The sequence below is a fragment of the Lactuca serriola genome, chromosome 8, assembly GCF_051521515.1.
Source record: "Lactuca serriola cultivar US96UC23 chromosome 8, Lser_US96UC23_V15, whole genome shotgun sequence".
In the NCBI taxonomy this organism is placed as follows: Eukaryota; Viridiplantae; Streptophyta; class Magnoliopsida; order Asterales; family Asteraceae; genus Lactuca; species Lactuca serriola.
The window spans coordinates 118,947,627-119,091,805 of record NC_136415.1 but is presented as its reverse complement, the minus strand read 5'-3'; the positions used below and the strand labels follow the sequence as shown (position 1 = coordinate 119,091,805).

The following is a 144,179-nucleotide window of genomic DNA, read 5'->3' as shown; positions in this document are numbered from 1 at the left end:
GTATCAAAAATCTGTATCAACTCCTTCATTGGCTCCAACCAATAAACCACCTTGCCCACACGGGCCAACACTCTAAATGGTCCGATAAACCTGGGGCCCAGCTTTCCTCCCTTCCTGAAGTGGATAACACCCTTCCAGGGTGACACCTTCAAAAGCACTAAGTCCCCCACCTGGAATTCTAGCTCAGAGTGTCGTTGATATGCATAACTCTTCTGGTAGCTCTAGACCATCAGCAATTTATGTCTGACTTGATCTATAATCTTGACTATCTTTAGCACTATCTCCGTGCCCCCATGACTCTCTAGCCGACCTCGCCTCATCAGATAGGAGTCCAAAATCTCCTCATATGTAGAAGATCAAAGGGAGTCATGCCAACACTAGCATAATGGTTGTTGTTATAAGAAAACTCAGCCAACGAGAGATAAGAGTCCCAGCTCCCACCAAAGTCAATGATAGAAGCACGTAGCATATCCTCGAGCGTCTGAATACTCCACTTACTCTGTCCGTCTTTCTGTGGATGATATGCAGTACTAAAATGTAACCAGGTACCCAACTCCCCGTGAAACCTCATCCAAAACCTGGAAGTGAAATGGACATCCTGGTGTGATACAATCGAATTTGGCACCCCATGCCAAGCCACCACCTCTCGGACATAAATCTCAGCCAACTTCTCTGTAGAAGAGCCCTCGCTAATGGCTAGAAAGTGAGAATTCTTCATCAAATGATCCACTATCACCCAGATAGCATCAAAACCCCTTGCAGTCCTTGGCAATTTAGTAATAACATCCTTGGTGATCTACTCCCAATTCCATGGTGAATATCTAAGGGGTGCAACTTGCCATGAGGGCGCTGATGCTCAGTCTTGACCTTCTGACAGGTCAAACATCGCTCCACAAACCAGACCATATCTTTTTTCATACATGGCCACCGGTAATTGTGTTTCGGGTCGAGATACATCTTAGTAGCTCGAGGATTAATGTAAAATATTGACTTGTGGGCCTCCTCCATTAATTTCTGTCAAGCCCCACCCGCATAAGGTACCCAAACCCGCCCATGAAGAGTTAAAATTCATTGGATTTCGATATCAAAAGCTGAAATCTGACCGATCACCCGCTCACTTTTCCGATTTTCTTCCTTTATGGGCTCCGATTGCGCTTCTTTGATAATCTCCAAAATGGGGTCATCACGGTTATCCTCATACACACATCCTGAATCGAGGCACTAACCACTCTCTAGCTTAAGGCATCAGCCACCATATTGGCCTTTCCAGGATGGTACAAAATCTTACAGTTGTAATCTTTCACTACATCTAACCACCTCCTATGCAACATGTTTAGGTTAGGCTGATCCATAACATATCTCAGGCTCTTATGGTCCGTGTAAATGGTGCATCGAACACCATAAAGATAGTGCCACCAAATCTTGAGAGCGAAAACCACCGCCCCCAACTCCAAATCATGAGTAGGATACCTTGATTCATGAGGCTTCATCTGCCTCGAAGCGTATGCAATCACATGCCCACCTTGCATCAACACAACACCCAAACCTGCAATGGATGCATCACAGTAGACCACAAAATTGTTAACCCCCTCTGGGAGGGCAAGTACCAGTACCTCACACAGTTTTTGGCGAATGTCACACCCCCAAATCTGAACGGCGGAAACGTTCGGGGTCGGAGGACGTCATGTGCAGAATCATAAGAATTGAATAGTAAAGAAAGCAAACACAACCAACATATACGTAATTGAAAAGGTTACATCATTGTAAGCGTTACATGTTTCCAAAGTTCAATTACAATATGATGTCAAAAGATTTATTATACGCCTTAGCGTCAAATCTTTAAAAGCTGTTGATAACCTGTTTTACTGGTTTCCTGAAATTACAAGTTATTTGAGAAAAAGTGTCAACATTTAAGTTGGTGATTTCATAAGCATTTATATAAATAAATGTATGCCATTCATTGAGATGAAATCACATTTGTTTCCAGAAAATCTGATATTTTCTATAAAATGAGTTGCAAGTTGTTTTCTTATAAAATAAGATTGTTAATCCCGGAAAATCCTATATTTTACATATAACTAAATTGTAAAGTGTTTGTTCGTAAAGTAATTGTGTTTATCCTAGAAAATCCTATATTTTCCATAAAACTAAACTGTAGTCTTTTACATTTCCAAGACCAAAAAGTACAAGTATATATTGCATACTTAGTTTAGTAATATGTAGTTTTATTCGTAAATAAAATCGTTTGAAGAGATGTGTATTTACGTAAAATAAGTGTAATATCGATTTCACATAAAAATAACGTAATGCCATTTATCATTTGAGTGTTCATAACCGTGTTGGAAATGAATTGCCTGCCTCGACGTTCTTCAGGCATCAAAATGATATGACATTTGTCGCCCATAACCTACCGGTATGACTGTAGCTAGTAGTCAGGGTGTGGGATCATCAGTCCCGTATTGATCTATACACAAGTATCATGCTCTTCGGGAGGCGACTCTAGTTATAAAACATGAGTTCCATGTATACCTTTGGTAGGTACGATGAAGACGAATGACTCACAAATTTCCAACGAGATACGTGTTTTAAAATGAAAATGTTCATACATGAAACTGTTACTCTTTTCGTTATGTTTATAATATATATAAAAATAATCGTATTTTTATATAATCGTTTCCTTGCCCCGAAAGGGTTAAATAATATGAATGCTTCCCAAACTATACCTATTATATTTTAAAATGTATGTTTCGTCGAAAATGATAACCGTTTCATTTTAACGTGTTTTGCATGTAACCGTTTGCAAATTGGTAATAACGTTATTTCACATATTTGATATTCTTACGTAAAAGATACTTAAACGTAATAAAACATAAAACAATGGTTTGTATATTAACACAAGTTTCTTGTGTTTTACTTGTATTCCCCCCTAAAACATAGAAAAAGTTATGAAAATGTAGGGGTATGAACTCACCTTAGGTGTGATAACGGTTTTATTAACGGGATAGAAATGGTGACTTTCAGTTTAGAACACGTAACGATAGTCGTATCGTACTGTATTAAACACGTATGAATGTGTGAATAAATGATGAGACTATAACTTATAGATTGTATAAACACTAAATTTGAGAGATGCTTACCCGGCTTATTACTTGTTATTAAGAAGGCTGATCTACTAGAGTAGTTTGATGTATCTTATACATGAACGAAACTTATGAGGCGGTCACATTGGTAAATGAATCATCTCACCTTGGTATGCTAAATTAGGATAAGATATGAAGCTTTTTAAGGGTTACTATCAAATTGCAAGTGTTTACTCCCAAAAGAAAGGGTTTACTCCCAACTACAAAAGGGTTTATGGCCAAAAGGGTAGTGTTTACTACCAATATGACCGAAATCACTCAAATCCCTCACTAAAGAGAGATTTCGGTCGTAATTGACCAAATAAATGATTTTTCGGCCCAATTGGCTTGGGTTTTCGGCCATGATGGGCTTTAGGCCATGTGTTTTCTGTCTTATATGAGCCCATGAAGGATTTTTCGGCCGTATGTGACTTCAAACTCATGAATGGAATGTCTAAAATCGAGATTACTAAAATCAAGTAATTCATTTGACTTTTGTTGACCTATTTTACTCTTAATGTTTTGGTTAACTTGTATTAGCGTATTATAACTTAAACTAACATGGGTTATCACCTACATAATTAAATAAAACCCATACAAGTATGGTTCATGAAAGTCATATTTCTATTGTAACAAATTACATTGAATCTACTGGTACATGGTTGAAGTTTTAGACCTAGTTTGTTCTAGGAAATTTCCAGTTCTGACATCATCCCCCCGTTAGAGGGAATTTCGTCCCAAAATTTAAACATTGAGTGAGACTTCAAGTATTGGGGAACATATGTGGATACTTCTGTTTCATCTTATCTTCTTATTCCGATGTGAACTCAGGTACTCATTTGGCATTCCAGCGGACCTTTACTATCAGTACGCGACTCTATTTCGTCCTCTTGACTTCTCTATCCAAGACTCCTACGGGTTCTTCCATAAAGTGTAAACTCTCGTCAATCTCGATTTCATCGAGTGGAATAACCAGAGTTTCATCTGACAAACAGTTCTTGAGATTGGACATGTGGAAGGTAGGGTGTATGTTACGAAGTTGTCGGGGCAGTTGGAGTTTATAAGCTACTGGACCAATGCTTGCGAGGATCTCAAATGGTCCGATGTACCTTAGATTTAGTTTTCCATGCTTTTCGAAGCGTATCATGCCATTCCAGGGTGATACCTTTAACAAAACTCGGTCATCAACCTAAAATTCCAAGGGTTTTTGTCTCTTGTCTGCGTATCTCTTTTGTTTGTCTCGAGAGGCTTTTAGTTGTTCACATATTTGAACGATCTTCTCGATCATTTCCCTGATGATTTCCGGACTAGTGAGAGTGCTTTCAGGAACTTGTCCTTTAGCTAACTATGTATCACCCACTTCCGCCCAACACATAGGTGATCTGCACTTGCGGCCATAGAGGGCTTCAAATGGAGCAGCCTTGATACTAGAGTGTGATAACTGTTGTTATATGAGAACTCGACAAGTGGTAAATGGGTATCCCATGCTTTACCAAAGTCGATCACACAGGCTCTCAGCATGTCTTCTAGTGTCTGGATAGTTCTCTCACTCTGCCCGTCTGTTTGTGGGTGGTAGGTTGTACTCATATCCAACCTAGTTTCCAGAGATTTTTGAAGTGGCTGCTAGAACCAAGAGGTGTATTGACTATCTCGGTAAGAGATAATGGATACTGGTATGCCATGCAGTCATAGTATCTCTCTGATGTATGTTCAGGTCAATTTTTCCATCTTGTCTATTTCTTTGATTGGTAGGAAGTGTACGGACTTGGTTAACCTGTCTACGATCACCCAGATTGTATCGAGACCACCCGTTTGTCTTGGGTAACTTGGTTATGAAATCCATTGTAATCTGTTCCCACTTCCACTCAGGCATTTCTAATTGTTGTAGTAAACCTGAGGGCTTTTGGTATTCTACCTTGACTTTGGCACAAGTCAGAAACTTGCCCACCTAGGTAGCAATTTCTAATTTCATGTTCGGCCACCAATACAATTTCTTAAGATCTAGATACATCTTGTCTGACCCTGGATGAACAGATTATTGAGTCTTGTGTGCTTTGTTCATGACAATTTCTCTGAATCCACCAAACTTTGGTGTCCAGATCCGATTCATGAGATAACAAACTTTGTCACCCTTGATTTCTAAGTTTTTATCCATTCCCCTTAGGGATTCACCCACATTCTTGGGTTTCATGGCCTCCTACTGAGCCTCTTTGATTTGTGTTGATAGGTGGGAATGGATAGTCATGGTTAGTGCTTTTACTTTGCAACCTAAGTACTCTTTACGAATGAGGGCATCTGTTACTATATTGGCTTTACCAGGATGATAACGAATTTCACATTTGTAATCATTGAGTAGTTCTACCCATCGCCATTGCCTCATATTCAGCTCCTTCTGATCGAATATGTGCTGAAGACTTTTGTGGTCTCTAAAGATGGTGCAATTGTACTATAGAGGTAGTGTCTCCAGATCTTTAGAGCAAATACTATCGCACCCAGCTCTAGGTCATGAGTAGTGTAATTAATCTTTTATGTTTTTAGTTGTCATGAGGCATAGGCGATAACCTTTCCTCGCTGCATAACTACACAACCCAGCCCTTGATTGGATGCATCACAATATACTACGAAATCTTCTGTCCCTTCTGGAAGAGACAAAATAGGTGCGCTGCACAGGGCTTGCTTCAGAGTTTGGAATGCAGTGTCTTATTTCTCTCCACAGCTGAAAGTTACACCATTCTGAGTCAGGGTAGTAAGTGGCTTAGCGATACTGGAGAAGTTTTGTATAAACCTGCGGTAATAGCCAACAAGGACAAAGAATTGGCGGATTCACATTGGGCTTCTTGGTGCTGACCAGTTCTTGATTGCTTTAATTTTGGAGGGGTCCACATGTATTCCTTCTTCACTGACCACGTGATCGAGGAAATCTACTTTCCAAATCCAAAATTTGCACTTTGAGAACTTTGCATAAATTTTTTCCGCTCGTAATGTTTCCAAAACCTGACGAAGGTGCTGACTATGTTCCTCCTTACTTCGTAAGTATATGAGTATATCATCTATGAATACGATCACAAATTTGTCTTGGAAAGAACGGCATACCCGGTTCATTAAGCCAATGAACACTGCGGGTGCATTGGTTAGTCCGAAGGGCATCACTCGAAATTTGTAGTGACCATAACGCGTTCGGAATGTCGTTTTGGGAACATCGCTTTCCTGGACTCATAATTGGTGACATCCGGATCTCAGTTCGATCTTTGAAAAGTAGTTTGCTCCTTGAAGGTGATCGAACAAGTCATCTGTTCTTGGTAGAGGATATCTATTTTTAATGGTAAGTTTGTTCAGTTCGCGATAGTCGATGCACATTCGAAACGATCCATCCTTCTTCTTTATGAATAGTACTGGTGCTCCTCAGGGTGAGAAGCTCGGTCTGATGAATCCTTTGTTGACTAGTTCGTTTAGTTGGTTGGATAATTCCTGCATCTTTGCTGGGGCTAGACGATATGGTGATTTGGCTACTGGGGTAGTTCCGAGAATAAGGTCGATTCGAAATTCGACCTGTCGTGTAGGTGGTACCCTTGGAAGATCTTTAGGAAATACATTAGGAAATTACAGACTTCAGGAATGCTCTTGAGGTCTTTCACTTCTTGCTTCTCATTCACAACATGTGCCAAGAATACATGGTATTCCTTGCGTAGATATTTCCGAGCTTTGACGCAAGAAATGATGCGAAGGTTCGTACTGGGCTTATCGCCGTAAATGACGAGGGTTTCACCATTTGGCAGATTAAGGCGAACGACCTTTTTGTAGCATAGAATATCAGCACGATGGGTACATAGCCAATCCATGCCGATGATAACATCAAAATTTTTATTGAGACTGATGTAAGGTTGATTTGAAAAGAATGATTGTTTAGTGTGAGGGTACAGTCTGTGAATATGTCGTTAGCGTTTTCTGTTTTTCCAATTCCCATTTCGACGGTGAATGTTTCGTTTAATGATTTTGGTGTTTGTTTGAGTAAATGTTTAAACTTGTGGCTCACGAAACTCCTCTACGCTCCACTATCTAACAATATGCATGCATAAGAGTCATTGAGGAGAAACGTACATGTGACCACGGTTGGATATGCTATTGCCTCTTCTTGTCCCATTGCTAGTACTCTTCCTACTCCCCCAATATTCCTTGTTTTCGGACAATCCCTATTGATGTGCCCTATTTCTCCGCATCCGTAATAAGTGCGACTCACTCCTATATTTGCAGTTGGGGCACCTTGTTGAGCTGGCTGTTTGCAGAAACAGATTGTGTGTACTTTCTTGTTGCACTTCATGCAATACATTTCCCGACATGCACCGACATGGTGGTAGTTACACTTATTGTATTTCGGTAGATTCCCAACATATTGTTTTGCTGGTGTTGGGGCCGCTGGGATAGTGACAACGTGAGCTGCCACTACTTGTTGTCATTTGGAGGTTTTCTCTGTTGTTTTGCTCTTTCTCTTGTTCCAAGGTCTTTTTCTGTTATCACTTTCCTTCAGTTGTTCAGGAGCGGCTGTTATTATGCCATGACAGACTCCATGATCAATGAGTTGTTGTACCAAGCGTTTTGCACTGTTGAAGGTAGTAGGATTGGGAGTTATTACATGCCCTTGGATCTGGCGTGACAATCCCCATGTGTATCTTACCACCTTCTTCGCTTCCGGGGTGACCATCCCGAGACACAATACAGACAAATCACTGAATCTAGCCGTGTAGGCAGTGAGGTCAGATCCAGTAATTTTAAGGTTCCACAACTTATGATCCAATTTTTCTGCTTTTCCCCTTGGGCAATACTCCTCTAACATTAAGATCTTCAAGTGTTCCCAGCTCATGGAATTTTCCACTGGTAGGGTTAATGCTTTGACATGGCCCTTCCACCAAGTGAGAGCTCTACCAGAGAAGGTGCAAGCTGCATATTTGACTTTACTTGTTTTTGGACACAAACATATTTCGAAGACTGATTCAGTCTTTTTTGAAAAATTGTATTAGTGCGATTACGCCTACACTTCCGTTGAAGGTTTTAGGTTTTCCGTTGGTGAAGTCTTTATATGAACACTCCCTAGGGTTTCCGTGACTGTCTCCATAGTTTGATTGGTTGGTACCATTTCTAGCTCCACTGGCACCGTTTTCATTTATTTTTGTTATGGCGGCTGCTACGACAGCAGTTACCGCAAAAGTGAAAAGACGGTAGTGGTGTGTTGTTCTGGTTTCTGTTTGACTTCTTTGGCGGCATCTTTCTGATGGGTTTTATGCACAAGAACAATCCTATGTGCTCATACAAACCCTAATGCTTGGATCTAGGTTTCTCTATTGTACATGCTTTGAACCCAAGACTTGCAACCCTAGATCTATCATATATAATTCGAAATTAACATTACGAAAACCGATCTAAGTGTTTTACCTCTTTCAAGTAGCTTGAAATCCTCGTAGTCTTCTTGATGTTGAGCTTGGAGTCACAATTGTAACTCCTCTAATGGTTCACAAACCCCACAAGCAAGAAGGCAATATGAGAGAGGGTGAGAGATGCTAAAATCAGCCCTAGGGTTCTCTTGGAATCAAGTGTAGCCGTTTTCCATACCCAAGGGTCTTATTTATACTGCAGGCTGCTAGGGTTTAAGTCTAAACCCTAATGGATAGCTTAATCACCAAGCAGCCCAAGGAACCTTCTAGATTAGGGCCTTGGACGAAAATATGATGGTTCCCCCATCATAATTTCGTTCACCCTTAGTCCATTAGGTTTCCCAGCCCAAAACTCAACTATCATACATTTGACAGCTTATGCCCCTTCATTCAATTAATCTCTTTTAGTCACCAAATTAATTCCCAATTAATTATGACTAATACTAATTAAATAAATATGATTTCTCCTTTAATATATTATTCTTATAATATATTAATAAACCATAATATTCTCTCTCTCTCTCTCTCTCTCTCTCTCTCTCTCTCTCTCTTTCTCTCCTTAAATTACCTTGTTAAGTTGCTTTGGAGAAGGCAACCCAAAAGGACCATGCACAACCGGGTCAAGTACATACCCAATATAGTTACGGGCTTAGACACTAATCCAACAGTCTCCCACTTGGATAAGTCTAGTAACTATATCTCACATATGACTTCAGAATCCGATTAGCAATCGTAGCTCTTATACTTCGCTGTCAACTATGATCAGCAACTTGTCCTTCAGATAAGAGATCGTATAATCCTCTGTTCTAGATATCATGCTGAAAATGCTTATTGTCCAGCATTTGTTCCTCGATATCTGATTTGTTTGACATAGTATTTAGTTGAACACATCAACTTCATTCTGACCGGGCCCGACACATAAGTCAAACCAAATCATCAAGTGGCCAAGATATCACTTTTATTCTCATAGAATAAAAGGAACAGATCAACTTTGAATCATATGCATCTATAATTTACTAATTGAATCATTCACAACAATCTGTTTTATAACATCAAGTTACTAATGCGTTTACACATCATCAATGCATAACCAACCAGCAAACATGTAACGCCCGTAGACCCGGGCTAGTCAAATTAGAGGCAATAAGTGTCGAAAATGACTTTTCGACAAAAGATTATTTTGAATAAATAGTCTTAACCAAGTTGTAGAATATTTCACAAGGTTTCCGTACATATAAAGAACATCGAAATCCGAGTTATAACGAAGAAGTTATGACCCGTCGAAGTTTCGCAACAGAACCGACACGACACCGGGAAGCGTAAAAACTGAATTTACGATAGAGTGAGATTTAGCCTTAGCGATCTAAACGAGAGTTGTAGAAAATGTTAAACCGAGAGCGTCCATAAAAATAATGCCCAAATCTGACTTCATATGAGGAAGTTATGATTTTTTGAAGTTTCGGATTAGTAGTGTACAACCCGAGATTTGAATAATAGACCGAGCGGTTTTATCCGACACGACCTAAACGAGAATCGAAGATCTCATTAAGAGTAGTGTAACAAGAAAAAGATGGGCAAAAACGGACGTCGGATGAAGAAGTTATGAGAATTTAACGGACCAATCCTGTCCCGGCCTGTTAAAAATATAACTTTTAAAATAGATTCAAAATTAGCCGACAGAGTCAAAACGAAAGTTATAGAGTACGTTCCCGCCTTCGCGTGGATATAAATAACATCAAAAACAGAGCTCGTATGAGAAAGATACAAATTTTTAAAGTTGGAAGGTGAATTTGCGAGACCTGTTGCAAATCCGATGATGTGGCGCGATCTTGTCCGTCCATCGCTGATCTAGCCTCGCATCCGATGGTCACCACGTCGCCCTCGCATACGCCCCGTGTCCGATCTCAGTACGCCCCACGTACCCTCGCCCTTATCTGTCCGACGTACGAAGACAGCTGGATCCGAGCTAGTGGCCTTATCCGAGGCGTACACCCATCGTAAATCCGAGATCAGGCGCCTATAAAAGGGCAGCGAAGCCTTCCGAATTCTCACAGCAATTTTCTTTCTCTCTCTAAATTACTTTCTCTCTCTAACCTATTTTAACCCCCTAAACCCTAGGAAAAATCCCCTAGCACCTGAAGGAAGCCACGAGGCTCCCGGAGTCCCGAGAAAAAGTGTCTTTCGGTTTCGAAATGCTACTCCAAATAAAGTTCCGGTTTTCTTTTAAATCCGCTATAAGTGAGCTACGCTTACGCAACTTTTAATATAGCTTTCAAATAATTATAGTAATGTTATTAGGTCTTTAAAATAATTATTTGGGCTATTATTATGAGTTATATTGAGTGTTATTTAACGCTTATATAATAATAGTAATAGTCAGATTATTAATTTGTCGCGGTTATCGTTAGACTAAACCCTAGTGGTATTGGTACTAGGTTTTATCGAAGGAAAATTGTTTTGAGAGTATCGAAGCGTTGTCCGAGTGCTGAGTCACCACCTTTCAGGTGAGTGCATAGTTACTTTCATCTTACACACAAATATGAAGTATTTTATATAAATTACATGCTATGTGTGCATATTATCTGAGTACTTGTTGTCTATGCTGGATGAACGTTTTTATATATGTTTTAAATGATTTAAACTGTATACATATTTTATATATACAAATATGTTAGGGATGACATGGGTAGATGAATGATGAGAGATAAAAAGATGATGTGAGTAAACATAAGTAGCTATAGACTTAGTGCCTAATAAATAACACCGGCAGCTATGGACTTAGTGCCTATTGGACAAACACTGGTAGTTATGGACTTAGTACCTATTAGATAAACGCTGGTAGCTATGGATTTAGTACCTGTTAGGAATTGGTAGCTATGGACTTAGTACCTATTAGATAAACACTGGTAGCTATGGATTTAGTACCCGATGAATAAACTATAGCAGCTATGGAATTAGTGCTTTACGAACGAGCATTGGCAGCTATGGATTTAGTGCCAGTCCTATAACCTTGGAAGTAAGGGACTTCGGGATAAACGAATGCAGGATAGATGACTCTTAGGATAAATCCTTAAGAGTAAAGAAGATAATGGGGATGGGTAATTGGGTTGATTGTTTGATTGTTTAAACATAATAATTATATTATTGTGGGTTGAAAACCCTATGTACTCACCAGGTTTCCCAACCTGACCCACTCAGTTTATTTATATCACAGGTGTCGATATTTAGTGACATTACACTGAGAGATTAAAGAGATGTAGATTACTAGTGTAAATAAATGTAAGTTCCGTTTATGCTTATGTTCTTGTATCGACAATGACATCCCAAACGTTTTAAAATAAATAAAATACGTTTCTTCGAAAATGTTTTGATAACGTATTTATCGTATTTTTCTGGGAACAAATTTCGCAACATTTTTATGAAAAGAAGCACTCTGATTTTTATAAAGCATAAACAAAATCGGTCTTTTCTGGCCGTCTTCATTCACATCTACTTCCAAAATATGAACGACTGTGGATTGTTCGAATAATCCTATCATTCAGAAAGTCAAAACATGCAAAATTGAAGATAAATAACCAACACAAGATAGTAGCTTTACTCATAAATAACACAACTTTATTTATTCATCAAATGTCAAGTACAAACTATCTATTACACATTTCCTGTCTAATCCAAACTTATATCATCCTTCAGCCCAATGCTCCTAGCGTGCTGTAAGTGTTTGACCCTACTTAGTCCCTTCGTAAAGGGATCTGCTGGGTTATCTTTTGATGATACCCTCTTCACAACGAGGAGTCCCTCTTCTACCCGATGTCTGATAAAATGGTATTTTCTGTCGATATGTCGAGATCTACCATGATCTCTTGGTTCCTTGGTTAAGGCAACCGCTCCTTCATTATCACAGAAGATTTCCATCGGCTCCTTTATGGATGGCATAACTCCAAGGTCTCCATTGAAGTTCTTCAACCATATAGCCTCCTTTGATGCTTCGCTCGCCACAATGTACTCTGATTCGCAAGTTGAATCAGCTACGGTCTCCTGCTTGGAACTTTTCCAAGTCATTGCTCCTCCATTTAGGGTAAAGCCCCAGCCCGACTGCGATCGGTAATTATCCCGATCCGTCTGAAAACTAGTGTCACTGTACCCTCGTACCCTTAAGTCATCACTCCCACCGAGGACTAGAAACCATTCGTTGGTCCTTCGTAGGTACTTAAGAATATCCTTTACTGCAATCCAATTAGCTCTACCAGGGTTCCCTTGATATCTGCTGACCATGCTCAGAGAGAAAGCCACATCAGGGCGAGTACAAGTCATAGCGTACATGATAGAGCCTACTACAGAAGCGTAAGGTACTCAGCTCATATCAGCTATCTCTTCCTCTGTACTTGGGCTCTGAGTCTTAATCAGCTTGGTATTGCTTTGGATTGGCAACTCCCCTTTCTTGGAATTTTCCATACTAAAACGCTTCAGTACCTTATCCAAGTATGTATCCTGAATGAGTCCTATCAGTCTCTTTTCCCTATTTCTTACTATCCTTATTTCCAGAATATAAGCAGCCTCTCCGAGGTCCTTCATAGCGAAACACTTCCCAAGCCAGGACTTAACCTCCTGCAAGGTTGGGATGTCTTTTCCTATGAGTAGTATGTTGTCGACATACATTACGAGGAAGCTCACTATACTCCCACTGGCTTTGACATATACACAAGATTCATCTTTGCTTCGCAGAAAACCAAACTCTTTAACTTTCTCGTCAAAACAAAGATTCCATCCGCGAGACGCTTGTTTCAATCCATAAATGGATTTCTCAAGCTTGCACACTCTATTCGGATGCTTTGCATCAACAAAACCCTCTGGCTGATTCATGTAAAAATCCTCAGCCAATTTTCCATTAAGGAAAGCGGTTTTCACGTCCATCTGCCATATTTCATAATCATGAAACACAGCTATTGTGAGCATTACCCTAATAGACTTTATCTTCGCAACTGGTGAGAAGGTCTCATCATAGTCAACTCCGGGAGTTTGAGTAAAGCCCTTCGCAACCAATCGTGCTTTATAAGTATCCACTTTCCCATCCATGTTCGTCTTCTTCTTGAAGATCCACTTGCACCCAACTTTCTTACGACCTGACACATTATCAACCAAATTCCAAACGTGGTTGTCGTACATGGGCTGAATCTCGCTGTCCATCGCCTCTTTCCATTTAGCAGACTCAGGGCCTGCCATGGCTTCCTTGTAGCTGCTAGGTTCGTCCAAATTCATTAGTGTTTCAACACTAATAAATGTATCCCCTTCACTAGTAATATGAAAACCATAAAACTGGGGTTGAACACTAACCCTACTCGTATGTCTAAGAGGTAAGGACTCGTCAACGGGCTCAACAGGAGTTTCCTTCTCGGGTTGAGTGCCAGTGTCAGAGGTTCCTTCATCTCTTTGCTCTTGAATCTCTTCAAGATCAATTTGCCTCCCACTGTGTTCTTGTCTTATCAATTCCCTTTCTCAGAAAACTCCTATTCTAGCAATGAAGACAACAATGTCATTCGGTCTATTGAAAAGATAGCCTAAATACTTCTGCGGATAGCCGATGAAATAACACTTCTCACTACGAGGTTCAAGCTTGTCGTGAGTCTCTCGTCTTACGAAAGCCTTGCAACCCCAAACCTTAATATGTGCCCATGAGGGAGCTTTCCCTGTCCACATCTCGTGAGGAGTTTGGTAACCTTCTTGGTAGGAACTAAGTTAAGTATATGGGTGGTAGTCTCTAAGGCATACCCCCAGAAAGCTATTGGTAAGGAAGTCCGACTCATCATAGAACGAACCATGTCCAAAAAGGTCCGATTACATCTCTCAGCCACACCATTCAATTGTGGCGTTCTCATAGGCGTCAATTGCAAAACAATTCTGCATCCTTTTAGATAGTCGTGAAACTCAATACTTAGGTACTCTCCTCCTCGGTCTGACCGAAGCATCTTGATTTTCCTGCCCAGCTGATTCTCCACTTCATTCTTAAACTCTTTGAACTTTTCAAAGGTTTCCGACTTTTGCTTTATTAAGTAGATATATTCATATCTGCTATAATCATCCGTAAAAGTCACGTAGAAGCGACAAACATCCCTTATGGTGTATCTAAAAGGCCCGCACACATTGATGTGTATGAGATCCAATAGACCCTCACCCCTTTCACAAGTGCCAGTGAAGGGTGACTTGGTCATCTTCCCAAGTAAACAAGATTCACACGTGTCATTGTCCCTAAGGTCAAATGATTCCAACACTCCATCCTTTTGGAGTTGGGCTATGTGTTTCTTGTTGACATGGCCAAGGCGACAATGCCACAAGCATGCTTTGTCTAGACTAGTAGACGAATCAATATTCAAAACATCATTTCCTAGATTATCAACAACCATCACAGATTCATAAATCCCATTACAAGGTAATGCATTGAAGTAAAAGACACCATTCAAATAAACATTAATAAAACCATTGCTATTATCAAAAGAATATCTGAAACCTTGTCTAAACAACCCATGAAATGAAATAATGTTTCTTGCCAAATCTGGCGAATAAGAGCAACTATTTAAATCTACCCCTAACCCATTGCTCAACACTAAAGAATAAACTCCGACTTTGGTCACAGGCGACGATCTTTTGTTTCCCATAATCAGGTTCATTTCTCCATGTTCCACTTCCCTACTTCTTTTTAGGCCCTGCAAATCAGAACAAATGTGGTAACCGCACCCTGTATCAAGAACCCATGAAGTAGCAAATGATGAGTTATTAGATTTAATAGAATACATACCTACAAAGTTGGGTTTAATCTTCCCATCCTTTATGTCTTGCAGATACTGAGGGCAACTTCGTTTCTAGTGGCCCTTCTGGTGGCAGTAATAGCACTCTGCTTCTTTGGGGTCGGAAGAGGATTTGACCGAACCAGCTTTGGTTCCACTAGAAGAGGAACCATTTTGGGTCTTACCCTTATGGTGGCTCTTACATGGAGCCTTCCTCTTCTTACCCTTTCCTTGGCCAATTTCCAACATGGGAGCAACCACAGTAGGGGAAGATGCAACATATTTTTCTTTGAGGTTTCTCTCAGCAGTCCTCAACAGTCCTTGGAGCTTGCTCAAGGATACCTCCTCCTTGTTCATGTGGTAGGTCATTCTGAACTGGTTGTAACAGGAGGGAAAGGAGTGGAGGATTATGTCGATAGCCAAATCCTCATCAAACTTAACATTAAGTTTTAGAAGACGATCAACATACCTTTTCCTTTTCTGCAAATGAGAGGTTAGCGATTCTCCACTCCCCATCTTAGCGGTGATCATGTTAGTAATGATCTCATAGCGCTCTTGCCTCGCGCTCTGGTGATACCTGTCCAGCAAATCCTGACGCATTTCATACGGATACATGTCCTCATAGGACTTTTGGAGTTCGAGGTTCATGGTGGCCAGCATGATGCAGTGAACTTTCGTGGCATCACGCTCGTGGGCCTCAAAGGCGGCCAACTTTTCAGGAGTAGCAACATCTGGGATGATCTTTTCAAGCTTTTCATCGAGGACATATTCTTTTTACTTGTAGTATGTGATCATGCGAATATAACTCATACACTCGTTGAAGTTTGACCCATCAAATGTCACCTTTTGACATAGGTTCATCAACGAGAATGACCCAGAAGCGTTGTTGTTGTTGTTGTTGTTTGTAAATATCTGAAAAAGAAAGGAACAAAGTTTGATTAGAAATGAGTCCCTAATTAAACTCCCAAATGAGAAATTAGGGCTAGGACCCAACAACATTATTTACAACTTAGAAAGGGATGTCGTACTCTAAAAGTAAATAATTTGAAGGTAAGTGAATGACGATTCACTAATTCTCACCATGAAAAACGAAAAGAGAGTTTTAAGTTTTAAATGTATTGAGAACTCCTAGATCTTTGAGATTCATTGAACCTTTCAATGGCATGTTTAAATCTCGATATGCACTTCAAATTTGCGACTGGGATACCGAGGATCACAAACAAGTTGTGAATAACCATGCGAATCAACATGGTGCACTCAATGTCTCTATCACCTAATCAATGTGCCGGTAAACCACACACGCTCCATTGATCTATGAAAAACATCGAGTCACCCTTTGCTACCAATGTCATCCCCAAATTAGTGTGCCGGTTAACCACACGCGCTCCACCAACGATTGACAAGGGTACAAAGTGTAATTCCATGGATTAGCATCATTTTCACATTTTACCCTAAAGTAACTAAGATTGGGAATTTGTAAAACATGTAGTTACTTTGTATCTTACATTATACTTTTAATGAGGAGAGGATTGCCCTATCCTACTCGTTCGGCTAACGACCCTCCACCAATCAAGCAATCGGTGGGTGTGAGTGTACACCCATTAAACACCATTTTATAGGCAGCAACCTTATACCCACCATATAGACCGACTTCGTGAATGATGCCTAGTAACGGTAAGACTAGCATTTTAAGTTATACATATATATATATATATATATATATATATATATATATATATATTAATTAAGCTTGTAATAATATAATAGTATAGGGTTGAATTTTAAACTTGTAAAATTCTAAGGGTTTGAAATTTAAATTATTCAAAATTAAACTTTTGATCACAAAATTTAAATTTCAAAACTTGATGACAAGTTTTTGAACTTTTCAAAACACAAGGGATCAAATAACAAATAATTTAAATTAAACAATTAATTTCATAATTATCTATATTTGACCTAATCCTATTTTAGTCATAAGATAATTACCAAATGATTTTAAATAATCCATATTTATCATATAAATAACTAATATTCAAAAGATTTGAAATTATCTATTGTTTTGGTAGGGATAATCATGCAAATAATATAAAATTCGGATTGTATCTTTCAAAAACGATTTAGGCATTAATCCCATGACAAAACAGCAACAAAATCCCAAAAATGTTTATGTCTGACGTCAGAACTCGTCGAGTCCACTTTGGAACTCGTCGAGTTCATCAAACATTTAGCACAAAAATTCGATTTTCAGCAAGCAAACAGTTAAAGCATCACATACAATTGAAACCAATCATGGCTCTGATCCCACTGATGGGTTTTATGCATAAGAACAATCCTACGTGCTCATACAAACCCTAATGCTTGGATCTAGGTTTCTCTATTGTACATGCTTTGAATCCAAGACTTTCAACCCCAGATCTATCATATACAATTCGAAATTAACATTATGAAAACAGATCTAAGTGTTTTACCTCTTTCAAGTAGCTTGAAATCCTTGTAGTCTTCTTGATCTTGAGCTTAGAGTCACAATTGTAACTCCTCTAATGGTTCACAAACCCCAAAAGCAAGAAGGCAATATGAGAGAGGGTGTGAGATGCTAAAATCGGCCCTAGGGTTCTCTTGGAATCAAGTGTAGCTGATTTCCATAGCCCAGGGGTCTTATTTATAATGCAGACTACTAGGGTTTCAGTCTAAACCCTAATGGACACTTTCTGCCAGGGAGTCAAAAGTGAAAAGACGGTAAGTCTTCGATGCATCATGTTTCGACTTGAAATATGTTTTGTATTCAATTCATAATAAAAATTTATGTAAATTTTTTTTATGAATTTCGATAGTAATACTCTTAATGAAGTAAAATGCTTGTCAATTTCTTTGATATATTGATACATAATATTTTGGAAAATTTTACCTTGATACCGGTCTATAATACATCAAAGTTTAAAGGAAAATCTTGGCAGCATTACGATTCCCTGAATAGTGTAAACACCTAGTCACAGGGTTGAGTTTATATATGGACAAGAGTAATATTTAACACATATCCACAGTCCTAATCTATAAAAAAAAAGTGAGTAGTGTAAACACTACTCGTGGCGGGCATTACCCTGAGTACGAGACTCTACCACATGGCGCCCTATTTCCATCAAGTGCATCTCTAATGTAGCCTGATGCTCTCGAAGTGCTGTTATTTCGGCTCGGGCAACAATCATTTCTTCTTAAAGAGCCTCAGTGTGGTTCTTGGTATGATCAGGGTCTTCATCTAGGCGACGGAGTTTAACTGCGGTGACCTGGGCGGTAGCGTTAACTTCCATGATTTGGTTGATCGATGCTCGTGCTTATTCCCCGTTATGAGTGATGCGGCGTACTATGAAGGGAAGAGCCTTATCTACTAAACCTCCTTTGGAGAGGTTATAGAAGCCTCTTTCCATCCTGTAAGGGGGACGTTGGCCTTGTTCTTGGCTCCACCTTTGTAAGTCTACGACCCATCTTGGTATCAGTCCTTGAACATTCTGTCTGGCTATGGGGTATCGAACTGCCTGCGGTGGATTGTAGACCTCAGGATCCGAGTCGGTGCTTTCCGAATCCTCTTCATCTTCGACTTCCATTGGTTCTTCCTCTTCTTATTCATCTTCGAAATTTTCTTCTGGTTCCTCTTCCATTATTCCTTCAGGATCCTCTTCTGGATCCTCTTCAATCCAACCACCGTTGCCTTGATTTGGGAAATAGGGGTCTCCATGTGGGTGGAATCATGCTATTGTGTTTGTGCGAGAATAGGGATATGAGGAATACATGAAAAACTTAAGTGTGTGAAAATAACTACTGAAACCTAAATATAGTAGTTACGGTTATTATGGTATCTTAAAATACTCCTATAGTATTTTAAATTTTATGTTTGGTTCTAGAATTTATGGGGTTGGTAAGTTTTTAGATTTATTGCCCACTATGACTATTCCCAAGCGTATACTAGTCATCTCTTGAATAAATATAGTTGATCAGGCTACATTCATTCCATACCTGATTACATACTCTCAGGCGTACTCGTAATGCTCAACGCATCTTTAATACTTTTGTTTTGTTTTTATTACGACACTATTCTAGTACGTATGTATGTATGTATACTTTTTATGAACATATTATTACATTTTAAAAAGTATAACTCTTGGTCAGAGTTTTTTAGTCCCATTGTATTTGTAGTTGTATATCATATGGTTCGATATACTTAGTTCACTATAAACAATGCTCTAATACCAATCTGTCACACCCCCAAACCTGAACGGCGGAAACATTCGGGGCGGAGGACGTCATGTGCAGTATCATAACCACTGAACAGTAAAGAAAGAAAACACAACCATTATATATGTAATTGAAAAAGTTACATCATTGTAAGTGTTACATGTTTCCAAAAGTCAATTACAATATGATGTCAAGAGATTTATTTAACGCGTTTGCGTCAAATCTTCAAAAACTGTTGATAACCTATTTTACTGGTTTCTTGAGAATACAAGTTATTTGAGAAAAAGTGTCAACATTTAAGTTGGTGAGTTCATAAGCATTTGTATGAATAAATGTATGCCATTCATTGAGATGAAATCACATTTGTTTCTAGAAAATCTGATATTTTCTATAAAATGAGTTGTAAGTTGTTTGCTTATAAAATAAGAGTGTTTAATCCCAAAAAATCCTATATTTAACATAAAGTTGAATTGTAAACTTTTTGTTCGTAAAGTAATTGTGTTTATCCCGGAAAATCCTATATTTTCCATAAAACTGAACTGTAGCCTTTTACATTTCCAAGATAGAAAATTACAAGTATATATGCCATACTTAGTTTAGTAATATGTAGTTTTATTCGTAAATAAAACCATTTGAAGAGATGTGTATTTACGTAAAATAAGCGTACTATCGATTTCACATAAAAATAATGTATTGTCATTTATCATGTGAGTTTTCATAATCGTGCTGAAAATGAATTACCTGCCTCGACGTTCTTCAGGCATCGAAATGATATGACATTTGTCATCCATAACCTACCGGTACGACTGTAGCTAGTAGTCAGTGTGTGGGATCATCAGTCTCATATAGATCTATACACAAGTATCACGCTCTCCGGGAGGAGATTCTGATTATAAAACACGACTTCCATGTATGCCTTTGGTAGGTACGATGAAGACGAATGACTCACAAATTTCCAACAAGATACGTGTTTTGTAATGAAAATGTCCGTACATGAAATTTTTACTATTTTTGTTATGTTTATAATATATATATATATATATATATATATATATATATATATATATATATATATATAATCTTATTTTTGTATAATCGTTTCCTTGTCCTGGAAGCGTAAAATAATGTGAATGTTTCCTAAACTATACCTATTATAGTTTAAAATATGTCTTTCGTCGAAAATGATAATCGTTTCATTTTTACGTGTTTTGCATGTAACTGTGTAACAACCCGTTATTTCCGGGCATTATAAATCGAGTCTTGTAACCCCTTTGGAATGTAATAGGAATATCATCGATAAATGAATTATTCAAAAGCTCTGATTGGAGTACACTATGTAATAGATATCGTCTTAAAGGTTTCCAAATATATAAAGAACACTAAAATCCGAGTTATGACGAAGAAGTTATGACCATTCTAAGATTTTCGACAAAACCGACAACACCGATTAAACGGAAAACGCAAAGTTTCAATACGATAGCATTTAGCCTTAGGTATCTAAATGAAAGTTATAGATAACATTAAACCGTGAGCGTACACAAAAAGAACGTCCAAATCTGACTTCGTATGAGGAAGTTATGATTTTTCCAAGATCCGAATATAGCAGTAGACAGCTAAAAACTCGAATCGAAGATCGAGCGACTTTTGGCCGGAATGACCTAAACGAGAACCGAAGGTCTCGACAATGGTATTTCAACGGTAAAAAAGTCTGGCAAAAACCGACATCAGATAAAGAAGTTATGAATTTTCAAAGAAATTCCTTAAACACGATGAGTTATAAAATAAATAATAAAAATAATTTCGGAATTTGCCAACGGAGTCTAAACGAAAGTTGTAGAGCGTAGTCTCACCTACGCGTGGATATAAAGACCATCGAAAACGGAGTTCGTATGAAGAAGATATGAATTTTTGAAGTTTATTAAATAAATTATATATTTATTTAAATCAAAATTTCGGACCTTATCCGAAGAGGAGTCAGCGTCCTCATCCGGGTACGCGCTGCGTACCCCTGTACGCCCTGCGTACCCGAGAGACTTGGCCTCTGATCGTCCACGTCGCCCTATCCGAGCCATCCGACCCGTCCGACCCGTCCGAAGTACCCGACCCGTCCGACCCGCTGTCCCGTCCGACCCGCCGTCCCATCCGACCCGCGTACCCAGCAACCCGTCCCATCTGAAGCCGAGGCAGTCGAGGCTTCGGTCATGCATGACGTACGCGTACGCGCTGCGTACGGGCGTACGCCCCGCGTACCGAGGCGGTTCAGCCTTCCTATAAATAGGATGCGAGGCTTTCCGAAAAAAGGGCTCAATTCTCTCCTTTCTCTCACGATCTTGCCTCGTTTTCCATGCCTGTTCAAACCCGAAGCTCTGGTCTTTTTACTCAAGTCCCGAGGGTCGATTTTACTCCCGAGATTCCCGAGAATCCCGAGAAAAATCAGTTTCCCGAGACGAAACTCTGTCCGGTTCTCCATCTCGCTATCTTCAAACTATCAAGTGAGTTCATACCCCCTTCGAACACTCTTTAAATACATTTTAAATGCTTTTATACTCTTTTAGGGGAGGAATACAAGTAAACACACGACTAAAATCGTGTGAAACATCGATCTTTTTATATACTTTTCATACTGTTGCTTTAACTGTCTTATGAAGTCATTATCATGCAAAACGCCTCACAACACAACTTTACCCTCTTGGGATACAATATGTTTATAAATAGAAATATGTTTTATTTATACGTTTGCATACAAATACATCATATCAAGGGTAACATTCTTTACTAAATCATTTTATGCATTCAAAGAACTTATGATTTATGCTTTGTCAAACATTGTGAAAAAAGGATAAATTTTGCATACAAACTACTACTTTAATACAGACTTAGTTGAGAATCCATGAGACGTGTACATCTTCAAACACTGCCTTTTTGATAAAAGGTATCGCTACAAGTCCTGTCTATAACCAGAGTCTCCCGTTCGGAGAACGTGTCAAATGTGTATAGATCTATACGGGAAGTCATGATCCCGCGCCCTGACTGTTAGCTTCAGTCCGTCTTTTGGGGTGACAGTTGTCATAACGCTACGACGCCTGAAGAACGTCTCTACAGGCATATTATGTTTAGTATGGTTATAAAACTCATCGGATATACAGTTATTATGGTATTATGCTTTTATGAACGAGTAGCTATTAAAACTATTCTTCATCTAACAAGTGCGATCTTCGTATAGCTTTACTATGTAAAACTATGACACAACTTACAAGCACGTCGTTTGCTTGCGATTTTCGTTCTTAGAGACTGCCAGTTATGTCAGGAAAATAAGGGTTTTTCTTGGAAAACACAACAAATCATATCTCAACTATTAGGGAAAATATGGGATTTTCTGGATCTAATACATTCATTTTCAACACACGAATCATAACTCGTTTTCAATTGAAATACTACATTTTCTGAAAAACATACAAACACTTTCGAATGGCATACATCTTCTCAAAACACCACTTATGAACTCACCAACTTAAATGTTGACACTTTTTCTTTGAAATAACTTGTATTCTCAGGAAACCGCTAGACCAGGTAGCAACTACTTCCGAAGACTAACGCGCTGGCGTTAGTAACATATTTTGGATCACCATTTTGTATTTGATTTCTTTTGCAAACATGTAACATCTACAATCATGTAAACTTTTCAAATATATTTATATTATGGTGGTGTGTACTTTCCTTTCTATGAACTGTTATGATACTGAATATGACGTCCTCCGCCCTCGAACGTTTCCGCCGTTCTGGTTTGGGGGTGTGACAGATTGGTATCAGAGCACCGTTTATAGTGAATTAAGTATATCAAAACCATTTTTAGTATACAACTATAAACTCATCTGGGCAAAAACACTCTGAGAAGAGTCATACTTTTGAAATTAAATTTATTTAGTTTTTGTAAAGTAAGCATGCATTCATTTCGCACTAATAACAGTTTCACATCGTACCATTCTAGAAGTATTATAAATAAGTTGTGCAGTACAAGTACGCCGTGGGACATGTAATCGGAACTGGGAAGGATATAGCCTGATCAACTATATTTGTCCGTGAGCCGACTAACGTGTGCCGAGGGGTGTCTGCAGTGGACAATAAATTTTAAAACTTACCAAACCGTTACTAGAATCAAATACAAGAATTTAAATACTATAGGAGTATTTGCTATCTAAACTAATTTAACTTACATGTTTTGCATGTTTCGACTTTATTCAATTCTTATGACCCTATTTCTCGTACAGTCAAATGGCTGGATTTCACCACCCCAATGACCCCTACTTTCCCAACCAAGGCAACGGAGGATGGATTGAAGATGATCCCGAAGAGGATGAGGAACCCATAGAATTGGGTGATGACTCCGGTACTGACTCAGAGCCGGAAGTGATTGACCCACCACCCATTCAACCTCCTGTCCATGTGAGGAACTTCCAAGGACCCACTCCCGTCTGGGGGAGTCACCTCCATCATTGGAGCCAACAACAAGGCATACGCCCTCCCTACAGCATGTGTCGGGATTTCTATGATGTCCGCGGTGGAAGCTCGGCTGATCGAGCACTCCCAGTAATGGTGGGTAAGTTAGCCAATCAGTCCTATCAATCCGGAGTTCAAGCAAGCCGACTCCGGGATGTCAACGTGGAAGTGCAGGTTCACACTTCTGACATCCGTAGGCTGGACAAGATACAAGATTATGCTCAACTCCAGTATGAGGCATTTCAGGCACAGATGATTGCAGCCCTAGCCGAATTAAGGGAGCAGCAAGCCGCTTTTGATCGGCGCCTAATGGAATCAAAGCAATCAGATGCGGAGTCAAGCTCCAAGCGCAACCTACGTCGCAAATAGTGCCTGCCAGGATTTCAAATTTTGTTATAAATTAGGACTTCGGATAAGAGTATTCTTTTCTTTAAAACTTTCTGTAATCGGAGACCTTTAGAAAGGTCAAAAAGTTTTGTCTAAACTCGGATGTAACACAACTATATGTTTAATATATATAGGGCATATCTCTTTCTTGTATTAATTATGTGTAGTCCGTACAATTCATAAGTGCATCCATTCAAACGTTATTAATAAATCAAGCTCAAAACCCAGTGTTGGTCAAACCAAATTATTAATCTATTTTAGGTAGTTAACTCAATAACATTCAACTCACAACCACCGAAACTTATAATATCTCATTTTTTTTCTCTTTTGGCAGCGCAATGCCTCCTCGTAGATCAGCACGTACCAACGCAACCCCACCACCACCTCCACCACTAACTTATGATCCGGCAATGGTCCAGGCCGCTATCACAGTAGCAGTAGCAGCAACTCTCTCTCAAATAAACTCCAATACAAATGGAGGTACAGGAAGCAACACGAATCATCCCGATCGTGGCCCCGACCAGGGTCATGTAAGGGAGTGTACTTACAAGGAGTTCTCCAACTCGAAGCCAAAGACTTTTAATGGCAGTGGCGGAGTCATTGCACTAATGCAATGGTTCGAAAAGAGCGAAACGGTCTTTGAGATCTGCTCGTGCCAAGAAACAAGCAAGGTTAAGTTCGCTGCTTGCACCTTCATAGATCGAGCCCTCACTTGGTGGAAAAGCCATGTGAACTCAGTGACGCTCACTGTCGCTAACGCCATGAGTAGGGAAGAACTGAAGGTACTACTACTGGAAGAATACTGCCCGAGGGGTGAAGTGCAAAAGCTTGAGCAGGAACTCTGGAATTTGAAAATGACTGGGTCTGACCTAGTCGCCTACACAGCTAGGTTCAACGATCTCGCCGCTTTGTGCCCTACCATGGTCAACCCAGAATCAAAGAAGTTCGAAAGGTACATTTGGGGGTTGTCACCCCAGATTCAAGGGCATGTCCTAGCTTCCAACCCTATCACCTACAACAGGGCTAAACGCCTGGCGCAACGACTCATCGACCACGGAGCGAAACAGAGTACCATCACAGCAGCCGCAAATCCACCTAGGGAGGCTCAGGGCCAGAGTAGGCCTTGGAACAAGAGGAGGGGACAAACCCTCCAGGAGAACCCTAAGAAACAACAAGTGATAGCGACCCACTCTATTACTGTACCTACCAATTCTGCCCCCACAAGCTCATACAATGGAAAGCTACCGAAATGTAACCAGTGCAACTTCCACCACCACGGTCTCTGCCGTGACCTTCAATGCACCAGGTGCAATAAGAAGGGTCATACAGCCCACTATTTCAAGGAGCAAACCCAACAATTCACCCCCACTGCTAATACCGGAGTAAGCCGCTCTTGCTTTGAGTGCGGGAGCACAGGGCACTACCGCAAGGACTGCCCGAAGACAAACAACAGGAATACCGGCGGAAGAGGCCAAGTTTTCGCAATGGGACAAGATGAAGCCATTGCGGACCCTACTGTTGTTACGGGTACGTTTCTTCTCGATAACTCGTATGCATGCATTTTGTTTGATAGTGGAGCGGAAAGGAGTTTTGTGAGTCACGACTTTAAAAGCATGCTAAAACCAATACCACAATCATTAAGTGAACCGTTCATAGTAGAAATGGCCAACGGGAAAACCGAAGGCACTAAGGAGATATACTTAAACTGCACCCTAACTCTAAACGATAATCTCTTTTAATCAACCTCATGCCAGTCTCGATTAAGAGTTTCGATGTCATCATTGGCATGGATTGGCTGAGTTCACATCGTGCGGACATTCTATGTTACGATAAGGCCGTTCGCCTTAATCTGCCAACCGGCGAAACCTTCCTTGTCTTGGGTGAAAAACCTAGTACCACACTTAGTATCATCTCAAGTATCCAAGCTCAGAAGTACCTACGCAAGGAGTGTCATGAATTTTTAGCGCATGTTGTAGACGTGAAACGCGAAGTCCGGGACATCAAGGATGTGCCCGACGTATGCGATTTTCCCGATGTGTTTCCCGAGGACCTTCCAGGGATACCACCCGTAAGACAAGTCGAATTCAGAATCGATCTAATTCCCGGAGCTACCCCAGTAGCCAAAGCGCCCTATCGATTAGCCCCGGCAGAGATGTAGGAGCTGTCCAACCAACTGAATGAACTACTTGAAAAAGGATTCATCAGGCCGAGTTTCTCACCTTGGGGAGCACCCGTGTTGTTTGTGAAAAAGAAAGATGGATCGTTCAGGATGTGCATCGACTACCGAGAACTCAACAAACTTACCATCAAGAACCGATACCCCTACCCCGAATCGACGACTTATTCGATCAACTCCAAGGAGCCAACTACTTTTCCAAGATCGATCTAAGGTCGGGATATCACCAGCTGCGAGTCCTAGAGAGTGATGTTCCCAAGACGGCCTTCCGGACGAGGTATGGACATTACGAGTTCGTAGTGATGCCGTTCGGACTAACCAATGCCCCGGCCGTATTCATGGATCTAATGAATCGGGTATGTCGTCCATTCTTGGATAAATTTGTGATAGTATTCATAGACGACATACTCATTTATTCAAGGAATAAAGAAGAACATAGTCAACACCTGAGACAAGTCTTAAAGACGTTACGGACTGAGAGACTTTATGCAAAATTCTCAAAATGTGAGTTTTGGATTAGAAAGGTGGACTTCCTCGGTCACGTGGTCAGCAAGGAAGGAATCCACGTGGACCTCTCGAAAATCAAGGCTATCGAAAACTGGTCTGCACCAACTACACCAACAGAAATTCGCCAATTTCTAGGTCTTGCTGGTTATTACCGAAGGTTCATCCAAAACTTCTCTAGCATCGCCAAGCCTCTTACCGCTTTAACCCCGAAAGGTGTGACCTACAACTGGGGAGAAAAGCAAGATGTCGCATTTCAAACCTTGAAACAAGCCCTTTGCAGTGCACCTATCCTTTCTCTTCCAGAAGGGACCGAAGATTTTGTGGTGTATTGCGACACTTCAAAGCAAGGGCTGGGTTGTGTACTAATGCAGAGGGGAAAGGTGATTGCATATGCCTCACGACAACTGAAAACGCATGAGGTCAATTACACCACTCATGACTTAGAACTTGGAGCAGTGGTCTGCGCTCTTAAAATCTGGAGGCACTACCTTTACGGTACCAAGTGCACAGTCTTTACGGACCACAAGAGCCTCCAACACATCTTCGACCAGAAGGAATTAAACATGAGACAACGACGTTGGGTCGAATTGCTCAACGACTACGAATGTGAGATTCGCTATCATCCGGGAAAGGCAAACGTCGTAGCCGATGCCCTTAGTCGAAAGGAGTACTCAGGCCGGAGAGTGAAGTTATTAGCTATGTCGATCCATTCGCACCTGTCAACGCAAGTCAAGGAAGCTCAAATAGAGGCCTTGAAACCCGAAAACGTGGCAGGTGAGGCCCTTAGGGGAATGGACAAGAACTTAGAAATCAAGAGTGATGGAGCACGCTACCTCATGAACTGGATCTGGACACCCAAGTTTGGTGGATTGAGAGAGGTAGTTATGAGTGAGGCACACAGGACCCCATACTCCGTACACCCAGGGTCAGACAAGATGTATCTAGATCTCAAGCAACTCTACTGGTGGCCAAACATGAAAGCGGAGATCGCTACTTATGTGAGCAAGTGTTTAACTTGCGCCAAAATAAAAATAGAACACCAAAAACCCTCAGGTCTACTCCAACAACCTGAAATACCTGAGTGGAAATGGGAGCAGATTTCCATGGACTTCATAACCAAACTGCCCAAAACTCAGAGTGGCCAAGATACTATTTGGGTAATCGTCGACAGATTAACCAAGTCAGCCCATTTCTTACCGATCAAGGAAACCGATAGGATGGAAAAACTATCAAGAACCTACATCCGGGAGATCGTACGACTTCATGGAGTACCGATGTCCATCATCTCAGATAGAGACAGCAGGTTCACTTCCAGATTTTGGCAATCATTGCAAAAATCCATGGGAACAAGGTTGGACATGAGTACAACATACCACCCTCAAACTGACGGACAGAGTGAGAGGACGATCCAAACCTTGGAAGACATGTTGCGAGCATGTGTAATCGACTTTGGCAAGACATGGGATATTCACTTGCCTTTGGTCGAGTTCTCTTATAACAATAGTTACCATACTAGTATCAAGACCGCTCCATTCGAAGCCCTTTATGGCCGTAAGTGCAGATCACCCCTGTGCTGGACGGAAGTGGGCGACACACAATTGGCAAAAGGTCTAGTCCCTAATAGCACCCTCACTGGTCCGGAGATCATCAGAGAAACTACCGAAAAGATCGTGCAAATACGAGAACGACTGAAGTCCTCAAGGGATAGGCAAAAGAGCTATGCCAACAGGAGACGTAAACCCTTGGAATTCCAGATTGGCGACCGTGTGCTACTGAAGGTCTCACCCTGGAAGGGCGTGATACGCTTTGGGAAGCGTGGAAAGCTAAATCCCAGGTACATTGGACCCTTCGAAATCATTTCGAGAGTTGGTCCAGTGGCTTACAAACTCCAACTTCCAATCGAGCTTAACAAAGTGCATCCAGTATTCCACGTATCGAACCTGAAAAAGTGTTTGTCCGACGAAACACTTGTAATTCCACTCGATGAAATCGAGTTAAACGAAAATCTTAACTTTGTGGAAGAACCCGTCGAGATCATGGATAGGGAAGTTAAACGGACTAAGCAGAGTCGCATTCCAGTAGTAAAAGTTCGATGGAATGCTAAAAGAGGACCTGAATTCACATGGGAACGGGAAGACCAAATGCTACAGAAGTATCCGCATCTCTTCCTCAGCCCCTAAAACTTTTATCTTGTATTAAATTTCGGGACGAAATTCCCTCTAACGGGGGGATCATGTAACAACCCGTTATTTCCGGGCATTATAAATCGAGTCTTGTAACCCCTTTGGAATGTAATAGGAATATCATCGATAAATGAATTATTCAAAAGCTCTGATTGGAGTACACTATGTAGTAGATATCGTCTTAAAGGTTTCCAAATATATAAAGAACACTAAAATCCGAGTTATGACGAAGAAGTTATGACCATTCTAAGATTTCCGACAAAACCGACAACACCGATTAAACGGAAAACGCAAAGTTTCAATACGATAGCATTTAGCCTTAGGTATCTAAATGAAAGTTATAGATAACATTAAACCGTGAGCGTACACAAAAAGAACGTCCAAATCTGACTTCGTATGAGGAAGTTATGATTTTTCCAAGATCCGAATATAGCAGTAGACAGCTAAAAACTCGAATCGAAGATCGAGCGACTTTTGGCCGGAATGACCTAAACGAGAACCGAAGGTCTCGACAATGGTATTTCAACGGTAAAAAAGTCTGGCAAAAACCGACATCAGATAAAGAAGTTATGAATTTTCAAAGAAATTCCTTAAACACGATGAGTTATAAAATAAATAATAAAAATAATTTCGGAATTTGCCAACGGAGTCTAAACGAAAGTTGTAGAGCGTAGTCTCACCTACGCGTGGATATAAAGACCATCGAAAACGGAGTTCGTATGAAGAAGATATGAATTTTTGAAGTTTATTAAATAAATTATATATTTATTTAAATCAAAATTTCGGACCTTATCCGAAGAGGAGTCAGCGTCCTCATCCGGGTACGCGCTGCGTACCCCTGTACGCCCTGCGTACCCGAGAGACTTGGCCTCTGATCGTCCACGTCGCCCTATCCGAGCCATCCGACCCGTCCGACCCGTCCGAAGTACCCGACCCGTCCGACCCGCTGTCCCGTCCGACCCGCCGTCCCATCCGACCCGCGTACCCAGCAACCCGTCCCATCTGAAGCCGAGGCAGTCGAGGCTTCGGTCATGCATGACGTACGCGTACGCGCTGCGTACGGGCGTACGCCCCGCGTACCGAGGCGGTTCAGCCTTCCTATAAATAGGATGCGAGGCTTTCCGAAAAAAGGGCTCAATTCTCTCCTTTCTCTCACGATCTTGCCTCATTTTCCGTGCCCGTTCAAACCCGAAGCTCTGGTCTTTTTACTCAAGTCCCGAGAGTCGATTTTACTCCCGAGATTCCCGAGAATCCCGAGAAAAATCAGTTTCCCGAGACGAAACTCTGTCCGGTTCTCCATCTCGCTATCTTCAAACTATCAAGTGAGTTCATACCCCCTTCGAACACTCTTTAAATACATTTTAAATGCTTTTATACTCTTTTAGGGGAGGAATACAAGTAAACACACGACTAAAATCGTGTGAAACATCGATCTTTTTATATACTTTTCATACTGTTGCTTTAACTGTCTTATGAAGTCATTATCATGCAAAACGCCTCACAACACAACTTTACCCTCTTGGGATACAATATGTTTATAAATAGAAATATGTTTTATTTATACGTTTGCATACAAATACATCATATCAAGGGTAACATTCTTTACTAAATCATTTTATGCATTCAAAGAACTTATTATTTATGCTTTGTCAAACATTGTGAAAAAGGATAAACTTTGCATACAAACTACTACTTTAATACAGACTTAGTTGAGAATCCATGAGACGTGTACATCTTCAAACACTGCCTTTTTGATAAAAGGTATCGCTACAAGTCCTGTCTATAACCAGAGTCTCCTGTTCGGAGAACGTGTCAAATGTGTATAGATCTATACGGGAAGTCATGATCCCGCGCCCTGACTGTTAGCTACAATCCGTCTTTTGGGGTGACAGTTGTCATAACGCTACGACGCCTGAAGAACGTCGCTACAGGCATATTATGTTTAGTATGGTTATAAAACTCATCGGATATACAATTATTATGGTATTATGCTTTTATGAACGAGTAGCTATTAAAACTATTCTTCATCTAACAAGTGCGATCTTCGTATAGCTTTACTATGTAAAACTATGACACAACTTACAAGCACGTCGTTTGCTTGCGATTTTCGGTCTTAGAGACTGCTAGTTATGTCAGGAAAATAAGGGTTTTTCTTGGAAAACACAACAAACCATATGTCAACCATTAGGGAAAATATGGGATTTTCTGGATCTAATACATTCATTTTCAACACACGAATCATAACTCGTTTTCAATTGAAATACTACATTTTCTGGAAAACATACAAACACTTTCGAATGGCATACATCTTCTCAAAACACCACTTATGAACTCACCAACTTAAATGTTGACACTTTTTCTTTGAAATAACTTGTATTCTCAGGAAACCGCTAGACCAGGTAGCAACTACTTCTAAAGACTAACGCGTTGGCGTTAGTAACATATTTTGGATCACCATTTTGTATTTGATTTCTTTTGCAAACATGTAACTTCTACAATCATGTAAACTTTTCAAATATATTTATATTATGGTGGTGTGTACTTTCCTTTCTATGAACTGTTATGATACTGAATATGACATCCTCCGCCCTCGAACGTTTCCGCCGTTCTGGTTTGGGGGTGTGACAAACTGTTTGCAAATGGGTAATAACATTATTTTGCATGTTTGATATTCTTACGTATAAGATACTTAAATGTAATAAAACATAAAACAATGGTTTGTATATTAACACAAGTTTCTTGTGTTTTACTTGTATCTCCCCCCCCCCTAAAGCATAGAAAAAGTTATGAAAATGTAGGGGTATGAATAGGAATGGCAATGGGGCGGGTTCGGGGCGGGGCATGGGTTCCCAAACCCGCCCCGATAACTTTCAGGTTTCTTATCGGGGCGCCCCATTGGGTTTCGGGTTTCCCCGTCGGGTTTCGGGTATCTTATCGGGTTTACAACAATTGATAACGAAATCTTTATTCTCTTTTAGGGTACCCCAATGTCTTATAAAATATACATGTTCTAGCAACTCTTTTAAATTAAAAACATGATGCATCACTTTAATAAAATAAACTGGACATTATATTAAAAATTATTTGATTTAAGTTTTGTTTAATACGTCAAAACACATAAAAATGATCATTAACACCAGATTGTTAATAACTAAAAAAATTGTCCACAATAACTATTTTATATTTGAATGCGTACAATTAACAGCAAAACTTTTTGAACATTATATATACATATATATATATATATATATATATATATATATATATATATATATATATATATATATATATATAATCGGGGCGGGGCGGGTCGGGGCGAGGATAACCCACTCCCTGCCCCGAACCCGATAAAAAACCCGATAACGACCCGTTACCCGACCCGAAATGATCGGGTTTCCCCATCGGGTTCGGGCTTTTTTGCCATCCCTAGGTATGAACTCACCTTGAGTGTGATAACGGTTTTATTAACGGGATAGAAATGGTGATTTTCGGTTTAGAACACGTAACGATAGTCGTATCCTACCGTATTAAACACATATAAATGTGTGAATAAATGATGAGACTATAACTTATAGATTGTATAAACATTAAATTTGAGAGATACTTACTTGGCTTATTACTTGTTATTAAGAAGGATGATCTACTGGAGTAGTTTGAATCTTGTAAGTGAAAGGAATGAGTTTGATACTTGGGAGGGAATTGAGAGTGTTTTCAATACTGAATATGTGAAAAGTGAATGTTGATTTCTATTGATGTATCTTATACATGAAGGAAACTTATGAGGCGGTTATATTGGTAAATGAATCATATCACCTTGGTATGCTAAATTAGGATAAGATATGAAGCTTTTTAAGGGTTTACTGTCAAATTGCAAGTGTGTTTACTCCCAAAAGAAAGGATTTACTCCTAACTATGAAAGGGTTTACGGCCAAAAATGGTAGTTTTTACTACCGATATGACATAAATAACTCAAATCCCTCACAAAAGAGAGATTTCGGTCCTAATGGACCAAAGAAATGAGTTTTTGGCCCAATTGGCTTGGGTTTTCGGCCACGATGGGCTTTAGGCCATGTGTTTGCGGTCCTATATGAGATCACGAAGGAGTTTTTGGACATATGTGACTTCAAACTCAAGAATGGAATGTCTAAAATCGAGTTTACTAAAATCATGTAATTAATTTGACTTTTGTTGGCCCATTTTACTCCTTAATGTTTTGGTTAACTTGTATTAGCTTATTATAAGTTAAACTAACATGGGTTATCACCTCATATAATTAAATAAAACCCATACAAGTATGGTTCATGAAAGTCATATTTCTATTGTATCAAATTACATTGAATCTACTGGGAGATGGTTGAAGTTTTAGACTTAGTTTGTTCTAGGAAATTTTATGTTGTGACAACGAAGAGTCTTGAATGATGCCTTCTGCTTAGGCCCCTAACTGAATACAACATCCTTCCTCATCAACTTATGATAGGAACAACATCTTGGAGAAGTCTTAAATGAATCTCCAGTAATATCCCGCTAAACTGAGGAAGCTTTGATTCTCAAATGGAGATCTCTGCACTTCCCACTACATCGTCGCCTCTATCTTGGCTGGATTGACCTAGATATCGTTTTGGTTGAAGAGGTGTCCCAGAAACTGCACCTCGCGCAACCAGAAGTTGCACTTGGAGAACTTGGAATAGAGTCTCTCCATCCTTAGAACTCCAAGAATCTCGCACAAATGCTCCTTGTGCTGCTCTCTGGTGTTCGAATAGACCAAAATGTCATCAATGAAGATGATCACCGATCGACCCAACATGGGGCTTCACACCCAGTTCATGAGATCCATGAACATCGGTGGTGTGTTGGTGAGCCTAAAAGGCATTACCACGAACTTATAATGCCTGTAGCGAGTTCGGAAGGCCGTCTTCAGAATATCCTCTTCTCGTACCCTAATCCGATGATAGCCATACCTCAAATCGATATTGGAAAACCAAGATGCCTCATGCAACTGATCAAAGAAATCATCAATCCTCGAAAATGAATTATGGTTCTTCACCGTCAACTTTTTCAACTACCTGTAATCAATACATATCCGGTGTGAACATTCCTTCTTTCTGACAAAAAGGATCGGTGCTCCCTAAGGAGAAATGGTTGGCCGAATAAACCCTTTTCCTAATAGCTCTAAAAGATGAGAGGATAACTCCTGCATCTCAGGAGGTGCAAGAAGGTACGACGCCTTGATAATCGGTGCCACACCCATGATTAGATTGATTCGAAACTCTTCTTGCCTCGCAAGAGGAACACCCGGCCTCAGGAAAAACATCAGGAAAATCACATACAACAGGAACATCAGAAATAGAAATTGATCCTTTCTCCTTAATCCAAGTATCCATTACATATGTCAGATAACCCATATACCCATGGTGCAAACTCTGCCTCTCCCTAGCGGTAGAACAGAAGGCTGATCCTAGACTAGTACCTTCACCATATATGGTCAACACTCCCCCACTAGGGTCTCAAACCGTCACCATCTGATGTTCACAATCAATTAGATCCCCAAACCGGCTCAACCAATCCATACCCAAGATCACACTGACATTTCCCATCTTAATAGGGATAAGATCTATCGGATAACCAACACCAAAAATCTCTAACACACACCCCCGTAGATGTCAATAGTGGAGACTGGGTGCTCATCGGGTATAGAGACTCTCAAGGGGTCCCGTGTAATACTAAAACCATGACAAAAAGATGATGTCACAAAAGACCGACTCATATCTGAGTCAAACAACACAAGCACAGGTACAAAATTCACAAGAAAAGTACCTACATAAATAATAACATAAACAACAAAATAGATCATCAAAATAACAAATAATGCATACCATCCATGATGTCTAGAGCTTTTCGGGCCTCCTCTGCTGTCAAATGAAATGATCTCCCTCGAGCCCTCAGTGTCTCAACCTTCTCCTGCCAGCCTTCATTAATATTTAGGGTCGATGGGGTCGAAGTCTGAACCGTCCTATTTGCAAGTTGAGGACACTCGGTCTTCAAATTTCATTTCTGGATGCAATTGAAGCAAATTTGAAATCCATTGGGGCAATCCCTGGCCAAATTCCCCTCTTTGCCATACAGGTAGCAAGCCGTCCCTAACCAACAGGGTCCTTCATGCCCCTTACCGCAAGTGTGGTCCTTCTAGCCTCTAGCTCTTGAGTCAGCGGGCTTGAGCTGCTTAGTCGCCGGCTGCAACTGTATTGGCCTCCTATCTCTCACTCGTGTCTCCCTCTCTTATCTAACCTAGGCCACCAGCTCAATCTCTCTCCTCCTGACATTGGTCTGCAACTCAGTCAATGTCCGATATAAAGTGTTCACCATAAACTCATGGATACCCCTCCTCAGAATGCTTAGATACCGACTCACATGTGCATGCTCAGTAGACACATTCTTAGGACAAAACAAGGCCCTCCCATGAAACATCCTGGTGATCTCAGTCACCGTCTCTGTCTTTTGCTTGAGAGACATGAACTCCTGGGCCAACCTCTCTCTCTCTCTCTCTCTCAACCACTAGAACAAACTTATCTCTAAACATTTCAGCAAATCTCTCCCAGGTCACCGCAGAACACTCTACGAGGGTATAATCAGCTGTCACAAACTTCCATCAGTCCTTCGATTCCAAGCGAAGCAGGCTCAACGCAAAATGAACCCTCAGATTCTTCGGATAAAAGAAAGTGTAAAAACATCCCTCCACATCAAAAATCCATCTCATAGAAACAATTGGATCCTGGGTCCCATCAAACTCAGGTGTCTTCATATTGTTGAACTCCCGGTAAACTAACAAATCACCCCCTGCGCTCTCGTAGTAGCAATAACTTTAGTGGCTACGGCAACAACAACCTTAGTTATGCAGCCAGCTCATCAAAAGTCTTAATCATTATGGTCTTGATAGACGTAAACATCTCTCAGATAGCCCCTATGATTGTTGTGGCCAGCTCGGTGTCAACAATCCTATGGATCTCATCATCACTGGCACTCGACCTCTTGAGGTCGCTGGAGTCTAAACCTCAGGTAATCACCTTACTGAAACACACAAGAAAACCATCAGGATGAGGATAAAGCGCATACACAAACACCCACACACTCATACGAGTTCCTTAGTTCCTTAAGATTCCTTCTTCAGCCCCGTACAGATCTACAGATTTCAGTAGTATGGTCCCAATACTACATTCCATACCGACCTGTATTTTTCTCAAGTCGTCCTCTCAAGAACCTAAGTCACAAGGACTCTATTGCCCTAGATCAGCTATACACTCACCTTGCTAGTTCCTTAGAAGCATGACTGAGCATCTAGACACTAACTCTAGACTGCTCCCTAGCACTGCTCCACCTTACAAGATCTCCACTGTCCTCGCCATTTGCTACATGCATGCCAATTGTACCCAATACGAGACTCGATAGACATTCGAATAAATGATTCTACCTTAAATCAACAACCAAAAGAGAAACAGGAAGAAAGGCTGCCAATTGTACCCAATACGAGACTCGATAGACATTCAAATAAATGATTCTACCTTAAATCAACAACCAAAAGAGGAACAGGAAGAAAGGCTAAATCAAACATTCTAAGTCTATAAAATCCTAACTATGTACAATTATATAACAAACACCATGAAAATAGTAATGACAGATTCAATCTCATAGGAACGAATTCTTAGGTTAAAGGCATCACAAATTAGGTAACACTATCACACCATTCCTGCAGGATCCTTAACCTACCACTAACTAGCATGCAATTCTATCAACTCATTAAATATCAGCTCTACACTACTCATAATATAAATTGAGGTATTTTGGGAAACTACCACTCGAGCTCTAGTTGATTGTACATACTCCTTTACTAGGTTTTTCTTCTATAAAAATCTTCAGATCCTTAGCTTGAATTTGGAATTACGCTAGGGTTCATCAAAATCCCTCAAACTAGGGATCTAATATGAAATTGTAACACCTAAAATTTTAAACCAAAATTTTTATTTTTAAATTACCAAAATATTGTTCATGAACCCAGTCGTCCAAAAACATAAGTGTCAAATACAAATTATCATCATAAAATATCAGAGTATCACAGACTGCCCCAATAACAAATCACCCAGCAAGTGTGTACAATTAAACCTTCGCCTTCCCGCGATCCTCAAAAGTACTTGAAACACATAAATCAACAATTATAAGCATGAAGCTTAGTGAGTTCCCCAAGATACCACATACAACACAACATAAATAAACATCTATGGGTTATCAACAATCCTGGGGAGTATCAGTGGTCCCAGTGGGCAATAGCATGCCCTATGGGTTATCAGCAACCCTGAAGACTATCCGCAACCTTAGTCACACATAAGAGACATCATACAAAATAATAGTTAGACCCAAATGGTCATCACTAATACAACTATTCTACCACATAGGTAAGAATAAGTGAGGAGACTCAATTGATATTGATGACAGATAAATCTTACACCCGACTGTCGGAACTAGACTCCGCCTAATAACACAGAAATTAGCAATAATTAATAATCAAGGTCCTCAACTTAACTCACAAGCCCAAATCCCACACTAATCCCTTTATGAGAAAAAGACCACTTTTCCGCTCCCATGGTCCAAAACCCTAATTCTTGACGAGAGGTCAATAGTTAGTAAAAGTCAACTACCCAACGTGTACGCTGGGCGTACGCCTTCTTACTTGGGACGTACAACTCAATCAGTAACCTATTGGGCACTGGCATGGCTATGTGTGTCACGTCCCAAAAATATAGACCAAAAACTTCGATTTTTAATTTAAAATTGTTATCCAAAGATCATCAACAAACCATGGAAAATCAAATCTATCATCTATGTCATCCAAATATCAAAGTAATCATGAAAATGCGGAAGAATATGGTGTGTGCATTACAATCACCCCAAGCTCTTCCCCTTAGCACCAAAACTACCTGAAACGTAAACTGAAAGCATAAGCATGAAGCTTAATGAGTTCTACAAAATATCAAAAACCATACATATCAAAACATACTGGGCCCCGCCCAGCATCGGGCCTTGCCCGACATACAGATCTGTCAGTCAACAGGCCCCGCCTGGCATCCCCCCCCCCCCCGATTTACATATAAACATATAAACATATAAACACACAAAACATGCCATAATCATAAAGATAAGTAACATACATATTAGTCATCGGGCCCTGCATGGCATCAGGTCATACTCGGTAATCATAAAAACACATACTGATAACTAACATACGGTATAGTCATCAGGCCCAGCTTGGCATCGGGCCCCGGTCGGTATTAGATATCATACATGTAGACAGCTAGCATTCTAACCATAATAAACCATGGGCCGACATTGGTGCCTTTGACCCATCAACACAGTGAGGAAACTCACCTCTAACTACTGAATCGCACAGATAAATCTCTATCTGCTGGTCCGACAAATCCCCGCGTTGTCATCATAAAACACATCCAATTAATAATTAGATTTTGACCCATATCTAAAAGTCTAAGCTAGGTTAAAAGACCATTTTTCCCTTTATCTAACTTAGCCCAAGGCCAAGGCCCAATCCAACTACTCGAAAGGCCTAAAACCAAAATTAACACCCAAATCCCAATTAAACTAAGCCCAAAACCCCTAATGGCCTGATGCCCAAAATTGATCCATTGGGCTTTTGATGAGAACGCCTGGCTTCCTCCCTATGACACCTAGCGTCCGAATGTTGGGCCTTTCCATGCAAACAACTGGCGTTGGATCACTGATTACAAACTTGCAAGCTGGCGTTGGATCACTGATTCCTTCTCTTATTAAGAACACTAAATGATACCAAAAAGATGAACCAAGGCTTCAGACTCTCATACACACTTAGGGTTTTCAAAATGAGGATGGAGGTTGGAGTGGTGAAGGATTTTAAGGCCATAATGTTCCTTAAATAGTGTGCAGACCCTAAAAATTAGGGTTTGATCTCTGCATGCAAACGTCTGGCGTCCATCATAGAACGCTTAGCGTTCTTTGCCAAACGCCTGGCGTTTGGACGAAAGTGCTAAAAATTAACACAACAAGGGTCTAAACTGAAAAGTACTTTGAATTGGGTGTTACAATGCGTGTCGTAGCCAAGAGTACACCCGACGTAATATGTCTGATCCACATTTATCAACATTTATGTCTTAATCTGTTAAGACACCTAATACACAAAACTCTAACTTTCATCATACTCTAAGTCACTTAACTCATGCATAGGCCAATAGGAAACGATCAAGCAACCATTTTTATGAAACTACAAGACCTAGAACACATGAAAGGATAGTTACAATACTTTGGAGTGCTCCATACTCACAAAGGTCCAAGATTTGGTACAAAGATGTACCACCCATAAAATTTCGGTAAAATTTAAACTTTCCAAAACAATCCTTTTTATATAGAAATGTTTACAAAACCGTTATTTCCAAAACGTTTATTTAAAACCGGAATCATTTACACATAGTTTTCAAAACATTCACATTATCAGTGTGTGACATCCCCAAAATCTCGTCCAGAAAAGACCGATTTCATTTTTGCTTATTAAACATTTTCAGAGTAAATCCGTTTGATTTTAAAAGAGATGCGGAATTTGTTCCCAAAAACAAAACATGATAAAATAGATATTTATCAAAACATTTCATATAGAAATATGATTTCATTTCATAATCAAAAGTCAGGATGTCATGTTCTGATATAGATCATAAAGCATAAACGATAACATCACAAGTCGTTCAACAAATATATACATATACAGACTTGTAAACAAAACAACTTGATGATTCGCCCATCTTAAGCTCTTGCGCCACTTCCTGTAATACAAATCAACTGAGTGGGTCAGGCTTGGGAGCCTGGTGAGCATATAGGGTTTTCAAACCCACAATAATTATATTAAATTACAACATTCAACAATAAACCCGATTACCCATTCCCGTTATCCTCACCTTACGTTCCTAAAAATAACGTCTATTATAAGGAACTTATTTCAGGATTTTCATCGGGACGGACATTACTGTAGAGGGGCTTCCTCAACAATAAGTGTCCTAAAGGCAACCATGTGGGGGATAGAGTACATTGGTGAACACGTCGTTCACAACACCTACAGGTAATGAGCCTGCTAGTGTTCCACAGGACAGTCTAGAATAGTCCGTGGTCGTCATCCATACTCTGTTGAATGACTAGAATAACACCAATAACACCGAGGCCTCTCATCTGTTTATTACACACCAATTATCTACCCATGTTCTACCCAACATATTAGTAGATAAAAATATACATTTTTATACATTGTTTAAAAACCTGTATAGCATGCTTTAATCAAAACATATTCCACACAACAGATGAGGCACACACACATAACACGTATTTCATAGAGAATATACATTCGCACATATAACTACAAAATATATACACGTAGCACATATTTTATATTAAATACTTCATAATATTGCGTTGGAGAGAAAATAACTACACACTCACATCCCGTATTCTTAAATACGTTTAAAAATTACTTGTATAATATCACGTATTGAAAAGGGACTATACACTCACTTGATCAGAAGATGATCCGACAGCACTACGGCTTATAGAAGTAGTATACTTCGATAGATCTGGAAGATCTTCACCAAAATCAAACTCCTCGCAGGCAGAGCTTCGGCTCGGGAATAACGCTCTTCGGGATCCTCGGGGCTTCGGATCTTGCTTCGGGGCTCGGGAATGATACCGGTGCTTCGGGATTTGATTGGCACGCAAATCGAGGCAAAACTTAGAGAGAGGGAAGAGTTTGAACAAGAGAAAATGGCTGATTTCGAGTTCTATTTATAGGTTGAGGGTCTGGGATTACGCGGGGCGTAATCTCAAATTACGCAGGGCGTACTCGGTTACGCGGGGCGTACTTTGACGTCACTGCGTGCGTCGACTGGTGGCACTCGAGTATTGGTCAGACAAGTTGCATCCGACTGAGTACGCAGGGCGTACTCAATTACGCGGGGCGTAATTGACTCGTCGAACTTCTAAATTGCGTAACTTTCGCATATGAGCTCCGTTTTCGACGTTCTTTATATCCACGCGAAGGTCAGACCATACTCTACAACTTTCATTTAGACTCTGTCGGCTAATTTTGACTTTTATTTTTATTATTTATTTTTAGAAGGCCGGGACAGAAAAACTTCGTTATAAATTCATAACTTCTTCGTTTGACGTCCGTTCTCGCCTAACTTTTCATCGTTTCGCTACTAACAACGAGATCTTCGATTCTCATTTAGATTGTTTCGGCTAAAAACCGCTCGATCTCAAATCGAGTATTTAGGCTGCATACCGCTAAGTCGAAACTTAGAAAAATCATAACTTCCTCATACGAAGTCAGATTTGGGCGTTCCTTTTATGCACGCTCTCGGTTTAACGAAATCTACGACTTTCGTTTAGATCACTAAGGCTAAATATCGCTCTATCTTAAATTCATATTTTACGTCACTCGACGTCGTGCCGGTTCTGTCGTGAAACTTCGACAGGTCATAACTTCTTTGTTATAACTTGGATTTCGGCATTCCTTATATCTCTGGAATCCTTGTTTCAACCACTACAACTTTATGCAAAGATATCGGGCTTATCTCACACTTTAATTTTGACGCTTATTTTATTCTTAATTCATTAAATTATAATAATTAAGAAAATAAACACATAAATCACATAATTCACATAATTCACAAATAATACATTTTTATTATTTCAAATTGGGGTTACAAAGGTTAACCTAGACTATTACATTGCTAAAAATGGCAATCCCAGAAACACGGGCGTTACAATTCTCTCCACCTTAGAATGATTCCGTCCCCGGAATCACACACCACAAACAAATGCGGATAGCGACTCATCATGTCACTCTCCGTCTCCCAAGTGAGATTCGGCCCATTCGTGTGTTTCCATTGGACAAGCACTAACTCAACCATCTTACGTCGCAATTTCTTAGTCTTTCGGTCAACGATTGCCTCCGGTTCCTCAATCAACCTTTTGTTCTCATCGATCCTCAACTCCGAAAGTGGAATTATGTCGGGAACTTCTCCCATGAACTTCCTCAAATAACACACATGGAAAATGTTATGAATTCCATTCAGTTCTTCTGGTAGTTCGCGCTTGTAAGCTTGGTTCCCAATCCTCTGAAGAACTTTAAACGGTCCAATAAACCTTGGACTTAACTTTCCCCTTTTACCAAATCTTATAAGTCCCTTCCACGGCGAGACTTTAAGCAAAACCGAATCTCCAACTTCAAAAGTCATCGGTCTTCGCTTTTTGTCAGCATAGCTCTTTTGACGGTCCTGAGCTGCTAACATTCTTTCCCTAATTATTTTCAACTTTTCAGCCGTTTGATGGACTATCTCCGGTCCCATAAACTGCTTTTCCCCAGCCTCAAGCCAACAAGACGGCGTACGACACTTCTGTCCATACAATGCTTGATAAGGTGCCATCTTTATGCTCGAGTGAAAACTATTATTATAGGAAAATTCTACCAAAGGTAAATGTTCATCCCAATTACCTAGGAATTCCAAGGTACACGCTCTCAGCATATCTTCAAGTGTTTGTATCGTTCTTTCACTCTGACCATCAGTCTGCGGATGGTAAGCTGTACTTAAACACAACTTGGTACCCAATTCCTCTTGTAGACTATTCCAAAATCGTGAGGTGAAACGACTATCACGATCCGACACAATTGTTAACGGAACACCGTGAAGCCTCACAATTTCCTTCACGTAAGAATTCGCAAGCTTTTCCATAGTCCATTTCTCCTTTGCTGCTATGAAATGCGCACTCTTAGTGAATCGATCGACGACCACCCAAATCATGTCGTGACCACTTTTTGTTCTGGGCAGTTTAGTGACAAAATCCATAGCAATGTCTTCCCACTTACCCATAGGCACAGGTAATGGTTCTAAACTCCCGTATGGTTTCTGATGTTGTGCCTTGACTCTTGCACAAGTCACACACTCGGCCACATACTTCGCGATGTCGAGCTTCATCGTCGGCCACTAATAATAGGGTTTCAGGTCCCTATACATTTTTGTGCTACCGGGATGAATCGAGTACATGGTTTTGTGAGCTTCTTCCATCAGAAGATCTCTGACTCCTCCTGTCTTAGGTATCCAAATCTGATCTTGGAACACCTTCAGTCCGTGACTGTTTACACCGAACAACAACGTTTTGCCCAAATGTTCCTCCTTTCGGTCATTTTTCTCAGAAGCTTCGCTTTGAGCTTTCTTTATACTTTCCAAAATAGTCGAGACAACTTCAATTCTCAACGCTCTTGGCCTTTTCTTTTCAAGATTGACCTTCCGACTGAGAGCATCAGCAACAATATTGGCCTTACCAGGGTGGTAAAGTATCTCACAGTCGTAGTCCTTAAGTAATTCCAGCCAGCGTCGTTGCCTCATATTCAATTCTTTCTGACTAAAGAGATATTGGAGACTCTTATGATCAGTGAAAAGTTTGCACTTCGTGCCATAGAGGTAATGCCTCCATATTTTCAGTGAAAAAACTACCGCTGCCAACTCCAAATCATGAGTCCGATAGTTCTTTTCGTGCTCTTTCAGCTGTCGAGACGCATATGCGATCACCTTATCCCTTTGGGTCAAAACGCAACCCAATCCAACCCCAGACGCATCACTATAAACAGCGAAGTCTTCAACCCCATCGGGTAGAGAAAGTATTGGTGCCTCGCATAGTTTCTTCTTTAGCCTCTCGAATGCTTCTTTATGCTTATCACTCCAAGCATAAGTAGCTCCTTTGTGGGTCAAAGCTGTTAATGGACTAGCGATCGAAGAAAAGCCTTGGATAAACCTTCGGTAATATCCGGCTAATCCCAAAAAGCTTCGGATCTCCGTGGGACTTTTCGGTTATTCCCACTTCATCACAGCTTCGATCTTCGCTGGATCAACCATTATCCCTTCTTGGTTGACCACGTGACCCAAAAATTGGACTTCACGAATCCAGAAATCACATTTGGAGAATTTCGCATACAACTTCTCCTTCTTCAAGACTTCTAACACTTCTCGTAAGTGTCTGCCATGCTCCTCTTGGCTTTTTGAATAAATCAGAATGTCATCTATGAACACTATCACAGATTTATCAAGGAACGGATTACAAAATCTGTTCATTAAATCCATGAATGCTGTTGGAGCATTGGTTAGTCCAAACGACATAACCAAGAACTCATAGTGTCCATATCGCGTTCTGAATGCGGTCTTCTCTATATCCTGCTCCCTTACTTTCAGCTAATGATATCCTGACCTCAGGTCGAACTTTGAAAAATAACTGGAACCTTGTAGTTGATCAAATAGGTCATCAATCCTTGGCAATGGATATCTATTCTTTATTGTTGCCTTATTCAGCTCTCGGTAATCAATGCACATCCTCATGCTTCCATCTTTCTTCTTTACGAATAACACCGGAGCTCCCCAGGGTGATGAACTAGGTCTAATGAAACCTTTATCCAATAACTCCTGAAGTTGCATCATTAGCTCCTTCATCTCCGTCGGTGCTAATCGATAAGGTGCTTTTGCAATTGGCGTTGTTCCGGGCAACAAGTCGATACGAAATTCTACTTGTCGATCGGGCGGTAATCCAGGAAGATCTTCGGGAAATACTTCCGGATAATCACACACAACAAGAATATTTTGCATCACCTTCTTTTCCTTCTTAGCGTCGATCACGAATGCTAAGTATGATGTACACCCCTTGGTCAAACATTTTTTGGCTTTCATTAGAGAAATGATCCCAGAATTTACTCTGCGTTTATCTCCGTACACCATAAATGATTCCTTCTCAGGCAGGTTCACTTTCACTATTTTCTTCTTGCATAAAATTTCGGCATCATTGGCGCTAAGCCAATCCATTCCCAAAACGATGTCGAAACCGTTAAGTTCGATAGGCAATAATTCCTCGTGGAACTTATTTCCATTCAGATCAATTAAGATGTTTTTCATACGATGGCTAACAGGTACAAACTTGCCACTAGCAACTTCGACTAATAAAGCATTATCTAGTCTATCAACAGGCAAAGCTAGTTTTCTACCAAATTCATGCGATATAAAGGAGTAGTTGGCTCCAGAATCAAATAAAATTTGGGCAGGCAATTTGTTAACGAGAAAGGTACCTGAAGCGACATCAGCTTCATCTTTAGCAGCTTCCAGTGTCATCTGGAATGCTCTCGCCTTTGGCTTTGGCGGAATGTTGGGTCTTGCTGCTTCCTTCTTTTTTTGGACAATCCCTTGAGATGTGCCCCTCCTCACCACAACCATAACAAACATTCTTGGTGAAGGTGCAGTCATTGGCATAATGCGCTAGCTTTCCACATTTGAAGCATGTGGTTTCCCCGCCACACTTCCCATGATGTTTTTTCTTACACTTGTCACACCATTTCGCCTCTACCTTTCCTCCACTTCCTCTCGAACTAGACTTCGAGAATTTACTTTTCTTGCTGGACCCTGAAAATCCATCGATTTTCCTCTTCTCACCAACCTCTGACCTTTCCAGACCTTTTTCCCTGATCTGGGTCTCAACATTTCTAGCAGCCCAGATGGCGGCTTTCAATGTGGTTGCTTGCTTAACCATTGGACCATAGTCCGCTGGTAGTCCAAGGGCAAACTTGTTGACCTTAGAGAGTTCTGTAGGCACCAAATATGGGATAAACTTCATCTTTTCTGTGAAACTTGCAGCGTATTCAGTAACGCTCAATTTCCCTTTCTTCAAATTCTGAAACTCATTACTGATTTCCAGAAGGTCCTGCTCGGAGCAGTATTGCAGTTTTAGTTGTTCCACAAAGTCTTCCCAAGACATTTTGCTTGCTTCTCCCTTGGGCATAAAGTCAGCTAACAGCTTCCACCAACTCAACACGCCAGATTTTAGCAGAGGGATCGCAAGAGCGGTCTTCTGCCTATTGCTGCATTCGCAACTTTCAAACATAGTCTCCATTTCGGAGACCCAGTCCATAACTTGCACCGACGTCGGGCTTCCGGATAGACATGGTGGTTTGGATGCCATGAAATCGTTATACTTGCACCCACGACCATCATTTCCTCCATACTGGTTATTGCGTCTAACCACTGGTTGTTCGTCTTGACCAATGATCCCACTAAAGTTTTCTCCTTCAGACTGCACTCCATTCTCCTCGGGCTCTTCCGCTTGAATTGACGGTTCTTCACGATTCTGCCTAAGCAGGCGTCTTGTTTCTTCCATCTGACGATCCAACATCATTTGAATCATCATTTGTACACCAGCCATTGTTATCGGCTCAGGTGCATCAGCTACAACATGTACTTGTTGAATTACAGGCGGTTGATTCCTGTTTTCATCAGCATTTCCAACTCCGCTTCTTGTTCTCACCATTTTTGATCTACACACTGAATAATTTCACCTTATTACTCCAAACGATTACATGCTAGTTCTAATATCGTATACATACGCTTAGAATCCTAAACACATAAACCTTCAGATCCGGTTGGCAACAAACCGTAGATCCGAACAAACAATATCATATATGGCAACATATAACATTTAGCACATAAAAGCATTTTAGGCAACTTTCCTAAAATAAACTAGTGCTCGTGTCTAAAATTTATCAGACACACATCTCACAATCTCCACTTAGCATACTAAGTTTAAGTCTAGAAATCCAAAAAATTCCTAGTTCGCTTAAACTAATGCTCTGATACCAACTGTGACATCCCCAAAATCTCGGCCAGAAAAGACCGATTTCATTTATGCTTTTTAAACATTTTCAGAGTAAATCCGTTTGATTTTAAAAGAGATGCGGAATTTGTTCCCAAAAACAAAACATGATAAAATAGATATTTATCAAAACATTTCATATAGAAATATGATTTCATTTCATAATCAAAAGTCGGGATGTCATGTTCCGATATAGATCATAAAGCATAAACGATAACATCACAAGTCGTTCAACAAATATATACATATACAGACTTCTAAACAAAACAACTTGATGATTCGCCCATCTTAAGCTCTTGCGCCACTTCCTGTAATACAAATCAACTGAGTGGGTCAGGCTTGGGAGCCTGGTGAGCATATAGGGTTTTCAAACCCACAATAATTATATTTAATTACAACATTCAACAATAAACCCGATTACCCATTCCCGTTATCCTCACCTTACGTTCCTAAAAATAACTTCTACTATAAGGAACTTTTTTCAGGATTTTCATCGGGACGGATATTACTGTAGAGGGGCTTCCTCAACAATAAGTGTCCTAAAGGCAACCATGTGGGGGATAGAGTACACCGGTGAACACGTCGTTCACAACACCTACAGGTAATGAGCCTGCTAGTGTTCCACAGGACAGTCTAGAATAGTCCGTGGTCGTCATCTATACTCTGCTGAATGACTAGAATAACACCAATAACACCGAGGCCTCTCATCTGTTTATTACACACCAATTATCTACCCATGTTCTACCCAACATATTAGTAGATAAAAATATACATTTTTATACATTGTTTAAAAACCTGTATAGCATGCTTTAATCAAAACATATTCCACACAACAGATGAGGCACACACACATAACATGTATTTCATAGAGAATATACATTCGCACATATAACCACAAAATACATACACGTAGCACATATTTTATATTAAATACTTCATAATATTGCGTTGGAGAGAAAATAACTACACACTCACATCCCGTATTCTTAAATACGTTTAAAAATTACTTGTATAATATCGCGTATTGAAAAGGGACTATACACTCACTTGATCAGAAGATGATCCGACAGCACTACGGCTTATAGAAGTAGTATACTTCGATAGATCTGGAAGATCTTCACCAAAACCGAACTCCTCGCGGGCAGAGCTTCGGCTCGGGAATAACGCTCTTCGGGATCCTCGGGGCTTCGGATCTTGCTTCGGGGCTCGGGAATGATACCGGGGCTTCGGGATATGATTGGAATGCAAATCGAGGCAAAACTTAGAGAGAGGGAAGAGTTTGAACTAGAGAAAATGGCTGATTTCGAGTTCTATTTATAGGTTGAGGGTCTGGGATTACGCGGGGCGTAATCTCAAATTACACAGTGCGTACTCAGTACGCGGGGCGTACTTTGACGTCACTGCGTGCATCGACTGGTGGCACTCGAGTATTGGTCAGACAAGTTGCATCCGACTGAGTACGCGAGGCGTACTCAATTACGCGGGGCGTAATTGACTCGTCGAACTTCTAAATTGCGTAACTTTCGCATACGAGCTCCGTTTTCGACGTTCTTTATATCCACGCGAAGGTCAGACCATACTCTACAACTTTCATTTAGACTCCGTCAGCTAATTTTGACTTTTATTTTTATTATTTATTTTTAGAAGCCCGGGACAGAAAAACTTCGTTATAAATTCATAACTTCTTCGTTTGACGTCCGTTCTTGCCTAACTTTTCATCGTTTCGCTACTAACAACGAGATCTTCGATTCTCATTTAGATTGTTTCGGCTAAAAACCGCTCGATCTCAAATCGAGTATTCGGGTTGCATACCGCTAAGTCGAAACTTAGAAAAATCATAACTTCCTCATACGAAGTCAGATTTGGGCGTTCCTTTTATGCACGCTCTCGGTTTAACGAAATCTACGACTTTCGTTTAGATCACTAAGGCTAAATATCACTCTATCTTAAATTCATATTTTACGTCACTCGACGTCGTGCCGGTTCTGTCGCGAAACTTCGACATGTCATAACTTCTTTGTTATAACTTGGATTTTGGCATTCCTTATATCTCCGGAATCCTTGTTTCAACCACTACAACTTTATGCAAAGATATCGGACTTATCTCACACTTTAATTTTGACGCTTATTTTATTCTTAATTCATTAAATTATAATAATTAAGAAAATAAACACATAAATCACATAATTCACATAATTCACAAATAATACATTTTTATTATTTCAAATTGGGGTTACAAAGGTTAACCTAGACTATTACATTGCTAAAAATGGCAATCCCAGAAACACGGGCGTTACACAGTGTATCCCAGAAACCATAGGTCTAAAACGTGAGGATTAGGGATGAGCAAAAGAACCGAACCGGTCGGAACCGGCCAGAACCGAACCGGACCGGGGAACCGGCTTAGGCCAAAATGAAGAACCGAACCGGCTCGGCGGTTCTACCGGTTCCGATTTCGGGTCCGGTTTTTGCCGGTTTTTCGAGTTTGGAACCGGCTAAATTTTGATGTATCCAACGAATAAATTTTGATGTATCCAACGACTAAATTACTTTGTGTTTTATTGGTTTGGTGAAGTTATATATAGATAAACAAAATGAGAAATATAAGTTATATAAGTACCTGTGGAGCACATAGCTATGAGTAAGCCCTCTACATGTGGTTGTGGTTTAATTAGTTTTGTTGCAATCCACCCCAATATTCCTCCACAAAGAAATGTTATTCCAATATTTATTGGCATAAACCACCTACAAGATTAATTCACAGCAACATGATATATTATTGATATATACATAATCATCATTCTCATCATGCACAATGACATAATCTCTTAATTACGTTACCATGAGATAATGTCTTCGAGGGTGACTGTCTTGGCAAGACTAGAAAAAATAAGTGAGGGAGTAAACGCCACAAAAACAATCTGCAAAAAGTTACATTTTCTTATAGACAATATCATGGGGTTGAAACATAAAAACAGTTTACCATACGTGCTTTATTTTATAGCAAGTATGTGCGTACCCTATTTAGTGATTTTCGAGTATCGCTAGAGAACATTGAAGTAATCAGTAGCCATAATTGCTCCTATTGAACTAAGTAACAACACCTCCAATATTGGCATTGATGCAACTTCAAACAACGACAATAAACCCATTTTCTGTAAATTGTGAACACTTTTCTGAGGTTCGATCCTATGTTTGTGTCTACTTTTTTCTCTTTATATATTTATACAAAGGCATTGATAATGGATGAAAGATCCTAAATTAAAGTCAATTAGGATCTGATGTCATAGATTTTTTAGACGAATTAATAGAAGAGTGACTTAAAATTTCATGAAAGCGGTAGCACTGAATTAGTATCTTCGTGACTTGGGGAGTTGGGATCGGCGATTGTTTTTTTTGATCGATCGTGTTTTTTTTGTTACGTCCGAAGTGTAAGGCAGAAGTTCAAGCGACAAAGCCAAATGCATGGGGTTTTTGTATCCGGTCTGGTTCCCGGTTTTGGGCCGATTCCAACAGCCGGTTCTTACCGGGTCCTGGTTCCAAAAAATCACGAAATTATAGTATAGGTCCTGGCCTGACCGGTTCCATCGGGTGCCGGTTCCGGTACCGGTTCCGGCCGGTTCCCTGGTCCTTTTGCTCATCCCTAGCAAGGATGTGTATGATTACATAACAACATGCATACTGAGCCATCAGCCTGACTGGACTGCCTCGCAGAGCCTACAGTCTATCTGGATCGCTCCTGAGCCTTCGGCACGTCTAGACCGCCTTACAGGGCCTTTAGCCTATCCGGACCGCTCCCGAGCCTTCGACACGTTTGGACCGTCTCGGAGGGCCTACAACCTATCTGGACTGCTCGTCGGGCCTTCAGCCCGACTGGACCACCTTGCAAGGCCTCCAGTTAATCTGGGTCGCCCTGGGTCTGTTGGTCTTCAACACAAATTAGGACCGCCTCAACCCAACCATACATACACATATGTCGACATACTCAAAACACATAAACAATCAACAGACAAGCACTGATCATACAGATCACTAAGAATATCATCATCCTATCTACCAGGATACCGATCAAACAGATCATAACATCGTAACAACATCCTATCTACCAGGATACATATCTAACATATCATAACAACATAACAACATCCTATCTACGAGGATACCAATATAACATATCATACTACAAACAAGCATACTATAACCAGGATAACAATCTAAAGGGTCGGCCTTGGTGCCTTAGAACCTTCGGTACAGTGAGGAAAACTCACCTCACAAACTAAACAGAAGCTGATGAGGTCCCGACTCCGAATCTCAGCTCCAACCGACACCTATTCCTCCAAGCGACCAATCAAAATCAAAATCCCAAAATACCCTCAAGGTCAAACTTGGCAAATTCAACTGGTCAAACAAACAAGGTCATCTGAGTCAACCCAACCGAGTCAACTCAGGGTTCGTATGTGGGGCGTACCCTCGCAAGTCCCAAAATCCATTAAGAGCTTATTCCATTAAGTTCTTACATCCAAAACTCAGATCCAAGCCCAAAATGATGTTCTAAGACATAAAGTTTCCAATTTTATGACTTTACATGGTTATCAAGTGCTTAATGTCCAAAACCTAAAGTTCTTAACCCAATAAGACATCATAACTCTTGCATGGAATGGATAGAAAGGCCAAGATCACATTTTTATAGTCCATAATAGCTTTATAATGGATAAAATTTCCAACTTTATCCACTAGAATGGTCCCAATAAACAAGATCTAGTCTTTAAGTCTCAAAAGGACTCAAAAGATCATCTTTTTCAACATAATCCATTAAGTACAAGTCTCCGACTTTCTGATCTGAATCAAAATGATGTTTAGATGGATAAAGTTTCCAACGTTATCCATGACATCATCAAGATTCAAACTTTATACCTCTAGAACATAGATCAAGGTGAACAGAGTTCAGATCTATAAGCTCCAATGAAAACAACACTTTTCCAAGAAGTTGCTTCTTCTCCAAGGTGCACCATGCATACTCCCAAGCTCACAAAAACACGTTCTTTTAGCATAAAAGGCTCAACTATGGTTAGGGTTTCATGGAAGGGGTGTTGGAGGGGTGGAAGCTGAGAATGGAGTGGGTTTGGGGGAGTTAAGGAGATTAAATAGGGCTCAAACCACGAATATAGGGTTTGGGCATTGATCGCATACGCCCAACGTACTTCTGGTATGCGCAACGTACTCAAGGATGCTTCAATACGCCTGACGTACTCCCATCTGTATGCCCAACATACTCAGCATAGCCCAGAACCGTCCAAACTTCAAAAGGGCTTAACTTTTTCGTTCTAACTCCGATTTTTACATTCTTTATATCCATGGAAAAGTAACGAGAAGGTCTACATATCTATCAAATTATCCTTACATCAATACTTTCCGAACAAAAATCCAAAATTCATAAAATATTGAGATATCAAATTATGATTATACCCTTGGCCTCGAAAGACACAATCGGACACTTGGATTACTTATACCATGACAACCACATCCGAAATAGGCCAAATCCTTCACTTCCCAAGGCCCTAAGCCTCATGACCACTAGATATTGGGCCACAGTCCTGAACAAAGAAGCAATTCCGAAACCGAGTGTTACAACTCTTCCTCACTTAAATTCGATTTCATCCTCTAAATCATTCCTTACTAACCCTGGCAACCTGACATCCTGAGGGGCACATTCACAACCATGATGTATGACGATCTTCTAAGGAGGCTAACTCCACATAAAATTCCAACTCGAAGAAAATAAATTCATAATCCTATGTAGCCAATCAACCCTACTTCACCTGAAAATCTACAATTCGGAAACTTGAATTCGGTCTTACTCCCCTACAGACTGCCCTTACTAACCAACGCTAAATCCTTTCCCCTGATTTCCTAAACGGACTACTCAACCCTGGAAACCTAAGGTTCCTACCAGAAAACAGAACCACAGATCATACTCTGCTACCGACAACTCTTTACTGGACCAAAAGAGATTCGATAATCCTTCCAGCGAAAGCTAATTCTAATGGAAAATTTTCCTAGGATATGATGGAAAATGGGAGACAACTGGGAGATGAACCTCCTTTTGCCGACCGTTAATGCTTCCTTTAACTCACGAACCAATATACACATCACTGCTAGCCCATAACCACAAACACCTATGACTGGCCCAATCAACCTCAGACTGGAATACCAGTATGTCAAACTTAATCAACCATCAGGCTGAAATTCTCAGGGTTTGTTGGCCTACCGCCTCAACCCTACCGCTCCTCCTGAGCCTCCATGCCTATGACTTACAGTCGGCCCGCACCGGGTATCTTGGACTACTACATAGAGTAGGACCGCCATAACCCACCCACATACCATGTGTTGTCATAGAAAATCAGGAGAAGGATCTAACCCGGTCCCCAGAACCTGAAAGATAGGGACGCCCTAACCTATCAATCATCGATTTCACCGTCAATGCCATCACAACTTCGCCTGAAACTTGTGACTCACACCACAAACCAAAAGATTCTCCCACTTACCTCACTGACCTCCAGAATGTATGCCTCACATGGATACACTTGCGATTTCAAACGCAAGTTTCCACTATAAGCCATCCCAAAATGGCCATCCATGAATCCACCCCAAGTTTCTGAGTAAAGATACCACAGATCATGCTGAGAAGATCCTCAAACCGGTCGATAGTGATCCTTTCCCAATCCGAATCTACATGATACACCAAAACCTTAGTATAAACTTTAACCCTCAGCCATGCTATCACCAACCTCCAAACCGACGAAGAAGATGATCAAACCAAGAACTTCCGCATTTCATCTGACCCTTAACAACAACTTGCGAACGAGCGGAAATACGGAGCAAACATTCCACGTATTCATTCTGATACCTAACTAGCACTCCTAACAGCCCTTGACCCTTTCCTATCCAAACCAACTGATTTAGGGGTTCTCCGATCCCCATCAATGTGTCACTACCGAGAGTATCACAAATATATTAAATGAATAATCTTGACCATTTGGCCCACAACCCATGACTGGAATGCTCCTGATCTCATACCGACCTTGTCGGTATTACATTGCTTGCCCAACCTTATGGGACTTAAAGATACTCTCCTTCTTTCCATGCCTTGAGGGGTTCTAATCATCGTACCACACAACACTGAACACGCACCACTATGCTGCAACAATACCATGTACTATTCACTTATAGAACAAGCTGCTACCCAAGCAAAACCTTACAAACCCATGGTCGCACCCAACCCGAGGATAGGATAATGATCGAACTCTTGACCCAATTCAAAGGCTATAACCTAATAGAACCATGTATATTCTTAGGGAAACCCAAACATCATCCAAAAGGAAAGATTTCCCGAGTGGCAACCACACACCACCTCCATCAATAATAGAAGACGTTCACATCACCAATTGAAACAAGATCCCATACTTGATCAAGACTGCACAGATCCTAACCACACGAAACTAGCCGAAGAAGACCTCCAAGGCGATCTCAAAGGTTGCCAAACCCAAGTTTGCTATGAATAAGAAATTACACTCTACCACCGAGGGCAAACTTACCCAAGGACCAAGGGAAACATAAACACATTGCACTGGAGGGTAAATGACGCATTCCTTGCTCTTAACTATCGCCTCTTCAATGCTTCGGGGAATTCTGATGAAAGACGAAATCAATGACCAATGGTCGAGGACATCTTGACACCTAAACCAGAGAATCACAAACCCACCTAGAGCTGAACATACCCGCTTCTGGAGACGTTCACCGATCAATATCTGCTTAACAAATCTAAAAATATTAGTCCGAACAGCAACTGGAAAAACCTTCAATGCCTGAGACTCAACCTAAGAATTCCCAATTCTCCCCCACTTAGGGTTCTAACTACCACCCAATGGTTAGAAATCAACTCACAACTCAAACCGGCTCAACCCCGAAGAATACAGGGGATGACACACCCTCAAAGCATCCAAAGAAATCTTGACCTCCTGCTCCTGATTTACCCTGACCAACCTAAGAGTACGCCGGAAGACTCCCCTTTGATCCCAAGTGACATGATCTAATCAACATGATTCCCTTCCTTGCTTGCAATCCCAACGACAACCCAAACCCAAACTTCCCGTCTCCCGAGATTAAGGGCTCTTACTTTGCCTCACAATATACTCATGTCACATCAATCCACCCGCGCTCACCAGCGCTGAAATATTGCCGCCAACTACTAAGATTAACTGACCCCGAGCTGGAGATACAATCTAACCCTAGGGTCACAAGCCCGCTCACTCCTTCAAACTCGGAAAATTGAAAGGGTACAACCCTTTCCATAGATAAAAAAATTCAAGTCCATCAATCAACCATTCTACGAAAACTCGAGCCGATCAAAATCATCGCTCCCTTCCTGAGTCCCGCGACTCGCATTCCTGGCCTCGAGCAAAACCCCTGAGGCCTCAAACCAAAACTCACTGGGTCTGCACCACACAACCCAGAATCCAAGATGCCACTGAGCTCAAAACACAAACCAGGTCCATCCTTATGCCTAAGCAGCCACAACTAAAAGATTAACAGGAACAGAACACAGTTGCGAACCATGGTGTCCAACCATGCTACCTTCCCTGACCAGCCCTTAGAATTCTCGAGATCTTCCTTGATTCGAGTATGGATACTGTGCTTTCAGTGGTATGGGCCCAATAATATCTTCCACACCTATCCATCCTTTCCTCCAGAATTATATCGGGTCCTCTAAGTCATAGTCATAAAATATTCCCGAAACCTGCTTAATTGCGAAACAACCGCACTAACATACTTCTTAGGCTATCCTAGGACTCACCAAACCTCCTCTACCATCAACTGCTGAAGAACCCATACCAATGCTAGCTAACCACTTCACGAATACAATTACATGCAACCAGGCTTAAATAATGCTTCGGCTAAAGAACCCATCCCTAAACGGTTAGAATCAAACGAGAGTTGCATAGTAGATCTAAGTCTTTTACCCTAAGATTATTTAACCCTCATAGAATGTAATTTATGTTGGATTAGGTGTCTAATCCTATAACTATAATAAATATGTACTTAACCTGATAGTAGCATGGTCCTTTTGGGTTGCCTTCATTAGAACAATCTGATAGGATGGGTATTTGAGAAAGAGGTTATTAGTGATTTATTAATATATTATAAGTATAATATATTAATGGAGAAATCATATTATTTAATTAGTATTCATCAAGAATTAATTTAGTGATCAAAAGAGACTAAATAAATTCACAGGGACTAATTATATAAATTAGTGATACATATTGTTTGGGTTATTGATCCATGGTGGACTAAGTTTATGTGAGAGTCCATGAAGATTTAGTCCATATGAGTTATGGATCATAAGCCTAAGTGTAAGAGTTAGGGTTACAAATAACTCTTGGTGTCTAGAAGCTCTCTCTCATTGTCCTCCAATTGTTGGTGGTGTTTGTGACTTATTAGATGCATCACACTTGAGGTGCTAAGCTCTTAAAAGGTCAAATTCAACAAGCTACAACAAGTGGTAATATTCTAACTAGTTTTATGATTCATATATCTAGTTGTATGCTACATAGGCGACATGCTTTGGAAAAATGTAATTTGCATGTATAACTAGAGAAAAATTAGATCCAAAGAATTAGAGTTGTATATGCAACATAGGGATGTTATAGTGCTAAAACTTATCAATTTAATGTATTCATTTGATGGTTAGCTCTCCTCAACACGGGTCCCGCAAAGCATAAAGCAAGCATCATTCGAGCAGAGAAGCCAATTAGCACTAAGATGCAATAAAATCAGACATATCCTCTTAGGAAATCCTCGATCTCAGACTCCTAGCATCTTGCGTGCATCTTAGCCCTGCCCTCACTCTCTCGAGAGTGGCTAATCCTTCCTCATGCTGACCCACTACGAACCATGCCCAAATCATGGAAAACACCGCTACCTCATCCAATACGCAACTGGCCGGCTGACCCCATACCACTTTTGCCACACGACTCACCATTGGTGCCAGACGAATATCACATGAATACAATTATATGCCCCACAATTTAAAATATCTTAGGCTAAAATTTTCAACCCCACAATGGTTGGACTCAGACAAGAGCTATGAAGCATGACCAAACCCCACAACCTTAGATCTTTCAAACCATGCAACATGTGACTTAGCATATCCACTCAATAGCTCGTTCACACGCAAAAGAGTCACACAACATCCAAACAAGGGAACTCTATAGGAACTGAGGCATCATATAATCAGGCAATTCTATCAAGCAATTCTTGAAGATCCCTAGCCTATTGCTAGCATGATGTTCTAACATATCATAACATAGCATAAGCTCAAATAAATGTGTGCTAATTTGGGGTCTACTTACTGGCTCCGACTGATCGTATACATCGTATCCTCCTTTGTATTTGAAAACCATTTGAAAATCATTTTGAAAATCTTTTCCTTAGTTTGAGACTGGATTCACACGAGTGTTCCTCCAATTCACTCAAACGAAGGCTCCGATACCAACTTGTAACATCCATAAAATTTCGGTAAATTTTAAACTTTCCAAAACAATTCTTTTTCTATATAAGTGTTTACAAAATCATTGTTTCCAAAACGTTTATTTAAAACCGGAATCATTTACACATAGTTATCAAAATATTCACCTTATAAGAGTTTCCCAGAAATCATAAGTCCAAAACGCGAGGATGTGTATAGTCACGCTTTCGCCTTTTCAAAACATTTGAAGCACCTGAAACAATAAACTAAAACTGTAAGCACAAAGCTTAGTGAGTTCCCCCAAAGTACCAACACCCAAACAGATAACATAACAGCATGCATACTAAGCCATCAGCCTGACTGGACCGCCTTGCAGGGGCTACAACCAATCTGGACCGCTCATGAGCCTTCGGCGCGTCTAGACTGTCTCGTAGGGCCTTTAGCGTATCCGGACCGCTCCCGAGCCTTTGACGCATTTGGACCGCCTTGCAGGGCCTACAGTGTATCCGGACCGCGAGTTGGGCCTTCGGCCTGACTGGACCGCCTAACAGGGCCTTCGGTCTATTCGGGCCACCCTAGGTCTGTTGGCCTTCAGCACAAAGCAGGACCACCTCAACACAACCATACACACACATATGTCGACATACTTATAACACATAAACAATAAACAAACAAGCACCGATCATACAAATCACTAAGCATAACATCATCCTATCTACCAGGATACCGATCTAATAGATCATAACAACATAACAACATCCTATCTACCAAGATACGATCTAAGAGGTCATAACAGCATAACAACATCCTATCTACCAGCATACCGATCTAACAGATCATACTGCAAACAAGCATACTATAACCAGCATAACAATCCAAAGAGTCGGCATTGGTGCCTTCGACCCTTTAGTACAGTGAGGAAAACTCACCTCACAAACTGAACGTAAGTTGATGTGGTCCCGACTCCGAATCTCAACTCCAACCGACACCTATTCCTCCAAGTGACCAATCAAAATCAAAATCCTGAAATACCCAAAATACCCTCAAGTTCAAACTTGGTCAAACTTGGTAAAGTTAACCGGTCAAACCAACTAGGTCATCTGATTCAACCTGTAACGACCGAAAAATACAACCAATTTTAAATTTTTCAAAAACAACTCGATTCCATTAAATCTTTACAAAAAGGTTTTCAATACAAAACATTTAACGTATTCCTAGAATCACATTAATACAAATCATGAGGAGCGGTACGATCACGCCTTCGCCTTGCTACGGTCTCCTGAAGAACCTGAAAAACATAAAACCACAACTGTAAGCCCGAAAGCTTAGTGAGATATCCCCAAAATACCAACCACATATACCATACACACATAACATGCCATAACATATCCAATCACAGAACATCCATGCACTTCGGGTCTACTGTGTGACTGGTCCGCCGCACCGGCCTACAGTCCACCTGGTCCACTCTCTGAATCTAACCATATACATCGAGTCTGCAGTGTGATTGGTCCGCCCACACCGGGCCTTCAATCCACCTGGTCCACTCTCTGAGTCTACAGTATGACTGGTCCGCCCGCACCGGGCCTTCAGTCGGCCTGGTCCACTCTCCGAGCCTCGGCACGTCTGGTCCGCCCTCTTGGGGCCTACAGCCTATCCGGACCGCTCGCTGGGCCTTCGGAACAACCGGTCCGCCCTGGGTATCTTGGCCTACAGCACAAAGCAGGACCCGCCTTAACCCAACTCCAGTCCAAACAACCATGTGCACATATACATACAATCATATAGAAATTCACAGTCAACAAGCAGATCAAACAGATCACATAACATATTATCATCCTAACCAGGATACCGACCTATCAGGTCTCTAGCATAGCATCTCCCTATCTCTCAAGATACCGATCTCAATCAGGTCTCTAACATATACCATCCTAGCTCTCAGGATGCAAACATATCAAAGCAATAACATAACAACAACTACCCGGATCTCAATCCGATAAGGGCCGGCCTTGGTGCCTTAGACCCTGTTGATATAGTGAGGATAACTCACCTTGATACTGCCGACTGAACAGATAACCCAAGCTGCTCCGACCCCTGATACGATCTCCACCACTGGACAACCACCACGACACTGAACTCAAAGCAATAACCAACAATTACCAAAATGCCCCTGGAAACCACTGGTCAACCTTTGGTCAAAGACAAGGTCAAAGTCAACCCCTGACTGACTCTACTCGCCGAGTCAACCCGATGACTCGCCGAGTCCCCATACTCAGAACTTCCCTCAATCCGCGACCTAACTCGCCGAGTCACCCCAAGACTCGTCGAGTCCAACAACTCTGAGTCCACTCGCCCACAACTCACCGAGTCATCCCTTGACTTGCCGAATCTCGACTCAACCGGAAAAATATTGGGACTCTTCGACAAGACTCGCCGAGTCCAAGAACAGACTTGCCGAGCCTAAGGCTATCTTCAACCTACTCGCCGAGTTGTTCATACAACTCGCCGAGTTCTAGACCATCTTCATCCAACTCGTCGAGTTCCAGCTCATCTTCAAGCAACTCGTCGAGTCTACCCATGTGACTCGCTGAGTACCACCGGTCTGAATCCATATAGAAGCACTCCAGGCCATGCAATTGATCCAAAACATAGATCTAGCCTCCTACAACCCATCCATCACGTAAAGTGGCAAACTTTACGTGAATCCAAAGAGATCTAGGCCTTTAACACTTTAGGGCTAGGGTTTGGGACATGACAGCTTTACTATACACTCAAACATAGGGACTTTCAGGTGTTCCCACCCTTCTCCATTCTAGATCTGAGGTAGCAACCTCAGATCTAACCTCTAAACTCCAAAACACCAAAAGATAAGCTCCCCACAAACCCCATAATGATGAATCCAAAGAGTAACAGCCCAAGGACGAGATATTACCTCAAAAGAACGCCTCAACTACAATGGAACTCGAATCCAAGCAAATCCCCTTGCTCCAAGCCTCCTACCCTTCAAGATTTCCTCAACAATTGCTTCTCCAAGCTCCCAAATGCAACTTGATCCACTCACATACGAAGGTTAGGGTTTCTGGACTTGAGGATGAGTAAAGAGGCAGGGGGAATGGATGTTATGTTCTTTATATAGGGCTCAACCCCGAGAATTAGGGTTTTCTCCACTCAGCGCCTACTCGCCGAGTCCATCTCGCTGACTCGCCGAGTCGGCTACTTAACACGCGACCAAGTCGCGACTCTACTCGCCGAGTCCAGCCATGGACTCGCCGAGTCGCTCTTTCCCAATTTACTCTTTTAGCCCTTCAACTCTACTCTTGGTATTTCGGGATGTTACACAACCCAGCCGAGTCAACCCAACCGAGTCAACTCACGGTGCGTATGTAGGGCATACCCTTGCAAGTTCCAAAATCCATTAAGAGCTTATTCCATTAAGTTCTTACATCCAAAACTCAGATCCAAGCCTACAATGATGTTCTAAGTCATAAAGTTTCGAAGTTTACGACTTTGCATGGTTATAAAGTGCTTAATGTCCAAAACCCAAAGTTCTTAACCCAATAAGACATAACAACTCTTGCATGGAATGGATAGAAGGGCCAAAATCACATTTTTATAGTCCATAATAGATTTATAATGGATAATGTTTCCAACTTTATCCACTAGAATGGTCCCAATAAACAAGATCAAGTCTTTAAGTCTTACAGGGACCCAAAAGATCATCTTTTTCAACTTAATCCATTAAGTACAAGTCTCCAACTTTCAGATCTGAATCAAAATGATGTTTAGATGGATAAAGTTTCCAACTTTATGCATAACAAGGTCACAAACTTCCAAGATCTAAACTTTATGCACTAAAATAACTAGTGTACTCAAGGATTCTTCAGTACGCCCAGCATACTTTCATCTGTACGCCCAGTGTACTCAACATAACCCATAATCGTCCAAACTTCAAACGGGCATAACTTTTTCGCTCTAACTCCGATTTTGACGTTCTTTATATCCAAGGAAAGGTGAAAAGAAGCTCTACACATCTATCAACTTATCCTAACCTCAAAATTTTCCGAAAAAAAATCCAACATTCATAAAAGATCAAGATATCAAATTATGAGTATACCATTGGACTCTGAAGACACAATCGAACACTTGGATCACTTATACCATGACAGCCACATCTGAAATGGGCCAAATCCTTCCATTCCCAAGGCCCTAAGCGTCATGACAATTGAATATCAGGCCACAGTTGTGACATCCCCATTTTCACGGCCTCTACTACCGATTTTGTTTATGCTTTATTTAAAAATCAGAGTAACATTTTAAATAAAAGTGTTGCGGAATTTGTTCCCAGAAAAACATGATAATTACATTATCAAAGCATTTCCAAAGAAATGTATGTTTATTCATTTTAAAACCTTTGAGATGTCATCGCCAATACAGAAACATAAGCATAAACAGAACTTACATTCATTATCACTAGTGATTTATATCTCCTTATTCTCTTAGTGTAATGTAACTTCATATCGACACCTGTGATTCAAATAAACTGAGTGGGTCGGGTTGTGAAACCTGGTGAGTACATAGGGTTTTCAACCCACAATAATATAATTATTATGTCTAATCATCAAAAAATTAACCCAATTACCCATCCCCATTCTATTCTTTAATCTTAAGGATCTACCCTAAGACTCTGCTATTCTTCATTCATTCATTCCTAAGGATTTTCCTAAGGAATAGGCATGAAGTACATCGTTTCCTATGACAAAGCTGTCAAGCACATCTGCTAGTTCTATCACTTAGGCGCAGCTGCCAGAATTATGACATTCTTATAAGGCGCATCTGCCTGTATAGTCCTTTAGGCGCATCTGTCGGGGGTTATGAGGTTCTCTATTGGGCGCTTCTGCCGGTAGAGTCCTTTAGGCGCATCTGGGTAAAAGACCATTGACAGTATTGTTTTCGAGGGTCCACTCGCAATACAGGTCAATGGATTTTTATAGTACACCATGATGGGTTTGAGCCATAAGAACATTCCTATGTGCACATACAAACCCTAATGCTTGGATCTAGGTTTCTCTAATTGAACATGCATTGTATCCAAGACATCTAATGATAATTCTAGTATAATAACATAAGAAATCAGATTTGGAAGATTACCTTGAATCACTTGCTTGAATCTTCTTGTCCTTGGAGCTTTAGAGTCACAAGTGTCACTCCTCTAATGGCTTACAAACACCAACTTAGCAAAAGGATGATTAGAGAGAAAGGGGAGAGGAGCAAGAAGTCGGCCAGGGTTTCTTCAAAGACAAGAGTACCGATTTCCTTGACCTCTTGGGTCTATTTATACTAGTGAGGCTCCTAGGGTTTCACCCTTAAACCCTAATTGGATAACTTAGGCCCTAAGCAATCCAATCCCCTCTGGATAAGCCTTTGGACGAATTCTAGGCTCTTCCAAACCCTAAATCCGTCCACCCCTTATCCTTAAGGGATTATAACCCAAAGTACAACTATCATACAATTGATAGTTTATGCCCCTTTATTTAATTAATCTCTTTAAGTCAGCAAATTAATTCCGGATCGAAACCACCTCCTTCCTCAAAAGCTGCTCACACAACCGAACCTCCTCCTACAAGTCAAACTTTGGGTTCGGGTGTGAAGGATAAAGGAAAGAAGATAGCTGAGGAAGAAGAGGATGATGATCAAGAAACCATTGCTGACTTGCTGAAACGTAAAAATAGTCGCAATGTTGATAATGACAATGTTCGTGTGGCGCGAGAAGCTGAAGAAGCTGAACGCAAGAAGAAAGAAGCCCACGATCTCCTCGAGAGCAGGAAGACTCTTTTCCCTGCTTGGACTCAAGAGAGAATGATTAAGGAGGCAATCGATACTCCGAGCATCCTATGGCTCGAACCGGTGATCTCCTTCGACTGCTACAACTCTGTCGACTCGCAGTTCGACATGCCCTTAACCCGAAAGGCGTTTATCTTTCACGCTTTTGCCAACGTTGCCGAAGTCCCTCATCCTCATCCGGAGGTTGATCGGGAATTAATCGAGTTCTATCTGAAGGCCGCTCAACGCCAGTACCAAACCTGGAGCGCTCAGAAGATCGTTAACGTTCGGGTGCTAAAGCCTTACTCTGAAGGGAGATTCATCAACGTTCGGTTCAGGGTAATCCGAGGGTCTGCAAAAACCGAACATCTCATCTCTTTAGCAGATCTACCGAACCTCAACCCCCATGACTGGATCGTTCTGCACAACATCCTCTTGACGAATGAAGCTGAATATGGTCCGATCATAGACCATCTCAAAAGGATGTTGGTATGTTATATCATGGAGGTAGCCCTGATGGATCAGGAGATTACCAATGTCTTCAAGAAGAAACCGAAGATCTCTCCTGTTGGCTTGGCCAGTGATCTGAACCAGATGAAGATGGGAAAGATTGACCCAAGGAGAAATTCGGTCATGTTCACTAGGGATGAAGGACAGAAATGTCTCTTTGCCTTAGCGGATAAACATCTTTATACCACTGCTTGTCTTGAGCATGTGCTGGGGATCATCCATCGGTGTAAAGAGAATACAGCGGATGATATCAAATACTTCGACGATATGATTCAGTGGTACATCCGATTCAGACAGACGATACTTGCTCTTATTTCGCGTCTGTTTCAGACTGTAAAGAAGAAGGTTCCTGTTGCTGCTGGCCCAAGCAAGAAGTAATGATCTCGCTCCAATTGACGCAAAGGGGGAGATTGTTGGGTAGCGTAGCCTTATTTTTGTATTGCGTCATTGGGCTCGGTTTATAGTCCAATGTTTTACACTCCGGTTTGGGCCTGTCCAACCGTGAGCTATAGGGTTTAGTATATATTATTGTGCTTGCATGCATGTTAGGTTAACGATCTAGAATACGATTCACAGTATTACGATAGCTATGCAGATTTCTTTATCGTTCCTGTAAACCCTTTAATCCTCTATAGTTGTAGTTCTTTATCGAGCTCTTCTGAGGATTGATTATTAATCATTCGACATCGTTTGATCCATTATTGTGTTCTTGCTGTTTACTTGTTTGTTTCTTTACCTGTTTCTTAGATCTAATCGATCTTCAAGTTAGTTTTTAACTTATCAATTCCTAATTAATTTATGACTTATATTAATCAAATAACAATATTATTATTCCTTATATTATTCTCATAATATATTAATAATATTTCTTCTCTCATTATAAATCATCCTGTCAAGTTGCTATGGTGAAGGCAACCCAAAAGGACCATGCATAACCGGGTCAAATACTTGCCAAATATAGTTGTAGCCTTAGACACTATTCCAACACACCAGTGAACACATCGTTCATAACACCTATAGGTTGCGAGCCTGCTAGTGTTCCACTGGACTGTCTAGAACAGTCCGTGGTTGTCATCCATACTCTGCAGATGACGGGGCCAGCATTTGGGTAAAAGGCTTCTCACATCATCCACCTCTCACCCTTACCTCATGGTATATTTCACCTCTCACCTCATCATTCGACTCATATTTCATCTACCCATGTTTACCCAACATATTTTGTACATATAAAATATATATATACAATTTAAATCATTTAAAACATGTATAAAAATCTTTCACCCAGCATAGACGGAAAATATACAGACAATATGCACACATAGCATGTAATTTATATTAAATACTTCATATCTATGTGTAAGATGAAAGTAACTATGCACTCACTTGAAAAGGTGGTGATTTGGTACTCAGACAACACTTCGTTATCTCAAAACAATTTTCCCTTGACAAAACCTTGTATCAATACCACTAGGGTTTAGTCTAACGTTAACCGCGACTAATTAATAGTCTACCTATTATTACTATTATATAAGCTTTAAGCAACACTCTTATAAAACTCATAATAATAGCCCAAATAATTATTTTAAGGTTCTAATAATGTTACTATATCAAAACATAAGCTATACTAAGGATAGGATATGCGTAGCTCACTTACAGCGGGTTTTTCTCAAAACCAAGCTCCACCGAAGCAGATTTTCTGAGCCAAAGGCTCTTCTTTTCGGAGCCTTCCGGAGCTCCGGGGCTTCCGCCTCGTGCTAAGGGGTTCCCTAGGCTTTTTTTTTTTTGGGGGGGGGGGGGGGTTAGAGAGAGGTTCTAGAGAGAGAAAGAAGGGATTGAAGGTGTGAGGAATGAGCTTCACCCGACACCTCTATTTATAGGCTGCCTGGGGCGTCAACACATCGTGGTTCCTCTCACCACGTCGTGGTGTTGCGTAGGCTCCAAGGTTTCGTCTGGTGCTGACACGTAGCATCGCACACAGGGTGGAAATCAGCCGATTTTCAAAAATTCATAACTATCGCATAGGAGCTCCGTTTTCGACGTTCTTTATATCCACACGTAGGTAAAAATAAGATCTACAAATTTCATTTTGACTCAATTGGCTAATTCTAGACCGATTTTAAATATAACAGTACGAGGAGATTATACTGTTAAATGACTATGAAAAATTTGTAACTCCTTTATACGGACTCCGTTTTCGTCTGTCTTTTTACCGTTGAGCTCCTATTAATGAGATCTTCAACTCTCATTTAGGTCGTGTAGTCTAAAAACCGCTCAAACTAAAATTCGAGTTTCGGGCCGTGCACTGTTATGCCAAATCTTAGAAAATTCATAACTTCTTCATACGAAGTCAGATTTCGGCGTTCTTTTTTTTTGTATGTTCTCGGTTTAATGTATACTACAAATTTCGTTTAGATTTATAAGGCTAAAAATTCCTTTATCAAAAATTCACTATTTATGTCTCCCGGTGTCGTGCCGGTTTTACCGTAAAACTTCGACGAGCCATAACTTCTTTGTTATAACTCGGATTTCGGCGTTCTTTATATATACGGAACCCTTGAGACATATTCTACAACTTGGTTAAGATTATTTATTCTAAATAATCTTTTGTCGAAAATTCTTTTTCGACCACTATTATCTCTAACTTGACTAGCCCGAATCTACGGGCGTTACAACAGTCCTAAACAAAGAAACAATTTCGAAATTAAGTGTTACAACTGAGCTCATAAAAATTCATCTATGTATATCTAAAAGGGAACACATCAAGGTATAAACTTTATACCTTCAGAAGATGCACAAGCTGTAGTAGTTTCTGGATGTACAAGTTGCAAGCAACACCTCCTTCTTCACTAGCCTTCTTCTTCTTCAACAAATGAGCACCAAAATCACTAATAACCTCCAAACTCTTACACATAAAGCTTAGACTCGAGATTAAGGTTTATAAGGGAAGGGTGGTTGATAATAAATGCCCAATGGAGGTATAGGGTTGATTAAATAGGGGAAAACACTTAAAAATTAGGGTTTAGAGGCTGAGCTAGTACGCCCGATGTACCACAGGTACGCCCGGCGTACTAGCATGGCTTCCACTATCCGGGTTCTCACAAGTACGTTGCGCGTACCTCATGTACGCCCAACGTACGGGCTGAATTACGATTCTTGAAGCAAATGGAGACCAAATGTGCAAACTTTAAATAGGCTAAGGGTTAAAATGAAAATACCTGCAAATTGGATGTTACAATCCGCCCTATTTGCATGCTTCATGAAATGTCATATCTTTATGTAACCTAAGAAGGAACAACTATATATAATTTGTTTTGTTTTACACACTTATGATTATAGTGTATTTTGTTTTACAACTTATAAGGAGGCCATGAATTTAAATGTAGGAACGATGACCGATGACTAAATTGGTTGTTATATTAGGTACTGGTTCCGGATTGTGGAATCGGTTTGGCAAATTCTTTTTTGCAAATACCTAATGTGATCACCTAAGGTGTTGTTTGTTTTTTTTGTAAACGAAAATTCATGAAGTCTGTTGACCATCTTTGCAACCCTCTGCAGCAGAAGAGGTGGATCAAACAGCTGCAATCTGTAATAAGTAGTCTGTTTGTTTTTTAATATCTGAAGACTGTTGCAATAAAATGAAATTTAAATAAACTGATTTTACAAACTGAAAATAGTTCTCAACGCCAAAATTTTAATAATTCTAATCTTAAAACATTGAATAAATATTAAAAAGAACATGTAAAAAAAACAAAAATAAAAAATTTCTTAAAAAAACTAAAAAAATGTAAAAGAAGCTATTTGTTTTTTTTTTTTTTCTAAAAAACATTAATTTTAAAGAACATAAAAAGACTATAAAAAAATTAAGAAAATATTGCAGACAATATCTAGAATATTCATAAAAAAATCACACATGTTAAAAAAATACAACCGAAATTAAAAATATTATTAAAAGAAACAGTAAAAAAATAAAAAATGAAAGTTTTTTAAAAAAACCAAGTTATTAAAAAATGTGGAAACAATAAAAAGAAATTATATTAAATCGGTAAATCAAAGTTTAAAAAAAATCAAATTATTCCAAATTTCTTTAAAATCACTTGAAAAAAATGAAAGCCAAAGATGTTTCAAAAGGCAAGTCAAGTACTGGGCCGCACAGAACATGCGCAAAGGTTTTGCAGTCAGAAATTTTTCAAAAAACAAACTGCTGCGAGATACCAAATGTTTCGCTTATACTATTATGCGCAGCAAAAAAGAATTATCCGAAAAAGTTTTTCTAAAAAAAAAACAAACAGCCTCTTACTCAAACCTTACAGCTTTTAGCCGATCAGGTTTAGAGGTTCACCATTGACCCTTGATTCCTACATTAACCAAAGTGCATATGTGGAATAAAATAGAGATTTCAACTTTTTTCAATATATATATATATATATATATATATATATATATATATATATATATATATATATATATATATATATATATATATATACACACACACACATAGAGGGAGAAAGCTTGATTCGGAAAATCCTTACTGTTTGTTTTTGTCCCTAACTTATTTTTTTAACTCGGAAAATTCCTACTGTTTTTTTTGTTACGCGTTTGGTCCCTATTGTTTGTTTTTGTTATGCGGTTGGTCTCTGTTTTACCTAAAAATACTATTATTTAAATATGAAAAAAATTGTGGAATACTTAAGGTAAGGTGAGGAAGGTGGGGTTGGGGTTGTGTTTATTTAAATAAATTAAAAAATCAAGGGTAAAATAGTTTTTTAGGTAAGAAAGCGACTAAGCGCATAACAAAAACAAACAGTAGGGACCTTCCGAGTTAAAAAAATAATTTATCGACCAAACGTGCAAATTACCTTAAACCATACGGACCATTCGTGTAGTTTATATATATATATATATATATATATATATATATATATATATATATATATATATATATAATCAAGAGTTTTGAACCATAGAGAGCTTATATATATATATATATATATATATATATATATATATATATATATATATATATATATATATATATATATATATATATATATAGGGAATGGTTATTTGGAAAACAAAAAAATCCTAAAAAACCCTAAAAATGCATAAAAAAATACCTAGAGAACACAAAACTTTTTTTTTGAATTTTTTTATGTAAAAATCGCAGCTTTTTAAAGAAATTCGCTGAAAAAAAATTTGAAAAAAAAAAATTATTAAAGAAAAATTGATTTTTTATTTTTTTCAGCGAATTTTAATAAAAAGCTGCGATTTTTTATTAAAAAATTCAAAAAAAAAATTTGTAATCTGTAAGTATTTTTTTTATGCATTTTTTGTGATTTTCAGGGTTTTTTGTTTTTCATAGAACCTAAACCTATATATATATATATATATATATATATATATATATATATATATATATATATATATATATATATATATATATAATCTAATCAAGAGTTTTGATCCATAGAGAGCTTGGCTTCTAAACTTAAGAAAGATAGGTCTAATGACAAAGAACCTTAACGAAAGAAAGGGAAAAAAAATTGGAAATTGCTCCTAATAACCATGTCTCATGCTTCAAGCCTTCAACACAGTCACACAGACATGTATCCTCCTGTTAAAAACTTAAAATTGTGAAGTGCGAACATGACAAAAAATTACCAACTTACATTTGTGGCTAATGAGGTACACCAAAAACAAGACAAATTGAATAAAAGCCCAAAATTGGTGGTTTTTTCTTACTGGTTTAGCAACTGGATTTGACTGCTGACTTTAACCGAACTGGTTTGGCAAAAAAAAACCAGTTTGTGCACCTCTAATTGTAGAAGCCGGAAAAAGTCCACCGGCATACGACATACATTTGGCCCAGTAGAGTAAAATTGGTTCATTTATTTGGCCCAATAGCATCAAAACTTGCTAGCCCGGTTTATTCTTATAAAATGCTTTTGTTTAAAGCTAACTTTGTAGATATGTATTTTACTCACTTTAATAAAGATGGTGGTCACCAATGAGACGTAGGAATTAATTGAGAGATGGCAAATGAGAAATTTCTTAGATTAAGTATTTAATACTAGTTATTACAATCCCAATTCATACATTAATTAAGTATAAAACAAACCCACCATCTAATGAAGGTGGTTAAAAATTATAGATGATCTAAACAATTGACATAATTGGTAAAACTTTAAAATTTGTGAACTCTTAACAAACCATGTCCAAACGTAAAAGTATTTTTGAACTCAAATCTTGCATCACTATTAAAATTGTATAGTTATGGGTGTTCAAAATATCCAAAACCAAAAATTCGTAAAAAAAAAAACCGAAAATCCGTGTCGTTAGGCTGTGGTTTGCCTGCTCCCCTCCTCCGATCTCTAAAACCACTTATCATCTAATATATAGTTAATAACAACATTCCCTCCTTGACCATTTTGCCTTTGTTTCCTTTCTGTCGACAACAACCATCTTCTTCGGTTACCTCACTTCTCCCTTCCCTTTCTTTCCACATCCGTTACAACGACACATAATTGTTCATTTACGCTCCATTATCATCTCATTTCTATTGGATTTAAAAGATCCTCTTATCGGTTCTAGATATAGATCAATAATATCCTTTTTTTATGTTCACTTATTTCTTGCTTTGATTTGTTATCCCTTGTATAAAAGGCTTTGCCTCTTTGGAATTCAATATATGAGATATTATGTATCATGAAATTTGTAACGTTCTAAAAATCAGAGTAAAATTTTTCATTTAAAAAGAAACACTATCCACGAGCCTAAAAGTTACCAAACATTGTTTACAAGTCATAATAAGTTAAAACATCAAATCAAAGTATCAATCATCATAAATTGTGGGATGATGTGTACAATCACATATTTGCCTATCCCCACTTATCAGAAGTACCTGAAATATTGAAATCCAAACTGTGATACAAAGTTAGGGAGCTTCTCAAAATACCCCGTAATGCAAACAATTACAGATATAACACAAGCATGCATACAAGGTTTGTTAGTCCTTGACCTTAACCCAACCATATTGGGTTGTTGGTTTACAGCACAAAGCAGTAAAACCTCAACCCAACCATCCTAGTTTTGTTGGCACGTGGCCTCAACTCAACCACCTAGGTTGGTTGGCATATGATCTCAATCTCACCATACCGGGTATGTTAGCTTTCAATCTCAATCTAATCATGTCGGGTTTGTTGGTGCGTGACCTCAACCCAACCATCCATTTGTCGACATATACACAACAAATCATACATATAACTATCATAGCAATCCTACATCCTAGGATACATAAACACAATAAATGGGCCAGCCTTGGTACCTCAGACCCATTGGCATAGTAAGAAAACTTACCTCTTAGTCCGAACAAATCTAAAATAAGTCTCGACTCTGAATACCGACTCTACCTGTCACCTATTATGAAAAATCATTGCCTAATCTTAATAAATACCAAATCACCTAAAAATCTCCTTAGGTCCAAATTGATCAAACTCAACAAATCAGCTGAGTCGACTCAGCCCCATACGTGGGGGGGGGGGGGGGTACTCGAACGTACGTGGAGCGTACTCGAGCACGACCAAACGGATGGGAACCTTACCGCGTACATACGGTTTACGACCCAGTATGCCCAGCGTACGCAACTGAAACTTCTCAACCCATTATGAGCTTAATACTTAAGCTTTTTCATCCAAGATGAAGATCCAAGTCCTAAGTGTTGTCCTTTACCATAATGTTTCCAACTTTATGGTCTTGCATGGCTCTAATGTGCTTAACAATAGAGACCCCCCAACATCTTAAGCCATTAAGACAACTAAATTCATGCACGGGGAAGAACTAGTGGTCAAGAACACATTTTATCTTGTGTATATCATCATATACACAAGATCTAACAAGCTAATCACCAAGGTATGAACTTTATACCTTCTGGAGATTAAGGATGATGCAAGATTTCCGATCCAAGCTTACTTCTAGCTTCCAAGCTTCACCAACACCTTCTTCTTCCTTTGAAACACACAAAAACACACTCTCAAGCTTCAAGATGCAACAATGGGGCTAGGGTTTGCAAGGGGCAACGTTTCAAGTGATGGAGGCTGGAAATGGGATGAGGAAATGGGAATTAAGGTTTAATATATAGGGTTCAAACCCTAAATATTAAGGTTTAAGTCCAGGCAAAGTATACCCTACGTACTCAGAGTACCCCCAACGTACTCTCCGAAATGGTGTTGCTCTACTTAAACCCTTTTACGCCGAACATACCATCTAGGTACGCCCCACATAAGGGCCAAAGTTGCCAAAATCACAAATTAAAGGATTGGAAGGAAACTTACCAGGATTCGAGTGTAACAAAATTTACGATGGTATCAGAGTAGGTTTAACCTAAAAGCGCCAATCCTAAATTGCCATCCCTCTCCATGGTCGGCGATGAAGCAGGATCCGGCCAAGCATCGAAGAAAGATAATGGGCCAGATGCAAAATCACCATTCTACATACATCCCTCACATTACCCGAAGAAAATGCAAGTCAACGATTCCCTAACCGACAACTATTACACCGACTAGTCATAGGAGATGATGAACTTCATGTTTTACAACAAAGTTGGTTTTGTTGATGGATCTATAAAACGATTGGAAAAGGATGATTCATATTAGATGGCATGGATGCATTGTGATGCTATGGTGAAAGGATGGCTTACAAAAGCCATGGAAAAGAATATCGGAAGCAGTGTGAGATATGCAAGCTTTGCCAGTGATATCTAAAATTATCTTTTGGAAATTTTCGGTGCCCCTAGGGCATATGAACTAAAAGAAATTCTCACAGGAACACGACAAGAAGGGGTCACAGTTTCCGCCTACTACACTAAGCTGTGAGGCATTTGGGACGAGATACAAGCGGTACTCGCAATTCTATGTTGTGCATGTAATGGTTGTATATGAAACATTGGAAGAAAAATTGTGGAGCACAGGGAGAATGAAAGACTATACAAGTTCCTCATGGGACTCGATAGCGAATTCTCAGTCATACGAACATAGATCCTTGCCATGAACCTGATTCCAATTTTGGGGAATGCTAACCATCTGGTTATAGAAGATGAGCGACAAAGAACCTTTAAACTTTTCAAAACCACCTAACCCATTAATACCTTAAAACATATGCATGGTGTAACGCCCCTATTTCCCGAGTATAAATTATGGTTATAAATTCTCATGATTTCAAGGCCTACTCGACGAGTAGCAGCGGGTTGGTCCACGTGTTTAAGTGACCTACTCGTTGAGTCCATAAAGGGACTCGACGAGTAAGAGATGGAGGAGGAAAACCCTAATTTCGGGGTTTTGCACCATATTTAAAGGATCATTGGCCTTAGGGGTGTTCGCGGGGCGGTTCGGCTCGGGTATCAATAAAATTGTGAACCGTGACTACGGGGCAGGTACCTCATGTCCACTACCCGAAACTGAACCGAATTGGCAAAAAACCCGAACCGAACCGAACCGTATGAAGACGGGTAACCACGGTTCGGTTCATGGATACCCGCTAAATATACACGTCAAATTTAATCCTAATTACAAACTTTATTTCGATAATTTCTTTATGAAAATAAGTAAGCAAGTGATTCAAAAATGATGATGACGTTCAAATAACATTAATTATAATCTATATAATAACTATAATAATGAAAATAATAAGAAACATGATGAATATATAGAAGTGCAAACTGGAAATTTCCCATGGTCGGCCGTACCTTGATAAAAAAAAGTGTCAACTAATCTAGCCATGCAAAAAGATTACGTACGGTGAACTGCAAACTGGATACAGGAAATATTTTTATTATGTTTTATTTCTATATTAATTATATTTACCTTTGTTATTTATTTATTTATTGCTTGGGGATAGTTCACTCTCTGTATTGAAAATAATGTTTCATGATCAACGGAAATAATGCTTAATATATATATATATATATATATATATATATATATATATATATATATATATATATATATATATAAACGGTTCGGTTCGGGTATCCGCGGATATCTAAATGTTTAAACCGAAACTGACCCGTAGATAGACGGTTTTTTCGGTTTCAGTTTTTTTCTATTTCGGTTTAATTCGGTTTCGGTTTTTTCGGTTTCGGATTGACCGAATCGGATCGGTTTTTCGGTTTTGCAGGTTTTTTTGCACACCCTTAATTGGCCTCCCCAGCCTCCCCTTTTCAGCCTCTTGATGTTCCAAAACCCTAATTCGTGTGTGTATGCTACATTGGTGTGTGTTTAAGCTGTGAAGAAGGATTTTGGTGAGAAAATATTGGGGAACAAGTGATTAGAATCAAGGAACTCGTGGGAATCAGAGATCTACTTCAGTGGGCACCCTTTTGAAGGTATTAAGCTGTTATCTTGGCCTCATTTCATCTTAGATCTCATTTGGGTGGATTTTAGGAAGCTTTTCTTATGTTTGAGCTAAGATATAAAGTTGCAACTTCAGATCTGAGCTCTCTTTGGTCTCTAGATCCATCAAGTTGTTAGCTTTGGCAAGCATGAACCTTCCCTCAAGCGTGAGACTTCTTTACAAGCTTGGTTTTGTCATTTTAAGACTTTAGAGCTTTGCATGCATGTAAAGTTTACGACTTTACGTGATAAACATGCCTTGCGAAGCTAGATCTACAGTTTGGAGCCTTAGCATGGCTTAAAAAGCCTCTGTATGGATGAAGGACTGAAGGGACTCGGCGAGTTGCATGGTCAACTCAACGAGTCCGATGAAGATTGTCGTGGGCTCAGCGAGTCAAATGAGTGACTCGGCGAATCGGCTAAGGTTTTCCTAACCCTTGGACATATATGAACTAGGAGAGTTGCAAGGGAGACTCGATGAGATGGGCAAAGAGTTTTCAACCGCAAACCTTAGGAACTCAACGAGTCACTCTAGTGACTCGTCGATTTGACGAGTTATGCAAAGAACTCGGCGAGTAGCTGAGGGTACTCGACGAGTTAAGGTCAACATGGAATGTTGACCTTGACCATTGCCTTTGACTTTAACCAAGGGTTGACCAGTTTGACTCCTGAGGGTATTTTAGTAATTCGGGAACTTATGGACTTGGTCCTATGGTGGTTATAGGTGGTGGAGTTTGGGGCTTTGACTTGGGGGTTTGATCTTATCTCTACGGTTCGGCATTGCGAGGTGAGTTATCCTCATTATATCAATAGGGTCTAAGGCACCTAGGCTGGCCATTTATCGAATTTGTATCCGGGTATATGCTTGATATGTTTATTGATCTGCTAGATCTGCATCCTGGTAGTTAGGATGATATTATATGTAACACTCGTTTATTTATTAGTTAAATAAATAAATTAATGAACGAATGGTAGCCTAAAATAAATAATTATATATGCAGGGTGTTGGGTTCGAGGAGTTAATTGCCACATTTCTATAAGTCGGGGGTTAATAGTGTGTGTTTTGGAACCATTTTATAAATATTTATGAAGACAGGGGCTCCGTGATAATTACATGGAATTAATTTAAAAGGAAATGAGGTGGAGGGGTTGATTATGTCATAATTAAGATATTGGGGGTTGTTTGGTAACTTTTCTACCTAAGTTGTAAGGATTTTAAGGCTGAGGGTCTAAACAGTAAATTTCGGATCTTGGTTGAAAAGTTTCTCATGGGGAGGGACTAAACTCGTCAATTGTGTAAAGGTTTATGTTTGATGGGAGTGGGACTTTAACCCGACATATTTCTTCCCTCCTGTTGTATTGCTGAAGAGTAACCCTAGATTGTCACTTCCCGAGCCACCGCAACCATTGGAACGAGTTCAATCGCTGCTGCCTAGCTAAGGATCGCCACCGTCGCAGCCCCGCTACCGGAAGCGACGTGTTCATCGAGATGGCTGCCAAGACCGATGATCGAGTGGGGTTTTGCTGCTGTGAGGGTCGTGAGTGACCGTAAAATCGATGGTAAGCCCATTTGCCACCTCTCCCTCTCTTCTCCTTCGCTATTCTCGGTGATTCGGCACCGTATACGTTGGTTGCTGCCGCCAGTAGCCCTTTAGTCGCCGTTGTGGGCCTCTGCCATCATTGGTTGTCGTTTCTATGACATTCCGGCGATGTGTTGCCGCCTTATAGGTGGTTGAATGCATGAGTGTTCGCTTTAGGGGTCATTTTAGAAGCTAATAATGAAGCAAACCACCGGTGTTTGCTGCTGCTATACGCCATTTCATGTTATCACCACTGTCGGACGCCACCAGGTGGGTGGCTGGATCTATTTCACAAGCTGCTATTAGTAGTGTGTGTATGCGTGTTTTGTTTGGCTGGAAAATCAAGAATGGCCACCACCGCCACCGTGAGATGGTGGTTGCCACCATGTGTCACCGGTGTGTGTGTGTGTGTGTGTGTTTATTTTAGTATAATGTGTGTGTAATATTTCGTGAGTTCATTGTAAATTGTAAAAATGGAATAATGGAAAGAAGTTGAAAACCACCACCTTAGGGTGGTGGCTGCCGCCTCCTACCGCAACCGGCCACCGTGTCGGATAGCGGTGTGCCTCGTTGTTTGGTGACTCGTTTGTGGTGTTTGGACAAGGGACATAAACCCTAATGGGCCTAATAGACCTTAATGGGCCCAAAGAAGCTTAATGGACATAAAAGCCCAAACATTTGATTAATGGGCTTAAGGAAACCCTAATGGGTCTAATGGACCCTAGTTAACCCAAAGAGACTATCACACCCCAAAACCAAGAACGGCGGAAACGTTCTGGGGCGGAGGACGTCATGTACAATATCACAACAATGTAAAGTAGTAAACAAGCAACAACATCATCCATTGCATTAATAATAAAATTATTATACAAGTGTGTTCTGTCAAATTTTGATAAACACTAAAGCATAAATCAAAATGAAAGATGAGTCTTGAACAAGTTCCATCTTCCTTTCTCCTTGCATCGGTACCTGTCTATGATGACCTGAGGATACAAGTAATTTTGAAAGCGAGTATCAGCTTTAAAGCTGGTGAGATCATAAGTATTTTAGTGTCTTAATTTGTATGTCAGAATTTGTAAGTAAATGAATTGTAAGTATTGTAAATGTATATGAACTGTAAGTATGAAAATGTTTGTAAAACAACTGTAAGCGTTTGAAAAACTCTAGAAATCCCTATGATTCCTACTATTATATAAGGGTGTCTTCTACCAAGACCTAACTGTTCTCAATGTAGTCTTCTACCAAGACTTAACTGTTCTAAATGTCCGTGTCATGTAAAAGTGTGTAATTTTCCCAAGTGTAACTATTATTAACAAAATATAGTTTCTACATTTATAGTTTCAGTGAAAAGATCACTAAATATGTGTACAGGGAAAATTAATGTAGTACTAAAACGTAGCGCTATAAGAACTACTGCTGTACTAATTACCTTAAACCGGATTTATATTAAGGCATCATGTGATTAATTGTACCATACTATTGACTGGTAACAACGGCATAAGAATGGTTGTAATAACGGAATGACGTTTGGCACCCGCAGACCTGCAAGTCCGGCTGTAGCTAGCAGCAAGGTGTAGGATAGTCAATCCAGTATAGATCTATACACAAACTCACGCTCTCCCTCCAAGAGAATTCTGGCTACAACTTGGGCCATGACATTTAAGGCATGCTCCGATACAGTGGATCACAATTTTATTAACGTATTAATGTAAGTGTAATGTACGGAAATGTTCTACGTGTGCTAGTTGTAATGTGTGTTCTTCCTCTATCTAGCAAGTATAGTAATGTAATCGTTCTAGTATCGTTGTATGTGTTCTCTTTCTAGTATAGTTGTATATGTTCTTCTAGTAGTAAGTATTGACTCATGAATGAACTGACTCATAGTATGATATCGCGTTCTAGTAATAGTTCTAGTATCTTCCTAAACTACCCATATGGTAGTTTACTAGCAATCTAACTAGTGCGTATGGACATGGATGTATACCCTTGCTACCCAAGGGCATGGGATGAACTGGAAGGACCTTTTATGACTATATATGTACACATGATATATAACTAATATTTAAACGACCTTCGGACGAGTACCCGATATCCCACCAGACCACATCTCAAGCGCGAAAAGGAAATAGGGTGGATAGCCTTCCTAAGTCTTTTAAACATTTCTTATATAACTATACATATAGAGGCATGCAATTTATAATATAAAAGCATAAAATAAGATTTGTAAAACCTTTGAACATAAATATTTTGTAAGAAAAGATTGACTTGATGTCGATCTATAAAATGGTTTCGAAGGCATGGGTTTGATAAAACAGTTTAGTATAAAGAACATTTGTTTGAAACACAATTGTAAATAAGTTTGAAATGTAATATACATAATAAAATGTACAGTGTAATAAGGAGCTTTTAAACACATAAAGTGTTTATGAAAAACATTTGAAGGAAACTGTTTGGTAAAACGGCTAATGAGTAGCCAATCATTTGAATGCTGCTTATTAATCACATGTGATTGATATAATAATTAGCATAATTCTACTTGTATCCCCCCCCATAAAACATTTAAAAACAGTTTAAAACATTGATTAAGGGGTATGAACTCACCTGCAGTAAGTGACTGGAATTGAAGGGACTGTTATCGTAAGGAAGGATCGGGCAAGTGCTTGGTGTCAAGTGAAGACTTTAGACACACACAATGATCCTAATTACATATGAAGACATATGTATATAAATAATTAGTGATTAAAACACTAATTATACAAGTATAAACATTTTAACGCGAGGAAAACACTTTTGGTCAAGTGCTAGGAGGCTAATGGGTTGCAACAAAGGAGTGCAAGGCCTCTAATGGGAGTTTAAGGTCTAATGACCATATGTTTTGGAGTTTATGGCCCAGGGGAGTAAACTCCTAGCCGTAAACTCTCCTTAGGGTCACTAAATGAAGCTTAGAATTACTACAACTCTAGTGGTGAATTGTTTCAAGGCTAAATCAAGTGTTTGTGCTTCCTTTTAACTCCTTTAAGGAGTTTACGGCCCTAGGACCATATTCCCTTGGAGTTTACGGCCGTAAACTCCCTTGGGAGGGTGTTTATGGTGTTTTCAAGTCTCTAACATTTCAAGGTTATGATCTATGTTGGGTTCTAGGCATAAGGAAGGAGTTAGGGTGTCATTTGACCCCTTTATAGGGGTTTACGACCCAAGAACTTGTCTTGGCCGTAAACTCATTAATACTTGTGATTCCTTATGTTTTCTAGGCTTTAAACACTTTAGGGTACATGTCTAAAATCAAGTTTAAGCCTTAGGTGCCTTAAAAGCACCATTTTGAGCATGCTTTTTGGAGTTTACGGCCTAAGATACTCTTGGGCCGTGAACTCCCAAACTTGGGTGATTCTTGGTTGATTTCATATCCCTAATACACTCCTATACAAGTCCAAGGCAGTAGTATATCATGGGGGACAATCTAGGCTTGTTTTCGGGAGTTTACCGCCCAAGAACACCTTGGGGAGTAAACTCCTAAATCGAATGCTTTAGCTATGTAATCTATGTTATGAACACATTTAAAGCTTTCTAACACTACTAGAAAGAGTTACTCACAATTTGGGATAAAAACCCAAAGATCTGTGAGAGAGAATATTGACTTTTCTTTAAATGGAATTCAACTAATGAACCAATTTGGTTCAGACTTCTATTTATAGTCCTGAGATATTATTGGCAGAAAATATTTTTATTCCTGAAACGAATTCTAATGTCGTAGAGTATTGGAATAACAGTGTTGCACAAAACCCTAGTGCATCCACTCTCCTAATATCTCCTTAAGTGTAAAATCCTGAAAACTGTCAAACTTATACTCGAAATCTGAGTTTTCACTGTAACTGTTCTACTTCTATTGGCTTCAAATGGTTTGTTCAGAATGGAAATTTCGGGTTTCACAGAGACCCTAATGGGCCCAATAAGGCCCATATTGACCTAAAAGCCCCACCAATGGGCTAATGGGCTAGTGTTGGGTTTGAAAAACCTTAAGGGCATAAAACCCTAATTCTGAGAACTAATCGGGACACACACGAGAATTATTTAATAGTTTGAAATATTAAATAATAGTCATTAGCAAAGACTAATATAAGCAATATAAGACTTAATGGATTAAGTCCTTAGTGTATTAAGTTCTTAATGGGTTAAGTAGGACACTTAACCCTAATCATCATGTTATGCGAAAACCTAATCCCACTTGGGTTTATAGTTGGGCCTTTTATCGGGCTTTGATGATTGAGATAATAATGGGCCATCCAAAAACAAACAATTAGGCTTGGATAATTTAATGGGCCTAGGGTAAGGCCCATGTAAGGGGTTTAGGCCCAATTTGGAAAATTGGGCCATATATGGGCCATAGTTGGGCCTTAATGATTATATAATGTTGGGCCTTAGAATAAGACCATGTATAGGCTTGGGCCCAATTTGGAAAATTGGGCCATATGATGGGCTTTGACTCATAGTTGACTTTTAGGTCTATGGATTAGGCGTTGGGCTTGAATGAGCCAAGCTTGGGGTAATGTAGTAATTATCCAAAGAATATACTATTGGTTATGTGTTGGGACCCAATTATTAATTGGGTGGTGTTTTGATATTGACAGATCGGAAATCTGTCATCCAGCAGCTTGGTCGAGTCTGCGAGACTTCAGTAGTGTGAGGTTGAGTCTACGGGAGTTCAGCAGTGTGAGGTGAGTTACCTTCCGGTAGCGGTGGGTCTACGACCACAATGCCGGCCCATCGGTGGGAGTTGTATGATTAGATGATTGTCTATGTGATATTCATCTAGGTTGGCTGCTACCGGATATGTTGATGTCCTAGTATGATATAATGCTATGTGCTAGTGATAGTAGGGGAGATAGTCCCCAGAGTACCGGTCGATAGGGCCGAAGGGGTAGTCATGCCCCGCCATGCTAGATAGATTATGTGATCAGTGTTATGTGGTAGTAGTATGTGATGGGTTTAAACCATAAGAACATCCTATGTGCTCATGCAAACCCTAATGCTTGGATCTAGGTTTCTCTATTGTACATGCATTCATCCAACACATTAAACCCTAGATCTAGCATGTGATAATCAATATTAACGCAAGAATGGGATTTAGATCTTACCTTCATTGTTATGTAGCAATAACAATCTCAAATCCTCCCTTTAATGGCTTTAGAAAGTTTAGATTCACAAGTGTCACTCCTCTAATGGCTCACTAACACCAAGAGCAAGAGGATGAAGAATAAGAAAAGAAGAAGCACCGAAAAACATGTAGAAACCCTAAGGAGACTCTTAGCCACGTTTTTGGTGCCCTAGGGATCCTTAAATAGTGATGCTATTAGGGTTATATAACAAGGAAACCCTAATTTGAATGCTTAGGCCCTAAGCAACCCATGGACTCCCTCCTTAGAGGCCATAGAATTCGTCTACCCCTCTAATACCGAGTCCATTAGCCCAATATTCAACTATCATACAATTGAAAGTTCTAGTCCCTTAAGTTTAATTAATGTCTTTTAGCCACAAAATTAATTCTTAATTAATTATTGACTAATATTAATTAAACAATATGATTTCTCCTTTAATATATTATTCACATAATATATTAATAAATCATAATTAATCCTCTCTCTCTCTCTCTCCATAATTCATCCTATCAAGTTGCTTTGGTGAAGGCAACCCAAAAGGAACATGCACCATCGGGTCAAGTACATACCAAAATAGTTATGGACTTAGATACTAATCCAACAGTCTCCCACTTGGATAAGTCTAATAACTATTATGCATATGAAGCATGATCTCGTGTTCCTTGATCGAATCGTGGAATATCATCTTCATGTGGAAAGCTTGTTCCACGGGATTTGGGAAGACCATAGTTGTCATACTTTGACATCTACAAAATGGGAGAAAATTCAAGTTAGTTGATTGATTGAGTCCTTAATAAATCACCCAAATGAGATATTAAGGCTAGGACCCAACACAATATTCCACAACTTGGGAGAGGGGTGTCGTAACCTAAATTGTAGAATATTTGAAGGTAAGTGAATGACGATTCACTAATTTTCCACCATGAAAAACGAAAAAGAGATTAGGTTTTAAATGTATTGAAAAACTCCTAGATCCTTTGAGATTCATTGAACTTTTCAATGGCATGTTTAAATCTCGATATGTCCCTCGATTTGTGATTGGGATGCCAAGGATCACAAAACAGGGTGTGAATAACCATGCAAACTTACATGGTGCCCCCAATGTTACAGTCACCTATTCGATGTGTCGGTTAACCACACACGCTCCACTGAACTATAACAAACATTAAGTCACCCTTTGCTACCTTTGCTTAGAACCATTTAGTGTGCCGGTTAACCACACACACTCCGCTAACGTCTTCGCAAGGGTACAAAGTGTAATTTCATGGAATTGCATCCAATTCACTTTTGCCTAAAGTAACTAAGATTGAGAATTTTGTATAAAACATTTGGTTACTTTATACTTCATTATACTTTTAAAGGAAAGGGTTTGCCCTATCCTACCCGTTCGGCTAACGACCCTCCACCAATCAAGGAAGCGGTGGGTGAGAGTGGACACCCATTAAACGGCCATTTTATAGACCATAACCTTATACCCCCCCCCCCCTTATAGATTGGCTTCGTGAATGAGGCCTACTAACGGTAACACTAGCAGTTTAAGTTATACATCTATAATATTAAACTTTTAATGTTATATATAGTATAAGGGTGTATTTTACACTTTTAAGATACTAGGTGGTCTAATTTAATAAATTATACTTTTAATTTAATTAAATGTACACCATATCACTATGGATTTATTAACACTCTTTTAATTATACACTTAATTAATTTAATAAAACCTTAAGGGTGCAATTTGAACTTTTTCAAAACTTAGGGTTTTAGAATTTAACATTTTTAAAATTAAACTTTTTGATTAAAATTTAAATTCCAAAAATTGAGGGCAAGTTTTGAAACATTTCAAATCATTAGGGTTTAGAATTTAAATATTTCAAAATCAAACCTTTTAATCAAAATTTAAATTCCAAAACTTGAGGGCAAGTTTTGAAACTTTTCAAAACACAAAGGATCAAATAGCAAATAATTTAAATTAAACAATTAATTTAATGATTATCTAAATTTGACCTAGTCAATATTACTTGCAAGACAATTTTCCAATTTAATTCAAATAATCAATTATTATCATATAAGGAAATTATCATTCAATCAAATGGTAATTATCTTTTGTTTGGTCAATGATATACTCAAATATAAGATAAAATTTGGATATTAATGACCTAAAGCAATTAAGGCAAATATCCTCAAGCAAAACAGCAAGAAATCCCGAAATCTGCTCTAACTGACGCTCGAACTCGCGCGAGTTCCACTATGAACTCGCCGAGTCCACTATGGAACTCGCCGAGTTCATCAGTCAGGGGCACAAAAAAAACATTTTTCAAAGCTAAATAAACAAGGCATCAATACAATAGAAACCAATCAAGGCTCTGATACCACTGATGGGTTTTAACCATAAGAACATCCTATGTGCTCATGCAAACCCTAATGCTTGGATCTAGGTTTCTCTATTGTACATGCATTCATCCAAGAATTTAAACGCTAGATCTATCATGTGATAATAAATATTAACACAAGAATGGGATTTAGATCTTACCTTGATTGTTATGTAGCAATAACAATCTCAAATCCTCCTTGTAATGGCTTTAGAAAGCTTAGAGTCACAAGTGTCACTCCTCTAATGGCTCACAAACACCAAGAGCAAGAGGATGAAGAATGAAAAGAGAAGAAGCATCCAAAAACGTGTAGAAACCCTAAAGAGACTCTTAGCCACGTTTTTGGTGCCCTAGGGACCCTTAAATAGTGAGGCTATTAGGGTTATCTAACAAGGAAACCCTAATTTGAATGCTTAGGCCCTAAGCAACCCATGGACTCCCTCCTTAGAGGCCTATGACGATTTCTAATGGGTTTCCCCATGGAATTCGTCCACCCCTCTAATATGGAGTCCATTAACCCAATATTCAACTATCATACAATTGAAAGTTCTAGTCCCTTGAGTTTAATTAATGTCTTTTAGCCACAAAATTAAGTCTTAATTAATTATTGACTAATATTAATTAAACAATATGATTTCTCCTTTAATATATTATTCTCATAATATATTAATAAATCATAATTAATCCTCTCTCTCTCTCTCTCCATAATTCATCCTATCAAGTTGCTTTGGTGAAGGCAACCCAAAAGGACCATGCACCATCGGGTCAAGTACATACCAAAATAGTTATGGACTTAGACACTAATCCAACAGTATGGGGGTGAAATAGTCCCCAGTATCCGGTCGAGAGGACTGAAGGGGAGACCAGCACCCAGATATACTAGTCAGTATCTGGTCGAGAGGACCGAAGGGGAGGCCAGCACCCAGATATGTTAGCCAGTATCCGGTCGAGAGGACCGAAGGGGTAGGTTGGGCACCCAGATATGCTTGACAATATATGTATGTTATGTGATTGTATGGTACGTGGTACGATGAGGGAACTCACTAAGCTTCGTGCTTACAGTTTTCAGTTTTGGTTTCAGGTACTCGTTTTCAAAGGAAAGGAGTCGGCCTGATCGCAGCACATCACACTATGTTTTCCGCACATGGGATCCTTGAGATTACACTCTGATATGGTTTTATGATAATATGTTTTGATTATTGACACTTGGATTTTGACATGAGATATTAATATGAATGTTTTTATACTGATGGTTTTATATAATAACTTAATTGTAACGCCTGTGTTTCCGGGCTTGCCATTTTTAGCAATGTAATAGTCTAGGTTAACCTTTGCAACCCAATTTGAAATAATAATAATGTATTATTTGAGTATTATGTGTTTTGTGCTTAATTGCTTAATTATGTGGTTTGATTAATTAAGAATAAAAATAAGCGTCGAAATTTAAGTTTAAAATAAACTTGATATCGTTGGATAAAGTTGTAGTGGTCGAAACAAGGATTCCGAAGATATAAAGAATACCGAAATCCGAGTCTTAACGAAGAAGTTATGACATGTCGAAGTTTTACGGCGAAACCGGCACGGCACCGGGAAGCGTAAATAGTGAATTTACGATAGAGCGAGATTTAGCCTTATCAATCTAAACAAAAGTTGTAGAATATGTTAAGATAAGAGCGTCAATAAAAAGAACGCCCAAATCTGACTTCGTATGAGGGAGTTATGATTTTTCTAAGATTCGGCTTAGTAGTGCACGACCCGAAACTCGAATTTTAGTTCGAGCGGTTTTTGGCTTACGCGACCTAAATGAGAGTTGAAGGTCTCATTAATAGGAACTCAACGGTAAAAATATGGACGAAAACGGAGTTCGTATGAAGGAGTTACGAATTCTTCGCGGTCGTTTAACAGTCTAAACGCCTCCTACTGTTAAATTTGAGACCGTTCAAGATTTAGCCGACGGAGTCTAAACGAAAGTTGTAGATCTTGATTTTACCTACGCGTGGATATAAAGAACATCAAAAACGGAGCTCGTATGCGAGAGTTATGATTTTTCTAAGTTCGAAGGCTAATACGCGATAGGGGTGACGTGGCACCACCCAAAAGTTGACACGTGGCACCACCAGAAAGCCACCACATGGACCGACTCGGCGAGTAGGTGTCCCCTACTCGGCGAGTCCACCAGATATTTTCACTATAAATAGGATGCGAGGGTTCAGGGTTTATTTGCTCATTTCTTCTCATCTTTGTGCCGAAGCTCTGCGTTTTTACCCCCGAAGCTACCCCGAAGCCCCGGTATCATACTCTAGCCCCGAGGCAAGTCCCGAGATCCCGAAGATCCAGAGAAGTGCGGTTCCCAAGTCGAAGCTCTGCCCGCGAGAAGTTTGATTTTCGAGGAGATCTCCCAGATCTGCTGAGGAATACTACTTCTATAAGCCATATTGCTGTCCGATCATCTTCTGATCAAGTGAGTGTGTAGTTATTTTCTTTCTAATACAATAATACGAAGTATTTTATATAAAAATACGTGCTATGTGTATATATTTGGTTGTGTTATGTGTGAATGTGTATTCACTCTCTTCTATCTTATAGATCTGCTTATTTCTTTATGAGATATGTGTTATGTGTGTGTGTGCCTCATCTGTTATGTGATATATGTGTTGATTAAAGCATGCTATACAGGTTTTCTTTAAACTACGTATACAAATGTATATTTTTATCTACTAATATGTTGGGTAGAACATGGGTAGATAGTTGGTGTGTGATAAACAGATGAGAGGCCTCGTTGTTGTTTGATTGAGTCATCTAGCGGAGTTTAGATGACGACCACTGGCTATTCTAGACAGTCTTGTGGAAACATTAGCAGGTTCGCCACTTGTAGGTGTTAATGAACTTGGGTGTTCATTCGCTGTACTCCATCCCCCTCATGGTTGCCTTATTTGACTTATATTGCTGAGGTACCCCCGAAGCATGTGTTGTCGTCCCGATGAAATATTCTTAAACTAGGTCCCTTATGTTAGTTGTTTTAGGGACATTAAAGTGAGAATAACGGGAATGGGTAATTGGGTTATTGTTGGTTGGTGAAAATTAAATATGATATTTATTGTGGGTTGAAAACCCTATATGTTCACCAGGCTCCCAAGCCTGACCCACTCAGTTTTAAATTGTATTACAGGAAGTGGCGGAAGGGCATGAGATGGATGATCCATCAAGTTGTTTTGTTTACAAGTCTGTATATGTTTATATTTGTTATATGACTTGTAATGTATTTGTTTATGCTTATTGGTCTGTATCGGAACATGACACCCCGAGTTTTGATTATAATGAAAATACATTTCTTTTATGAAATGCTTCGGTAAACATTGTTTTATCATGTTTTGTTTTTGGGAACAAATTCCGCAACTCTTTCAAATCAAAAGGATTTACTCTGAAAATATTTTAAAAGCATAAATGAAAATCGGTCTTTTCTGGCCGAGATTTTGGGGATGTCACAGTTGGTATCAGAGCATTAGTTTAAGCGAACTAGGAATATTGTAGGATTTCTAGACTTAAACTTAGAATGCTAAGTGAAGTTTTGAGATGTGTGTCTGTTGTGATTTAGACACGAGTACTAGATTATTTTAGGAAAGTTGCCTAAAATGCTTTTATGTGCTAAATGTTATATGTTGCTATATATGATATTATTTGTTTGGATCTATGGTCTGTTGCCGACCGGATCTAGAAACCTTATGTGTGTAGGATTCTAAGCGTACGTCTACGATATTAGAACTAGCATGTAAACGTTTCGGAGTGATAAGGATGATTTGAATATCTATCATGATTGAGGATCTAATTTCACCTTATTCGGTGTGTAGATCAAAATGGTGAGAACAAGAAGTGGAGTTGGAAATGCTGACGAAAACAGGAATCAACCACCAGTGATTGAGCCAATACCTGTCGTAGCAGCAACACCTGAGCCAATAACCATGGCTGGTGTGCAATTGATGATTCAGACGATGTTGGATCGTCATATGGATGAAACTAGACGGTTGCTTCAACAAAATCGTGAAGAACTGTTGATTCGTGTGGAAGAGCCTGAATTAAATGAAGGGCACTCAGAAGGTCGAAACTTCAGTGGGTCTGTTGGTCCAGCCAACCCACCGATAGTTAGGCAAGATAACCATGATGGAAGGAATGATGGAATGGGATGCAAGTACAAGGACTTTTTGACTTGCAAACCATCGACCTTCAATGGAAAGGAGGATCCGATTGGGGTTATGGATTGGATCTCCGAAATGGAACTAGCCTTTATGACGTGTGGCTGCAGAGGTAAGTTACAAACTATCTATGCCGTGCGTCAATTCCGAGGTGGAGCCGTTCGTTGGTGGAACACTCTAGGGAAGACCTTAAGCCCTAATGAGCCACTGCAATTGTCATGGGCAGAGTTCTTGGTGCAGTTTAAGCGCAAGTTCTGCTCGGCTCAAAATCTGTTGGAGTTGGAGAATAAGTTTTTGACATTGACGAAAGGTAGCATGTCAGTTGATTAGTACACCAATAACTTCACCGATAAGATGGAGTTTGCCTTGCGTATCGTTCCAGACGAGCTGACAAAGGTGGATCGGTATGCGAAGGGACTTCCATGGGAGTACGAGGTGCCAGTACGTCAGGCACTTACTCTAGAGGCAGCTATCTGGGCTGCCAAGTCTGTGGAGAACATGATCAAGGGGAGAACCACCATCAAGTTTGAGGTTGGTGAGAAAAGGAAGTTTGAGGGAACATCTGGTTCCAGTAAGAAGAGCAAATTTTCGAAATCTGATTCGAAAAAGTTTGGAGGAAAAGGAGGCGAGGCGAAGTGGTGTGATAAGTGTAAGAAAAAGCACTTTGGGAAATGTAGCGAGGATGTGACCTGCTACAAGTGTGGAAAGGTCGGACATTTTGCCAATGAATGTCCGAACAACAAAAGGATGTGTTTTGGGTGTAATGAAGAGGGGCATATTTTGAAAGACTGTCCGAAGAAGAAGGAGACAGCGAAGCCCAACATTCCACCAAAGCCGAAGGCGAGAGCCTTCCAGATGACACTTGAGGCTGCGAAAGATGAAGCTAATGTCGCTTCAGGTACCTTTCTCGTAAACGAATTACCTGCTCACATATTGTTTGATTCTGGAGCCAACTACTCCTTTATTTCGCATGAGTTTGGTAGAAAGCTAGCTTTGCCTGTTGATAGACTAGATGATGCTTTATTAGTTGAAGTAGCTAGTGGCAAGTTTGTACCTGTTAGCCATCGTATGAAAAGCATCTTAATTGATCTGAATGGGAATTAGTTTCACAAGGAATTATTGCCTATCGAACTAAATGGTTTCGACATCGTGTTGGGAATGGATTGGCTTAGCGCCAATGATGCCGAAATTTTATGCAAGAAAAAGATAGTTAAAGTAAACCCGCCTGGAAAAGATTCGTTTATGGTGTATGGGGACAAACGGCGAGTGAATTCTGGGATCATTTCTCTAATGAAAGCCAGAAAGTGTTTGACCAAGGGATGTACATCATATTTAGCGTTTGTGATTGATGCTAAGAAACAAAAGAAGGTGATGCAGAGCATTCCAGTGGTGTGTGATTATCCGGAAGTATTTCCCGAGGATCTTCCTGGATTACCACCTGATAGACAAGTGGAGTTCAGAATAGACTTGTTACCAGGAACCACGCCAATAGCAAAAGCACCTTATCGATTAGCACCGACGGAGATGAAGGAGCTGATGATGCAACTTCAGGAGTTATTGGACAAAGGTTTCATTAGACCTAGTTCATCGCCCTGGGGAGCTTCGGTGTTATTTGTGAAGAAGAAAGATGGAAGTATGAGAATGTGCATCGATTATAGAGAGCTGAACAAGGCAACAATAAAGAATAGATATCCATTGCCGAGGATTGATGACCTGTTTGATCAATTGCAAGGTTCGAGCTATTTCTCGAAGATCGATCTTAGGTCAGGATATCATCAGCTGAAGGTAAGAGAGCAAGATATCGAGAAGACTACATTCAGAACTAGATATGGACACTACGAGTTCTTGGTTATGTCGTTTGGACTAACCAATGCTCCAGCAGCGTTCATGGATTTGATGAATAGGGTTTGTAATCCTTTCCTTGATAAATCTGTGATAGTGTTCATAGACGACATTCTGATCTACTCGAAAAGCCAGGAGGAGCATGGCAGGCACTTGCGAGAAGTGTTAGAAGTTTTGAAGAAGGAGAAGCTTTATGCGAAGTTCTCCAAATGTGATTTTTGGATTCGTGAAGTCCAATTCTTGGGTTACGTGGTCAACCAAGAAGGGATAATTGTTGATCCAGTGAAGATCGAAGCTGTGACGAAGTGGGAACAACCGAAAAGTCCCACAGAGATTCGAAGCTTTTTGGGATTAGCCGGATATTACCGCAGGTTTATCCAAGGCTTTTCTTCGATTGCTACTCCATTGACAGCTTTGACCCACAAAGGAGCTACTTATGCTTGGAGTGAGAAGCATAAAGAAGCATTCGAGAAGTTAAAGAAGAAGCTATGCGAGGCACCGATACTTTCTCTACCCGATGGAGTTGAAGACTTCGCTGTTTATAGCGATGCGTCTGGTGTTGGATTGGGTTGTGTTTTGACCCAAAGAGAAAAGGTGATAGCATATGCGTCTCGACAGCTGAAAGAGCATGAAAAGAATTACCCGACTCATGATTTGGAGTTGGCAGCGGTAGTTTTCGCTCTAAAAATATGGAGGCATTACCTCTATGGCACGAAGTGCAAACTTTTTACTGATCATAAGAGTCTCCAATATCTCTTTAATCAGAAAGAATTGAATATGAGGCAACGACGCTGGCTAGAATTACTTAAAGACTACGACTGCGAGATACTTTACCACCCCGGTAAAGCTAATGTTGTTGCTGATGCTCTCAGTCGGAAGGTCAATCTTGAAAGGAAGAGGCCAAGAGCATTGAGAATTGAAGTTGTCTCGACCATTGTGGAAAGTATAAAGAAAGCTCAAGAGGAAGCTTCTGAGAAAAATGACCGAAAGGAGGAACATTTGGGTAAAACGTTGGTGTTTGGTACTAACGGTCATGGGCTGAAAGTATTCCAAGATCGTATTTGGGTACCTAAGTCAGGAGGAATTAGGGATCTTCTGATGGAAGAAGCTCACAAAACCATGTACTCGATTCATCCGGGTAGCACTAAAATGTATAGGGACCTGAAACCCTACTACTGGTGGCCGATGATGAAGCTTGATGTTGCAAAGTATGTGGCCGAGTGTGTGACTTGTGCGAGAGTCAAGACACAACATCAGAAACCTTACGGGAGTTTAGAACCATTGCCTGTGCCTATGGGTAAGTGGGAAGACATTGCTATGGATTTTGTCACTAAACTGCCCAGAACAAAGAGTGGTCACGACATGATTTGGGTGGTCGTTGATCGATTCACTAAGAGTGCGCATTTCATAGCGGCCAGGGAGAAATGGTCTATGGAAAAGCTTGCGAATTCTTACGTGAAGGAAATTGTGAGGCTTCACGGTGTTCCGTTAACGATGGTATCGGATCATGATAGCCGTTTCACCTCAAGGTTTTGGAAAAGTCTACAAGAGGAAATGGGTACCAAGTTATGTTTAAGCACAACTTACCATCCGCAGACTGATGGTCAGAGTGAAAGAACAATACAAACACTTGAAGATATGCTGAGAGCATGTACCTTGGAATTCCTAGGTAATTGGGATGAACATTTACCGTTGGTAGAATTTTCCTATAATAATAGTTTTCACTCGAGCATTAAGATGGCACCTTATCAAGCTTTGTATGGACAGAAGTGTCGTACGCCGTCTTGTTGGCTTGAGGCTGGGGAAAAGCAGTTTATGGGACCGGAGATGGTTCATCAAACTGCTGAAAAGTTGAAAATAATTAGGGAAAAAATGTTAGCAGCTCAAGATCGTCAAAAGAGCTATTCTGACAAGAAGCGAAGACCGATGACTTTTGAGGTTAGAGATTCGGTTTTGCTTAAAGTCTCGTCGTGGAAGGGACTTATAAGATTCGGAAAAAGGGGAAAGTTGAGTCCAAGGTTTATTGGACCGTTTAAAGTCCTTCAGAGGATTGGGAATCAAGCTTACAAGATCGAATTACCCGAAGAGCTGAATGGAATTCACAACACTTTTCATGTGTGTTATTTGAGGAAGTTCACGGGAGAAGTTCCCGATATAATTCCAATTTCTGAATTGAGAATTGATGAGAACAAAAGGTTGATTGAAGAACCAGAGGCAATTGTTGATCGAAAGACTAAGAAGTTGCGACGCAAAATGGTTGGGTTTGTGCTTGTTCGATGGAAACACACGAATGGGCCGAATCTCACCTGGGAGACGGAGAGTGACATGTTGAGTCGCTATCCGCATTTGTTTGTTGATGTGTGATTCCGGGGACGGAATCATTCTAAGGTGGAGAGAATTGTAACGCCTGTGTTTCCGGGCTTGCCATTTTTAGCAATGTAATAGTCTAGGTTAACCTTTGCAACCCAATTTGAAATAATAATAATGTATTATTTGAGTATTATGTGTTTTGTGCTTAATTGCTTAATTATGTGGTTTGATTAATTAAGAATAAAAATAAGCGTCGAAATGTAAGTTTAAAATAAACTTGATATCGTTGGATAAAGTTGTAGTGGTCGAAACAAGGATTCCGAAGATATAAAGAATGCCGAAATCCGAGTCTTAACGAAGAAGTTATGACCTGTCGAAGTTTTACGGCGAAACCGGCACGGCACCGGGAAGCGTAAATAGTGAATTTACGATAGAGCGAGATTTAGCCTTATCAATCTAAACAAAAGTTGTAGAATATGTTAAGATAAGAGCGTCAATAAAAAGAACGCCCAAATCTGACTTCGTATGAGGGAGTTATGATTTTTCTAAGATTCGGCTTAGTAGTGCACGACCCGAAACTCGAATTTTAGTTCGAGCGGTTTTTGGCTTACGCGACCTAAATGAGAGTTGAAGGTCTCATTAATAGGAACTCAACGGTAAAAATATGGACGAAAACGGAGTTCGTATGAAGGAGTTACGAATTCTTCGCGGTCGTTTAACAGTCTAAACGCCTCCTACTGTTAAATTTGAGACCGGTCAAGATTTAGCCGACGGAGTCTAAACAAAAGTTGTAGATCTTGATTTTACCTACGCGTGGATATAAAGAACATCAAAAACGGAGCTCGTATGCGAGAGTTATGATTTTTCTAAGTTCGAAGGCTAATACGCGATAGGGGTGACGTGGCACCACCCAAAAGTTGACACGTGGCACCACCAGAAAGCCACCACATGGACCGACTCGGCGAGTAGGTGTCCCTTACTCGGCGAGCCCACCAGATATTTTCACTATAAATAGGATGCGAGGGTTCAGGGTTTATTTGCTCATTTCTTCTCATCTTTGTGCCGAAGCTCTGCGTTTTTACCCCCGAAGCTACCCCGAAGCCCCGGTATCATACTCTAGCCCCGAGGCAAGTCCCGAGATCCCGAAGATCCAGAGAAGTGCGGTTCCCGAGTCGAAGCTCTGCCCGCGAGAAGTTCGATTTTCGAGGAGATCTTCCAGATCTGCTGAGGAATACTACTTCTATAAGCCATATTGCTGTCCGATCATCTTCTGATCAAGTGAGTGTGTAGTTATTTTCTTTCTAATACAATAATACGAAGTATTTTATATAAAAATACGTGCTATGTGTATATATTTGGTTGTGTTATGTGTGAATGTGTATTCACTCTCTTCTATCTTATAGATCTGCTTATTTCTTTATGAGATATGTGTTATGTGTGTGTGTGCCTCATCTGTTATGTGATATATGTGTTGATTAAAGCATGCTATACAGGTTTTCTTTAAACTACGTATACAAATGTATATTTTTATCTACTAATATGTTGGGTAGAACATGGGTAGATAGTTGGTGTGTGATAAACAGATGAGAGGCCTCGTTGTTGTTTGATTGAGTCATCTAGCGGAGTTTAGATGACGACCACTGGCTATTCTAGACAGTCTTGTGGAAACATTAGCAGGTTCGCCACCTGTAGGTGTTAATGAACTTGGTTGTTCATTCGCTGTACTCCATCCCCCTCATGGTTGCCTTATTTGACTTATATTGCTGAGGTACCCCCGAAGCATGTGTTGTCGTCCCGATGAAATATTCTTAAACTAGGTCCCTTATGTTAGTTGTTTTAGGGACATTAAAGTGAGAATAACGGGAATGGGTAATTGGGTTATTGTTGGTTGGTGAAAATTAAATATGATATTTATTGTGGGTTGAAAACCCTATATGCTCACCAGGCTCCCAAGCCTGACCCACTCAGTTTTAAATTGTATTACAGGAAGTGGCGGAAGGGCATGAGATGGATGATCCATCAAGTTGTTTTGTTTACAAGTCTGTATATGTTTATATTTGTTATATGACTTGTAATGTATTTGTTTATGCTTATTGGTCTGTATCGGAACATGACACCCCGAGTTTTGATTATAATGAAAATACATTTCTTTTATGAAATGCTTCGGTAAACATTGTTTTATCATGTTTTGTTTTTGGGAACAAATTCCGCAACTCTTTCAAATCAAAAGGATTTACTCTGAAAATATTTTAAAAGCATAAATGAAAATCGGTCTTTTCTGGCCGAGATTTTGGGGATGTCACATTAATTAAAACGAAATTTTTGGCCTTGAATTTTGGGATGTTACAAGTTGGTATCAGAGCTTTGGTTTAAGGGATTCAGACACACTCTCGGGTGAGTCTGAACTCAAACTAGGGACTTGGTATGAAAATTTTCAAAAGTAAAAATCATTTTATGAAAAGAAGTTTGAAAATAGTTTGAAAGAGAAAAGAACTTTGAAAAGAACAAAGTGTGTGATGCGTGCAATCATCCAAACTCAAGTAAGTTTTCCCCAAGATACCAATACATGTTATGTTATGATATGGTTATGAGAATTGCATGCTAGATTAGGGCTAAGGATCTAGGAGGATGCCTTATATGCCTATTGTATGTGCTTGTAAACTTGCATGCTAGTATTGATCAGCCAGTAATAGGATAGCCTATTTAGGTTATGCCTGATTGTATGAGCCTTTGAATTGCATGTACAGATTCCTGATTAGATGATAGAATGATCTGATTGGAATATGATGGTTAGATTTTCCGTTGTCTGAATGTTGCTTGCTCTGTGCTTTGTGGGACTCTTAGTAATGTGAGCTAGCTATTAAGTGAATATGCTAGGTCACATGGGACACATGCCGGATAATCTCAGAGTGAGAGACTTGACCCTATTGCGCAGCTCTTGTCCGAGTCCAACCATTCTAGGGATGGGTCTTTTACTCGAAGGATTATCTGATCTCTGTTGCATGTGGCTATATTCATGAGGTATCTAGTTGGCATTACTAGAAATCTTTCAGCAGCTGAGGACTGGGTGGGTACGGGAACCTAGGGAAGCCTAGGATATATTTCAGTGAGTTAGTAGTGAGGCTCAGTGAGACTTGGGTGTACCAGTTTGAGGAAGTGATTTAGAGGATCCAGGAGGATTGCCAAGGAAAGTATGGATAGGTGTGGAAGGTAGTATTGGCCCCGTACTACTGCAAGCACAGGATCCATACTCGAATAAGTGAGAGTCTTGGAGAATCTAAGAAGCTTCAGGGAAGAGTTCGTGACCCAGTTTGGGGACAGAGGATGTTCCAGTTTTGCAGCTTAGCCATTGGCAAGCGAGATAGTGTGCGTGACAGGGTGTCAGACCCTGAAGGATATGATTTCCAAGAAGTTGCAGATGCGAGATCGATTTGGAGCACCCTAGAAGAGAGGGTTGTGCTAGGTCGGTGTCGTAGAGGATCCCGGGAAGAGACCCATGACTTCTGATCATCGGGTGAAGGGCCAGAAGGGCCCGAGTCAGCGTGCATGGCAGTGCAGAATGGAGTTTGTCGCTCCAAGGGTTTGGGATGCTATAGGGTAGCGGGGTTGGTCATGTCAGCAGAAAGGGGATCAGTATTCCTCCAGATGTTGCGGGTATGTCATTTTCCATTGCTATTAGGTGGACATTTGAAATACATATCACTTTGGAATTGTGAGTAAGATTGAATAAGTCAGATCTCGGGTCGGTTTTCCATTAGTGTTTGGGTTATCAAGGATCATATATGCCATCCTGCATGCTGAAAGGTCCTTGATGAACCCACAGAGGGACGCTTCTTGCGGAGTGGGTTCCTTGCGTACCGTTATCATTCAGGATTTTTGTTGGGATCTATGCAGGAGTGTTATTTAGAGGATACTCGGTCAAGGTTGGAGTGATAGTTCTCCAATGAAGTCAACGTTCAGGGGTTCTATCCTGGTTCAGGTATGGTCGGTAATTATCTATGGATGAACTTTGGAGTTCAAGGCACTACTGTTGCTAGGACAGGACTGGTAACATGAAGAGGGTAGTGTCAGTTGCGGGTGCTAGGCGCATAAGTGGTTGGTCATTGGATGTTCAAGAGAATTGTATATTCGCATGGGCTGTGTTCGGTTAGAGTTCAGTGGTATTGCATGATTGGGAGTGGGAACGAGGATTCGTCAGCTAGAGTGAAGATTAAGGTCTTCAATTGACAGCATGTTAGATGGATTGAGGTGTCAGACTGGATCAGATTTCAAGAGTACTCATCGAGATTTCCGAGGATGGGAGAACTCAAGGTTTAATCGGCGATTAAGCGCTAGCATTGGCAGGCACAGGATGTCATCAGTGGGATATAAGAAAGCGAGAAGGATTGGAAATCCTTCAATTCTCATGTAATATGAAGACATAGTCGAATCTAAGTGGAGGAGAGACTTTTATAAAGTTCTCCAATTAGGAGTTCTGGTTGCACGGGGTGCAATCTCCTGGGTACCCTGTCAACCAGAAGGGTATTCTAGTTGATCCGGCCAATATAGAGGTCGTGATGCAGTGGAAGATTCCGAGGTCTCCATCTGAGATTCGGAGTTTCCTGGGTTTAGCGGGTTATTACCAGATATTTGTACGGGACTTCTCTGAGATTACGGTTCCTTTGACCCGACTGACTAAGAAGTCGATAGCCTTTCACTGGGGGCCTGAGCAGCAGGCAGCCTTCAAAACTCTCAGACAGCGGTTCTGCGAGGCACCGATTGTAACAGCCCGGAATTTCAGATATTGATATAATTATGTTTTTGGGGGTGATTTAAGAGGGGACTCGGCGAGTTGGAGTCTAGACTCGCCGAGTAGGATCGCAGACTTGGTCGCGGGTTCGCGACTGGACTCGACGAGTCCAGATATGGACTCGGCGAGTCGACGCTGTTCAGCAGAAACCCTAACCGTTCGGTTTTGGATCGTATATAACGCCCCTTAGGCCGTCATTGTCCGTCTTTTGGTCGATTGAGAAGAACCCTAATCGTTGTGGACGTCTAGAGCAAGGGAGAAAGCTATTGGAACTTGGAAGAACTTGTTAGGCAAGAAGAAGAAGAATTTGGCCAAAGGAATATCAAGGAGGATCGAGTCCTGAGGTTTGGGGGACACAGAGAGTGCGTTTTCAGGTAACACTCGGACCATTTCTGTTATTTTGATGTGTATACGAATCTAGGGTTTATGAAACCCACTTAGTGATTAGATGGGTTATTATGTTATTACCCAGACGTTTATACCCCAATAATAAGATGTTTAGAGGTCCAGAAGGTCCCATGCTTGTGTATTTCGGAACCATACCTATATCAGGAAGCAGTTTGATCGACTGCATGGCATGGACTCGCCGAGTCCGATGAACAGACTCGGCGAGTAGCTTGAGGATTTACTGGGACTCGTCGAGTTGTTCTTCAGACTCGGCGAGTTGAGTCGGGGTGGCCCCACGATTCTTCCAGGAGGAACTCGTCGAGTAAAAAGGGGATACTCGACGTGTAGAAAGGGAATCTTAAGGAATCGGTGAGTCAAGGGCGAGTGGACTCAGAGTCGTTGAACTCGGCGAGTCTTGGGGTGACTCGGCGAGTTAGGTCGCGGGTTAAGCGAAGTTCTGAGTATGGGGACTCGGCGAGTCATAGGGTTGACTCGGCGAGTAGGGTCAGTCAGGGGTTGACTTTGACCTTGTCTTTGACCTTGTCTTTGACCAAGGATTTGACCAGTGGTTCCAGGGGTATTTTGGTAATTGTTGTTTATTGTTTGAGTTCAGTGCATTGGTGGCTGTCCAGAGGTGGAGATCGTATCAGTGATCGGAGCAGCTTGAGCTATCTGTTCAGTCGACAGTTTCGAGGTGAGTTATCCTCACTATATCGCTAGGGTTTATGGCACCAATGCCAACCCTTTTATCGGATGGAAATCCGGGTAGTTGCCAGTTGTTATGTGTTATGGGCCGGAAGGCAATACATGTTATGGGCCGGAAGGCGTTACTATGTTGACCGGAAGGTCATGGCCTGGAAAGGCGTATGTATGCATTTAGTATGTTGACTGATTCATAGGGTAATGTTATGCTAGTGACCGGCCAGACCGGTATCTTGTTTAGAGTAATGCTATGGTATGTGATCTGTTGATCGATTGTTGTCTATGAACTGCTATATGATTATTTGTTATGTTATGTATGCATTGTATGCTTATGGGCCGGAAGGCAATATGTTATGGGCCGGAAGGCAATATATTACGGGCCGGAAGGCGATTATGTTGTGTTGAGGACCGGAAGGTCAGGGCCTGGAAAGGCGTATATGTGGTTGGTATTCTGGGGGTACCTCACTAAGCTTTCGGGCTTACAGTCGTGGTTTTATGTTTCAGGTTCTCAGGAGTCTGTGGCAAGGCAAAGGCGTGATCGTACCGTTCCTCGCGTTGGTGTTTTATGATATGAACCTGGGAAATTACTCTGTTAAATAATGTATTGAAAACCTTTTTGTAATAATGTTAATAAAATGGATGATTTTGAAAAGTTTTAATTGTTTTGAAATTTTGGATGTTACAAGTTGGTATCAGAGCCTTGGTTTGAGTGAATTGGGGAAACATTCGTGTGACTCCAGTCTCAAATCGAGGAGGATTTTAAAAAGAGAAATTAAAATGAGAAATTAAAATGGTTTTCAAATTAAGTAAAAGAAGGACGCGGAGGTACGATCAGCCGGAGCCAGTAAGTAACCCCAAGATACCATACATGATATTTGTTTATTTGAGCTTGATAGCACAGCATGCTAGAGTTAGGCTAGGGATCTTCAGGAATTCATGATAATGTTGCCTGATTTGTGATGCCTGTAGCCTAGGGTCCCTTATGGGATATTCTCAGTGTTCCTCTAGTGGTGAGGGTTGATAGTTGTTATGCATGTTCTCTAGGGTATTGCGGTAGTACTTCATACAAATATGGGTAGGTGTGGAAGGTAGTATGGGCCCGTACTACTAAAAGCACAGGACCCATACGCGTATCAGGGAAACCATGGTCTCTAGGGTAAGGTTGCAAGAGTTGGATCCCAGGATTTTGGGAAGTGTCGGAGATTGGTATGGTGTTTTCGGTATGGAGATTTCGAGGCATGATGATAGTGGATCCGGATCAGGATCGGGAGCTGGAGAGCAAGTTCCGGGTGGATTGGTGCCGTCGAAGGTTATCGATCGGACGAGCACGAGCGAGCGGGATGCGAGGATTCGCGAGATCCTGCGTGATGAGGTCGCTGCATTGTTACAGGCTGAGTCGCCAGAATTGTTTGGGTCGATCAGGACCGCCATGGTTGAGTAGTTTGATGAGCGATATGCGGCTCTCGCAAAGATGGCTGCCGCGGCAGTTACAGCGGCTGTAGCAACGATAAAGAGAGGAGCTAGTCGGGGTTTTCAGTATCGGGACTTCTATTGTACGAAGCCTCCCACATTCGATAGAGTTCAGGACCCGATTGTTGCTATGAGATGGTTATCAGACGTGGAGGGGTATTTCTCCACGAGTTTATGCCCTGCTGATCAGAGGGTGAGGTGTGCTCTGAACCTATTGAGGCGAGGAGCGAAGGATTGGTGGAGATTGACCACGAGGTCATTTTCCCGATGCGCAGAGGGCTGCGGTTTTATGGGATCAATTCATAAAGATGTTCAGTACTCGCTATGTTCCGCGAGATGAAAAGGAGAGATTGGCTCGGGAATTCCTTGAGCTGAAGCAGGATTTGGAGTCGGTGACTGAGATCACCAGGATGTTTATTGGGAGGGCGATGTTTTGCCCTGAGTTCGCTTCGGAGCAGGCTCAGATGCCCCGATATCTGAGTATGCTCAAGGGGGTATCAGACAGTTCGTGTTTGCGCAGAGGTGTGAGACCCTGTTAGGAGTTGCAGGAGGCCGCCATGTGGCGTGAGTTAGAGGTTGAGTTGCAGTTGCGTGAGCTGAGGCAGGCCCCGATGCAGTCGCAGTCGGCGCCGAAACGGTTCAGGACCGTAGACGTTGGAATGGGGGATCGGAGTGGCCACACTTGTGGGAAGTGTGGGAGGGGCCACACCGGAGTTGCTGGTCCGGTGGTGCATGCCGCAAGTGCGGAAAAGAGGGGCACTATGCGCGGGATTGTCGGCAGTCAGTGCCGATTCGGGATTTGAGGATTTGTCATCATTGTCGGCAGGTTGGACATTTGAGGGTCAACTGTCCACAGCTTTCTGCAGGACCGGTGCAGGCTCTAGCACCGGCCACCTTGAGGAGTTCAGGAGGAGGACAGGATGGAGCAGAGCCCAAGGGCTCAGGGTTGTGCTTATCGGCTTGCGGCAGAGGGAGACGAAGCAGTACCGGAGGCAGCTGCGGGTATGATGCTGTCTTGATGTCTTGATTAGCTTGCATTGATTGTGGCGTATTGTTTGTGCTGGTAGTGTGGATTTCGATGCGGTATTCGTTGTTTCGCGGAATTGGCATGGTTATGGATTGGTGCTTCAGGTTTCGCTTTGGCATTCGTTGTTCCCTGATGGTTTGGTATGGTTATAGTTTGGTGTTTTAGTGCCGGTAGCCTTGTGCGGTTTTCGATGTGGTATTCATCCTTTGGCAGATTGTGGGTTTGGTTACGGGTTATTGTTGAGAATTCCGTTGGTTATCGTTCGTGAGGGTTGTTAGTGGAGATGCGGCACTGGGTTGAATGTCGGGTAGCATCTGCAGTCGTAGAGTGGATAATTGAAAGACCGGATTCTTTTGAGTGGATTGATCAGGGAGGAGATGTGTTTTGCTGAGGGTTGCTTATGCTTGTGGGAAGCAGTCAGTGGGTAAATGTTCTCTTTGTGCAGGATTGTTCTGAAAGGTCGTTAATGACGATCGGTGGCAGTTAGCCCGTGCTTTAGTGGGGGAGAATTGGAGAATTCTCTGGGAGATCGATGAGTATGTGAGGGTGCTTAGCTGTTGGGATTCAGCAGTGTTTGTCAACGCAGAGTATAGGCCGACGAGAGCGAGTGTCGGGTATGCGGGGCGGGATACAGACCTAGGGCATTTGATTGTGGAGGCCTGAGAGAAGGCCGGGATCAAGCTTGATTAAGTAACCGGGGTTATGCGATCAGAGTATTGGTATGTTTGAGGTACGTGATGGGTTGTACTGCATTAGTCCCACGGGATTATGTTGTACATGTTTCTTGAGCTGGAACCGGAAGGTTCCCAGAATTAGAACCTGAGGGTTCGCAGAGTTTGGGTGTACGGACCCACAGAGATATAGCCTCGAGTGGCTAGTAGGTGTTATGAGAGTCTGTCCATTCATGCTGGAGACTCTGTTGGTATTGCTGGATCAGTTTGAGATTGCAGATCGTGTATGTTGCAGTGTGATCGCATTGGAAGGTCTGGCCCGGGTTAGTGATCTTGTTTAGCTGAGGCAGTGATTTTGATGAGTGGAGAGAGTGCATGGGATTGAGAGCCCCTGCAATGGGAACCAGAGTATGTGAATAGCGGTTACGCAAAAAGGGTGGTGTCGCCTGGGGCGAGCACCGTGGCACCGGTTGGAGTGGCATTATGGCCAAGAGGGTTCCTTGGAAAAAGGAAAAGAGGAAGGTGTGTAACTCCGAAGGGGTGCAAGTTCACGAAAGTGAAAGCTGCAGAGCAGAGTTATGGTTAGAGTATTTCAAGTATGGTTTCGAGCATCGTGTTCGCGGCAGTGAAATAGGAACCCATCCGGGTTGGGATGACTGTCGAGACTCGGAAGGGATGCAGGGGGAGAGAGAATCTTGAATTCCCAGTGTGATTCTGATCAGGGTATAGGACGGATATTAGTGGTTCGTCTTGGGAGATGTTCGAGGATATCATCAGTGTATCGGGTTTTTCAACCTGCGAGTGTTGGGACTAGTTCAGTATGTGTATGTGATGGCAAGAGGGAACTTGTGAGAGTTGCTCTGAGAGGGAGAATGGATCTCTCAGTCGGTCCGGAATGGACAAAGTGGGCTTTGGATCGGGGATCCGGTGGTTCAGGGTTTCCTAACCCTTATGGGTCGAGTGATCGTTGAGATTTAGAGCAGAGTTGCATCTTGGGTAATTTTCAGTTGCAGGGAGTGATGGGCAGTTCAGGGATCGTGCTTCAGTCGACAGAGCAGATTCAGCAGATTAGACAGAGGTTATTGACCGCTCAGAGCCGACAGGAAAGTTATGCAGTCAGACGCCGGTCCAAGCTTGAGTTTCAGGTCGGTGACTTCGTATTCCTGCAGGTCTCTCCTTGGAGAGAAGTGATTCGATTCAGGAAGAAGGGCAAGTTGGGGCCCCGGTATATTGAACCTTTTCATGTGATTGCGGGGGTAGACCGGGTGGCCTATCGGTTGGAGTTGCCCACGGATTTGAGACAAATCCACGACATTTTTCATGTGTCGCAATTGAGAAAGTGTATAGCCGATGAGTCGGCAGTGGTTCCATTAGAAGACATTCAGGGGGATGCGAGCCGGAATTATGCCGAGAAGCCAGTGGCAGCACCGGAGGGGATCGGAAATGAACTGTGATCTGGAACGTGAGAGATGGGAGCAGCATCCGGGGCTATTTTCAGAGTGAGACTTCAAGGGCGAAGTCTAGTTCTAGTGGGGGAGAGTTGTAACAGCCCGGAATTTCAGATATTGATATAATTATGTTTTTGGGGGTGATTTAAGAGGGGACTCGGCGAGTTGGAGCCTAGACTCGCCGAGTAGGATCGCAGACTTGGTCGCGGGTTCGCGACTGGACTCGACGAGTCCAGATATGGACTCGGCAAGTCGACGCTGTTCAGCAAAAACCCTAACCGTTCGGTTTTGGATCGTATATAACGCCCCTTAGGCCGTCATTGTCCGTCTTTTGGTCGATTGAGAAGAACCCTAATCGTTGTGGACGTCTAGAGCAAGGGAGAAAGCTATTGGAACTTGGAAGAACTTGTTAGGCAAGAAGAAGAAGAATTTGGCCAAAGGAATATCAAGGAGGATCGAGTCCTGAGGTTTGGGGGACACAGAGAGTGCGTTTTCAGGTAACACTCGGACCATTTCTGTTATTTTGATGTGTATACGAATCTAGGGTTTATGAAACCCACTTAGTGATTAGATGGGTTATTATGTTATTACCCAGACGTTTATACCCCAGTAATAAGATGTTTAGAGGTCCAGAAGGTCCCATGCTTGTGTATTTCGGAACCATACCTATATCAGGAAGCAGTTTGATCGACTGCATGGCATGGACTCGCCGAGTCCGATGAACAGACTCGGCGAGTAGCTTGAGGATTTACTGGGACTCGTCGAGTTGTTCTTCAGACTCGGCGAGTTGAGTCGGGGTGGCCCCACGATTCTTCCAGGAGGAACTCGTCGAGTAAAAAGGGGATACTCGACGTGTAGAAAGGGAATCTTAAGGAATCGGTGAGTCAAGGGCGAGTGGACTCAGAGTCGTTGAACTCGGCGAGTCTTGGGGTGACTCGGCGAGTTAGGTCGCGGGTTAAGCGAAGTTCTGAGTATGGGGACTCGGCGAGTCATAGGGTTGACTCGGCGAGTAGGGTCAGTCAGGGGTTGACTTTGACCTTGTCTTTGACCAAGGATTTGACCAGTGGTTCCAGGGGTATTTTGGTAATTGTTGTTTATTGTTTGAGTTCAGTGCATTGGTGGCTGTCCAGAGGTGGAGATCGTATCAGTGATCGGAGCAGCTTGAGCTATCTGTTCAGTCGACAGTTTCGAGGTGAGTTATCCTCACTATATCGCTAGGGTTTATGGCACCAATGCCAACCCTTTTATCGGATGGAAATCCGGGTAGTTGCCAGTTGTTATGTGTTATGGGCCGGAAGGCAATACATGTTATGGGTCGGAAGGCGTTACTATGTTGACCGGAAGGTCATGGCCTGGAAAGGCGTATGTATGCATTTAGTATGCTGACTGATTCATAGGGTAATGTTATGCTAGTGACCGGCCAGACCGGTATCTTGTTTAGATTAATGCTATGGTATGTGATCTGTTGATCGATTGTTGTCTATGAACTGCTATATGATTATTTGTTATGTTATGTATGCATTGTATGCTTATGGGCCGGAAGGCAATATATTACGGGCCAGAAGGCGATTATGTTGTGTTGAGGACCGGAAGGTCAGGGCCTGGAAAGGCGTATATGTGGTTGGTATTCTGGGGGTACCTCACTAAGCTTTCGGGCTTACAGTCGTGGTTTTATGTTTCAGGTTCTCAGGAGTCTGTGGCAAGGCAAAGGCGTGATCGTACCATTCCTCGCGTTGGTGTTTTATGATATGAACCTGGGAAATTACTCTGTTAAATAATGTATTGAAAAACTTTTTGTAATAATGTTAATAAAATGGATGATTTTGAAAAGTTTTAATTGTTTTGAAATTTTGGATGTTACACCGATTCTCACCCTGCCAGAGGGTGTAGATGATTTCATGATTTATTGTGACGCTTGATCACGGGCATGAGTGCGGTACTGATACAATGGGGTCACGTGATAGCAGGTTTCGGGAACCAGGTTAGAGTTCCGGTTAGTACTCAAGTTCAGTTGTGTGTTAGGTCGAGTGCATGTTCGACCCAGTATGGAAAGTGTTGTAAGACTACGGGGGTAGCCGTAGCATTCACTAGCAGTCAGATAGTTTGGAAAGTGTTGTAAGACTACGGGGGTAGCCGTAGCATTCACTAGTAGTCAGATAGTATGGAAAGTGTTGTAAGACTACGGGGGTCGCCGTAGCATTCACTAGTGATCAGGTAGTATGGAAAGTGTTGTAAGTCTGCGGGTGTAGACGTAGCATTCACAAGTAGCCAGATAGCGATAAAGTGTTGTAAGTCTGTGGATGTAGCCGTAGCATTCACTAGGTTGGTAGATAGCATAATTGCGTTGATAGGACGCGAAAGGAACAGTAGTACCCAACAGTTCAGGTGCAGCAGTGAGGATATGGAAATCCACGGAATGGATTTTGGGATTACCCAATGGATTAGATCTGGTTGAGCCAACGATACGACAGTTGGAACACCACTGCAGTTATGGGATCAGGAAAGCAATGAACTATATAAGATTGCTTGTGGTATAAGGCTACCATCGGTTAGACGGCGATCACTTTTTGCCTTGGATTTGATGATGACAAGATTCGACGCATGGACCCAATCGGTTGGGTAAGGAGGTTGTTAGAACCACAGTTTCATGATAACTAGTGGCAACTAGTTCCCGAGAAGGATTTCGTTTAGAAGTCCTGTGAGACGACCAAGTGGGAGCCCTTTTAGCTCGGCGACCGGGCTGGGACCCAGTAAATTCAGATGACGGACGGATGAATTGAGACCAGGCAGGTCTCGTTAGATTTTGGAAAGCAGCCATGTGGTAACATACTGCTTCAGGCAGTTCAGTGTCGGGACAATTTTAGCATTTGGGCAGTGTTAGTATTTGCATTTCAGGTTGCAAATACGAACGGAATAGCTGGTTGATTGGGAAGTGGTAAGTCACTTGCAACGAGATTATCTGAGTTTTGGCCAAGTATAAGTGAATCACAAGGATAAGTGGATCTGTGAATCTGTTTTTCTAGTGGGAGCCCTAAGTTATCAGGAAATGAGTAGGCAGCAAAGACACAAGTGGACTGGATTCAGCAATAATGATTCAGTAAGAGTGGTCTGTCAGGGATCCAGGCCATCTCGAGACAGCAGAATCCAGATGAGTAGATGTGATCTTGTTGCGAGGAATTAGTTCGCCTGTGGATTGTAGGGCTTTACGAGGATTGGTCATGGATACCCTGGGAAGGCTAGGGTGTGCCCAGAATGGTGACCATGATACTAGAGTGGTTCGGTGTGTAAGGAAGGATAAAGAATGATTTCGAGGACAAAATCTAATTTAAGTGGGGGAGAGTTGTAACACCCATTTATTTAGTAGTTAAATAAATAAATTAATGAACGAATGGTAGCCTAAAATAAATAATTATATATGAAGGGTGTTGGGTTCGAGGAGTAAATTGCCACATTTCTATAAGTTGGGGGTTAATAGTGTGTGTTTGGGAACCATTTTATAAATATTTATGAAGACAAGGGCTCCGTGGTAATTACTTGGAATCAATTTAAAATGAAATGAGGTGGAGGGGTTTATTATATCATAATTAAGATATTGAGGGCTGTTTGGTAACTTTTGTACCTAAGTTGTAAGGATTTTAAGGCTGAGGGTCAAAACAGTAAATTTCGGATCTTGGTTGAAAAGTTTCTCATGGGGAGGGACTAAACTCGTCAATTGTGTAAGGTTTATGTTTGATGGGAGCGGGACTTTAACCCGACATATTTCTTCCCTTCTGCTGTATTGCTGAAGAGTAACCCTAGATCGTCACTTCCCCAGCCGCCGCAACCATTGGAACGAGTTCAACCGTTGCTGCTGATGGGTTTTGAGCATTCTAACACTTCCTAAGTGTACATGAAACCCTAATAACCTTGGATCTATGTTTGTCTAATTATCATGCAAAGTTGAATTCCAAGGTTATATTCCTATCTAGCATACATGGGGAACAATTTTAAGTTGAATAATAGATAGAATAACTTACCTTGTTGTTGCTTGTGTTCCTTGAAACCTTGTGAGCCTAGCACCCCAAATGTGATGCCTCAAATGCTTCACACAACACCAAATGCTCTTGGAAAAACTTATGAGAGAATACACACTTCTTGAAATCGGCCAAGCCCTTTTGTTTCTATAGTGTAGCCGATTTTGGTGGAGAATGGGATCCTTATATAGTGTTGACACATCTAGGGTTACACCATGTAAACCCTAATGTGTCATGACTCTTCATTTCCATGACCCATGGGTTTGTAACTCCCATGGAGCATCCATGGAGCATTCTATGGGTAGAACCCAACTTGATAATCCATGGAGCCTCTTAGCTCACTATACAAGATATGGATGATTTACATAATCAACCCATATATTTAATTAGTTCTCTTTTGACCACTTAATTAATTCTAAATTAATTATTGATCAAACTAATCAAATAATATTATTAATATATTAGAACTTATAATATATTAATAATCTCCAAATGTTATTTCTCTCATTTAGTCTATCCAATTGCATGGTGCCATGCAACCCAAATGGACCATGCCGGGTCGGGTCAAGTACATACCAGAAATAGTTATGGACTTAGACACCTTATCCAACAGTCTCCCACTTGGATAAGTCTAATAACTATTACTGCAAGTATGACTTCAGGAACCGATCGGCAATCGTAGCTCTTTTTAAGGTTTCTCGGAACTGAGAAGATGATGGTACGCCATTTAAGATAAGTGATCATATAATCCTCTGTTCTAGATATCAGCCGGACAAATACATGGAACAATGTCATTCTTATTGTCCAGCAGTTTGTTTCTCGATCTCCGATTTGTTTGACAAAGAACTTAATTGAACACATCAAGTTAGTTCTGACCGGGCCCGATACATGGGTCAAAACAAAATCATCGAGGGGCCGAGATATCAGCTTCTAATCCAAGAAGGAACAGATAAACTTCGACTCATATGTTTGTTCTACCAGTCATTGAATTACACACAAGAGTATGATTTATAACATCGAGTTACCAATGCGTTTTCGTACAATCAATGCATAACCAACTTGTAAGTAACAAATCATATCTCTAGGTTTGAAGACTTATACGATATTACCGTCTCACGATCACTCGAGATAGAATTCCATGAAGTGATTCCAGTGAGCGTGGGTTGAGTCCAATGCTCAGGACTTATGAGCACTCATGATTGTTGTAGCCTTGTCCAAGACCTCTACAACCAAACATGACAGTCTTGATTCATACCTACTTCCGACATATGACTGACTGTGGAGGTTTGAATAATATGTTATACCAAACAAAATTATTCTGGAAGTCAAAACATGCAAAAGAAATATAGTAAACGATCGACAAGAGATAGCAACACCTTACTCATAAATAAAACATTTTTATTCATCATCAAATGTCAATTACACTTTACAAATTTCGAGGTTATCTAACTACTAAAACTAATATCATCCTTCAGCCCTATGCTCCGAGCATGCTGAAGATGCTTAACCCGAGTCAGTCCCTTTGTGAGGGGATCTGCCGGATTCTCGTCTGATGATACCCTCTTTGCCACGAGGAGTCCTTCTTCGATCCGATGTCTGATGAAATGGTATTTTCTGTCGATGTGTCTGGATCTCCCGTGATCCCTTGGTTCCTTGGCTAAGGCAACAGCACTTTCACTATCACAGAAAATTTCCATTGGCTCTTTAATAGCTGGTACAACTCCAAGGTCTCCAATGAAGTTCTTCAGCCATATCGCCTCCTTTGCTGCCTCGCTAGTTGCAATATACTCTGATTCACAAGTAGAATCTGCCACTGTCTCTTGCTTGGAACTCTTCCATGAAATTGCTCCTCCGTTTAGGGTAAAGACCCAGCCTGACTGAGAGCGGAAGTTATCCCTATCAGTCTGGAAGCTAGCATCACTATACCCTACTACTCTCAAGTCATCACTCCCACCGAGGGTAAGGACCCAGTCCTTAGTCCTCCATAGGTACTTGAGGATATTCTTTACCGCAGTCCAGTGTGCCTTGCCAGGGTTCGCTTGATATCTGCTAACCATGCTCAGGGCAAAGGCTACATCGGGTCGAGTACACGTCATAGCATACATGATCGATCCTACAGCCGAAGCATAAGGTGTTCGACTCATTTCTGCTATCTCAGCCTCAGTGCTAGGGCTTTGTGTCTTACTCAATCTGGTGTTACTCTGGATGGGTAACTCTCCTTTCTTGGAATCCTGCATGCTGAATCTCTTCAGCACCTTATCCAAGTAGGTACTCTGACTAAGTCCAATTAGTCTTTTAATCCGATCTCTCAAGATCCTTATCCCTAAAATATAGGCAGCTTCACCAAGGTCCTTCATAGCGAAACACTTCCCAAGCCAGGACTTTACTTCCTGCAGGGTTGGAATGTCGTTTCCTATGAGTAGTATGTCATCCACATACAATACCAAAAAGCTAACTATACTCCCACTAGCCTTGACATACACACAAGATTCATCTTCACTCCTAGTAAAGCCAAATTCCTTGACCTTCTCATCAAAGCAAAGATTCCATCTGCGAGGTTCCTGTTTCAATCCATAGATGGATTTCTCAAGCTTACACACTCTATTAGGGTACTTGCTGCTGACAAAACCTTCTGGCTGACTCATGTAAACATCTTCAGCCAACTTTCCATTAAGGAAAGCGGTTTTGACATCCATTTGCCATATTTCATAGTCATGAAATGCAGCTATGGCTAACAGAACCCGAATAGACTTAATCTTGGCTACCGGAGAAAAGGTCTCATCATAATCCACTCCAGGAATTTGAGAGAAGCCCTTTGCAACCAGTCTAGCCTTATAAGTGTGTACTTTACCATCCATGTCGGTCTTCTTCTTGAAGACCCATTTGCACCCTACTGTCTTACGACCTGGTACATTTTCAACCAAGTTCCAAACTTGATTGTCATACATGGATTGTATCTCGCTATCCATAGCCTCTTTCCATTTAGCAGACTCGGGGCCTGCCATGGCTTCCTCGTAGCTGTTAGGGTCATCTTGACTTACTAGTGTCCCATCACTAATAAGTGTCTCACCTTCTACAGTAATATGGAATCCATAGTAATGCTCAGGTGCACTCCTAACTCTCGTGGAACGCCTCAGAGATACAGATTTGTCAATTGGCTCAACAGGAGTTTCCTCCTCAAGTTGAGGGCTAGAGTTTGAAGTTCCTTCACCACTTGATTCTTGAATTTCTTCAAGATCAATTTGCCTCCCACTGTCTCCTTGGCTTATAAACTCTCTTTCTCGAAAGACTCCTCTTCTTGCTACAAAGACCACATTGTCACTAGGTCTGTAGAAGAGGTAACCAAAGGATTGCTGTGGGTAACCGATGAAAATACACCTCTCGCTTCGAGGTTCGAGCTTATCATGAGTCTCGCGTCTCACGAAAGCCTCGCAACCCCAAATCTTGATGTGGTCTAGTTTAGGTACTTTACCAGTCCACATCTCGTGAGGAGTTTTGGCAACTTTCTTTGTAAGGACTAGATTAAGGATATGGGCGGCAGTCTCTAAGGCATACCCCCAGAATGAGATTGGTAGCGTTAGCTCGACTCATCATGGAACAAACCACATCTAACAAGGTTCGATTACGCCTCTCAGCCACACCATTCAACTGTGGTGTCCTGGGAGGTGTCAATTGTGAGACAATCCCACATTCCCTAAGATAGTCGAGGAACTCTGAACTAAGATACTCACCTCCTCGATCGGATCGAAGCATCTTAATGTTCCTGCCCAATTGATTCTCGACTTCCTGTTTAAATTCCTTAAACCTTTCGAAAGTCTCTGACTTATGCTTGATCAAGTAGACATATCCATATCTACTGTAATCATCAGTAAAAGTCAAATAATAACGATTAGCATCCCTTGTGGCATGTTTGAATGGTCCACACACATCCGTGTGTATAAGGTCCAACAAACCTTCACCCCTTTCACACGAGCCTGTGAAGGGTGACTTTGTCATTTTTCCAAGTAAGCATGATTCGCAACTATCATCTGACTTAAGGTCAAACGACTCCAAGACTCCATCCTTTGGAGTTGGCCTATGCGTTTCTTGCTTATATGTCCAAGGCGACAATGCCATAATGATGCTTTATCCAAGTTATTATTAGTAGTAGAATCAATACACAAAACATTATTTCCTAAGTTATCTACAACAGACACAGCTTCATACACACCATCACAAGGTAATGCTTTAAAATAAAGAACATTATTAAAGAAAGCATCAATAGAACCAACTTCATTATTAAACGAAAAGGTAAACCCTTGTTTGTACAAAGCATGAAAGGAAATAATATTTCTTGCCATTCCTGGCGAGTAACAACATTTATTCAAATCTAAACTAAACCCACTACTTAGCGATAAAGTATAAACTCCAATCTTGGTGACAGGTGAAGCTTTCCTATTCCCCATGATCAAGTTTATTCTTCCTTGCTCCACATCCTCACTTCTTCTTAGTCCCTGCAAGTCACAACAAATATGAATACCACAACCGGTATCAAGGACCCAAGAATTAGAATGGGGTGAGTTATTAGAAATGATAGTGTAAATTCCTGCATGGTTGGGTTTGACTTTCCCATCCTTCACATCCTGCTGGTACTTTGGGCAGTTCCGCTTCCAATGAGCCTTTTCATGGCAATAGAAGCATTCAGCCTCTTTTGGGTCAGAAGAAGGAGTAATGAAACCTTTCTTGGTTCCACTTGAAGAAGAGCCATCAAGGGTCCGAGCCTTGGTACCCTTCGAAGATCTCTTTCTCTTCCTCCCTCGACTTTTCCCGATTGCCAAAACCGGAGTTGAGTTTGGAGTAGGAGTGATAGCAACCGACTTCCCCTTAAGACCTGTTTCTGCGGTCTTGAGAAGTCCCTGAAGTTTGCTGAGGGTGACTTCTTCCTTGTTCATGTGATATGTCATGCGGAATTGATCATAGCACGATGGTAAGGAGTGCAAAATGATATCTATTGCAAGATCCTCCGGGAAGTTCACATTAAGCTTCAGCAAACGATCCACATACCTTTGCATTTTCTGCATGTGGCTCGTGACGGATTCCCCGTCCTTCATCATGGTTGTTATCATGGAGCAGATGATTTCATACCTCTCTTGTCTTGCACTTTGATGGTATCTTTCCATCAAATCTTGGTGCATTTCATAAGGGTAGAAATCCTCATAAGACTTTTGGAGTTCCGCTGTCATCGTGGCCATCATGATGCAAGCCACTTTCGTAGCATCCCTTTCATGTGCCCGAAAGTCAGCGATCTCCTGAGGAGTTGCAGTGGTCTCATCAATCTCCTTAAGCTCCTTGTCAAGTACATATTCTTTTTCCTCGTAGCGGGTAATCATTCTGATGTTTCTGATCCACTCATTGAAGTTGGATCCATCAAAGGTGACTTTCCCACACAAGTTCATAAGGGTAAAGGAGCCATTAGGATTAGAGCCAGAAGCATTGTTGAAAGACATCTGAAGAAAAAGAACAAGATTAGTTTAGATATAAGAGAGTCCTTAAGAAAACACCCAAATGTAATATTAAGGCTAGGATCCAATCACAATATAATATAACTTAGAAGAGGTATGCCGTAATCTAAGCTATATCATATTTGAAAGGTAGGTGAATGACGATTCACCAATTTCCACCACGAAAACCGCAATATTTTAGTATTAGGTTTTTGAATGGTTCTTAGAAATTCCTAGATTCTTTGAGATTCAATGAACTTTTCAAAGGCATGTTTCAATCTCGAGTGTGCCCTCCAAGTTTTGTGACTGGGATACCGAGGATCACAAAACGAGGTGTGAAGTAACAATGCAAATCACTTGGTACCCATAAAGTTTATCACTCAATCGATGTGCCGGTAAGCCACACACGCTCCACCGATACTATAATAAACCCTAAGTCACCCTTTACCTACCGTGTTAAGTCCAAGTTAGTGTGCCGGTTAACCACACACGCTCCACCAACGACTTAATCAAAGTGTAAAGTGTAATTTCATGGAATAGCACCTTATTCACATTTTTCCTAAAGTAACTAAGATTGGGAATTTAATAAAACATTTAGTTACTTTATAATATTCATCATACCTTGAATGAGAATTTGTAAGTCCTTGTCTTACCCGTTCGGCTAACGACCCTCCACCGGTCAAGCAAGCGGTGGGTGAGAGTGGACACCCATTAAGTCACCATTTTATAGGCAACAACCTTATACCCACCTTATAGACCGGCTTCGTGAATGAGGCGTACTAGCGGTAAGACGACTTTGTTCTTATACATATATATATATATATATATATATATATAATTATTAAATCATAATAATATAAGTATAAGGGTTGAATTTTAACTTTTAAAATTCTAGGGGTTGGAACTAAAGTTTTAACTTAACTTTACTTGTTCCAAAACTTGAGGGCAAGTTTTGTAAACTTCCAAAACATTTTTATTTCTTGTAACTTATGAGTTTAATAGAGTAATAAAATGAAGACTCTTCATTTTTCTAACTCTTGTGTTCTTTTAATGTTTTTTAATCCAAGAGACTTTTGGTTTTCCATAACTTGAGGACAAGTTATGGATTCCATTAAAACACATTATGATCAAGAATTAAACTACCACATAGGTTACAAATAATTCCTATGATCATCTAAACATCATAAGAACAAGAATATGAATATGAACATGAACACCTTCAAGAATCAAAATCACATTTAATCTTTGTAATTTTGATAACTACTTGTTGTAAATGAGTTAGAAAAGACATTACACCTTCTAAAACAAGTTTTCAAGTACCAAAACAATTTAGGGTAATGTTTCTAATCCATTTCCAGCAACTGAAGTCGAAATTCTGCACTCTGTCGACCCTACTCGCCGAGTGCATAAACCTACTCGCCGAGTAGGTTGAAGATACAAGTGGACTCGGCGAGTCCTCCCCATGGACTCGGCGAGTCCATCAGTCAGACAGCAAGATTTCGACTTTTTTTCAACTTTTAAGCACAAATAACAAACAAACAAGCCTAGGCTCTGATACCACTGATGGGTTTTGAGCATTCTAACACTTCCTAAGTGTACATGCAACCCTAATAACCTTGGATCTATGTTTGTCTAATTATCATGCAAAGTTGAATTCCAAGGTTATATTCCTATCTAGCATACATGGGGAACAATTTTAACTTGAATAATAGATAGAATAACTTACCTTGTTGTTGCTTGTGTTCCTTGAAACCTTGTGAGCCTAGCACCCCAAATGTGATGCCTCAAATGCTTCACACAACACCAAATGCTCTTGGAAAAACTTATGAGAGAACACACACTTCTTGAAATCGGCCAAGCCCTCTTGTTTCTATAGTGTAGCCGATTTTGGTGGAGAATGGGATCCTTATATAGTGTTGACACATCTAGGGTTACACCATGTAAACCCTAATGTGTCATGACTCTTCATTTCCATGACCCATGGGTTTGTAACTCCCATGGAGCATCCATGGAGCATTCTATGGGTAGAACCCAACTTGATAATCCATGGAGCCTCTTAGCTCACTATACAAGATATGGATGATTTACATAATCAACCCATATATTTAATTAGTTCTCTTTTGACTACTTAATTAATTCTAAATTAATTATTGTTCAAACTAATCAAATAATATTATTAATATATTAGAACTTATAATATATTAATAATCTCCAAATGTTATTTCTCTCATTTAGTCTATCCAATTGCATGGTGCCATGCAACCCAAATGGACCATGCCGGGTCGGGTCAAGTACATACCAGAAATAGTTATGGACTTAGACACCTTATCCAACAGCTGCCTCGCTAAGGATCGCCGCCGTCGCAACCCCGCTACCGGAAACGACGTGTTCATCGAGATGGTCGTCAAGACCGACGATCGAGTGGGTTTTTGCTGCTGCGAGGGTCGTGAGTGACCGTAAAATCGATGGTAAGCCCATCTGCCACCTCTCCCTCTCTTCTCCTTCGACGTATTCGGTGATTCGGCACCGTATACATCGGTTGCTGCCGCCAGTAGCCCTTTAGTCGCCGTTGTGGGCCGCTACCACCATTGGTCGCCATTTCTATGACATTCCGGCGATGTGTTTCCGCCTTATAGGTTGTCGAATGCATGAGTGTTCGCTTTATGGGTCATTTTAGAAGCTAATAATGAAGCAGCATACGTTTTGTGGGCAGGAATCAAGAGACCACCGCCACCATCATGAGGTGGTGGCTGTCATCGCAAACCACCGGTGTTTGCTGCTGTTGTGCGCCATTTCATGTTATCACCACCGTCGGACGCCACCAGGTGGGTGGCTGGATCTATTTCACAAGCTGCTATCACTAGTGTGTGTATGCGTCTTATGTTTGGCCTGAAAATCGAGAATGGCCACCACCGCCACAATGAGATGGTGGCTGCCACCATGTGCCGCCGGTGTGTGTGTGTGTATTTATTTTAGTATAATGTGTGTGTTATTTCGTGAGTTCATTGTAAATTGTAAAAATGGAATAATGGAAAGAAGTGGAAAACCACCACCTTAGGGTGGTGGCTGCCGCCACCGGCCGCCGTGTCGGGTGGCGGTGTGCCTCGTTATTTGGTGACTCGTTTGTGGTGTTTGGACAAGGGACATAAACCCTAATGGGCCTAATAGACCTTAATGGGCCCAAAGAAGCTGAATGGACATAAAAGCCCAAACATTTGATTAATGGGCTTAAGGAAACCCTAATGGGTCTAATGGACCCTAGTTAACCCAAAGAGACCCTAATGGGCCCAATAAGGCCCATAGTGACCTAAAAGCCCAACCAATGGGCTAATGGGCTAGTGTTGGATTTGGAAAACCTTAAGGGCATAAAACCCTAATTTTGAGAACTAATCGGGACACACACACGAGAATTATTTAATAGTTTGAAATATTAAATAATAATCATTGGAAAAGACCAATCTAAGCAATATAATACTTAATGGATTAAGTCCTTAATGAGTTAAGTAGGACACTTAACCCTAATCATCATGTTATGCGAAAACCTAATCCCACTTGGGCTTATAGTTGGGCCTTTTATCGGGCTTTGATGATTGAGATAATAATAGGCCATCCAAAAACAAACAATTAGGCTTGGATAATTTAATGGGCCTAGGGTAAGGCCCATGTAAGGGGTTTAGGCCCAATTTGGAAAATTGGGCCATATATGGGCCATAGTTGGGCCTTAATGATTAAATAATGTTGGGTCTTAGAATAAGACCATGTATAGGCTTGGGCCCAATTTGGAAAATCGGGCCATATGATGGGCTTTGACTCATAGTTGACTTTTAGGTCTATGGATTAGGCGTTGGGCTTGAATGAGCCAAGCTTGGGGTAATGTAGTAATTATCCAAAGAATATACTATTGGTTATGTGTTGGGACCCAATTATTAATTGGGTGGTGTTTTGATATTGACAGATCGGAAATCTGTCATCCAGCAGCTTGGTCGAGTCTGCGAGACTTCAGTAGTATGAGGTTGAGTCTACGGGAGTTCAGCAGTGTGAGGTGAGTTACCTTCCGGTAGCGGTGGGTCTACGACCACAATGTCGGCCCATCGGTGGGAGTTGTATGATTAGATGATTGTCTATGTGATATTCATCTAGGTTGGCTGCTACCGGATATGTTGATGTCCTAGTATGATATAATGTTATGTGCTAGTGATAGTAGGGGAGATAGTCCCCAGAGTACCGGTCGATAGGGCCGAAGGGGTAGTCATGCCCCGCCATGCTAGATAGATTATGTGATCAGTGTTATTTGGTAGTAGTATGGAGGGTGAAATAGTCCCCAATATCCGGTCGAGAGGACCGAAAGGGAGACCAGCACCCAGATATGCTAGTCAGTATCCGGTCGAGAGAACCGAAGGGGAGGCCAGCACCAAGATATGTTAGCCAATATCTGGTCGAGAGGACCGAAGGGGTAGGTCGGGCACCCAGATATGCCTGACAATATATGTATGTTATGTGATTGTATGGTATGTGGTACGATGGGGGAACTCACTAAGCTTCGTGCTTACAGTTTTCAGTTTTGTTTCAGGTACTCATTTTCAAAGGAAAGGAGTCGGCCTGATCGCAGCGCATCACACTATGTTTTCTGTACATGGGATCCTTGGGATTACACTCTAATATGGTTTTATGATAATATGTTTTGATTATTGACACTTGGATTTTGACATGAGATATTAATATGAATGTTTTTATACTGATGGTTTTATGTAATAACTTAATTAAAACAAAATTTTTGGCCTTGAATTTTGGGATGCTACATTATGTTAGTGACCTGGTTTAGGTCGGTATCCTAGTATATAGCGTGATGTTATGTTAGTGGTTGGTTAGGTCGGTATCCTGGTTATAGGATGGTTGTTGTGTTAGTGATCTGTTAGATCGATATGATTATCTGTTATATATGTTGGATTAATGTCTAAGTCCATAACTATAATTGGTAAGACTTGACCCGACCCGGCATGGTCCATTTGGGTTGCATGGCATCATGCATTTGGATAGACTATAATGAGAGAAATAACACTTAAAGTTTGTTAATATATTATAAGTTCTAATATAATAATAAGATTATTTAATTAGTATTGATCAAGAATTAATCTAGGATTAATTAAGTGATCAAAAGAAGACTAATTAAATATATGGGTTGATTGTTTAAATCATCCATACTTGTATAGTGGGCTAATGCTCCATGGATTATCAAGTTGGGCTAAAACCCATAGGATGCTCCATGGTGTATTTGAACCCATGGATCCAAGGAAATGGAAAGCCATGACAATTAGGGTTTACCCTAATTGTGACACTGTATATAAAGATCTTATTGGTGACAAAATCGGCACTAGAGTATATGTGAAAGGGCTAGCCGATTTTATGAAGTGTGGATATCTCTCTAATCTATTCCAAGTGTATTTGGTGTTGTGTGAACCATTTGAGGTGTCACACTTGGGGCACTAGGCACTCAAGCTTCATGAACACATTCTACATCAAAGAGGTATGTAATTCTAACTTGATATATTCATATGAATCAATGTTATTATGCTAGTTAGGATGAATACCTTGGAAAGTTCATATTTGCATGTATAATAGAGAAAACATAGATCCAGGTTATTTAGGGTTGCATGTACACTTAGGAGTGTTAGAATGCTCAAAACCCAACAGTGGTATTAGAGACTGGTTTTCTTTCTCTTATACTTGATGCAAATGTGTTTTTTCAAAGTTGAATCTGTCCAGACCATAAAACTCGACGAGTTCTGGTAGAAAACTCGACGAGTTCATGTATTAGTGCATGAACTTGACGAGTTCCATGAAGAGCTCAACGAGTTTGGCCTCCAAACAACATATCTTCATGTTTCTTGGCTGGAATTGGACTAGGAACATTACCCTAAGCTGTTTTTGAACTTGAAAACTTGTTTTTGATGTGGAAATGTTCATGCTAATCCAATTTCAAAGATAATTGTCAATAGATTCATGTTTTGTATTAGTTTAAAAGTTATGCTAATTACATGAAAAAGTTTGATGTGAATTATCTTTGTTCATATGAGTTGCTTAGATTAATAGATAAGTTAATTGATTATGTGTTTTCAATCCATTTTAATCTAAGAGATGATTCTAAAATGTGTTTGTGTAACTTGTCCTCAAGTTGCATGAAAGGTCACATTTAAGTTTCATAAAACTCATAAAAGTTGGCAATGGTTACAAAAATGAAGAGTCTTGTCCTCAAGTTATGGAGGTTCAAGAGTCACTTCATTAAGTTATAAAATGTGTAACCTTAATTAATTCCACAAGTTACAAAATAAAGAAAAGTTACATTCTTTTATTAATTTAAAGTCTTCCATAACTTGTCCTCAATTTATGGAACTTGAAGAGTTTTTAATTAAAACTACTTTAAACACATAAGTTATGGAATTAATTAGTTTTGAATAGTTTCAAAACTTGCCCTCAAGTTTTGGAATTTGAAAAGTTTTCACTTATGAATACTTTAATTCCAAGTTAGCCCTTAGAATTTTAAAAGTTAAAATTCAACCCTTATACTTTATAATATTATAAGTTAATAATATTTATATATATATATATGTATAAGAGTAAAGTCAGTCTTAGCGTTAGTAGGCCTCATTCACGAAGTCGGTCTATAAGGGGGGGGGGGGGGGGGTATAAGGTTAGTGCCTATAAAATGGCAGTTTAATGGGTGTCCACTCTCACCCACCGCTTCCTTGACCGGTAGAGGGTCATTAGCCGAACGGGTAGGACAAGGACTAGAATTCTCCCTTCATTAAAAGTATTAATGATAAATACTAAGCAACTAAACCTTTTATAAATACCCAATCTTAGTTACTTAGGAAAGTGTGAATAAGGTGCTAATCCATGAAATTACACTTTGCACATTGCTTAAGTCGTTAGTGGAGCGTGTGTGGTTAATCAGCACACTAACCTGGATTTAACAAGGTAGGCAAAGGGTAACTTAATGTTTATCATACTATCGGTGGAGCGCGTGTGGTTAACCGACACATCGATTAAGGGGTAAACACTTAAGGGTACCAAGTATATTTGCATGGTTATTCACACCTTGTTTTGTGATCCTCGACATCCCAGTCACAAAACCTGAAGGCACACTCGAGATTGAAACATGCCATTGAACAGTTCAATGAATCTCAAAGATCTAGGATTTTCAAAAACCAATTAAAAGCTAATAATTATTTCGTTTTCATGGTGGAAATTGGTGAATCGTCATTCACCTACCTTCAAATATTTTGTAGCTTGGATTATGACATCCCTCTTCCAAGTTATAAAAGTATTGTGTTGGGTCCTAGCCTTAATATTTCATATTGGGTGTTATATTAAGGACTTTAAACCAACTATCTTGAATATCTCCCAAAAGATGTCTGGTTTAGACATTTATGATCTTCCCAAATCTCTTGAAACAAGCTTTCCTAAATGAAGATGATGTCCCATGGAAATCATACTTCTTTCACCTCCTCCAATTATTCTCCCTAACCCACAAGTTCTTGAAAAGTTTAAGGTGACTCAAGCCCTATTGGCAAGCAAAGGTCTATGTGTGATCACATCTTGGAGATGTAGTCACATATTGACAAGCCGGGAGAGTTGGGTGTCAAAGTCTTGAGAAAGTTGGTGGCTCAACTACTTTCTAAGTCACATAGTGAGTTCCTTTGGGACTCCTATGAAACAGACTATGACAAGACCCTTAATGATCCTATCTAATTGCTAAGATCAACTTCCTAAAACTTTATGGACATTGACAATGAAGACACTAGAAATCCAGAAAAAGCATTCTCTTCCCAATGGAAAGGGATCGGTCATAGTCAACTCGGTTGACCAAATGGTAAAGAGAAAAAGCTAAGTGTGTGATAGTCCTGCATACCATTACCAAAGGGTCCATATGTTTATATTGCCAAAGGAAGGGGCATTAGTTGCGAAGCTGCTAAGTTTACCTAAGGATGTTAAAGTCAATATGTTTGACTCTACTTCAGGTAAAGTCCACTATCTAACTCTGCTAAGTTTCTATTCTGAGATTCTTGATACATGATGTGACTAGGTCACATGTTGATGTTTTAAGAATCAAAGAAAATTGAAGGAACTTAAAGAAAGAATATGTTGAATCTGATCGCGTAGATGGATTTCTATCGCGTAGTTTGAAGATCGAATTCTGGACGTACTTCTTAGGAGTTATGAAATATTGCTTAGGAATAGATAACAACAATTTTTCATATGGATTGTTAGGATAAGTTTTTCCGCAAAGTTTTAAAATAAAAGGAAATTTTTGATTTTATTTATCTTATGTATCCTTACAATGGCATTTGTGGAAAATTGTTGCTTATAAGATTCCACTGATAGCAATATTGGAAAGTGAATTTGATTCTTTCATTTGTGGTAATGTCTAAATTTACCAAATAAGGAAAGATCCTCATCACCTTAGTTTCAATTGGACTGAAACTTGGAATCATGCAAGTTGTATAGCATGATAGATGAGAACTTTCAAGCATTGGAAAAAAATTAAGACTAACTACTTATTCGCATGGATGTGTGAGTCAAGTAAAGGACTAAGGGATCGAGTACACATTCTTGTGCACTGGCTAAGTCCACCACAAAAGATCGATAAGACTATTCATCATAATTTACTATAGCTCAGTAAATATGGTTATACTTACACGTTTAAGTATAATTCTGAAACATTGGAAAAGTTTCAATGTAAGGCAGAACGAATAAGAAGAGTCAAATTAGGCAGAAAGATAAAATTTTCTCAAATATGAAAAGATGGGAGAGTACTTTAGTATCATGTTTTGTGATCATCTTAATGATTAAGAAACCATATCACAATTAGTTCTCTAAGGAATCTTAGTGCATTCTTATGGCTAAGAAGAGGAGTCATGAATCGTTGAAGTGGTTAAATCAAGAAGATGATTCATACTTCGTTCCAAGAACAATTCTTAGAGTTATACTCTATGATTGTAACTTGAGTGACATGTCTTAAAGAAGGTTTAAAACACTTGTCAAATGTAAGAGTAAAAGTTTTCTACTCTTGTACATTTGAAATTGGTAAATTGTGATGTTTTGGATAAAACAAAGACCAACTAAGGCCAATTGTGTGAAGTGTTTGTCTTGATTAGAATCCACACTATCTCTTGAATATCTGACAAGAAAGTCTTATACGTCAAGAGGACAGTGGGAGTCTTAAAGGTCTTGAAAGTCTCAAGAACTAATCAAGAATAAAACCTGAAGTTCTTCACTAGCACACGACTTGAGGTTTATAACCCATCGTGTTGACATATTTTATGCCCATTCCAATTAAATTTGGCTATGCATATGAGTTCTTAGAGTTCTCAATTGGTTGGACAACAACTTAAAAGCAATGGCAGGCCCTTGAACTGCTAGGTGGCAAGAAATTAAGATTGAGTTCAGTCCATATGAGTTTGGATTTGTCATTATCCTTGTCTTGTGACTATGGTTTTGACAAGTCATATGGATAAGAACACATACACCATTAAATCTAAGTGTCATAAGGTTTCTCTCTGATTCATGAAAAATGATGGTGAGGAAACACTTTCACTAAGTAGATTTTAGCTAGATAGCAATTGTGATATTTGCATTCTTAAAGTCGTTAGTGGAGCGTGTGTGGTTAACCGGCACATTAACATGGACTTGTGAGAAGTGACAAAGGTCTAAAAAATCGAGATTATGATTACGGAATCCCTTTTCATAGTTCTTAAAATTTTTTAGACACACTTGTGATCTATCTAAGATAAGGTGTATGATATTGATAAAGTTTTATCAAAGCAATCTAGTATCAGAAATCTGAACTTTGGTAAGAAAGTCAATAGAAGTTCAGCTGATTTCTGAGTACATGTCAAAGCTAGTGGGAGCATAAGTGTTATGCTAATAATCATCATGTTAGTGGGAGTATGATAATTATGATAAAGGTTGCAAGTTAGCAATGTTAATTATAGAAAACAAAAGGTTTCAATTGGGAAAGAGTTGTTTTGCTATAATTAAGGGAGAGGAAATTATACTTCATCTCAAATCTAAAAGCTTAGATTGAGGTTTTAATCGTATTTAGTCAAGGATATATATATATATATATATATATATATATATATATATATATATATATATATATATATGAATGTTATGTTGGAATGGCTCAACATAAGAAAATTCTATATATGGGTCTATTATTTGCGTTCTCAAATTCGATTATGGTTACGACATCCCTTTTCATAATTTGAATTATGAGAACTTGGCAAATTGAAATGGAAATATTATAGAAAAAGACTGGTTTAGTCTTTATGTGAGACATCATGAATCGTGTCCCATATGCTTCGGATATAGGATCGATTACATGCGCTGTATTCATCCTTTCTAAAATTTTCCAAATGCCTAGGGCATTAAGAAGGGAAAAGGTATAGAACTGGATATGACTAAAAGGATTAAGCAGTTGTCGAGGACAATCTAAGGTTTACCAAAGATTGGTTGCTCAAGGACAGTTGGAAGTATAATGTTAATTCTGGAAGGACCATATTGACATAATTTGTAACGAGGCAACTCTTGTTCTGAAGTGATAGTCAAAATGAAATATGGAAATGTTTCAAAGTTAGAAATTATTCAATCTGTGTAAGATTAGGAAACTTAATGCAAGAAGGATGTTTCCAAGAATTTGATCTCCTTTGGAATGCTCTGTAATGGTTGTTGTCAAGTCTTTCTGACTTTGTGCATCATCATTACAAGAGGATCAATGCATATAAGTTTAGAATCTAACATATTTCAGTAAATGGCATGAATTTGGAATTCTTGCATTTGTAGTATGGATTTGGGACTGTGAAATGCGAATCATTGAAGTTATGTTCAATTGATCTATTTCACAAAATAAAGATCATAGACAAACATAGTATGCATACTTGGTGTGTGGCATGACTAGTGTTTAGAAAACATAGTGTACATGCTTGGAGCATGGGACAACTATTGTTTTAAATTCAAGAACAAAGTTGATAGCTGAAACAGTATACAATGAATAATGTGTAATCATATGGTGATAAGTAAAATGTGTTTTATTTATGTTCATAGGTTTTGATACCATATTGGGTTCAATTATTATTGTGTTTCACTTTGCATGTTTTAACTTCCAGAATAACTAGGTCATTGTTATGGATGAATAAGTTATTCAAACCATCCACAGTCTGTCATATGTTGGAAGTAGATATGAATTAAGACTGTCATGGGCTGGCTTGTAGAGGTCTAAGATGTTGGACAAAGGGCTACAACACTCATGAGTGCTCATAAGTTTTGAGTATTGCATTCAACCCACGCTTATTGGAATCACTTCACGGATTTTATCACGAGTGATCATGAGACGATAATATCTTATATTCTTCAAACCTAGAGATATGAGTTGTTACTATGAGTTGGTTGTACATTGATTGCATGAAAACGCATTTAGTAACTCGATGTTATAAAATGTGTCTTTGTGTATGATTCAACAAGTAGTAAAACAAGCCATATGAGTCGAAGTTTATCCATTCCTTTTACCTTCGGGATAAAAGCGATATCTGTGGGCCCCTCAATGATTTGGTGATGACAAATGTAAGTGCTCGGTCGGGCCTGGACTGATTTGATTTGTTCAATTAGTCAGTCTTCATAAATCGGAAATCGGGAAGCAAAAAATGGACATAGAGAATGATTATAATCCATGTCTCAGTCCATATGATATCTAGAATGGAGGAATATATGATCCCTTATCTAATGGACAAGTCATTGACAAAGGTCAGAGTTCATCTACAAGGTTAGAGTTCGACAAAAGCTTTTGAGAGCTACGATTGCTGATCGGTTCCTGAAGTCATACACAATAATTGTTTTAGACTTATCCAAGTGGGAGACTGTTGGATTAATGTCTAAGTCCATAACTATAATTGGTAAGACTTGACCCGACCCGGCATGGTCCATTTGGGTTGCATGGCATCATGCATTTGGATAGACTATAATGAGTGAAATAACACTTAAAGTTTGTTAATATATTATAAGTTCTAATATATTAATAAGATTATTTAATTAGTATTGATCAAGAATTAATCTAGGATTAATTAAGTGATCAAAAGAAGACTAATTAAATATATGGGTTGATTGTGTAAATCATCCATACTTGTATAGTGGGCTAATGCTCCATGGATTATCAAGTTGGGCTAAAACCCATAGGATGCTCCATGGTGTATTTGAACCCATGGATCCAAGGAAATGGAAATCCATGACAGTTAGGGTTTACCCTAATTGTAACACTGTATATAAAGATCTTATTGGTGACAAAATCGGCACTAGAGTATATGTGAAAGGGCTAGCCGATTTTATGAAGTGTGGATATCTCTCTATTCTATTCCAAGTGTATTTGGTGTTGTGTGAACCATTTGAGGTGTCACACTTGGGGCACTAGGCACTCAAGCTTCATGAACACATTCTATATTAAAGAGGTATGTAATTTTGACTTGATATATTCATATGAATCAATGTTATTATGCTAGTTAGGATGAATACCTAGGAAAGTTCATATTTGCATGTATAATAGAGAAAACATAGATCCAAGGTATTTAGGGTTGCATGTACACTTAGGAGTGTTAGAATGCTCAAAACCCAACAATATACATGCTAGCGTATGATATTTATGTGCATATGATTGTTTGATTGGTATAGGGGTTGGGTTGAGGCGGGTCCTGCTTCGTGCTATAGGCCAACATACCCAGGACGGAACGGATAGACTGTAGGCCCATGAGGGCACTTAGTCAGGCCAAAGGCCCGACGAGCAGTCCGGATAGGCTGAAGGCCCTGAGAGAGCAGTCCAGACGTGCCAAGGCTCAGAGAGTGGGCCAGATAGATTGAAGGCCCGGTGTGGGCGGTCTAGTTTTATTGTAGACTCAGAGAGTGAACCAGGTGAACTGAAGGCCCGGTGCAGGCGGACCAGTCACACTGTAGACTCGAGATGCATGGTTGTTCTGTTGCTTATATGTTTATATGATATGGTTATCTATGTGTGTCACACCCCCGAACCAGACGGCGGAAACGTCTGAGGGCTCACGTGACTTTAATTGAATATCATCACAATGAATGTACATGAATCATAACATAAACATCACCATGCATCAATATATTACAACTGGAATTGTTCACATCAAGTACATTGTTTTAACATTTCAAATCCATACATACATTGTTTGATAGATTTCAAAAGCAAAAACACCCTAACACACTTGGTACTTATTCCTCGGCTTACCTGTTACCTGAGAATACAAGTTATTTTGGAAAAATGTCAACATATGAAATGTTGGTGAGTTCATAAACAAAGTTGTGAATAAAATGATTTGTATAGTTTGTAAAACCCAGAAAATCCGATATTTTCTGAAAAGACATTAGTTTATCAAAGTGTGAAGATCCATAAGTTGATGCATGAATGATTTCAAAACATATATGTAAAAAGGGTGTTTTGTATTATAGTTATAGAATTTTCGAACGAATAGTATTGATTTCCCCGGAAAACCCGATGTTTTCCGATGTCGAAAGATATACGTGATTACAAATTTTGTACCGTCACATCGAATGAATATTGATTTCACCACCTTGATTACTGTTGAATAACGTCCTAATTTCCGTCTAGTTTGATTACTCGTAAGCCTTAGCGAACGAAGAGAAGAGGAGCATTATGTCCTGCTACTATCGTAAGTACCTTAAGCTGTTGGGGATGTGAAATACACGATGGTCCAACTCGCATTTAATTAATTTGACCTTACTAGCAATACTAATGGGCCACTAGGGCCCAATAGCACATAAAAGCTATTGAAAATCCTTTTATATGGAATTGGGTCTTAGGAGGCCCAGTAACATATAAGCGTTATCCCTTTGGGCCCAAAGATCATGTTAATGGACTTCCAAGGTCCAACAAGCATGATTTGAAACTTCTAAGCCCAAAGTTTGAATAATTACTCATCTTAGGTTTCGCATATCTATTGGAGGGTTCGATTTTACGGTTGTTGTAATGGTATCGATTCGAGATCGATCGATTCGTTTGTAACGATATTTGGAGTTAAACGTGTATTTGTCTTTTGATTTTTCGGCAGTCTTGGTTTTTGTACTTAACTCAATGAAATAATTTGTTTAAAAATAGAAGTTTGACCCTTTTCACACCTTTCTTTTTTTATAAAAATAACAAGTTTAGTCCTTTATATAAAAGAAAAGACATTTTTTTGCCCTTAAAACATTTTCTTGACACCTTTGTATTATAAATTTGTTGAAATGATGGTTTTAACTCAAAATTTATTTTGTTAACTGTTTTAGTCCTTTTAGAATAGTAATTTTCAGTTAAAACCCAAATTTTCACAATTTTTACAGTTTTAGCCCGAAATCCAAAAACTTTAAATTTTTTATCATTTTTGGAAATAAAAAGCATTTTTGACCCTTGAAATAGTTTTATTACACTTTTTATCTCCTGTTTTGAAGAAAGTTTCATTTCAGCCCCTTTAGTTGTCATTTTTCGCAATTTTGGGCTTATTGGGCCAAAAGGCCCAAAATTAGCCCATTAAGCTAAAAATTTACATTTCAAGTCCTTTGAAAAATTTTAATATTCAGAAAAACAATTATGGAAACTGTTTTGACTCTTTTGGCCCTTAAGAAACCGTGACTTGGCAATTTTTAACCCAAGTTTTGTATTTTTGACAATTTAAGCCCAAAAATGGGTTTTATGTTGGAAATATGTTCATCATAATCTTATAAGTTATTATTCTTGACTTGTTTAGTGTAAAATAACTTAGATCATGTTTTTTTTCCTTTCTCATGTCATAGATCTCGAGTATCCCCCTTTTTGGTTACATGTTCATCATAAAAACACATAAAAACACACATACATGCATAAAATCACACGTATCATACACATACACATAGATCTACACATTTTCTTGTATTACCCCCCATAAAACACATAAAAACCGAAAAGAGAGGGGTATGAAGCTCACCTTGAGTTGTGGGTTCAGTTTTTGAAGAAGAATGGAAGTAAGTGATGTGATTTTCGGCTTTAGCAACCTTTCTTGGAAGATCTCGAACTTAAAGAGTTTTCTAGGAGTGTGATCACCAAAAACTTGTTTAGAAGGAATGATCTTACAAGAGAGAAGAGTTGTATAACTTATACATGTAAAAACTTACCAAAGAATGATGATTATCTTGAGAAAATCTCTTGAACATAAGCAAAAGTCTTGAGAATTTTTGGATGAAGAAATGGATGAGTTTAGAGAGAATTAGAGAGAGTTGTTGTGATGTGTGTGTGTTTTGGAAGGCTCTCGGCTGAGAGAAGAAGAGAGAGGGGAAGAGAGAGAGTTAGGTGACTTGTCTAGATACATGTTAGTCCATGCATGGGTGCATGGTGTGCAAAAAGGAGGTGGCACCTCCTAAAGTCAACCCTTCCTCCTATGTTTTGTGGTTTAGGCCGAGAGAGAGGAGAAAGGAGAAAGAAAAATTGGGTCTTGAATGCTTAAGCCCATATTATGACTTAAGTTGATCATCTTTGGCCCAAAATAAATCAAGGAATATTTTTATGATCCATTAGGGCTAATTAGATTTGTTATGGTCCAATAAGGCCCATTAAAGATAACCTAGTTCATTTTAGGCTTATAAGGCCCAAAATATTAAGTTTCATGTATATGGGTCCAATTAGGTCCCATTTGAGAGTTTTAGGTTCAAGATAGTTAAATTGGAAACTTATTGGTCCATTAGGCCCAATAAGGAAATCCTAGTCCAAAATGGGCTTAAACCGGGATTTCAAGGGTTTTCCAATTCTTTGTTGGCTATTTGTAGTGCTTGAATGAAGTATTTGATGAAGTTTTGTTGTTATTGAATAAGCATCATACATGCTTTCACATTGTTGGTTCATAGTTGACATAATTGTTGTAGTTACAAGACATTAAAATTCCTAGTTGTGACAATGTGGCATTGGTATTTTGGGGTAACTCAGTAAGCTTTCGGGCTTACAGTTTCAGTTTATTGTTTCAGGTTCAGCGGATGGCCGTGGGAAGGCGAAGGCGTGACCGTACACTTCCTCCACATACGCCATGTGTATGTGGTGTACACCCAGCGTATTAGGGTCCGCCCCAATACGCCTAGCGTACACAACGTACACACAGCATACTAACTTCTTTGTCGAACTTACCATAATGCTACTATGGGCCATTTTAGCAACCTTCTTCAACCCAAGGGTTAAATGCAACATTCTTTCAAACTTACGGCTGAAATTGAAAATACCTCATCATCGGGATGTTACATCTGCGGACTACATCTGCAACTCTCTGCAGTAGAAGAGTTGTACCAAACGGCTGTAGCATATAATAGAAAGTCTATTTGTTTTTTAACATCTGCAGACTGCTGCAGTAAACTGAAATTAACTATACAATAGTTAAAAATAAATCTAAATAAAAAATTTATTTAGTTTAATCATATGCAAATCAAATATAAAGATCATTGTGATGATATGATTTTTTAAAGAAGTTTATATAAAAGAATTAAACATAATATTTGTTAAACAATAAATAAAATTGTTAATTTAGCAAAAAACATGTTCATTTTTGTTAAAATTTTGATGACGATGATTTTTTTCCGGTAAATTTGATAATTTTAATGATTATTTTTATAATTTATGAATATTTGGTTATAAACAATATAATACAAAAAATATTTATATGAAATTTACCAAACGATTTTGAAATTATTTAAAATTATATAAAATATACTCCAATTGTTTACACGTTCTTTAAATATTATTCAAATAATAAACACATTGTTGAAAAAAAATTAAAACAAATCTAATTTGAATAATATAACTTAAAGTAACTAGAATGGTTTGAAGATATTGGTTTAGCGTTGTGCCACGCAACATACGCGCAACAATTTTTGAGTTAGAAATTTTAAAAAAAACAAACAGCTATGAAAGGCAAAGTGTTGTACATATGTTGCGCGACATAGCAAAAACTGGTGAAAAATATTTTTTTTTTTGAAAAAACAAACAACATATAACATATAACACAATGGCTAGAGACGACGAAGGCCTTTCCGGATCTATTACAAGTGGTTTCTTCGAGACGACGAAGGCATTTCCCGATCTATTACAAGTGTTCTCTTTGAGACACGGCACTCGTTCCCATTCACTGCTTATTACCACTTTTTTTATATGAATTGCAATTAAGGCATTGAGTATACAAATTCCTTATTTCTTTTTCACCAAAGAAGACCATAGAGAGTAAGACCAAAAGGTAAAACGGTTTATACAAAAACAGATTCCGTAGGGACCCAAACAAAAACTATAATAATATGGTAGGACCATTTATGCAGTTTACTAATTTCTTATAAATCCTTGGCTGCCAATTTGGACCAGAACCCACAATGAATATTTTTTTTATGAAATATCTTTGACCCATTTAAATATTGTAGATACAAAAGCATCAACGTGGCTGTTGCTAGTCTTCTTCTCCGGCCATTACACCGGAGTCTGCATTAACTCCGGCAATCATCCCATTATCTGATTTTAATTTTTTTAACGCATTCCTCCAACACCTGAACATCCATTAATACTTTTTTCTGTAAATAGTAAAACTAACAAAATGTTCGTCACCAATAATATTAACCAAAAAAATATAATTCGTGGGTGGGTATATTGTTTTCGTCCATTGCTAAACATGCTGATACTTTTCTTTATTATAGTAATGTTTGGAGGAATTACATCATTACTTAAAAGTAGGAAAAACAAGATACAAATAGTAGATCATTCAAATTACACAGGATAACAACTTAATTCCCATTTCACTTGTTTGCTTTCCTGATCAGTACTGACTTCTGAACCAGTAGATACCTTTGTTCTTCTCATCACTCTCATCAGGCTCGATAAACAGACAGTTCTTGGATTCTCTCCATAACGCCAAGTAAAATGGAGTGCTATCTTTTTGATAAAACTCTCCCACAATTGGCCTGATCGCTTTGGTGGCTTCCATGGCATGATAATGAGGAATGTAAGAGAACAAATGGTGAAGCACATGAGTGTCGGTAATGTTATGGAACACCTTGTTTAGAACTCCGTAATCCCTATCTACTGTTGCGAAAGCACCTTTCATCCAGTTCCATTCAGAGTCGTCGTAGTGGGGCAAAGAAGCGTGAGTGTGATGAAGGTATGTGATGATCACAAGAAACGCGTTCATGACCATTAAGGCACCTCCGTAGGCACAAAAAACAGTAGCGAACCCGTGGATTGTCGCCAATTTGTACAACAAGGTAGAAAAGCCGATAAGTCCGATATCGGACATGAGGATCAGGATTCGCTCGTTATCTGAGAAAATAGGGCTTCTGGGATCATAGTGGCTTGCGAACTTGTCATAAGGTCTTCCCGCAGCATTGATTGATAAGTAGATATACCATCCGAGACTGAGTTTAACTATAAGGGTTAATGTTCGACCGATTGGATTGTCGAGGTAAAACGCGGAAGAACCCAGTTTTGATCTTGTCTTTGGAACATATACTTCGTCGTGGTCGAGAGAACCGGTGTTAGCATGGTGCCTGCGGTGGCTTATTTTCCAGGAAAAGTAAGGGGTTAAAAGGCATGAGTGTAAAACAAACCCAATACAATCCTCGAGCCATACATGGTCACTGAAGGCATGATGACCACATTCATGACCGATAAGCCAAATCCCCATGAACACACAACCTTGAACGTACCAGTAAACCGGCCAGGCAAGGTAAGGAAGAGGGTGAGGGAGCTGTGGAATATAAGTTGTGGCGAGGTAGTAGAAGATCGAAACTGCGGTGAGGTCAGCAACGAGATATGAAAAGGATCGAATCAAGGATCTTTCGAAACAGTGAGGTGGTATGGCTTTCTTGATATCTGCTAAGGTAAATGGAGGTTTTGAGGTTGGGGCTCGTTTGATACGATCGATATCGGATTTCTTAACATCTAGATCACTAGGATTTGAACGGCCACCGGCACCCATGTTTCTTAAGAGATAGATTCACAAGTACCAATTTCACCTTTTCGAAACTAAGAAAAATGGTATTATGTAAGCTTTGGATGTTAAGGTGTGCAATGGTGGGATGGGGGCTTTTCTTTCCGTTATATATATATAGATACGCATACAGACATATATATAAATATAATATAGAAATATAAATATATAATAATGATCGAGATTAAAAAGACACTTAAACAGATGGATACAAAATAATTGACCCTCTATCAATTACAATCTTAGAATAATTTTATCCATTATTTTCTACATACCTCACATGTATAGAAGTAGGATCAAACGTAACTTACAATGTTTAAACTCTTTCTAAGAATTTCTTCATTTGTGTATAAAAAAATTATAGTCCTATTATATAAAATGTTATGGTCACATTTCATTTATTTAAAAAAAAAATAGATGTATAAAAAATGAAAAAATGAACCTAAATTCTACAAGATATTTGATCAGGTTTTAAATTAAACCGATTGTAAATTCTATAAGAATATTTGATTTGATTTTAAGTTAAACCTATTTTTAACATGAATTCTATAAGAATATGATTCCTTTTTTAAGTTAAACTTATTGTTAACATTAATCTTTAAAAATCAAGGTAATGTTTAAAATAGAACATGATATTCTTCAAGAATTTGTGGTTATTATTTTTTCATAAATGTGTAATTTTTTTTTTTTGAAAACATATTATTCTTATAGTCATATTATATTTTGATTTGTATTAATTTTTATTTGGTTTTATTTTAATTAATTATTTTGATATAGTTGCATTAAATGTAGGTAATTAATATTTATTTCTCTTTGTTAATAAAATGTTTTATTTCCCGTCTAATCAATTAAATTTATTTATATAATAAACTCTACTCCACATAATACCATGTATCCCAAGATTATAACCATTCATTTATATAATGGTTAGAATTTGATCATACATTCACATAATACTTGTGATTCATATTTAATTATAACTATATATATATATATATATATATATATATATATATATATATATATATATATATATATCAAGAAGAGATATTTGGTAGGAAGATAAGAAATGCATTATTTCTATATCTTTTTTGTGAACCAACCAAATGAATCATTAAATCATTAAAAAAAATAACAAGATTTGCAAAAAAAAAAAATGCAGATAAAAAAATCGTTGATTCACTTTCTTTACTAAATCAAGTTTTGATTCACTTTTCGGACAACATTATTGCATCATTGCCAAAATGAATCATTGATGCGTTTTTTTTTTCAGATTTTTTGCAAATCATATTATTTTTTATTATCTAATGAACCATTCTATTGGTTCGCCAAAAATCATACAACATATGCATTTCTCACTTCTTATCCTTTCTATTAAATATTTCATTTTTAGTATATATATATATATATATATATATATATATATATATATATATATATATATATATATATATATATATATATATAGAGAGAGAGAGAGAGAGAGAGAGAGAAAGAAGGGGAGTGGGGAAGATTGAAAAAAAGAAAAAAATGAGAAAATGACTTATTGGGTTATCGTTTTTGTCGCTTTGTTTATATTTAGGTAAGTTTTTTTTTTTTATTTTGTATACATTTGACCATTTAACTTGTTATATGTGTTCACATATTATCGTTGTCACCGACTATAGCAGATGATAATGATAATATATGAATAAATTAACAACTTAAATGGTTAATGTTACAAAAAAAATTATGTAAATGTGAAAAAAAACGAAAAGTTAATTATCATAATAATTCGGTTTCCCCACTTTTAATAGCGATATTATTTTTCATATTTGTTTATATTATTTTTTTTTCAAACATTATTTTTAAAATATCCACAATTTCTTAAATATTAATTAATTATTTATCAATTTGGAACTTTATTTTTTAGTTAATAAATATGTTTTTGTTTTGTGAAATATTTTTATAGCCTCTTGTAATTTTTTTCTTTTGTTTTTAAGCATATACAATATTTTTAAAGTAAATAGTATCTAACATAAAATTAAATAAATTAAATATGTAACAATGAGTATGGAGGGTATTTTAAATAAATAAAAAGAAAATATTACATAACAAATAAAAAACCTATATAATATTCCAACTCTTTAATACCTTTTAATTAGAAGTTTATAAAATTTTAATTTTTTAATACAACGTTTTAAACTAGTATTTAACGAAGGTATTTTAAAATGTTATAAAAAAATATTGAATTGTCATACAAAATCTGTGAAACACTTTAAAAATGTTGTAAAAGAAGTTTAGAAATAAATATATGAAAATTATAAAAAAAAAATGTATGAAAATATATAAAAAAAAACAAGTTAAAAACTTGTAAGAACAAATTAAAACATTTATAAAATATTTGGTTTAAAAGCACTTGTATTAAAATTATATGAAAGTATAGAAATAGTTTAAAAAAAATTATAAACAAAGTTTAAAACATTATATTAGAAAAACGTATAAGAAAAAAATATCATAAAAATATTGTAATAAATTATAAAAAATCTTAAGATATTTGTAAAAAAAATTATTCATATTTAGACAATTTTCATTTTTGTACACATTTGACCATTTGACTTGTTAATATGTGAACACATTTAACAAATTAAATGATCAAATATATATATATATAAAAAAAAATAAAACTACCTAAATACGAACAAGACGAAAAAATAATTAGTTTTACAAGTTATTTTCCATGAAAAAAATCTTTTGATAACCAATATTTACGTGAAATCTAGGCTAAAAAGTACTAAAAAGTACTAAAAGAAACTTTTTCTTTGTATACATATTTTGCTATGCCTCAAAGTAATGTGCCCATTTATAAGTTTCATTTTTTTTTCTTTTTAATGCTTTCAAGTTTCAATCCTTTTAAATGTTTGTCTTTAGAGTCTTTTCGTTATGTTAGGTTGTGAGAAATTAAAAAAAAAATCAAATATTATATATATATATATATATATATATATATATATATATATATATATGCATATATATATATATATATATATATATATATATATATATATATATATATATGCATATTTAAAAAAAAAAAAAAAAAAAAAAAAAAAAAAAAAAAAAACGTTTATATTTTCTATAGTTTAGTAATAACTTAGACGCAACATCTAAAGAGTTTAGATGATCTTTGTTTCGAAAAATATTGGCTTGATAAAAAAAATATTGATTTCTTGCTTATCTCAACATCTTGACACTAACTTAAGATCTTGTTTATTATCTAACATCTTTAATTTTTTTATTTAGCATTTTATATATTTTAGATTAATTTTAGTAATTAAAATAAAACTAAAATCCAAAACTAATAATAGTTATGTTTTCAATCAATTCATAAATCAAAATATTCAAAAGTAAACAATTCAATGCAAATTTACTATTAAACAATTCAATGCTAAAAAGTGAACAACACTACCAGTCTACCAAGAACCTTCATGTTTTGTAGTCTAAATTAAGATACTACAAGTCAAATCCTCGTTCGTTGCACGTATTAAAAGAAACCAAAAAAAGCACATGTGAGTTAGATACTTACATTAGATTAGGTGTTGTAAATTGTGCGCAAGGTGGGTGATTGAATTGTGGAGGGATAAACGTATTTTAACTTCTAATTTTATGTTAACAAGATTTTAAATTTCTACTTCTTATTGTAATATTCACAAAAATGAACATTACAAACAACTAATTCTATAAAATAATGAAATGACCAAAAGTTTATTCATTTTGATATGTCCATTACGAAAGTATATATATATATATATATATATATATATATATATATATATATATATATATATATATATATATAGGTTATTTTGTTTTCACTATCTATTGTGTGTATGTATGATTGATTCTAAACCAATCATTTTAGTTATTTTAAAAAGTAATTAATGCATATTACATGTTGAAGATATAATGGATATATTAATTACATCTTCAACATTTAATATGCATTAATTATTTCTTAAAATAACTAAAATGATTGATCCAGAATTAATCATACATGCATATAATAGATAGTAACATTTGAACCTAACTCTCTCTCTCTCTCTCTCTCTCTCTCTTTCTATATATATATATATATATATATATATATATATATATATATATATATATATATAATTAGGTTCATTTGAAACCAATGATATTTTGTAAGACATGAGGACAACATCTTAACCTTTGATCAAAACTAATCTGGTGGATTATAAAGAACGTGATTAACAATAATTTATGTAATTGATTAGTTAATTAGGGACATATTAGTCACTAGGTTAAATATATCATTTTCACTAGATCTGATAGATTTTTAGCGTCATATTCACGTGATCAAGAACATCCTCATCTACTTCAATTCTTCTACTAAAAGCATCGCTCCTATGCAATTGATATTCTTTAATATCCATATTCGCGTAATCAATCTTCATCTCCTAAAATCTTCACTTCTTTCTATTGGATCGTCCTGGTATTTTATATTGTCATTCCCCGATCGATCAATAATCCTAACCTGTCAAAATCACAAGCATTAAATTTGCGATTTTTGTGATTTTGGAGTTCATCTTCTTCATTCTTCTACATTTGCATGTGATAATCTAGTTGATTGATGTTGAATTTCATATATCGGCATCAACAATTCATCATAAGATTATGATTGACTTATAGTTCTGTGATCATCAATTTTCATCTAAGGTAGAGGTTCAAGTGTTTAGTGATTTATGTTAATCTTCATCTTCAACAAATGTTTACGCTTTTTCAAGATGTGATTTATTATTCTGTATCGTGATTTCATCAATTGTTCAAGGTTTAAATTTTCATACCTTTGAGTTCCTAGTTGACCTTGTTGTCTTGGAGCTTCTAGAGTCACAAATGTCACTCCTGTAATGGCTTACAAACACCAAAGCAAGAAGGATGATTTGGGAGAGAGGAGAGGGGATGGAATTCGACCAGAGGTTCTTTACTTTAGGTTAAGTTCCGAATTCCATCAGCCATAGGGTCTATTTATACTTGTAGACTCCTTAAGGGTTACAGATTAATCCCTATTAGATAATCTTCTCTTAAGGCTATCCAAATCATTTCCATAGATAAGCCTTTGGAAGATTTTAGCTATCCTATATCTCATAGAATTCGTCCATAGCATATCCAAATGGATTTACAGTGTAAAGTTTAACTATCAAACAATTGACAGTTTATACCCTTTTATTTAATTAATCTCTTTAAGTCATCAAATTAATTCCAATTAATTCTATGACTTATATTAATCAAATAACAATATATTATTCTTTATATTATATTAATAATATTTACTCTCTCTTAATAAATCATCCTATCAAGTTGCTATGGTGAAGGCAACCCAAAAGGACCATGCACAACCGGGTCAAATACTTGCCTATTATAGTTGCAGCCTTAGACACTATTCCAACAGTCTCCCACTTGGATAAGTCTAGTAACTATACAAGTACAGTTCGGTTTGCAATCGTAGCTCTCAAAGACGCTGTCAAACTCTGATCTAATCAATCTTGTCCTTTAGATAAGGGATCGTACAGTCCTCTGTTAGATATCATGCTGACAATCCTATGGAATGGTTAGTCAAGCATTTAGGTTTCTCGATCTCTGATTTATTTGACATAGAACTTAATCGAACACATCAATTCAGTTCTGACCGGGCCCGGCACATAAGTCAAATCAAATCATCGAGCGGCCGAGATATCGCTTTTACCTTCTTTGATAAAAGTTACAGATAAACTTCGAGTTATATGCATTTACTTATTCATTAACTAACTATACACAACAATGCGTTTTATAACACCGAGTTACTGATGCGTTTTCGCATTATCAATGTACAATCAATTAATAAATAACAAACCATATATCTAGGTTTTAAGACTATATGATATTATCGTCTTGCAATCACCTTTTATATCGTATTCCATAAGGTGATTCCAGCAAGCACGGGTTTGTTCCAATGCTCAAAACTAGTTCATAAGCACTCATGAACGTTGCAGCAACCCTTTGCTATGTCTAACACCATTTAGACAATCTACACACCAATTCATGACAATCTTCATTCATATCTACTTCCAACATATGAACGATTGTGGACAATTTGAACAATTCGATTATTCCTAATAAACTCAATCATTCTGGAAGTCAAAACATGCAAAGTGAAACAATAGTTAAACAATTAACACAAGATAGTAACATTACTCATAAATAAAACTCCTTTATTTAATCATCAAATGTTAATTACATTTATCTATTACACGTTTCTAATACTATCTAATCTATGCTAATATCATCCTTCATCCCAATACTCCTAGCATGCTGCAAGTGCTTAACCCTACTCAGTCCCTTCGTAAGCGGATCTGCTGGGTTATCTTCTGATGATATCCTCTTAACTATGAGTTGTCCTTCTTCTACACGATGTCTAATGAAGTGGTATTTTCTGTCAATATGTCTTGATCTACCATGATCCCTCAGTTCCTTGGTCAAGGCAACCGCACCTTCATTATCACAGAAAATCTCCATGGGCTCCTTTATGGCAGGTACAACTCCAAGATCACCGATGAAGTTCTTCAGCCATATTGCCTCCTTCGACGCTTCGCTCGCTACAATGTACTCTGATTCGCACGTTGAATCAGCTACGGTTTCCTGCTTGGAACTCTTCCATGTCACTGCTCCTCCATTTAGGGTAAAGACCCAGCCCGACTGCGAACGGTAGTTGTCCCTGTCGGTCTGAAAACTGGCGTCACTATACCCTCACACTTTCAAGTCATCACTCCCTCCGAGGACTAAGAACCATTCCTTCGTCCTCCGAAGGTACTTGAGGATGTTCTTCACCGCAATCCAATGTGCTCTGCCAAGATTCCCTTGATATCTACTAACCATGCTCAAAGCGAAGGCTACATCAGGGCGAGTACAAGTCATAGCGTACATGATTGAGCCAACTGCGGAAGCGTATGGTACTCGGCTCATTTCTACTATCTCAGCTTCGGTACTCGGACTTTGAGTCTTACTCAACTTGGCATTACTTTGTATTGGTAATTCTCCCTTCTTCGAGTTTTCCATACTAAAACGTTTTAGTACCTTCTCTAAGTAAGTATTCTGACTAAGTCCAATTAGTCTCTTACTTCTTTCTCTTACTATCCTTATTCCCAAAATATAAGAAGCCTCTCCGAGGTCCTTCATAGCGAAGCACTTCCTGAGCCAGGACTTAACCTCCTGCAGAGTCGGGATGTCGTTTCCTATGAGTAATATGTCATCGACATATAGAACGAGAAAGCTTACTATACTCCCACTGGCTTTGACATATACACAAGATTCGTCTTCGCTTCGTACAAATCCAAACTCTTTGACTTTCTCATCGAAGCAAAGATTCCATCTGCGAGATGCTTGCTTAAGTCCATAAATGGACTTCTCAAGCTTACACACTCTATTCGGATGCTTCGGATCCACAAACCCTTTTGGATGAGCCATGTAAACATCCTCAGCCAACTTTCCGTTAAGGAAAGGGGTCTTGACATCCATTTGCCAAATCTCATAATCATGAAATGCGGCAATTGCTAGCATCACTCTAATAGATTTAATCTTCACAACTGGTGAGAAGGTCTCATCATAGTCAACTCCGGGAGTTTGAGTAAAGCCCTTCGCAACCAATCGCGCTTTATATGTGTGTACGTTTCCATCCACGTCGGTCTTCTTCTTGAAGATCCATTTACACCCAACGGTCTTACGTTCGGGCACATAGTCAACCAAATTCCAAACTTGGTTATCATACATGGATTGGATCTCGCTATCCATTGCCTCTTTCCACTTTGCAGACTCCGGGCCTGCCATGGCTTCCTTATAGCTATTAGGTTCATCAAGATTTACTAGTGTACCATCACTAATATACGTGTCCCCTTCGGTAGTAATATGAAAACCATAAAACTGGGGATGAACTCTAACCCTATCGGAACGTCTAAGAGGTAAGGAGTCGTCAATCGGTTCAACCGGAGTTTCCTCCTCGGGTTGAGCGCCAACGGTAAAGGTTCCTTCATCTATCGATTCTTGAATTTCTTCAAGTTCGATTTGCCTCCCACTGTCTCCTTGGCTTATGAGTTCTCGCTCTCGGAAAACTCCTCTCCTCGCAACAAAGACAACGTTGTCCTTCGGTCTATAGAAGAGATATCCAAAGGATGTCTGCGGGTAGCCGATGAAAATACATCGATCACTTCGAGGTTCAAGCTTGTCATGAGTGTCTCGTCTTACGAAAGCATCACAACCCCAAACCTTGATATGTGCCAACGAGGGAGCTTTCCCTGTCCACATCTCGTGAGGTGTTTTGGCAACCTTCTTAGTAGGGACTTGGTTAAGGATATGGGCGGCAGTCTCTAAGGCATACCCCCAAAAAGAGATAGGTAGTGAAGCACAACTCATCATAGATCGAACCATATCCAATAAGGTTCGATTACGCCTTTCTGCCACACCATTCAACTGCGGTGTCCTAGGACGCGTCAATTGCGAAACTATTCCACACTCCTTGAGATAATCGTGGAATTCAAGACTTAGGTACTCTCCTCCTCGATCGGATCGAAGCATCTTGATTTTCCTGCCCAATTGATTCTCCACTTCATTCTTGAACTCTTTGAACTTTTCAAAGGTTTCTGACTTTTGCTTGATTAAGTAGATATACCCATATCTACTATAATCATCGGTAAAAGTCACGTAGAAGCGGTTCCCATCGTTCGTGGTTGATCTAAATGGTCCACATACATTGGTATGTATTAGGTCCAATAAACCCTCACCCCTTTTACAAGTACTTGTGAAGGGTGATTTAGTCATCTTTCCAAGTAAACAAGACTCGCATGTGTCATCTTCTCTAAGGTCAAATGACTCCAACACTCCATTCTTTTGGAGTTGGGCTATGCGTTTCTTGTTGACATGTCCAAGACGACAATGCCACAAGGATGCTTTATCCATACTAGTGGAAGAATCAATATTCAAAACATCATTTCCTAAGTTATCAACAATCATAACGGTTTCATATATTCCATTACATGGTATAGCTTCAAAGTAAAAGACACCATTTAGATAAGCCAAAATAGAACCATTCTCATTATTAAAAGAAAATCTAAATCCTTGTCTATATAAACCATGAAATGAAATGATGTTTCTAGCCATTTCTGGCGAATAGCAACAATTGTTCAAATCTAAAACTAAATTATTCTTAAGCACTAAAGAATACACTCCAATCTTGGTCACAGGCGACGATCTTCTGTTCCCCATGATTAGATTGATCCTTCGTTGCTCCACATCCCTACTTCTTCTTAGTCCCTGCACATTTGAACAAATGTGATGACCACAACCGGTATCAAGAACCCAAGAAATAGCATGATTAGAATCGTTAGATTTGATTGTGTATATACCTGCGAAAGATGGCTTAATCTTTCCTTCTTTGATTGCTTGCAGGTAATCTGGGCAGCTTCTCTTCCAATATCCTATCTTGTGGCAGTGGTGGCACTCTGCCTCCTTCGGGTTAGGGCAGGGCTTAGCGGGATCTACTTTGGTTCCACTAGAAGAGGCACCATCTCGGGCTTTAACCTTGCGATGGTTCTTTGATGAAGCCTTCCTCTTCTTTCCCTTTCCTTGACCAATAGCCAAGACAGGAGCAGCAGGCGGATTGGGAGTTTGTGCAACAGACTTGTCTTTGAAGTTGCTCTCGGCGACCCTCAAAAGACCTTGGAGTTTGCTTAGGGTGACCTCCTCTTTGTTCATGTGGTAGGTCATCCTAAATTGGTTGTACATCGGAGGAAATGAGTGAAGCGCCATGTCGATCGCCAAGTCTTCACCGAAGTCAACGTTTAACTTGCGAAGGCGGTCAACATACCTTTGCATCTTTTGCAGGTGCACGGTAAGAGATTCTCCATGACCTATCTTAGCGGAAATCATGTTGGTGAAAATCTCATAACGCTCTTGTCTCGCGTTTTGGTGGTATCTCTCCAATAAGTCTTGGTGCATCTCGTACGGGTACATGTCCTCGTAGGACTTTTGGAATTTGGAGTTCACGGTAGCGATCATGATGCAATGTACCTTCGTTGCATCTCGCTCATGAGTCTCAAAAGTGGTGATTTCGGCTGGAGTAGCGATTTCGGGGTTGATTTTCTCGAGCTTCTCATCGAGAACATACTCTTTATCCTCATAGCGAGCAATGGTGCGAATGTATCTTATCCATTCGCTAAAGTTCGTTCCATCGAAGGTGACCTTTTGGCAAAGGCTCATCAACGTGAAAGAACTAGCAGCAACGTTGTTTGCGTTCGACATCTAGAAAGGACAAAGATAGATTAGAATAAGAATCCCTAATTATCACCCATTAAGAAAAATTAGGGCTAGGATCCAACAATAACATTTACATACTAGAAAAGGGATGCCGTAATCTAACATGCAAATAAATTGAAGGTAAGTGAATGACGATTCACTAATTCTCCATCACAAAACCTAAACTATTAGTCCTAAGTGTATTGAGAATTCCTAGGTTCGGATGAGATTCATTGAAGCTATTCAATGGCATGTTTAAATCTCGATATGCCCCTCTTGTTTATGACTGGGATACCGAGGATCACAAATCGGGTGTGAATTACCATGCAAATTCACATGGTGCCTTCATTGTAACGATCATCTATTCGATGTGCCGGTAAACCACACACGCTCCATCGAACTATGATAAACAATGAATCACCCTTTGCCACCTTCGCTTAGAACCAATTAGTGTGCCGGTAAACCACACACGCTCCACTAACTTCTTAGCAAGGTGCGAAGTGTAATTTCATGGGATTGCATCAATTCACTTTTCCTAAAGTAACTAAGATTGGGAAATTTTAAAATATGTGTAGTTACTTTATATTTCTTATTATACTTTTAATGAGAGGATGAGGTTGCCCTATCCTACCCGTTCGGCTAACGACCCTCCACCAATCAAGCAAGCGGTGGGTGTGAGTGTACACCCATTAAGCGCCATTTTATAGGCCGTAACCTTATACCCACCTTATAGATCGGCTTCGTGAATGAGGCCTACTAATGGTAAGACTAGCATTTAGTTATATATATATATATATATATATATATATATATATATATATATATATATACATATATATATATATATATTATTCTAGTAATATCATATTAGTATAGGGTTGTATTTTAAACCTTTTAAAATCTAGGATTTGAAATTTAAGTTGTCTAAATTAAAACTTTTAATCACAAATATAAATTTCAAAACTTGAGGACAAGTTTTAAACATTTAAAACATGGAGGATCAAATAACAAATAATTCCAATTAACAATTAATATCCTAATTATCTATATTTGATTTATTCAAGATTTCTTTTAAGATAATTACCAAAATAATCAAAATAATTAATTAATTATCATATAAGGAAATTAAATATTTTATTATATGATAAATATCTTTAATTAGATCAAGATTGCAGTTATATTTATCAGAAAAACGAATTAACATTGATCTAATTAGTTTATGGAAAGTTTAGATAAGATAATTACAAAGAAATCCCGAATCTGGCCATTCCTGACGCCTGGACTCGCCGAGTGCACAAAGGGACTTGCCGAGTCAGGCCAACTCGCCGAGTCCACTTTGGAACTCGCCGAGTCCATGACTCAGAAACCAAAAAATCGAATTTTGCAGATTTGTTTCAGTTAATCAAGCAACAATTTAAAGAAAACCTAGCTAGGCTCTGATATCACTGATGGGTTTTAGCCATAAGAACTTTCCTATGTGCGCATGCAAAACCCTAATGCTTGGATCTATGCTTTCTAATTAAACATGCTTTGAATCCAAGACTTCTAATAACTATTTAGGCTAAATAACAACATTGAAATAGATCTAGAACCATACCTTTGAGTTCCTAGTTGACCTTGTTGTCTTGGAGCTTCTAGAGTCACAAATGTCACTCCTCTAATGGCTTACAAACACCAAAGCAAGAAGGTTGATTTGGGAGAGAGGAGAGGGGATGGAATTCGAGCAGAGGTTCTTTACTTTAGGTTAAGTTCCAAATTTCATCAGCCATAGGGTCTATTTATACTTGTAGACTCCTTAAGGGTTACAGATTAATCCCTATTAGATAATCTTCTCTTAAGGCTATCCAAATCCTTTCCATAGATAAGCCTTTGGACGATTTTAGCTATCCTATATCTCATAGAATTCGTCCATAGCATATCCAAATGGATTTACAGTCTAAAGTTTAACTATCAAACAATTGATAGTTTATACCCTTTTATTTAATTAATCTCTTTAAGTCATCAAATTAATTCCAATTAATTCTATGACTTATATTAATCAAATAACAATATATTATTCTTTATATTATATTAATAATATTTACTCTCTCTTAATAAATCATCCTATCAAGTTGCTATGGTGAAGGCAACCCAAAAGGACCATGCACAACCGGGTCAAATACTTGCCTATTATAGTTGCAGCCTTAGACACTATTCCAACAAAAACCATTGAATCTTCAAGTGATTAGCAATTCCCCAATTCATCTAGGTCTGATTCGTGATTTCAACAATCAATCATCATATTGATTGATTGAATCTGTTTAACCTAGAACACAAGTTAACCTAGAATATGTTATTTAACAATACATCATCTGTTTCAAGGTTTAATTTTGTAATTTTATTCAATAAATATGTTTTTCAGCAATTTTTTGTATGTTTCAATGTTTGTTTTTCATTAACATCATCTTGTTGATAAATTCATGTTACCGTATATTATTCTCATAGAATATTAAACATACATTTATTAATATCAATTATGATAACATGTATATGCTAAATTATGGTGTTTTATGTTTAAATTCATATGAATGCACATTATTTTGATTATATGTGAAGATGGTGGTATATTCTTTATTGTAGTTCAATGTTATAATGTTGCAGCATAATCCTGCTCTTACAAACAATTCATGGGATCTTATGTAGAATCTAGTTTGCTACCTGTTATAAATAAAACTTTTAAAGAAATCAGTGATGTTATTAAGTGGTATATAGAGTATGCATCAAGATGTGATTTATCATCAGAAAGTCAATAAAGAGGAAATCCATTAGTAGAATTAAGACTATAAAAATATTTTGTTTTGCATAGGGCGGGATTGTCATCACACTTTCATTTATTAACCAATATAATATATGTACAAAACATTTTGTAATTTATTCGTAAAACTGATAAGGTATTTACAAAGCAATTATTATTCTTGAGAACATTCTCTTTAAAGTATACATGCATTCCTCCTTGATAAAAATCCTAAATGAAAAAAGAGTATGATGTATCATTCCTCCTCCCCACAACAATAGACTTTTTTTTTAAGAATA

General features: G+C 39.3%; 1 protein-coding gene across 1 annotated transcript; it reads right to left on the bottom strand.

Moving 5' to 3' along the window:
- Positions 1-129,464: 129,464 nt before the first annotated feature.
- LOC145066078 (delta(12)-acyl-lipid-desaturase-like) lies at positions 129,465-130,890 on the bottom strand. The gene has a single exon (XM_079013250.1). It carries the CDS (start codon positions 130,773-130,775, stop codon positions 129,618-129,620), a length of 1,158 nt encoding a protein of 385 aa, XP_078869376.1. The 5' UTR covers positions 130,776-130,890; the 3' UTR covers positions 129,465-129,617.
- Between the last annotated feature and the right edge of the window lie 13,289 nt (positions 130,891-144,179).

Bases quoted from the DNA above. Each gene is read 5' to 3' on its own strand.
- LOC145066078 (XM_079013250.1), bottom strand. From the start codon at position 130,775: ATGGGTGCCGGTGGCCGTTCAAATCCTAGTGATCTAGATGTTAAGAAA.